The sequence below is a fragment of the Tenrec ecaudatus genome, chromosome 7 (genome assembly GCF_050624435.1).
Source record: "Tenrec ecaudatus isolate mTenEca1 chromosome 7, mTenEca1.hap1, whole genome shotgun sequence".
NCBI classification, from domain to species: domain Eukaryota; kingdom Metazoa; phylum Chordata; class Mammalia; order Afrosoricida; family Tenrecidae; genus Tenrec; species Tenrec ecaudatus.
Window position 1 is genome coordinate 87,467,385 of NC_134536.1, and position 144,179 is coordinate 87,611,563.

The window sequence follows — 144,179 nt, forward strand, 5'->3', positions numbered from 1 at the left end:
TGTGTATATGCATGAATGTGTGTGCACTTGTATTGTACTGTATCAGAGCCGGTGGTGCATTTGAATGTACTGCATTCTGGTCTTAAGGAAAATTGATTGAGTCGGGCACGTACTCATTTTTCTGTCACTGTTACATGCTTTTCTTCTGACATGGCAGCTGTTCACATTTGGTAAACAGGTCTGTGTTTCTGTGTCCAATTCAGGAATGCAGCACTCAATGACTGCCACTGATGTCTCTGCTGAAGTTGGAAATTTAATAATTTAGGACAAAATCTACAATATAGTTATTATATTTTGTATATAAAATATTGGTGAAGCTAACTCATTTCACATGGTTTAACATTCAGAAAATTCTGTAATGTTTTGAGTCTCTTTCATTGTTTAAATATTTTTGGCACATCCTTGTTTTTTGCATATTTCCTTATTTACTCACTTCATCTGCAAAGTCAAGTTTTCTGGTGTGCAGGCCTATTATGAAGTAGGTTAGCAGGGCAAGCAGAAGGCATTCATATTATATACTGGATAATAACATTATGGCCAGTAGAGGGCACCAAGGAATTGTCACAAGCCAAGTCTCCAAAAGATTAAAAATTTAATTGCAGGAAAATTTTGGCAAAGAATCTGTACTCAAAGAATTTCATGATGTAAATTTGCTGAAAGTATCATGTTTACATCACTGAGTGATAAACTTGAGTCTCAATCAATATACAAAACCGCAAATTAAATGCACTGTTGACTTGTAATGACCCTATGAGAAAGTAGAACCTCTCTATTGGATTTCCAAAGCTATCCTCGTTGCACAGGCTGACTACCACATTTTTCTCAGGTGGATCTGATGGTGGGTTCAAACTGCCCACTTTTGAATTTGCAGTTGAACACTAACCACAATGCCAATAGGGTCCCTCTCAAACAATGCAACACCAAACACACACACACACACACACACACACACCCCTCAACGCCCTCCCCCCCCACACACTCCACACACAATCCCACTGCCATCAAGTTGTTATTGTTGTCAGGTGCTTGTCCAGTAGGCTGTCACTCAAAGCACCCTTACTTGGGTTTCTGAGATGATCAGTCTTTACAAGACGCGGACCTCCTGCAGAGCCACAAGTGGGTTTGAACTGCTGACTTTGAGCTTAGTAGCACAATGCCTAACTGACACCACCAGGGTTTCTTTTAAAAAACCTACCACACTGCTATCAAGTCAATTGTGACTCATTATGACCTTACAGGACAGGGTAGCACTGTCCTTCTGGGGTACCAGGACTGAAACTCTTTACAGGAGCCGAAAGCCTTATCTCTTTGGTCACAGAGTGGCAGGTGAGCTGATGGTTGACCTGAAGGTTAACCAGTTGTTGACCTTATGATTAGCAGTGTAACCTACAGCATCACCAGGGTCCCTTGGGCTCCTTGTAGACATGCCTTCACTAAACATTTTCAAGGAGATCTTATCTGTGTTGAAATGGAAATTGTGGAATGATGGCACACGTTGGAAAAATACTGTGTTCAATTTGAAGTAAGTAGTGTGGTTTCTGACTTCTGAAATTTTGTATGTGCAGCTAAGACAGTAGCCTGGAAACGCCATTCTTGTCTCATCTGACACCCTACGGACTTGCACTTGGTTGCACGTGCTCCCATCCTTGCCTCTTATTAAGCCTTTGAGTATCTATCATGCTTGAGGAAGAACAGGGCCTACACATCAATAGAAACTGCTACCTAGTGCCAGACCTAAGATGCGCCTCTGTGTACAGTCTTTTAAATGTGGGAGATAATGCTCTCCAGTGCCGTTTCTAGTTATCACACAGAATGAAAGTGGGTCTTTGTTTACTCTCTGGGGATACAACTAACAGGAGGGTTTAGAACTACCTATCAGCCACTAGAGGATGTCCACACTCACATCAGAAGTTGATTTTAAAGGGTTGTGCAGTTCTGAGACACTATGTGTCTGCTTATGTGACATTATTTATCAAATTAGTACCCTTTGGATATCAGATTTGGTTTTCAACTGTTCCCTCACTCTCTCCACCTTCTCTCTTCCTTTTTCCTTCTCTTTCTTGTTTTAGCAAAAGTCTATCATGGAATATTTTTAATGTTCTGGTTTAGGCCAACTGTATATATTTGACTTTTAAAAAGTCATTTCAATATCATAGGCAATTTTATCAATTTTCATGTGTTTTCAATTCCAATCTCCTTCAAAAATTTTTTTTTGTTTTCTTGATTTTGATTCTTCATTTAGACCTCTTTGCTTAAAAAAATCATTTTATTGGGGGCTTGTACAACTCCTATCACAGCAATTTTTCTTTTACACTCAAGGGTTGCTGTTTAACTCATATGGTAATCTGGTGAGTGAGAATATTTTTACCTATGGAGAAACTGAAACTCCCAGAATCTAAAATATTTTCCCAAGATTCTTTGGCTAATAGATGTTGGAAAGGAGATTTAATTCTAGGCTGCATGATTTTGTGTCTAGTATTGTTTTCAGTCTACTAGAGTATGTGTGAACTTAAATCCAGAAATGTTACTTAGGATAAGTAATCTCAAAAGAGGAATTACTCATAAATATATCTTCAGAAATCATATATTAGAGATAGAAAGAATGATATCTAGCAAATTCATATTTGCAGAACACTTGTGACATTGCCCGTATCCTTAACTCTCATCTATTCATCTGACCCTTTGTTGACTTTACAATCTCAGCCTCCATCAATAGCCAAAAATATGGCCACTTTCAACTCTGGGTACTCTTTTTATGATTCCCAGTGACTATGCATAACATCTCAGGATATGCTTCTGATTGGCCAGACCTTGATCATATGGCCGCTTCTTGCCTGGGGACAGGGGTAGTATTTGTGGTTGAAAATCTAACTGGAGTCACATGCAGTGGGTAGGGAAAATTCTCCAAAATATTTCCAAAGGGGATCTCTTTGCAGACAAACAGACCAAGAAAAGAATTTGTTTGTTTAATCATTTTATTAGGGGCTCGTACAACTCTTATCACAATCCATACATACATCAATTGTGTAAAGCACATTTGTACACTCATTGCCCTCATCATTCTCAAAACATTTGCTCTCTACTTAAGTGCCTGGCATCAGCTCCTCATTCCCCACCCTCTCTCCACTCCCCCTCCCTCATGAACCCTTGATAATTTATATATTATTATTTTGTCATATTTTACACTGTCTGATGTCTCCCTTCACCCTCTTTTCTGTTGTCCACCCACCAGGGAGGAGGCTATATGTACATCCTTGTAATCAGTTCCCCCTTTCCACCTCACCCTCCTGGTATCGCCACTCTTATCACTGGTCCTGAAGGGATCACCTGTCCTGAATTCCCTGTGTTTCCAGTTCCTATCTGCACCAGTATACATCTTCTGGTCTAGTCAGATTTGTAAGAAAGAAGTGGGATCATGATGGTTGAGGGGGTCGGGGGGGGGGCGAGGGAGGAAGCATTTAGGAACTAGAGGAAAGTTGTATGTTTCATTGTTGCTACACTGCACCCTGACTGGCTCATCTCCTCCCCAAGACCCTTCTGTAAGAGGATGTCCAGTTGCCTACAGAAGGGCTTTGGGTCTCCACTCTGCATTCCCCCTTATTGACAACGATATGATTTTTAGTTTTGATGATGCCTGATACCTGATCCCTTCGACACCTCGTGATCACACAGGCTGGTGTGCTTCTTCCATGTGGGCTTTGTTGCTTCTGAGCTAGTTGGCCGCTTGTTCACCTTCAAATCTTTAAGACCCTAGATGCTATATCTTTTGATAGCTGAACTCCATCAGCTTTCTTCACCACATTTGCTTATGCACCTGCTTTGTCTTCAGCAATTGTGTCTGGAAGGTGAGCATAATGGAATGCCAGTTTAATAGAAGAAAGTGTTCTTGCATTGAGGGAGCACTTGAGTGGAGGCCAATGTCCATCTGCTACCTTAATACTAAACTTATATATATATATATGCACATAGATCTATTTCCATAACCTCATATATAAATATATTTACATATGTACATGCCTTTATTTAGACCTCTATAAATGCCCTTTGCCTCCTAGCTCTTTCCTCTATTTCCAAAGAAAAGGATTTTAAGCATGAGATTTTCTTTCCAAATTTTGGGCCAAGATATGAGCTTTAGGGAATAATTGGGAAAAGAGGATTGTGGTATCTGATAGCTTTGAAAGGACTAATATCCATAAAAATAAACTTCATGTATCTGACTCTTTTATTGGAGGCTAGTTCTGACCGAACATAATGAAAAGCGAATGTATGTGTGGAAGGCCCAAGTGCTATTAATGATTTCAGAAATGTCCTGTAAGGAACTTTTTGGTTGCCAACATAATTGCAACATAAAATGCATCATAAAAGCCAAGGCATGTAAAAATTCTTCTTAGTTTTATATTTTCTTGATAGGATTCCTCCTCCAATGTACTTCTTCCTCTGGGATTCACACTGTGAGTTGACACTGCGCAGGACGGTTAGAACCAAGGACTGCAGCATTCTTGAGGGCAACACGCAGTGGACACGGCCTGGAGGCACTCTGGAAGCCAAGAAAGTCATTTCTCAGGATTCTGACTTAGGTGCACATTTAATTATTTTCAATTAACAATATAAATATAAATTGGTGGATGGTGATCATATATTTTAGAGTTTTATAATGAGTGAAATGCAAAGTAAACTTTATTCTTTTGGACAAGAAACTTTTATTGCTGTCTCCAAATTAGCCATGTCTTGTTATTCCATCTATTAGCATTTGTAATACTCAATGTAGTCAGATGTGAAAAACAAACAAACAAACAAGCCCATAAACCCCCAAAGAAACCCAAATCCGTTGCTCTGGAGTTAATTTTGATCCATGCCCATCCCATGTACATCAGAGTACAGTTGTGCTTCATGAGGTTTTCTTTCAATGCTTAATTTTTTCAGAAACAGAGCTCCAGGCCTTTCTTCTGAGGCACCTCTGGGTGGATTACATGAGCAAAGTTTTGGTTCGTAATATCGTGTCAACTTGAGGCTATTAAGAGTGAAGAGGTTGAGTCTAGCCCATCAATCAGTTCACAGCCTGATGATGCCTCCAGGTGGGCACGGCTTTCTCATGAGGATTCTGGAAACTTTCTCTCTCTCTTTGCCTTTGCCTTCCTGTTGGGAAGTCAGGCGGAGACTTGCTCAGTCATGCAAGAACCTCCCACCCTCTGCTTCACTTGCCTGTTGAGGAGCCACACTCAGAGAGCTGGAGGAGCCATGTGGAGACCCACGCTCATGCTGAGATGCTTCCACTGGCATTGGGTCCACAAGAGTTTTCACCCACTGGCCTGTGATCTTCCTGCATTTGGCATCATTGCATGTGCTACGTGAGTCTGAAGAGGAATTTGTGGACTAGTATCAGACATATGGGCTAATATCGGATTTATGGACTTGATCCAGGCAGGGCTCAGATGTTTTCTCCATGTACAATTGCTCTTTGGTATAAAGTTCTCTCTAATACACATATGAGTGTCCTTGATTTTGTTTCTCTAGTCAATCAGGCCTGACAGAGCTTAAGTCATTTGTGTGACCTGAAAGAAGCTAAATAAATAGAAGCAATTTTCTACTTTTCTCCCATATCCCTTCCAATTATCTTTGCATTACCCAAGAGTGTGAATGGTTGCAGGATGACCACCAGTAAAATTCTCCTAAATTCAGTACTCCATTTCTTTTAATTAATCATTTTATTGGATTCAATACTCTCTAATGTTGCTTGAAGATGCTATTCAGAAACCAAGGAGTTCATATTGACAGCATACAGGTGCATGAGAAGAGATAAGCTCATTGGAAAAGTATAATTATTGTATAATATTTAATTTAAGCATAAACGTGTTGTTGTTGTTAGGTGCCATCAAGTTGGTTCTGTCAGTAGCATTAACCTATGCACAACATCAGAAACACTGCTCAGTCTTGTGCTATTCTTTTAATTGTTCCTGTGCCTGAGCCCATTGTTGTAACCATCGTGTCCATCCATCTCACTGAGGGCCTTCCTCTTTTTCATTACCCCTCTACTTAACCAAACATAGTGTCCTCTCCAGGGACAGATCTCTCCTGACAACATATCGAAGTATGTAAGATGATGTCTCGCCATCCTTTGCTCCAGGGAGTCCTCTGATTGTACTTTTTTCAAGATCGATTGGTTTGTCCTTTTGACAGTGCATGGTACTTTCAATAGGAGACCTGGTGGTATAGTGGCTACTCATTGGGCTTCGATCTGCAAAGTCAGCAAGTCAAAACCTTAAGTTGCTACAGGGCTTTCTACTCTCATAAAGAGTTATAATCTTGGAAAGTCAAAGAGGGCAGTTCTATCCTGTCCTATAGGGCCACCATGAGTTGTCATCGACTCAATAGCAGTTAGTTTGATATTTTCAATATTCTTCTCCAGCACCACAATTCAAATGCCCTGATTCTTTTTCTGTCTTTCTTATTGGATGTTCAACTTTTACATGAATATGAGGCAGTGGAAAATACCATGGCTTGGGTCAGGTGTACCTGAGTCCTCAAAGTAACATCCTTGCTTTTCAATACTCCAACTTGTCTTTTGGTCTCTTGACAGATATTTTTATGAACATTGATTGTGGAGCCAACAAAATCCTTGAAAACTTCAAACTTTTCTCCATTTATCATGAAGTTGCCTATTGACACAGTTGTAAAGATTTTGGTCTTCTTTGCATTGTGTTGTAATCTATAGTGAAGGCTGCAATCCTTGATCTTTGTCAGCAAGTGTTTCAAGTCCTCCTCACTTTCAACAAGCAAGGTTGTGTCATCTGCATATCTCAGGTTGCTTAATAAGCCTTCCTCAAATCTTGATACCACATTATTTTTCATATAATTCAGCTTCTCTGATGATTGACTCAGCATACAGATTAAATAAGTATAATAAGCATAAATGTGCATGCATATTTATACTTGTTCCTTTTCACTATGGAACTATGGTAAAGTCCCTAGTCTGGGTGACCAGGATAATAGGAATGCTTTAGTCAAGCCTTTTTCTCAATATTTATACCTTTCTTTCTCTGTGTTGGCATGATGTCCCAGGTGTGGATACTCATCTCTCCTCTCCCAACTTGTTCAATGAGCAGTCCACACTGTTGCTTGCTTCAGTCCTTTCAGAATTCTGCTAGAATGCTTATGCCATTCATTCCCCAACCCCCGGTTTCTTTTTTGTCTCAATTTCTCAAATGCTAATACTCAAATCATGAAATGCAGGGTGTTTCCTTCTCCTGCCAACATATCTTTAAATGACTTTGAATAGTTATGTTTTAGACTGTGATTATGATTCTATCATTAGTACCCTATGCCTTTACCATTCAAGGTGTGATTCCAGACAAGGAACATCAGCATTAACTGAGCTAGTTAAAAACTCACCATCCCAGTGTGGATCACTGCCCTACTGCATCAGAAGTATAAAAATATTGCCTTTTGTTGCTCTTAACACAGGATCTATGGTAGTACACTAAGTAAGTGCTCGCCATGAACTAAAAGGTTCGTGGTTTGAATCCACCCAAAGGTTCTGCAGGAGGAAGACCTGATGATTAGCTTCTGTAAAGATTATAGATTGGAAAACCAGATGGTGCAATTCTGTCATGTGTGGTCACTCTGAGATGAAATTGACTGAATGACGTCTAACAATAGCAATCCTCCAACACACTTTATTAATGTTCTCTGTGATTTGGCTGAACTCTCAGTCAGGGAAAGAATTTACATTGCCTTATTCACTACTAGATATCTAGGACCTAGCATACTTCTTGGCTCTAAGTAGATGCTCAGTAAATATTTGTCCGATGACAAATGAATGGCTAGCTGCTGGAGTGAGAATTGTTTACTTAGCCAGGTTGTTAAATAGCCAGTGTGTTCAGAGGGGCTCAGTGAAGGAGCAGCATTAATGGTGGCGACAAATGAGGTATATAATTAGCACCTCTGCTCCTATTGTTATTTCATGAAAGAGATTTTCTGCCTAGTTGACCATGATTAATCAAGAGTAGAATTGGCCTATTTATCAAAAGTGATTCTTACTCTGTTCGTTCTTATCCTGGAATTGTGGTATTTATGATTTGTTACTGAAATTATTAGATAATTAGCCCTTTTGTAATCTGAAACTTTATTCTTTTTTAATTTAAGACGGGTCGCCTTCTAGTTAAAGTGACTGATATGCCTGTCCTCTAATTTTATTTCTGGAATCTCTCTAACATCCCTTCTACTGTCTCCTTCCTTCACTTTGCTCCACTTCTTTAGACACTCTCACTTATCTTTTCCTGGATTTTCCCACACCTGCCTTACATTCAAGGATACTTTCAACCACTGCAATTCTCATCATGTTCTCCTTTGCTTAAAAAACCTTGAGTAATTATCTGCTGCCTGTATTGTAAGATATAATCTCTCTAGTTTTGCATTTGAAGGCCTTTATGACCAGAGAAGTCTTCACATAAGCTATTTTCCATCCTACCCTACACTTTGACAGTGGAGGACACTTTTAATTATCTCTCTGAACTTAATTTGTGTCTTCATATCTCCATGTATTTGTTCACCATGTTTATCTGAATATGCTACTTTCATTGTCAGCATAGTGAATATATATCAGGGTCAAGTTCAAAATGAGATTACACTTATTTCACTGACAATCTTTTAAAAATTCTCTCTCCTTCCCTGTATTTACCAACATCACCACTACCTATTGCAAAAAATCAATTCTGAATAAAAGAAACCCTATGCGGTAAATGATTTTGTGCAAATTTGAAGTGTAGGCATAGAGGCCAGCCTGTGAATCAGGTTACAGCCTGACAGTACCTCTTTGTGGGAGTGACCTCCTCATAAGGAAGATCCTGGGAACATCCTCCTCTCTCTGTCTGCCTTTTCCTTCATGCAGATGAGGCACACTGAGGCCTGTGGCAGCCATGGATATGTGTCCACTGCCATTGGATCCACAAGTCTTTGCACCCACTGGCCTGTGATCTTCTTGAATTTTGCATCATTGAATGTGGCTGCAGGAATCTGAAGAGGGTTTATAGACTAGTATCAGACTTATGGACTAGTATCAGACCTGTGATATAGTCTGGACTGGACTGGGATGTTTGTTCGATATGTAATTACTTCTTGATATAAAGCTCTCTCTTACACATATATATGACTGTCACTGAATTTGTTTCTGTCAACCCAGCCTAACACACCCTACAAGGCATAGAAGAATGAACTGCTCCTTAGGTTTCTAAGTCTGTAACTCTTTATGGGATCAGAAAACCTCATCTCTCTCCAGAGGAGAGGCTGGTAGATTTGAACTGCTGACCTCATGATTAGCAGCCCACTACATAACCATGCTGGATCTCAGTAATTTCCTGGCTATTTTGGCTGAGTAGGAATTATCTCACTAAAATTTGTCTAGAAATATCACTATTTTATTTGCTAAAGTGTACTCAGGCCTTCTTTTTTCTTTTTAAAATAAGATTGAAGTTGCTGATTCTTTCCCCTTGAATGCCAGTTTATGAAATTTGGTGGCCTATATGTTGCTGTGATGCTGGAAGCTATGTCACTGGTATTTTGAAAACCAGCAGTAAACTAACAATGAACAGCTTTCAGTAGAGCTTCCAAACTAAGAACAGACTATGAAGAAGGACTATATTGTCCACCTCTGATGTTTTATCGACTTAAAATCTTATGAATAACAGCAAAACATTGTGAGATACTGAAAATCACATTAATTGCAGCAGACCATTATCAGAAACAGTAGCAAAAGATGAGATCTTCAGGTAGGAATGAACTCAAAATTTCAAAAAAAAAAATTGACCATAATATCATGAGTGGAGTAAAATCTTTGAAGCCTTCATCTGTTGATGGGGCACAACTTAAAATCAGAAGAAACAGCTGTAAATATCTTAATTGAAACTTGGAATGTAAGAAGTATGAATTTAGGAAAGTTAAAAGTAGTCAAAAATGAAACTGAATGCACAAAGATGAATATCCTAGGCATTAATGAGCTGAAATGAACTGATGTTGGCCATTTTGAATCAGACAGTTATATTGTTTGCTATGCCAAGAATGACCAATTCAGGAATAATAGTGCCATATTCATTGTCCAAAAGGACATGTCAAGATCTTTCTTCAAGTTCAATGCTCTCTTTTATTGGATAATTATCTTGCCACATAAAAGGAAATCCAGTCAATACAACTATTATTTAAATTTATGCACCAACCAAAAAGCTACTGAAGACATTGAAGAATTTTACCAATGCCTTCAGTGAAATTGATCAAATATGCAATAAAGATGCATTGATAATTATTGGCAATTGGGAAGAATGGGAAACAAAGAGGGAGGAATGGTAGTTGGAAAATATAGCTTGGAAGTTAGAAATGAAGCTAGAGAGCAGATGATAGAATTTTGCCACACCAATGATTTTATCATTGCAAATACTTTTGAATAATACAAATGGACAATATACATGGACTCCTTGAAAAATCAAATTCATCATATTTGTGGAAAAAGATTACGGAGAAGTTCAATATTAACAATTAAAAAGTGGCTAGCTAGACAGAGAGTGAAACAGTCCATCAATTGGTCACGTGTAAATTCAGGTTGAATTTGAAAAAAATGCAAACCAGTCCGTGCAAGCCAAAATACAATCTTGAGTCTATCCCATCTGGATTTTTAGAATACCTCAAGAACAGATTTGTTGCATTGAACACTAATGACAGAATACCTGATGAGCAGTGGGAGGACATCAAGACCACCACATAAGAATAAAGTAAAAATACATTAAAAAGACAGGGGGCGAAAAGGAAGATAAAGTGGTAGCCCAAACCCCCAGTGCAGCTAGCTGCAGATAGTTCAAAGAATTACTTCTACAAGTTTCCCAAAGAAAGAGCCTAAGGCTCTTCGACTCTCTGGAAGATGACTCCAGGCTTCTCTAAAATAACACCTAAACAGCAACCAGCCCCAACAGCCTCAATGAAAAAGCAGGAGAAACAGAAGACAATTCTGGAAGAAGCCATGAACCTAACGACATGCATAGAAGAAGCAGATATTGACCTGCAATAGAAAGAAATTTTCAGAATGCTGCTTAGAGTCATACGGTGTATGAGGGAAGCAATACAGAAAACGGATGAAACGATAGAGGTGCTAAAGACCAAGCACTAAGGGGAAATATAAGATCTAAAGGATGAAGTAACAAAATCCAGTAGCAAATTAACAGACTTTTCCAATAGACTTGAGGAGGCAGGGAATCACCCCAGTGACCTAGAGCAGTGGTTCTCAATCTTCCTAATGCTTTGACCCTTTAATACAGTTCCTCATGTTGTGGTGATCCCCCAAACCATAAAATTATTTTCATTGCTACTTCATAACTGTAATTTTGCTACTGTTATGAATTGGATGACTACTGTGAAAGGGTCGTTTGACCCCAAAGGGGTAGCAACCCAGAGGTTGAGAACTGCTGAGAGGATAACCAGGCATACACAGGAAAGGCAGTCAAATAAGACAATCAGAGAAGCTGAAGAAAACCCGAGAGCCATGTCTGATGCTATGAATAGGAACAATATTAGAATAATTGAACTACCAGAACAAGACACAACAAAGAAGTAAAGGGCAAAAATAGCGAGGGGATTCTTAGAGGAAAACTTCCCCAGCTTAATAAGTGAAAACCAGGCAACCAATCATGAGGCCGAAAGAACACCAGGTAGACTAAATCCCAAGAAGAAGTCACCAAGACACAGAAGATCAACAGTCACCAAATACAAATAAGAGACCATCATGTAGAACAACTCACCTAGAGGGCAACAAAGAGAAAACAGCCCTAAAGATAGCAGTAGCTCAATGGTGGTAAAAAGGCAAGAATGAAACACACACACACACACACACACACACACACACACACACACCACAAACTGATAATATAGGGAGGTGAAAAGAAGAGGACTTTCAACAAGATGGATTGACCCAGTGGCTGCAGCAATGGGCTCAAACATAAGAACAGTTGTGAAGATGGCACAGGGCCCAGTAGGGTTTCAATTTGTTGTGTATAGGGTCGCTATGAGTTGGAACAGATGTGATGGCACCTGAGAGCAACTTAAATGGTTGAGCATTGGCTACTATTTAAATTTACTGAATTTTTTCTTTGGACATTTAAAAAGGTTATTTTTATTTTTTATAAATCTGTCGTTCTTTCCAACTCCTGATTCTTACAGCTAACTAGAAATGCCATTTGCAGTTTACCTTAGCCCTCTCTACTTCCAGTGTGAGCGTGTGTAGGAAACAGAAGAGTCAATCTTCTCCTACACCTCGAAGTGAAGTGATTACTATGGAAAGGAGGGGACTGGGCATTGATTCCTTCTGCTGTACATTGGGTTCCTATGTGTCATAACTGACTCTATGGCACCTAACAACAACTACTCAGGTCTTTTTTTATAAGATTGATGGAAATGACCCTATTCTCTAGAAAGGTTGTAACTGAAATACATGAAAGTAGTTAATCTCATGACTCTCCTCCCTAAAACTCTTGAAAGATTCACATGATCCAAGGAAGGCTGGCAGTGTCTGATCTGCAGCCTCTTAAAAATACCTATTAATATTTCCTTTCTCTGCCCACTGCTTCTCTCACCTTGCTCTTCCTCATTCCTAATCCCAAGGTTAAGCCTTAAGTCAAATCACAATCAGTTGGCCTTGGGCAAAGGGTAGATCACTTTATCCTAGGAACTAAACCAAAAGCCAAGCAACAATGAAAGCCTCTACTACATGGACTTGAAATACCCAGAGTAAAAATTAAATGGGGAAATTTAGTTTAGTGAAGGGAAATGAAGGTCTGGGAGTAATGTAAGTTATGTATGTTTCCACAGCAGAAAGGTCAATGGAAATGAAAAGACTTGAACTAGGTCCAACTTTATTCCCTTTTTAAAGGAAGCCAGTGTGCTTGTTTCAAAAGCTCTGAGCTCAGATGCCTGGGAAGTCTCTGTGTTAAGACTTCTTTGAGACTAATGTGGGTTACTTTAAGTAGTGGTAGGTTTTTTGCAAAGGAAACTTATTGTAGTAAGAGATGAAGGAGTCTTATGAATATTCTTATAGCTAAATATCCAGAATCTGGAGCAAAGTTTGAACTGAAAGAGGCAACTCTAATGGGCAGGTTAGACCATTAGTTAGTGCTTCAAAAACAGGAACTGAGTTTTATTCTGACTTTAAGCATGGATAGAAGTTGACGGCTCTTTTCATTTATCCTTATCCTTTGCATTCTACTGGCCATAGATTTAGTTTAAAATCTTGAGAAAGGAAAAGTGAGACCCTCTGCACAACAGAGTCCTGCACCATCTTCACTATTGTTGTCAGGTCTGAGCTGTTGTGGCAGCCACTGTGTCAATCTATCTTGTTGCAGGTGGCTTCATGTAACTGGGCCAGCTTACAGATCAGCTGCTTTGGGGTCAGTTGCCAACTCCCTCCAACAGGTAGAGTAGTGAAAGGACTCAAATCCTATCATAGAGGACCAGGTTTATATTTAAGGAACTACCTAGAATCATTTTTCTTAGGAAGGACTGTAACCGGTGGCTCTTTTCTGAATGCACATAGGCATTCTAAAGCAAGCCTTCTTCATTGTAGATGTATTTTGGAAACTCTGATCATTATGATTTCTCTCGGCATTAGCATTGAGTTGGATATCCGCAGATTCCATTTTGTACAGTATTCAGCAACATACATGAGATAACATGTGCAACATAATATGTCTGATATTACCCTTATGAGAGTTTCTTTTCTTTTTAAATTTTCAACCTAATTTTACTTTTTTTTTAAATGGAAGGAGCCTTGTAATTGATTTGGCCAGTCTCTAAAATACTTAAGAGTCTGAGAGTTCCCTGGATCCTTTGTAAAAAATTAAAATAGTATTTTACTGTGTTTTTGGTGAAAGTTTACACAGTAGGTTAGGTTCCCATTTGACAATTTGCACACATATTGCCCAATGATATTAGTTACATTTTTCATATTGTAGCAACCATGTCTTTAATTGTATTCTGGTTATTCTGTTTTCAGTACTCTGCTTTCCCTGGAGGAGTCCTGGTGGCATAGAGGATATGTGTTGGGCTGCTAGTCAGCAGTTCAAAACTACCAGCCACTGCAGGAGAAAGATGAGATTTTCTATTTTTATAAAGAGTTATAGTCTCGGAAACCACCAGGGCAGTTCTACTGATAGGATCATTAATGAGTTGGCATTGACTTGTTGTAAGTGAGATGTTTCTTTTTTAGATCATTTTATTGGGGACTCTTACAATGCTTGTTACAATCCATACATCAATTGTTCTGACATATTTGTACATATATTGCCATAGTTCTTTTCTAGACATTTACTTTCCATTGAGCCCTTGGGATCAGCTCCTCTCCCCACCTCCCCCCAACCTCGTGGCCCCTGATAGATTATAGAGTGTTATTATTTTCATATCTCACGCTGACTGCTGTCTCCCTTCCCCTCTGGTTTCTGTTGTTCTTCCCCCTTGATGGGGGATGTGTGGTTATGCACCATTCATTGCTATCAGTACTCTCTCCCTCCCCACTTCTCCTCCCCTTCCCACTATCCTTTTGGTATTGCCATTCCCATTCCTGTTCCTGGTTCCATGTACCTTATACCTATGTACATGTTCCCGTCTCATCCAGAGTGGGGAGCAGTACTGGGGTCATGATAGTGGGAGGTGAAGAGACCTCAAGGGATCGGAGGTATATTGCGTGATCCCTTAGTGCTCTACTGCACCTTGATTGACTCATCCCCTCCCTGCGACCCCTCTGTGGGGGGATGTGCCATTTTCCACAGATGGGCTTGGGTCTCCGCTTCAACCCCCTCGTTCTCACCAATTCATTTTTCTTTGTTTGTTGGTTGGTTGTTGTGAATCTTCTGATGCCCGGTGCCCAGTCTCGATGACACCTCATGATTGCACCGGCTGGTGTGCTTCTTTCCATGTGGGCTTGTTAATTCACTGTTGGCTGGCCACTTGTTTAACTTCAAGCCTTTAAGATCCTAGACAGTATATCTTTTAATAGTTGGGAACCATCCTCTGTCTTCACCACATCTGCTTATGCACCCATTTTGTCTTCAGTGATTGTGTGGTGTGTGTGGTGTGTGTGTGTGTGTGTGTGTGTGTGTGGTTGAGCATCACAAAATGCCAATTTGTTAGAACAAAGTGTTCTTGTATTAAGGGAAGGTATGAGCTGAGATCCAAAGCCCATCTGCAGCCTCAGTTTATTGCCTTATAAATATATCTACATAGGCCAATATCTCTATTTTTATGAATTAATGTATTTACATAAGCACACACTTCTGTTAATACCCGTCTTTCCTTTTCTTCCTAGATCTTACCTCTGTTTCCTTTTGCCTCCTCCTGCCCACCATGACTTTCCCCCTTCTTCCACCTATTAGTACTTCCTCTCAGCTAGATTGGTGTTGCTCTAGTACTCACAGGATCTCGACACCCTCCTAGATGTTGGTATCAATTCCCTAGTTTTTCCACTGTCCATGGCACCATCTGCTCAACACACCCTTCTCCCTAGACGCTCTGGGGCCATTGGCCCGGTTGCTTTCTACCTGAGCTTCCCTCCCATGTCTGTCCCATGTAAGTAGGCAAACCAGCAATGTCCTAAACCATGCAACAAGAAAACATAAGGTTGCAAAAAAGAAAAGGAGAGAGAAAAAGCCCCACAACACCCTACATATATTCACCTCTGTTTGCTGCCCACCCCCCATGGGTCCCTCCCCTCTAGTCCTGAAGGAGTTCCAGGGGCTGCACTTCCTAGCCCAAAGTCTATTCTTGCGGTTCTTCAGGGACTCTGTGGATCGGCTTTACTTCAATTGCTGATCTGTTATGCTCCTTTCCTGAGTTGTTCCACTGCAGGGCATTCAGTCCACACTGTCTCCCTGCCGTGTGTCCCCATTATTGTCCTCTGTCACCATATGCTCCAGTTAGGGGACAACATGTCTTGAGTTGTTGGCAGTTCCATAGTCCTCTCTGTGCCTGAGCAGCTCCGTGCAGGGACATCATCCTCGGGGATTGGTCCCTTTCTCTTTTTCCTTCTTGGTTTGCTTCCATGTGAGCATGGTAAGTTGGCTCTCCCATCCTGAAGGTCTAGTGTCATTCTCTGTGGCACACACTTCCAGAGTGGGGATCAGACTGGCTCTGGTTGGGGTTGGCCCTGGAGTCCAGTCTTTTCATGCAATCCTCCACGTGGTTATGTTGCCCCCCTGGTTTGGTGTGCCGTGGTGGGGGTCTGTATTCACAATTCAGTTCTGTGGAGACACACCAATACTCTCCCCTGGGTGGGTTGGTGCCCTGTTCCCCCATGTCATCATCTCAGTTTCTCCCCACCCCTGTTCTACCTTCTCCTTCCTCCTTCCCCCTTCTTATGTTGGTTTCACATGTACCTCCTTGGGTTTGGTCTGACCTCCACCCGTATATTGTGAGATAAGTGTCTTTTCTTTTATTCCTACTGTGCTGACTATACTTACCTCAGGGGACTCCTGTTTTACTTGTCCATTTGTGGTAGGCTGACCTCGCTTAGGATAATTCCTTCCAACTCTTCCCATGAAACCACTTGTTTCGTGTGATCGTCCATGCTTTTTAGTGCTGCATAGTACTTCATTGTGTGTATGTGCCAAGAGTTTACTAATCCACTCATCTATCGATGGAAATTTAAGTTGTTTCCAGCTCTTTGTGGTTGAGAATTGTGCTGCAATAAACATTGTAGTGGAGATGACTGGTTGCGTTTTACTTCTTACCTCTTGTGGATATATGTCCAGTAGAGGGATGGCTGGGTCATAAGGTAGATCAATTTCCATTTTCTTTAAGTATCGCCAGATCGCTTTCCACAGTGGCTGTACAAATCTACATGACCACCAGCAGTGGAGGAGTGTTCCTATTTCACCATAGACCTTCCAACATTTGTTGCTCTCTGATTTTCTGATTTGGGCTAACCTTAAGGATTGGTATCTCAAGGGTTGGTATCAAGAGATGGTATCTCATGGTTGTATTTATCCTATGGCTAATGAATGGGAACACATTCTCATGTATTTATAGACCGTATGGATCTCCTCCTTAGGGAACTTTCTTTCAGTTCTTGTGCCCACCTCCTCAGGGAGTTAAATGTTTTCCTCTTTTTGCAGGGCAGGAGGGTATTGTAGATTTTAGTAATAAGCCTGATATGTCATTACTGAAAATCCTCTCCCAGACTGTGGGTTATGTTTTCACCTTCTTGGTGAAGATTTTGAGGCATACAGGTGTTTTATTCTTATTAAATCCCATTTGTTCATTTCCAGTTCACCTGTGTGTGCACCCTTCCCTATTGCGGTGAGCCTAAATATTCCCTGGGCAAATGATCTTAGGCTACTCCTGATTCCTTCCTTGATGGTTTTGATGGTTTGGGGTTTTACTTCTAGGTCCATGATCCACCTTGATTTTGTTCTTGTGCATAGGGCGAGGTAAACATCTTGTTTCATTTTTTAATCATTTTATTAGGGGCTTATACAACTCTTATCACAATCCATCCATACATCAATAGTGTAAAGAACATTTGTACAGTCATTGCACTCATCATTCTCAAAACATTTGCTCTCCACCTAAGCCACTGGCATCAGCTCCTCCTTTGTTCCCCTCCCTCCCTGATCCAGCCTCCCTCATGAACCCTTGATAATTTATACATTATTATTTTGTCTTTTCTGTTGTCTGTCCCTAAGGGAGGAGGTCACATGTAGATCCTTGTAATCACCCCCCCCCCTTCTAACCCACTTTCCCTCTATCCTCCCAGTATTGTCACTCACACCACTGGTCCTGAAGGGATCATCTGCCCTGGATTCCCTGTGTTTCCAGTTCTCATCTCTATCAGTGTACATCCTTTGGTCTAGCCAGATTTGTAAGGAAGAATTGGGATTATGATAGTAGGGGAGGAGGAAACATTTAAGAACTAGAGGAAAGTTGTATGTTTCATCATTGCTACATTGCACCCTGACTGGCTCATCTCCTCCCCAAGACCCTTCTGTAAGGGGTTGTCCAGTGGCCTACAAATGGGGTTTGGGTCTCCATTCTGCACTCCCCCTCCCCTCATTCACTATGATAAGATTTTCTGTTCTGATGATGCCTGATACCTGATCCCTTCGACACCTCATGATCGCACAGGCTGGTGTGCTTCCATGTGGACTTTGTTGCTTCTGAGATAGATGGTCGCTTGTTTACCTTCAAGCCTTTAGGACCCCAGATGCTACATCGTTTGATAGCCGGGCACCATCAGATTTCTTCACCACATTTGCTTATGCACCTGCTTTGTCTTCAGCGATTGTGTTGGGAAGGTGAGCATCATAGAATGCCAAATTAATAGAAGAAAATATTCTTGCATTGAGGGAGCAATTGAGTGGAGGCCCAATGTCCATCTGCTATCTTAATACTAAACCTATAAATATATGCACAAAGATCTATTTCCCCATCCTCATATATAAATATATTTGCAAATGTACATGCCTCTATTTAGATCTCTATAAACTCCCTTTGTCTCCTAGCTCTTTCCTCTATTTCCTTTGATTTCCTCTTGTCCCACTATTAGGCTGAGCCTCCATTTGGGTTTCAGTAACTCCTCTTGGTTACATTATCCTTGATCATGCCCTACCAGGTCTCCTACACCCTCCTCACCACTGATTTGGATTACTTGTTGTTCCCTTATCCCTAGGTTTGTTAACACCACTACCTTTTCCCCCACCTCTCCCTCTCACATGTCCCCCTGGAACTGTCAGCCCCGTTGTTTTGTCTTCCAGATTGTTCATCCAGCCTATCTTATTTAGACAGACTTGTGGAGATAATAACATGCACAAAAACAAGACAGAGCAAAATCAAGCAAAAATATATAACAAAATATCAACAATAACAAACCAATGACAAAAAAACCCCCAAAACACAAGAAAGAAAAGCTTGTAGTTAGTTCAAGAACTGCTTGTTGGCCTTTAGGAGTGTTTTCCAGTCCAGTCTGTTGGGGCACCATTCCCAGGCCCCAAAGTCCACCTTTGGCATTCCCTGGGGACCTTGTTGCTCCATTCCCTTTCTGTTCTGTTGCACCCCTTAGTGTTTTGCTTCGGTGTGTCGGGATCAGAATGGGTGCAATTCCCACACTGTGTGTCCATCCGGTGTTGTCCCCTGCAGGGTTATGGGTCAGTAAGGGGTGTCGTGTCTCATAGTGGCGCCAGCCATGTGCTCCTCTTTGTGGACAGGCTGCTCTAATCAGGAACATTGTCCTAAGAACTGGTGGGTCAGGATATGCTCCACTCTCTTCTCCTCCCCCTTCATCTGCTCTTGTGTGCACCGGTCAGATATGTCCCTTTCCCAGAGCTGCAGATTCAGTGCCATCCTTTGAAATAAATTCTTCGGTGGTGGGGGGGGGGGCAGGTGTCCACATAGTAGTTGGCATTGGGGTTGGCCAGACATGTCCATTGGTTCCCTACTCTGCTCCGTCATCTTGCATTCACATCTTGGAGCACCGGGTTGAAGTCTGGTCCCTCTTTCCCTGTGGAGATATAAATACCCTCCCCTTGGGTGGGTTAGTGCCCTGTGCCCATGCTACCCATTTCCTTTTTAATTATTCTTTTCCTTTTCCACCTCCTTTTTAGTTGTCTACCATATGTCTTCCTGTTTTTGGTCTGGTCCCTGCCATATTACCTGGTTCTCACCCCAGGAATATTTGTATATGGTAGCTTTTTTTCCTGTGCCTCATTTGCATTTTTTTCAAAGCTTACCTCAGCAGACTCATGTTGTACTTGTCCTTTTGTGCTTGGCTTACTTTGCTTAGCATGTTTCCCTCCAGTTCTTCCCATGCATATACCACAGCTTTTCAAGGAGTTGTTTCTAACTCCTTGAAATTATGAACTGTGCTGCAATGAACATTGGAGCACAGATGTCTGGCCTTGGTTTGTTTCTTGCCTCTTCTGGGTATATGCCCAGTACGGGGATTGCTGGGTTATATGATTACTCGATTTCCATCTGTTTTAGTTATCACCAGATTGATTTCCATAGTGCCTGTACATACTTACATGTCCACCTGCAGCGAATGAGAGTTCCTGTCTCCCCACAGCCTCTCCAAAACTTGTTGCTTTCTGATTTTTTGAATTGGGCTACCTTTGAGGGTGTTAGGTGGTACCTCATTGTTTTAATTTGCATTTTTCTTATGACTTAAGATCAGGAGCATTTTCTCATATGTTTCTTGGCCATTTGGATTTCTGCCGCTGTGAAACTTCTGGTCAGGTCCTTTGCCCATCTCTTCAGTGGACAATTATGTTTTTTTTTTTCTGTTTGGAAGCTAGCCAAGTATTATAGATTTTAGTAATAAGGCCTTTCTCTGATGTGTCATTGCTAAAGATGTTTTTGCAGTCTGTGGACTCTCTTAATACTCTCTAGGTGAATTCTTTCAATGTACACAAGTGTTTTATCTTCAGTATATCCCATTTCTCAATTTGTGTCTCCTCTGTGTTTGTGTCCTTCCCTATTGCTGATAGCCTATGTATTCTCTGTGCCAAAGTTCTCAAGTTGATCTCAATTCCCTCATTGATGACCCTAATAATTTGGGCTTTAATTTCAAGGTCTGTGATCCACCTCGAGATTATTCTTGTGCATGGAGTGAGATAAGGGTCTTGCTTCACTTTTTTGTAGGTAAATATCTATTTTTTCCTGCACCACTTGTTAAAGAGGGCATCTGCTTCCCATTGGATATTTTTATTTTATTAAAGATCAGTTGTCTGTATGCTGATGATTTTATTTCTGGGGTTTCAGTCCTTTTACATTGGACTGAGTATCTGTCAGTGTATCAGTATCATGTAGTTTTGACTACTGTGGCTTTATAGTATGTGCTAAAGTCAGGTAAAGCAAACCCTCCCACTGTGTCCTTCTTCTTGAGGAGTTCTCTGCTAATTCTGGGCTTCTTCCCTCGCCTATGAAGTTGGTAATCAGTTTTTCCATTTCTTTGAAGAAAGATGAGGGTAATTGTATCAGGATTGCATTAAACTTATATAGTGCCTTTGGCAGATCTGACATCTTGTCTATATTGAGTCTTCCAATCCACGAGCATGGGATATTCTTCCATTTGTTGAGGTCGCTCTTGGTTTCTTGTAATAGTGTTCTGTAGTTTTCCTCATATAGATCTTTTGCTCTTATAGTCTGGTATATCCCTAAATATTTCAATTTGTGTTTGGCTATTGTGAAGGGTACCACTTTTTTGATCTCCTCTTCTGTGGTCTTGTCTGATGTGTATAACAGTCCGATGGACTTCTGTTTGTTGATCTTGTATCCTGCCACTCTAAAAAATTCCTCTATTGCTTCCAGTACTCCCCTTGTGGAGCTTTTGGCATTTTCCATATATAAAATCATATCATCTGCAAATAACAATAGTTTCACCTCTTCCTTCCCCAGACAAATATTTTGATGTCTTTTCTTTGCCTTATGCTGTTAGCTGAAACCTCCACATGATATTAAATAAGAGTGGGGACACAGGGCATCCTTGTCTGGTCCTCTTTTTCAGTGGGATTGTGTTAGTCTTTTCTACATTGACTACCACATTGGCAGCTGTTTTTTCATATATAGCTTGTATTGTCTTGAGAAATTTTCCTTCCATTCCTATATTTTCAAGTGTCTTAAAAAGGAATTGATGTTGGATGTTGTCGAATGCTTTTTGTGCATCTATCGATATTATCATGTGGTGCTTGTAGTTTTCATGGCAATGTGATGAATAATACTAATGGTCTAGTCGTAAATTTTGTGGCAGCATATCAATCACGAGTCTCTCTTCCTTTCTCAGGTATGCATGTATTGCTATGAAACTTCCTCTGATAACTTCCTTTGCTGTGTCCCATAAGTTTTGGTATGTCGTGTGCTCATTCTCATTGCTTTCTAGAAATTTCCTTATTTCAGTAGGCACTTCTTTTGCAGTAGAGAGTTTTTCACCCTCAAATTGTTTGCTCTTGTTTTCTTCATCTTCCTTTTGTTGACTTCCAGCCTTATGGTACAGTGGTCAGAGAGCGCGAGAGATGTCTGTATGATATCAACATGCTTGAATTTATGTAGATTCGTCTTATGGCAGAGCATGTGGTCTATCTACGAATATGTGGGCTTGACAAGAATGTGAAATTTTAAATATTTGAATAAAAAAACTCTGTAAATATATATCAGGTCAATTTTTCGAATTGTAGTGTTTAGGTCTCTAGCCTCCTTGTTGAGTTTATTTTCCTGTGATCTATCTTTCCCAAAGAGTAGTGAATTGAAGTCACCCACTAGACTTGTTGAGGTTGTGATTTTTTTTTTTTTCATCTTGTGGAGTGTTTGGTTGACATATTCAGCAGGTCTCTCATTTGGGGAATATATGTTTACAATGCTTAGTGGTACTTTGTCTACCATTCCCTTGAGCATTATATAGTGTCCCTCTTTATCTCTTTTTATGTTTTCCACTTTGAGGTCAATTTTATCTGAGATTAGGATCGTAACCCTGCTTTTTTGGAATTTGTGTTTGTTTGGTATGCCTTTCTCCAGCCTTTAATTCTGAGCCTTTTTTTTGTCTGTAGCCTTGATATGTGTCTTCTTTAGACAGCACATTGATGGGTTGTGCTTTCTATACCAGTCTGCTAGACTTAGTCTTTTAATGACTGAGTTCAGGCCATTGATGTGCAGGGTTATTATCTCCATCTGTGGACTCTGTGATGTCATCTTATACCTTTGTGTTGGGTGTTTTCCTACTTTCATCTCTCTTTAGTGTGTTGTGCATATGTGTGCGTATCATTTTTGACTTCTTTCCATTCTTAAGCCAATGCCAACTTGGGGTCTGTTTTCTATTTGTTGCCCTCTGGGTGAGGTTGTTCTGTGTGGCGGTCTCTTATTTATGCTTGGTCAGTGTTCTACTTCTTTTGTACAGCTGGGTTTCGTCTAATGTGTTCTTTGAGTTTTTCCTTGCCTTGGAAGACTCTTACTTCTCCATCTATCTTGATCGATAATTTGGCTAGGTTGAGTATTCTTAGGTCTGCATTGTTTTCCTTCAATTTTTGGAATAGGTTACTGTACTCCCTCCTCTTCTTCATAGTTTCTGCTCATAAGTCTGAGCACATTCTTATTTGGGAACCTTTTTATGTTATTGTTTGCTTTTCCCTAGCTGCTCTCATGATTTTTCTCCTTTTCCTCAAAGTTGGATAGTTCAACTATTATGTGCCTTGGTGAATTCTTCCTGGGTTTCAGTCTAGCTGGTGCTCTTTCAGCCTCCTGAATGGCTGCTTAGTTTTCATTCATTATACTGGGGAAGTTTTCTCCAAGACTTCTCTCACTATTATTGCAGATGACTTCTTTGTTGTGTCTTCCTCCGGTCAACCAATAATTCTAATGTTGTTCTGCTTCATAGCATCAGGCATAGCTCTTAGGTTTTCTTCAGCTTCACTGATGATCTTTTTGGATTTTTGTTCACATTTGTTAAAGTCTGCTTGGCTATCCTCCAAGTCACCGATGCAGTTCTCTGCTTCCTCCTGTCGATTCTCGAAGTCTGTGTTTCTGCTACTGGCTTTTGTTATCTCCTTCCTAAGCACATGTGTTTACTTTTGATGTATGTCTTTTATCATTTCATCCTTTATCTCTATTTTCCCCCTCATATCCTGTATGACTCCAAGCAGCATTCTGAAATTTTCTTTCTCTGGCAGCTCAATGTCTGCTTCTTCTATGCAGGTCACTATGTTCTGGACATCTTCTGCCATTACTTTTTTCCTCCTATTTTTTTTGAAGTCGTTTGGGCTGATGGCTGTTTGCGTTGCATTGTTTTAGAGGAGCCAGGTACCATTATCCAGGGGGGCAAAGAGCACTGGCTCTCTCTGGGAGACTTGTAGGAATTCTTATTCGAACTACCTACAGCTAATTTCACTATGGAATTAACCTGCTCCTTTATCCTTTTGTGGCTTCCATTTCAGGGGATTGCTCCAGAAAGCTATTGGGTTGCCTGCTTTTATTTTGCAGAGGTTGGACAGAGGTTCCTGAAGCAGCTTGGAACATTTTCGAGTGTTGGCCGAGCTGCCATAGGCCCCCAGGCACAAAGGCAGGAATTCCCTGGTAAGAAGTTAGACAGAGTATCTCCTGGTGGAGCTGGGTAGGACTTTCCCCTGCCTCGGGCTAGCTGTACAGGATAGACCTCTTCTAGCTGGGTGTGGAGCAGGTGTAAATGACCTAGACTAAGGGGAGTGGTCTGGACGATAGCAGTGGTTTATGATAGAACAGGAAAGAGACGAAGAAGAGAAAAAAAATTAAAGCAAGCTTTCCAAGACCGTGGGGCTATAGAGAGAAAGGAGGGAAACAAAAGTAACAATGTACCTGAACCCTCATCTCTGCATGTGGAGCTGCAAGTGTTTAGTCCCTGCTCTGAGGCAAGAGGCCGCAAACTCTGGCTGTGCAGAGATTAAGCCCCCGAGGCTGCAAACTCTGGCTGTCTAGAGATTAATCCCCCTTACAGGCTCCAAATGGTCCCAGCTCTGGCAGAGACAGTGTCGGGGATAAGGACAAGCCCTAGCTGGCCTCCACTGTGGTAAGACCAAAGCTCAAGCCCCTCAAAATCTTGTGGGTCTGTGCCTACGTATCTTTATGATGTCCCCCCCCTGCATTCCAGCAGTGTTGAATTTCCCTCTAAGCAACTCTCTTGGGCTGAATTCTGTGGAGTCCCTCTGCTATGTGTTACTCTTTTGCCATCTTCTCAGAAGTCCTTGTTTCATTTTATTGTTTCCAGCACCACTTGTTAAAGAGGGCATCCATTTCTAACTTGATGCTTTGGGGGCCCTTATCAAACATCAGTTGTGCATACGCCAATGGTTTATCTTCTGGACTTTCTGGTCTTTTCCACTGGTCTGCGTATCTGTAATTGTGCCAGTACCATACTATTTTGACCACTGTGACTGTGTGGTAGGTGTTAAAATCAGGTAAAGTGAGCCCTCTGATTTTGTCCTTTTCCTTGAGGAGTTCTCTGTTAAATCTGGGTTTGTTCCCTCTCCATATGAAATTGGTGGTCAGTTTTTCCAATTCTTTGAAGAAGGTCGTTGGTAGTTGAATCAGAATAGCATTAAATTTATAAAGAGCTTTGGCTAAGATTGACATCTTTACTATGTTGAGCCAAACAATCCATGAGCATGAGATATTCTTCCATTTGTGGAGGAAGATTTTGATTTCCTGTACTAAGGTCTTGTAGTTTTCTTTGTATAGTTATTTAATTCTTTTTGGTTAAACATATTCCTAGGTATTTCAGTTCATTCTTGGATACTGTGAAGGGTAATGCCTTCTTTATCTCCTCTTCCATGGTCCTGTCCAATGTATATAGCAAACCTATTGACTTCTGTTCGTTGATCTTATATCTGTCACTCTTCCATATTTCTCTATCGCTGTAAGTACTCCTGTGGTGGAGATTTGGGGATTTTCAATATTCAGAATCAGGTCATCTGCAAATAGCCTTAGTTTCACCTTCTACTCTCTCAGTTGGATAACTTTAATGTCTTTCCACGGTCTATGTTGTTAGTTAGGACCTCCAGTATGATATTGAATAGAAGTGGGACAAAGAGCGTCCTTGTCTGGTTCCTTTTTTCAGTGAGATTGTTTTTGTCTTTTCTCCATTGACTATGATGTTGGCTGTTGGATTTTCATAGATAGCTTGTATTAGTTTGAGGAATTTTCCTTTCAGCCCTATCTTCATGAGTGCCTTAATTACGAATGGGTGTTGGATGTGGTCAAATGCTTTTTCTGCATCTAATGATATTGTCTTGTGGTTCTTATACCTTTTCTTATCAATGTGGTGTATAATATTGATGGATTCTTGGATGTTAAACCATCTGCATCCTTGGGGTGAATCATACCTGATTGTGGTGCATGATACATTTTATATACTTTTGTATTTTATTGGTTAATATTTTATTAAGGATTTTTGAATCTATGTTAATTAGCTATCTCAGTCTGTATTTTATACACATGTAGTGCTTTTCCCTGTTTGGATATCAAAGTTATCCTGGCTTTGTAGAATGAGTTTGGGAGTTTGCCTTTTTTTTTATGCTCTGGATTACTTTGTGGAGGATTGGTGTCAACTCTTTCCTGTATGCTTGGTACAATTCCTCTGTGGAGCTATCTGGTCCAGGGACTTTTTGGTTGGTAACTTCTTGATAACCCTATCTATTTCTGCTTCTGCTATGGGTTTGTTGAGGTTCTTGACCTCTGTTTGGGATAATCTAGGGAGGGACTGTTTTCCAAGTATATATTCATGTTTTCTATGTTTCTGAATTCATTAGAAAACAGTCTTTCATGGTATTTTGTGATTATCCTTTTAATCTCATTGGGGTCTGTGGTGATTACCCATTTCATCCCTCATCCTGGTTATTGATGTTTGCTCCTTCCTTTCCTTGGTTAGGTTCATCATCAGTCTGTCAGTTCTGTTGATCCTTTCATCAAATAAACATTTTGCTGCATTAATCTTTTGCATTGTTCTTTGGTCTTCCTACTGGTTTAAGTCTGCTCTGATTTTTATGATTTATTTTCTTTTGCTATTGGAGGAGTTGTTTTGTTGACTCTGTTCTAATTGCTGGAGGTTTTGTGATAATGTATCAGTTATAAGCTCTCTTCTGTTTCCATATATGCATTTATTGATATCAACTACCGCTTCTAACTGCTTTCTCAGTATCCCATAAGTTTTGATACATTGTATTTTCATTCTCATTAGTTTCTAGAAATATCTTAGTCTCCTTTTAAATCAGGGCCTGTATCCATTCATGTCACAGAAGATCGTTGTTCATCCTCCAATTGTTTGCCCTAGCTTTTCTGGTCATTCTTTTATTATTCTCAAGTTTTATGGGGTGTTGATCCAAGAAAGACATCTGAATAATCTCTATGTGCTTGAATTTACTCAGGCTTGACTTCTGTCCCAGAATGTGGTCTATTTTCAAAAACGAGCCATGTGGACTTGAGAAAAATGTGGGGCTATTTTTGTATTTGGATGGGAAACTCAATAAATGTTTATCAGGTCCAGTTGCCTAATTGTACTGTTTAGCTCTATAGTCTCCTTTTTGAGCTTACTTCCCAGTGATCTATCCTTCTCTGATAGCAGTGTATTAAAGTCACCTACTATGATTGTTGAATCTGTGCTTTTTTTAATAGTTCGTTTGACAAAAAAAAAAAATCACTGCTCCATTGTTAGGTGAGTAAATATTCAATATCCAAACTGGTTCCTGGTTTACTGATTCTTTGAGCATGATATAGTTCCCCTCCTTTCTTTTTTTATGGTTTGAACCTTGAGGTCAATTTTGTTGGATGTTAGGATTGCCACCCCTCATTTTTTTAAGTTGCCATTTGCCTGTTATACTTTTTGCCAGCCTTTTATTCTGAGTTTCTTTTTGTCCATGAGCTTAAGATGTGTCTTTTTTTAGGCAATAGATTTTTTGGGTTATGTTTTCTGAGCCAGTGCTCAAGCCTTTTTTTAAATGTATGAATTGGAATTAAAGTTATCACGATCTGTGGATTCATTGCTTTCATATCTTGTCTTGCATTTTGGGTGCATGGACTTCATTCCCTCTGTTGTGGATTTCATCTCTTCTATCATTGCATCCTTATTCTTCATTGCTTCTCTCAACTCCTGTATTACTTCAAGCAGCCTTCTGAAGATTTCTTTTTGTGGCAAATCTGAGTTTGATTCTTCTATGAGCATCATTAACTCTGCTACTGTGTTTTGTCTGTTTTGTGTGTGTTGTTTAGAGTGATAAGGTCTATTGATGCTTCCTTGATCTCTTTGTGGAGGAAGATGCCATGTTTCTGGGAGGCCAGGGGGTCCTCAGTTCTTTCTCTGTGTTACTCATAAGGATGCTTTCAGAGGGCTGTCTGTGACATACTATAGAGATGGATCAGACTGCTGTGTAGGCAGAGTTCCTCGGTGGTTCTGTGGCTAACAGTGGTGATGAGTTTCAGTGACTGGAGTGGGACTGGAGCCTGTCGGTATGCTCCTGGGCTGCTTTGAACTCATCTGTCAGGCCAACCTTAGCAGTCTTTTTTTCTTGTTTAATTAAAAAAAATTTAAGATGCCTAAAAGAGGCACAGGTGGGGGAGGCCTTGCTGCCATGGGATGGGTGCTGATCAAGGGTTCCGGAGCCAGCCTATGTGTGGGGCATATATGCTCTTCAGATCAAGGATGCAGTCCCCCTTTCCTCCACTAATCTGGGACTCAAGGGAAGTGCTGAGCCGGTGAGCAGAAGATGCCAGCAGGAAGTGCATGGTAGTGGGAGTGGGCTGGCATTGATGGGAGTGGGAAGTAGTGGTGCAGGCTCAGGCAGTGGGAGTGACACTGGTAGGAGTGGTGGGAGTTCTCAGGGCTGCTATGGTGGGGAGTGTGCTATAGTGCGCTGTAGTGACATGGGCCAGCACTGGCAGGAGTGAACTGTGTGGACTTAGGCAAGGAGTTGGAGTGGCACTGGCAGGAGCAGGCAGGAGCAGGTGAGCAGGCAGGGCTGCAGGTGGAGGGGGCTTAGGCAACAATGGGGGTGGAGCTCCACCAGTCGCAGGTTACCTAACCTGCTACAGGTAGACTGCTGGTTAGTTCCCAGGGCCCTGAGTGAATGGAAGGAGAGACCCGAGCTTGGTGGTGAATCACTGCCATGTGCAGAGAGGGGAACCGTGGGTGAAGGCAGCCAGTTTCCAAGTGGAGCTCTCTGAATGAGCAGCTGCTTCAGGGTGCCTGCCATAGCTCTGTGCGTTTCTCAGCAGAGAATTCAAGCAGCTCATGGCATGGAAACCAGGCCTGGGGGTGGGGTGGAGCAATGGTAACTGTGGCTGTGGCTGCAGTGGTGAACACAAGGGTAGCTCAGCTGGATGAGCCGAGATGTCCTAAGGATCAGATCTCAGATTTTAGGGGCTCCAGTTCAGAACAGATGTGTGTTGGGGTGGGGTGGGGATGGGGTGGGGGATGTTGTCCTAGGGGTGCCCTCACTCACCAGGATCCTTCCACTGAACACCTGGACACCAGACCCACTGTGCACAAAAGAGCTCTCAGCATGTAATGGCTACCTGGGCACCATCTTGACCCTAACTCTTCTATTGACTTTTTGTTATTGTTTCTCTGCCCCCTTTCTTTGTATTGGGCTAAATTGCGACCATTTGGACTGCCACAGATGGTTTTTGAGTAGAGCACACGCTTGTGGATAATATCTTTTGTTTTGAATGTCCCTCTGATTTTCTGCCAAAAGGTGATCCTGGGGCTAGTTTTGGCTCAAGGTTTAATAAACATCTCAGGGAGATCATCTCAGAGAGGTAGCCTATGGTGTCAGATGGGTCAACCAATCTGAACTTTTAAAAATAATTTGATTTTTGCATTTTTCTCCCATTGTAAACAGGGTCATTTATTATACCCCAGATGATAGTACATTTCTAAGTGGATTATACTTATCATTCAATCAATTATATTTACCTTTTCCAAACTTTCTTTTGCTCCCTTTCTGGGGTTGAGGATATTTTTTGGGCTCTATGTGGATGCCTGTGTAATTAGAAAGGGAAATTAGGTCTTATTCATTAGTGAGAAACTGACTAATAAGAATTAATCATGTAAAGTTGTCAGAGGAAAAACCTGCATGCTGCTTCAAAGACGTTATAGCATCAGTCAATGCTGTTTATGCAATGGCTGTTTTTAATGCTCAGTCTATACCACCTCTCTTCCCATTAATAGAAGAAAAAAAGTGGATATTTTCATTTACAGTCTCACCTTTGTAATGTAACTGCTTCATACCTTTCTACATCTTTATGTAAAAGCTTCTGCTATATTGTCCAGTTGTTCTTTTGTGCCTGTCTTTTTAACCAGGCTTGGTTGCTTGATGAAGCAATGGTGAATTGAGTTATTCATTTGTCAAATTTTTGTGAGTAACTAATCACAAATTGTAAACACCTGTGATCACTGGCCTGCTTGATGGTAGAATAGTTACAAATTTCAATTTTCCTCAGACATCTGTGTCCAACATCTTTCCTTCAGATGTCTTCATACGTTAACTTTCCTACCACCACCCTTTGATGTAACCTGGAAAAATATAATAGGCCATATGACCTTATAGCTTGCTTCCACATATATAATGTTCCCCATTTACTAGAGTTTCTGTATCACCTTCATTATATATAATTTTCAAGATTCAAATGTGCAAAATGCTCTCCCATGCCTTCTTTCTCCCTCACCTCCTTAAGTAAAGGCAGCATTTACAAATCTCTCTAAAATGTGACGTTTTTGCTTTATACAATTGATGTATGTATATGTATGGATTGTGATAAGAGTTGTATGAGTCCCTAATAAAATGTAAAAAAAGAAAAGGGAAAAGAAAGAAAGAAAAGAAAATGATTAGGGCAAAGAATGTACAGATGTGCTTTATACAATTGATGTATGTATATGTATGGACTGTGATAAGAGTTGTATGAGCCCCTAATAAAACGTTTAAAAAAATGTGACGTTTTTTCCAAAGAGAAAATAAAGATAATTGGCTTTCTACAGATCTGTTCTTAAGATCTAGGCATGCTAATTTTTATCTATGTTATCTTACCTCAAGGACTAGTATGACACAAACTCATTACAGAGGGTACCAAAACCACCCAACACCCATCCTTCCATCTAACATGCCTTCCTTACCTACTTGGAGGTCTCCAGACTTCATGTGATAGCATTGTTACATAAGGACACAAAGGTAGATAACATTATTGCTTCCTTTCTTATTTGAGAGAAAGTCTCCAGTTTGAAAACAAAACAAACTTCTGAAAGATTATCTATAATTTTCTTTTGACTCTAACTATGGGTTTATTTGAGGCTAAATAAATAGTCTTTGAAACATTTTTCACCAATACAAAGGAGTCAATCTTTTGTTAGGAGAATTGACCAATACCATATAAACACTCTTCTTCCTGATAGTTCTTCTTAACCATTTTTCCAAGGTCAAGTGAAACTCCTTAATGTGTCTGCATTGGTCATCCTAGCCCTCATTTTACTTCCATACCCCGAAACCCGTGGATTCCTCAATAAACCAGTTATAGTAAACCAGTTACCATAGAGGAGATTCCAACTCATGGTGAGTCCATTTGGATCAGAGTAGAACTATGCTTCATAAAGTTTTCAGTGGTAATATTTTGGAAGTAAATCAGCAGGCCTTTCTTCTAAGAGGCATCTGGGTAGACTCAAATCTCTGACTTCTTGGTTAGCAGCTGAGCATGGCTTGCAAGAAAATTTCCTATGCGGTGCTTTCATCATATTTTCCCTTGAAGTCCTCAAACAACCTCTGGTCAGCTTTTGAATTGACCTTAGGCTTCTGAGCATCCCATTTTGAAACTGCTATGGCATTGAATGTGCAGTAATTTTTATTGAATGTAGCTGCTGCTTTACATATTGTTAGACTTAGCCTCTCTGTCCCATACTAAAAAATGCCACTAGAGTTCTCTACTAGTTGAAGTGACTAACGTACCTAGTCACATGTCTAAACACCTTTCAGAAATATAGTGTGTTACTAAGATATGGTTTTCTATGTTCATTTCCAATATTGTGCTCTTCACATGTGGTACATGGTGGCCCTTCACAACTGCACAGCACCTGATCCTGTGGTCACACGCAATGCTTGTCATTTTCTCAACATGTTAACTTTACACATGACCTGTGATTTTATTTCCATTGTAGTTGCATGTTTTCTGTAACAACCTTTTCTGATTCTGTCACCATTTTTGTAAATACTGTGCACACAGCAGAACTAAAATTTTTCTTGTGTAAAATTTTGTGTGTGTAAAAACTGTAAAGCTAAGCCAACACACATTGGTAGATCAAGAAAAAATTAATGACTCAACTAAAATGCTTTGTGTTCAAAGCACAGTTGCTGGACTTTGCTCTGAAACTTATTTTATACATGATTAACAGAGTTTTCAAACTAAAATTCCTGAGACTATGTAATAGCATCCACATCACTGCCATCAATTTGACTAAAGGATCAGAATCTACCCAGTAACTGGTTTATGCAAAAATAATTCTTTTACAAAGAATACCACCTGCCCTTCACAGAAGTCTTAACTTTCCAGGTAACGAAGGCAATTGACATTCCACTTCTGGGACTTACTTTTAGCCTGTGAATATTTACATTAGAAAAACTGACCACATCAAAATGGATTCTCATTTCACTTAGGTTTTAATGTCAAAGGGAAGTAGTGGTCAATATCAGCTAGCAACATTGGTTAAATGAGTAAACAAGCAACAGACTTACAATTAAACAGGTTTGATTTCTACTAGGAAATATATGCAGATTCTTCTTTGCTCAAGGAAACCAAAGGTAGTTATGAGAGGAATTCATTTAATCAACTAAATTGGAAAAGAGTGAAAATGATTAAATAAGACAGTTATGATGCATCTGTTTTTATTTGCTTTTTATTTACTTAGACTTTTGATATCTCTATCTATCTTATAATTGGCAAGAATTTTCAATGGTGATATGAGGAAGATGATAAGAAAACATGAATTCTTCATACAATATCTAGATATTATAATAGGGTAATAAATACTGGCTTTTTTGCATGTGCACAACCTCTGCAAAATCATCTGTAATGTTAATGTCAAGATCCTTGTATATAGATAGCCATTCAAAGAAAAACTATCCTGATTACCCAGCCAAAGATTTTGCTGTCTATTGACGAAACTTTGTAAACACTATTTACTTTTATTAATGTGTGGATAGATAGGCTAAGGGGATAAGTGAAATTTCGGAGGTAGACAAGGCTCAGAAGAAGGAGAAATCTGTTTTCAGAGTGTACCTCAATTTCTAGGCCTTTTCATAACCTGCTTACTTCCACGGGAATTTATTTATTTTTGTGGGGATATGTGGAAATTTACTCAGGCTGTGGTGTTAGGCAAGGAGCCCCAGTTAAGCACTGGCCTGTTTTTTAAAGTTCAGTCACTTGAACCCACCAGCTGCTGTGCAGGAGAAAGGTGTGACAGTCTCCTCCAGGAAAGATTTACAATGTTGGGGACCCTATGTGCCAGTTCTACTCTACCCTATATCGTCACCATGAGTCATCAGGTTTGGTTTTAATGTGTTATTTTAACAGTTTATCCTGTTGGGCTTTCTGGGGTTTGGGATTCTAATCTAGTGATTGCAAGGCCAGCGTATGAAGCCATTTGGTCTACTTGAGTTCCTGACTTCTTCATTCAGTCATTAAGTGAAAGTTATGTAACCTTTTTGGGCCTCAGTTTTCTCATAGTAATATGAGGATATGAATCTTATTTACTCTCCTAGAATTGTTGCAAATGTTAATGAGTCTGTCCATATACATATGGGTGCTTCAGAAAGTTCATGGAGAAATTCCAATATCTTTTCCATGAACTTTTTGAAGTTACCTCTAGAGTGTGTGTGTGTGTGTGTGTGTGTGTGTGTGTGTGTGTGTGTGTGCATGTACTTAGAACAGTACCTGGGCTGTGTAGTAGTAAATGCTATTAAGTATTATTTTTGTTGCCATTGTTAGGTGCTGTCAAGTATATTTCAACTCATAAAGACCTGTGTGACAGAGTGGAACTGTGCCCTAGGGATTACTAGGCTGTGATCTTTATGGGAGAAGATCACCAGATTTTATTGGTCCCTCAGCAGTGCTGGGGCTGGGTGCCTTTGTGCCACTAACCTTTTGGTTAGCAGTTGAATGCTTAACTGTTGCACTCCCAGAGATATTTATTTAAGAGTTAGCTATGATCATTATATTATATTCAGACTATATGGTGTTATATTATATAAAGTGTATTATATAATGAGATATGTGATGATGATGATGAATACAGCAACTCTAATGGGGAGGGCTGCAGGGTACCTGGAGGCAGATGGCAGACATGTTTTAAGCGAAGCCAGTCTTTTAGTGCTGTTTTAATTATAACAGGTAGATTGTGGTTTTGAATAGGCATACTTGTTGTTGTTGTTGTGTAGTTGGCATCTGTGGTCCTCTCTGTTCCAATGAACCATAAAGCTTGATGTTAGAGGAGGTGCCAGAAGAATTTAATGCTAATCGGTATATTTTTAATCTAAAGGAGAACAGTGCTCCAAAGTGTTCTATAGCTCTAGCTAGTTCATCAAAGCAAAGCTATGTTTATTGGCATATTGAATCCTCTTCACAAAGATCCTTCTCTATAGTGTAAGGTGAGAGAGTAGAAGGGCTACACTGCCTTTTTCTTCTTGCTGTACATTCATGATATTCTTTGGCCTACCTCCAAAATGCAGAACCACAATATGGAAAGAACCCGAGTCGGTGGATAATTATGTGAAGCAGAGTCATTTACTTATGCTGGGCTGTCTCCTAACTCTTCATTATCATGGAAGAGAGAAATAAATTGTATCTTGTTTGAGTTGTTATAGTTGAGGATCTATATTTTATGGATTAACCTAGTGTGAATCCTTATCACAAAGAGCAGGGTCCTCAAACTTTTAAACAGGGGGCCAATTCACTGTCCCTCAGGCCTGTTGGAGGGCCAGACTATATCTTTTTAACAATATATGAATAAATTCCTATGCATACTGTACATATCTTATTTTGAAGTAAAAAACAAATGGGGCAAAAACACCTGGCAGGCTGGATAAATGTCCTTGGAGGTTGCTTGTGGCCTGTGGGGTCGTAGTTTGAGGACCCCTGACATAGGGTTTTTATTTGTGGTCCATGAGAAGTACTTCCCACCAACCCCTTTTTTCCCTATGCAGAAGCATTTCCCAACATTTCTTAGAACAAAGGTGGGAAAGGTAGAGTAAGTTGTAGGAACAAAGCAGTTTAGTTTTCTCAGCTAGAGATGATGGCATGTTTACATTTTCTCTTCCAGGGACTTAACTCCATCCACATCAACAGACATTTATTGGGTGTCTACTGTATGCAAAACATGGTAGACACCCTAGAGATACAAGTACTGGACAGAAACATTTCCTGTCCTCAAGGAGCTCACAGTCTTTGAGGGTAGACAGCACAGATACACACACACATATTATATGACAGAACACTTATGATAATAGGACACAGATGAATTTCTATGAGAGCATAGATCTTGGAGAGACAACTCCTAGAAAGACAGGGAGGGGCAGAGAATCCCAGGAGGCCTTTACAGAAGAGATAGCATGTTAAAGCTACATATTGAAGGACTGGTGGGAGAAGGGCAGGAAGCCATGGGTTGGGTTTCCCAAGTGCTGGGAACAGGTGAGCTGGAATTAGATAACCAGATAAGATTCAGGCTTTCCTGGAATATGAGGTGAATGAGGAAAAGTGATGAGACAAAATTAAGAAAGTTCATTTGAAGACACATAGTGAAGAAACATGGAATGCTATTGTTGGGTTTACTAGTTGCCATCAAATTAATTGTTGTATTAATGGGGAAATAGTCGAGGTTTTTGAATTCTGCCAGGAGGAGTCAATGGTATGTTTTAGAATAGTGATTCTCAAACTTTATTGTGCACCAAATCTCCTAGAAGACTTGTTAAAACAGATTGGAGGTTCCTTCTCTAAGAACTTTTGACCCAGTGGATCTAAACGGGTGTGTGTTTTAGATAGCATTTTGAGTAAGCTCCTTGGTAATGCAGACACTGCTGGTCTGGAATCATCACTTCGACAAACACTGTTTAAGGAAGATATATCTGGAAGGTGTGTGGGACTAGAGTTGTCAATTGAGAAGTTCAGAAGCATGATCTTATAAAAGTATTTGGTGCAGGTAAAAGATCAAATTGCCAGAGAAGAATGGGGCAGATTTCAAAACCACCCCCCCGCCTCAAACCAAACTACACATAGAAAAATGGACAAGGCTTTAAGATTATCTGAATGTGGGAGACAACAGACAAAGATAGAGAATCATGCCTGTTTAGTGTGATTGATAAAAAAAATAATATTCTGTTATGTGAGACTGAGAACCTGGGAGAAGGACAAGGCTTGAGTACAGGGAAGAGCCATCTGTTCAGTTGGAAAAGCTTTGCTTGAGGCACTGAAGAATATTAATAGGTAGATGGTAACTAAAGCCACACATTTACAATCCATAGGAATGGAGGTAATTGTTGAAATATAAGGGATAGGATGGTATATGGAAATATAGAAGGTGAGAGCTGAGGTGGGGCGGGGAATGCCTGGATCATAAAAAGAGTTAAGAGTGTGAAGTTAAGGAGGTAGTCAAAGAAACAGGTGAGCAAAACATCCCTGAAGGCATGAGTTTATATAAGAAAAGTATGATTAGCTGTATTAAGAGATGAGAGAAGATGAAGTCGATAAGGACAGAGAAAGAACTGCAGAATCTGTTTAGTGGGAAGCTACTGATGATCTGTGGATGACCAACTTGGGAGACATTTGGGGGATCAAATATGAAGGGAATTCTCAAATGGCAAAGGGTAGAAAACTCACAGCCAGTTAACAAGAGGAAGCAGAATTAGCAGATTAATGATGGGGAAAACGTGGCAGGTAGGCGCCTGGGAGACATGAAATAGAAAGTAGGAGCTTGGTGGGGCAGCCAGACCAGATGAAGTATATTTTGGAGTCTAGTAAAGACTTGAACAAATTAACATTTGACATTATAGAGGTTGGAGGAAAGAAGAACAAGGAGAGAGAGAGGGAGAAAGAAAAGAGGAGGGGAAAGCGAAACAGAAGAAAGTGGTGAAAGAGAAGAGAAGAAGAAAAAGGAGGAGGAGGGAGAGGAGAAAAAAGGAGCAAGATCAAGAAAAGGGGAAAAGGGGATAGATATAAGGGTTAAAGAGGTTACTTTAAGAGGAGTAATAGCAAATCAATGACAGCACTGCATTGTAGAGGAGGCGCACTCCTGTCTTCTGAATATATAAAGACATGAGGTGATTTATGGAGAATGAAGGGATGGGTACCGGTGTGAAGGAGAGATGAGAAACAGAGATTGAAAACAGTAATTTACTTAGCATGATGTATCACAAGAATTTACAAACTTCCAGTTTTTTCTGCCATCATGCTGGACCTCGCAGCAGAGGTCCTTACATCACTAGAGCAGTCTCTCTCGGTTAGGGGTGGCAGAGTCAGGTCACATACCGTGTGGTGTTGGGTCCCACCTGCAGCCTCTTGGCTCCAAAGTACAGTCTAGCATGGATGTCCCAGGAATTCCAGGAGAAGAATAGCATACTCATTTTGCAATGGGTGGATTTTGCTGTAAACATAGGTTTTCGATGTCGGATTGCTTTCCACGTGTTCAACTGGAATTTTCCTAGCGAACTTCTTGAGATAAAACAGTCCACCATTTAATCACTGTCCTCTGCAAAGCTTCTTAAAAATGTCCCCGTATTTAACATATGCTTTCATCTTAATTTGGCTCAGACCAGGAAAATATGTGTGAAGCTTGGCCAGCACACTCCTAGAAAGAGAGGAAGGCCAAACTGTCGGCCAGGTGGACAGTAACAGACGGATTAAGGTTAAACTTAGGTTCTCATTTGCTCACTATTCACATTCATAGTACACGACTGCACAAAGTGCCAGTGCATTCGTTGCAGAGTCTTTTTAGAACATTAGGGTGTTAATTTTAATCATGGTCTGATAAAGACAGCAAACAATGAGCTATGGCTTCACAGCACTCCAGTAAAGGACTTGAGCTCAGGTCTACCAGTAGTTCATGACAGGAAAGCACTTTCTCTTTATTCTTTGTGAAGTCATGCAATTCTCACCCGGACTTGAATGCACAGGGAATCATGGCCTACGGTTCATGGCACGCGAGGACAAGTTACCAGGTAAGTCACTTATAATAAGAAATTTTGCAAATAATGATTTTTGGCATTCTTGAATCACAGCAAAAACTGAAGTATCTGTAAAATATAAAAAAGCATCTACTATTTTACCTTATTATTATCTCAGTGAAATTTCTCTTTGTATTATCAACTTTATTTGAAATTACATACCACAAATAAAACCAGAGGTAGAACATAGAACACTAAACAACAAGCCTCAAACAAAACATAACTAGGCAAACAAAAATCAAGATGACACATACTTACAAGCTCTCCTGAACCAATTATGCTAAAAAATATTAAGTGAAACCTATACGCTTAACCATTCACGAGGCTGGTAAAAGTCTTGCCTTTTGGCTTTTTACATCTATGTATGTTCTCGGCACCTAACAAGCCTCTTAAAGGCCCGCTTAAAGTCTTCATTAAAACTCGTGTACAGCAGCGGGTTGATCAGAGAATTCACATAACCAAGCCAGGTCAAGAAGTCAGCCACTTCAGTGGACACGGTGCATATGCTCAGACCTACAATCAATTCTTTGATAAAAAATGGAAGCCAAGACAAAATAAATGCACCCAAAATCAGACCCAGAATGCGTGCTGCTTTTCGCTCCCTGGTGCTAGAGATTTGCTGGCGTTCTCCTGGGTGATCTAGATCGTTGTCGAAGGGAGGGATCCTGATGGAAGTGTGGATCTTTTCAAATTCCGTCGTCGGGTCTGAGGTGGAGAAGTCAGACACACAGAAAGTCTGGGTAAGTTTACAACTAGCAAAAGAATTTTGGCTGTCTGTGCTTCTGTTGCTTAAGTGCCGGCTTGATCCTCTTTTTTGGTAGAGGCTCTTGGCTGCATGATAAATCCTATAGTAGAGAATCAGGATCAAAGTCAAAGGGATATAAAAGGCCCCCAGGGTGGAGTAAATGGTGTAGATGACGTGGTCGTGCTGGATGGTGCACTGACTGGGAGGTGGGCTGAGCCGGCGGTGGCTCCGCCAGAACAGAGGGGGCATGGAGATGAAGATGGAGATGGTCCAGACAATGAGGATCATCAGCCCCGCCCTTTTGGCGGTCCTCTTCCTGGCATATTCAATAGCATTGGTGATGGCCCAGTACCGATCCAGGGCAATGACACAGAGATGAAGGATGGAGCAGGTACAGCAGGTCATGTCCACACTCAGCCACACCTCGCAGATGAAGTACCCAAGCTTCCAGCTGTCCATGACAATGTACATGATGCTCAGAGGCATGACAAGAACTGCCACCAGGAGGTCTGTCACAGCCAGAGAACAGATCAGGTAGTTGGCGGGCTGGTGGAGCTTTTTGGTGGTGCAGATGGCCATGATAACGGCTGCATTCAACAGCATTGTTAAGGTGGTGATGACCACTAGAGTCATGGAAATGAGCATCTTCTCAGTGATGGTCTTCGGTGTCACAGCCACACTGGCTTCTGGGGTACAGTTAGTGATGTTCATTTTCCCCCTGTTTTAATTTACACTGTAGGGAAGCTGTTGGCTATTTTCCTTCAGCTGGCAACTACTGAGATTTAAATGTCTCTCGTTCTAGGGAGCCAGCATTTCTTCAACTTCGTAACCTCTTGTATTCCATCTTCTTCAAGTACAGGGAAGGGCCACAGGATTTCTTCTCGATGAAGAGCTCCTGGAAAATATTATGTTGTTGGTTAGTGAATGATGATACTATATTTTTCCTTGGGAAACTTGATAATATTGGGATGTTCATAAATAATGTGCACATTATGTATATATATATATTTCCTCTTTGCAATTTTAGTTTATCTTCATTTCTAATGCTTTCCTTAGAAAAAGACTTTTCATGAGTGAAGTTCCTAAATTTTTTATGAAGACTTCACCAAACTTTAAGTTTTAAATTTTGCCACCCAAATCTCTTACTTACGTTTATTCTTCAACTCAAATCAAACCAAATTCACTGCTACAGAGTCGATTCTTACACATACCAACCCAATAGGACAGGGTAAAACTGTTCTTATGGGTTTCCAAGATGAGCTCTATGAGACTAAATAACCTTGTCTTTCTCAGAGCAGCTAGTGATTTCAAACTGCTGACTTTGTGATTAGCAGCCCAAGGCATAAGCACTACCAACGCTTCTGTATTTATTCTTACATATGTACATTTGCATGCAAAATAATATAGTTTTATATTCATATTACATGATAACTTAAAAAATTGTGACTATGACCTTAAGGGGAAATGTGTATTGTTTATAATAAGCAATCTTCAAACCAGAGTTTAGACATTCACAGCAAACACTGTGCTCCAAAAGTCAATTAGTGTCACAATGGAATTGTACAACTTGGTCCAATTATTTCTGACATTTTACAATCCCTACCCCCCACCCCATGTGGATTTCTTTGGAGGAAATAGAGGAAAAAATAATGTTGCTTTGATGCTTATGGCAAATTATTCTCAGAGTAATATAATAAATTGACTGTGAAATAGTATCCTCACCAAGCACAACAATCTATACATTAAAAAATGTGTTTACTATCTATCTCTATTGCTTGAAAAGCTGTGATTATGCTGGTCCTTCATTGAGATAGCCAGTTGACCTTTATTAAATGATAGCTGTAAGGATTTAAAGAAAGGCACAATCAATTATAAATGTATATTTATGAGAACAATCAAAATCTCCATGGGAAGGTTCACAGCTAATGGTTGCTGGATACAGTGCCAATCAAATCTTGTGACTTGACTGTGAGATTAAATCCATGAAGACTTCAAAGAAAAACTGGTAGTTTTTTTTTCAATTTAAAGAAAGTATGTAGGTTGATGTGATTAGTTTTAAAAGACATAATTTTCAAAAAGGATGGGAGCAAGAATGAATGTGAGAGAGGTCTCTGGGTGGGGTAGTGGCTAGGAATGAGGGTCAGGAATGGAAATCTTTACGCTGCTGGCGAGACCTAGTTCTGGATTTCATTTTTTCTAGCATGTGAGCAAAGGCGCCTGGTTACACAGTGGATTACACATTGGGCTGCGGATCACAAAACCAGTAGTTTGAAACCACCAGCTGCTACTTGGGAGAAAGATGAGACTTTCTACTCTGGTAAAGATTTACCGTCTTGGAACCCTGAGAAGCGGTTCTACTTTTCTCTGTAGGAAGACTATAGGGTCAGAATTGACTCAAAGGCAGTGAGTTTTGTTGTTGTTGTTGAGCAAAGGGGGGATATCATTTATTCCTCAGAAAAATAAAATTTAAAAAGCAGCTGATATTTCCACTAAGGAATGCAAGGAGGACCATTGTTTTAAAATAGACTCTATTTTGGTTGCAGCTAAATGACGAATTTTATACACCTCTGCTTCCATTGTGCTTTTGTGGTGTGTCTGAGGATGGACCTTCATTTGGTTGTCTCTAGAGTCTCCAAGGAGCCCTGGTGGTGTAGTGGTTATGGCTGGTAACCACTAGCCACCTCCCAAGAGAAAGACTTGAATTTCTACTCCTACAACCCATTACAGACTCAGAAACTCACAGGGGCAGTTCTACTGTCTTACAGGGTTGCTATAAGTTGACATTGACTTGATGACAGTGTGTTTAGAGAGAATCTCTAAGGAGCCCAGATGGTGTATCAGTTAAATGGTTGGCTGCTAGCCCGAAGATTGGTGGGTTGACTCCACCCAGCTACTCTGCAGGAGGAAGCCCTAAGGATCTGTGTAACAACTGAAGTTTAGTAAACCCCTTCTAACACAGTTCTGTTCTTGCCTATAGGTTTGCTCTTAGTCTAAAGTCAACTTCAATCAAATTGATGACACCCAGCACAAACGAGAGCAGGGTGGTGCAAACGTTTGATTAAAAAAAAACCAAATGAACAAAACCTCAGAGTCACTGCCACCCAATTTGATGCCAATAGGATGTCCCTATAGGACACCCAGAGGCTCCTTAAAGGACATGTCTGAAGATATGCTTCCCAAAAATCAGGCATTGAGACCTCTGTGGAGCAAAGTTCTACTCTGGCCCATGTGGCGTTTATAACATCCATAATCAACTCGGTAGCAACTGGGATTTTCGGTCAGGAGGATCTAGCAAAGTAGATTCAAAAGAGAGCCTATTGAAGTAGAGGAGACCAGGAGAGGCAGTTCTTTTCTATGGCCACATGAAGAAGTGTACAGTGTGCCAAGAAAGAGTGAGTGATTAATTATGTAAATACTGTTGATAAGCCAAGGGTGATGTGTCATTGATCACTAGGCTGGAGAATATAAATGGCATTGCTGACCTTGACAAGGGTAGTCTGGTGAAGGAGTGGAGATGAAAGGCTGGATGTTGTGGTCCAGAGAAGAATGAGAGAGGAAATGAAGAATGAAAGAGAATAAGGTACCCAGTGCTTTGCTGTAAAGGGAACAAAGAAATGAAGTAGCAGCTGTAGAGGAGACGGGGGAGTAACTGGGAGTGATGATTTCCTTTAACTGAATTGTTTTCTTGGGCTCTGTGCAATTTTGTTGTTGTTGCTGTACTTAACATCCTTTACATCGCGAGAGAGAGCACTTTAGGAGTGAGTGAAATACAAAACCGAAGAAGGAAAGCTGCAGTGGAAAAGGCCGGGAGTCCGTCAGTGGGGCCCAGGGACACCAGAAGCGGAGCTCCCTGAGCAAGGAAGGGAGTCATATTCGGGACTGTGATGCAACTACACGCAGGAAATGATTCAATTCAAATCGTCTTGGGTTCTTTTTACCTTCTTAAGAAAATGGCTCCATAGCCACTCTTAACTCCTTAGGAAGTGGTTTTTTTCAAATGAGACTTGTGCTGGTTCAATAGCACACAGAAATCTCTCAAGTCTCTTTAGCTTTTCACACAGCAAAGAAGGTGGAACTATAATGACACTGAATTCAAAACACATATCCACCAGAACCAATCCAAATACTAACAGCAGCATACCAGACTTCTATATCCTCCCTGGCGGTCTAATTATGTAAGTAAATTTGTGCCCAAAGCGGTACATTGTTTTGCATAAAATTTGTTGTTTTATATTGCAGGCCTATAATTCTTATGAAATTACTCATTTTAATCTCTCTAGTAGACATTCCAGGTATGATAAAATTTAATACACAGTTAACATTTGCCCTGCCCCACACTCGGGATTAGCGCCAGGGAGGATATAGTACACCAGAACAGAGAATCAGCTGCAATGATGACAGCTAACATGGAAGCATCGTAACAAGGGCTAATGAAGGACTTTCCGGAGGGTTTATCATGTTCAGGTTCTGCTTTAAATATGATACAGAAAGTGAAAATGTAATTCAAGGCCACATTTGTTTTTTCTTACAGTGTCCATTTCACTTAGCTCTGCTGGGAATCAACTATGCTCTTATTCATAAAAGCCAATTTAAGTGGTTTTTCATTAAAATTTTCAACTGAAGAGAATCATTCTAAATCAAAATTGGTCAGGATATGCTATTCCCAACTCCAGAGTTTCTCCAGATCCCTTGACTTATACCATTCCAGTGAGGAATAGTTATTGAGAAGGAGCGAGGGAGATGCAAAGAGAGAGAGGTATGAAGAGAGGAAGAAAGGGAGAGAGGGATAGAACATAAGGGGGGAAAGCGGAAAGTAAGGGTGTGAAGAAAAACAATACTGACTCAAACATCCTTATAAAGTATCAGGTGACTCAATTTCAAGAAAAAAGTGAGCTACACTAAAGCATTGAGTTACTTCTAGAGTCACCCAGAGCACATGAAAGGCATGCCCCCCAAACAGATGAAAACTGTGACTTAACATTTCAAAGTGGGTTAAAATATTTTAAGAAAATAAGTGCAGAGAAAAAATAGGAAGGGAGGAATGAGTATAAAAATGAAAAGTTCCCCCTCCTCCCAGAAGAATTCACTTCAGAGGACAGCACTGAAGCTACAGCTCAGGTAGAGGGGCACGTCTGATCAGAGCACACAGGGGCAAACCAAGGGGGAAGGAGAGAGAGTGAAGTACATCCTGGCCCATCAACTCCCTAGAATGATATTCCTGTTCAGAGCAGCCAGTGCACAGAGAGGACCATAAGGCCAGCCCCACCATGAGACATGACATCCCTCACTGACCCATAGTGCTATGAGGGTCAACACTGGAGGCGCTATGTGGGAATTGTACCCATTATGACCCCACCACACAGAAGCTAAATGCTAAGGGTGGGCAACAGGGCAGCAAGGGGAGCTAAGCAACGAAGTCCCTGGGGAACAACAAAAATAGACTTTGGGTCCAGGGCGTGACCCCATCAGACTTGACCAGAAAACATTTCTAAAGGTTAACAAACAGACCTGGAACTATTTATAGGCGTTTCTTTTGTTGTTTTTGTTTGTTTTGTTCTGTCTTGTTTTTGTGCTTACTATTGTTTCTGCATGTCTATCTAGATAGGTGGGATAAACAATTTGGAGGAGAAAAAGAGACTGATGGTTCCCGGGGAACATGGGAGAGGGGGAGATGGGGGAAAGGAAGGGGGCTGTCAACCAACGCAGGCACAAGAGAACAAAAAGTTATCTAAAATCTATGGCAAGGTGGGTATGGGATGCCTTTTGGGGCTTGATCAAGGGCATTATAGCCAAGAGGAATTACTGAAACCCACATGAAGGTCAAACATGATAGTGGGACAAGAGGAAAGTGAAAGAAAATATATGAAAGAACTAGGAGGCAAAGGGCATTTATAGAGGTCTAAATACAGGCATGTACATATGTAAATATATTTATATATACTCAGAGGGAAATAGATTTACATACATATATTTTTAGGTTTAATATTTAGGTAGCATATGGACAATGGGCCTCTACTTAAGTACTCCCTCAATACAAGAACATTTTGTTCTAATGACCTGGCATTCTGTGCTGCTCACCTTCCCAACATGATCGCTGAAGACAAAATGGGTGCATAAGCAAATGAGGTGAAGAAAGGTGATGGTGCCCGGCTATCAAATGATATAGCATCTGGGGTCTTAAAGACTTGAAGATAAACACATGGACATCTAGCTGAGAAGCAACAAAGTCCACATGGAAGAAGCACACCAGCCTGTGTGATCATGAGGTGTTGATGGGATCAGGTATAAGGCATCAAAGAGCCAGAACAAAATATCATATCAATGTCAATGAGGGGGAATGTGGTGTGGAGACCCAAAGCCCATCTGTAGACAGTTGGCCATCCACTTACAGAAGGGTCGTAAGGAAGAGCTGAGCCAGTCAGAGTACAGGGGCATTTTAATGGTGGTAGAACAATTTGGAGAGGGATAACAATAATGGTTGTCCAACACCAAGAGTACAATCAAGGGCACTGAATTATTCATGCAGAAGTTGTTGAATTGGTGATTGTTGTGTTGTGTATATTTTTGCCAAAATAGAATAAAAATACATGAATAGCAATGAGCATGGGGAAAGGACCATGTTGTAAAATTGATTGTGGTAAATATTGTACAACTCTTCTTGATATGGTTGAACTATTGAATTCTATGATATGTTGACAAAGTGCCAATAAAACTGTTTTTAAAAAGGGGGAATAAGTACTACGGACTGCCAGAAAGAAAATTAAATATATCTTGGAAGAAGTACAATCAGAAGAAGGCTGTACTTTCCTTAGAAGAAAGGACGGTGAGACTTCGTCTCACATACTTTGGGCATGTTATCAGGAGAGACCAGTCCCTTCCAAAGGACGCCATGTTTGGTAAAGTGGAATGTCAGTGAACAAGGGGAAGACCCTCCAGAAGATGTATCGACACATGTCAGCAGCAATGGGCTCAAATGTAACCATATTTGTGGGGATGATGCAGAACCGGGCAGTGTTTCATTGTCACCAGGAGTCAGACAACTTGATGGCACCTAGTATTAACAATAAAAACAGCAGCTCCCCTTAATGGAAAGTAAACGAATGAGTAGTTTCACATTGGGGCAGCTGCCAAGTGATGAATGATATTTAAAATATACAACTAAAAGTTTTAAGTGGCGTCTGCTTTTCACAAAACCACATTTGTGCCTTTGATATAATTGGTAACTCTCTTATGAACCAAATCTGTATTAACCTCTTAGTTGATATAACGATTACTTTCTGAACAACATAAGTACAGTAAAGTCAAACGAAGTCAAATTTTAAATATCTGATGGGAGGTGAAGTACAATTACAACACTTTTCTTAAGGTGGTTCCCTCTATCACCGTTTTGGCTCAGAAAGACATGGTTTGAATAGGTTTCCAGCACATTGACAATTATGGGGAAAAGAATCTAGTTAAGGCATGACAGAATTTCTAGAGGAGTGCTTGTGAGTGTTGACTTTCACAATGTTTGCCTCCATCCTTCATCAAACTGTCTCTGTGGAAGCTTTCTAGTGTTTGATAGAGTGAACCTATTGTGAACTCGGTGGTCACGGTGCTGGGTCTCAGGTCCTGGTCCTCAGTTTTCATTTGGTGATTGAAGATGTTGGGAGTTAGTTGGCATAAAAAATTCATTTCCCTTTCTATTGCTTCCTTTAGAGGCTTGGGGGAATCTCTCCTTGCCGTCCTAGGAGGAGGCAGGATCATTGTCAGTTCAGTTTTCCATCCACTGCAAACATTTGTGAGAGTTTGGAGACACTTGCTATTCACTGCTCAGTCTCTTGGCTTCATATCCTGGCTGAGGCTGGAGTGCACACATTCAGGCTCAATCTAATAAGCCGACAACTGAAACAAAGACTCTGGGTCAATTTTCTCTCTTCCATCATTGCTACACAACACTGGGTGGAAACATTTGAATGGTCCTATGGCAACTATCTTCAGTTCAGGTGAGTGGGGCCAAATGTGCAAAATTTGCCTCACATGGTAGTTGAATTTTCCAACTAATTTTAATAAAGGAGATATCGATTCTTATTTGGAACCTGGTGATTATTGTGGGGAGTAAATGAGTTAACAGATGCAAAAGCACACAGACAGTACTTGGCATGTAATATGTGTTATGATGATAATTGTTATTACTTCCAGTTTGTTAAATTGCAAGAGATTGTGATCAGTACTCCCAAGCCTTTGATGTAAGACATTACTGTGTTCTGCTTCACAGTGTTGTCATGGTGCTCAGACTGATAATGTACATACATGAGGAGAAGTCAAAGGGTATTGCTACAAAACTGTAGGAATGTTTCTTAAACAAAATATTAAAATGTGAAGCTATTATATCTCAGCATCCCTTCCATCTAGATTTACACACTTCTAAGGTGTATAGACTTTTTAGATTCACGCCAGTTCAAAACAGCAGCTTTGGCATTCTCAACGGACTCCAATTATATTCCTTTTAAATGCTCTTTGTCTTTGGGGATCAAAAGCCAGTCTAAAGGGGTAAGATCAGGGCTGGAGGGTGGATGGTGTAAGTTTTACCAATGAAAATCTCATAGGGTGACCCTTCCTCACCTCAGAGAATGAACAGGTGCATTATTGTGATGGGAAAAAAATCCCCCAGACTAACTTTTCAGGCATTTTTCTCACCAAAGTGGTTTCCAAAACTTCTTTATACTAAACTCCTGTGATTGGTCTGTATCTTTTGGGACAATTTATTAAGATTATCCTCTGGGAATCCCAGAAAATATGAGTCACTATAAGCATCTGGACTGAACTCTCTGTCTCCATTTTACTGGCCCAGCAGAACCCCTCAGATGGCTCAGTTTTAATTGGACCCTTTTCTGAAGACACTCTAAGGAGACCAAGATGAATGGATGACTGAGAGCACTGAACTGCAGCCACCCACTGAGCACAGAGATATGCTAAGACATTATGTTTGAAATAAATTCATGCAGGTATGAACTCTAAACCCAGTAGCAATATTTTTTGACTTATCGTTTTGTGTGTGTGTGTGTGTGTGTGTGTGTGTGTGTGTGTGTGTATGCAAGAAGGGGTTAAAAAAGTTCATGGAAAGTTTTCATTATCCTTTAGTTCCATTTTTTCCCCATGATCTTTTTGAAGCTCCCTCTGTTTCATAAACGGTGGAGCACGTTCCATGAGATTAATGAGGAGGTAATATTTAGGATATTCGTGAGAAGACCATTGACTGGATGGAGTGTTATTCTCTGCCAAGTCCTCTTGGGTTTTCTAGGACTAATCCAATCTAGGACTAATCTCTTGGTCAAATAACTCAGTTAAGTATTCTAGCTGAATTTGTATTTTGGTTGATTTCCCAGCATGAATAATTCATGATAAAGACATTTCACAAATAAACCCATGTCTTAACTCCCTATTGAAGCAAAGTTATGGTGGTTCTGGCTTATGCATGATTTGCTATTGTAAAAGGACTTGAGGATATTTAAATAAGAATCCACGGTTGTTAATAGAATTTAGACAGATGTCACAAGAGCATTTTACTGTCAACCAAAAACTGGGATGGGTTTCTCTGCTTTAAATATTTGCTATTTTTGAAACAAAGTACTTTTATTGAGTGGTAAGATAACGGTAATTTATTATTTCAACAGGCATTTATTAATCACCTAAGTCACTTTTCTGAAGAAAAAAAAAGATTTTCTGTTACAAATAGTAAATGACTAACTTAGGGAAGGTGAAATGGAAAATCATATTCCTACAAAAAGTTTAAGATAATCAAGACCAGCTAATATATAGAAAACAAAAAATGAATTTGCAACATTTCTTTCACATATTTGAATAAATGACATGGGGGGGGGGCACATCTGATCTCCTCTGGTTTTACGAAGGAGAATCCAGCCGTGTTATGGTTGTTGTTAGGTATCCTTGAGTCGGTTCTGACCCATAGTGACCTTATGCTCAACAGAACCAAACACTGTCTGGTCCTGCTCCATCCTCACACTTGTTCTTATGCTCGAGTGCAAGGCTACAGCCACAGTGTCAATCCATCTCCTTGAGGTCCGTCTTCTTTGCTGCTGCTCTGCCTTACTAAAGATGCTGTCCCTCCCTAGGGATTGGTTTCTTTTGAAAACATGTCCAAAATACGTAAGACAGTCTCAGCATCTCTGACTCTAAGGCACCCTCTGATCATACTTCTTCCAAGACAGAAAGAATTGTCCTGTTAGCAGTCTGTGGTACTCTTAAGCACCACAGTTCAAATACAATGATTCTTGTTCAGTCTTCTTTATTCAATGTCCAACTTTCACATGTCTCTGAAGCAATTGAAGATACCGTGGCTTGGGTTGTCACTGCTATCTTAAGGATGACTCATAGTGCACCCTTGTGGGTTTCTGAGACTGCGGGAGTGGAAAGCCCAGTATTTCTCTGTGGAGTTGCTGGTAGTTTCGAACTGCCCACCCTACAGATCAGAGCCCAACCTGTAACTACCACACCATCAACTATCCTATGGCCTAAGTTAGGCACATGTTAGTCTTCAAAGTAACATCCTTGCTTTTCAATACTCTAAAGAGGTCTTGTGCAGCAGAGTTACCTAATTTAATACGTCTTTTCAGCTTTTCATGGGTGCTTCCATGACCCTTGATGGTGGATTCAAGCAAGACAAAATCCTTGACAACTTCAATCTTTTTTCCATTTATCAAGAGGTTACTCATTGGTCCAGTTGTAAGGATTTTGGTCTTCTTTACATTGAGTTGTAATCCATATTGGAGGCTGCAATCCTTGATCTTCATTGGCATGCGCTTCAAGTCCTCCTCATTTGAAGCAATCAAGATTGTGTCATCTGCATACCTCAGGTGGTTAATAGGCTTTCTTCCATTCCTGATACCACATTCTTCATATTATCCAGCTTCTCTGATGATTTGCTTAGCATACAGAAATGGTGAGAGGATGGAACTGATGCACACCTTTTCTGATTTTAAACCATGTAGTATGTGCTTCTTCTGCTTGCACAACTGCTTCTTGATCCATGTACAAATTCCTCATGTGCATAATGAAATGTTCTGGAATTCCAATTTTTCTCAAGGTTATCCATATTTTGTTATGATCCACCACAGTTGAAGGCCTTGGTATAGCCAATGAAATGCAAGTCAACACATTTCTGGTGTTTTCTGTTTGACCCAAGATCCATCTGACATCAGCAATGATATCCCTTGTTTCACACCCTCTTCTGAATCCAGCCTGAACCTCTGGCAGTTCCTAGTCAATGCACTGCTAAAACCTTTGTTAGATGAACTTCAGAAAATTTTTACTGGCATGTGATATCAGTGGTATTGTTCTATAGTTTGAACATTCTGTTTGGTCAATTTTTTGGAATGGGTACAAGTATGGATTTCTTCCAGTCAGTTGGCCAAGTAGTTGTCTTTCAAGTTTACTGGAATAGACAACTAAGTGCTTACAGTGTTTCATCAGCTTGTGTCAACAGTTTAGTTGGTATTTCATCAATTCCTGGAGCCCTGTCCTTAGCTGATGTTTCAGTGAAGCTAGAATTTCTTCCTTTACCACTATTGGTTCTTGCTTATATGTTAGTTTTGAAATGATGGTATGTCGAATAGTGGTTTTTGTTTTATTTTTTTGTACAGTGACTGTGCATTCTTCCATCTTCTTTGGATGCTTCCTGCATCAGTCAATATTTTGCCCATAGAGTCTTTCAATACTGTAGCAAGGCTTGGATTTCCTTTCTTTCTTTGAGTTCTTTCAGTTTCAGATATGTTGAGCCTGTTATTCCTTTTTGGTTTTCTAACTCTAAGTCTTTGCATATTCCTTATAATATGTGGTTTTGTCTTCTCAAGCTTCCCTTTCAAATTTTCTATTCAGTTCTTTGATTTAATCATCAAATAATTGTCTTAGCAATTGGAAGATTAAGATCCAGTTTCAGAGTTTCTTCTGACATCCAATTTAATAATTTTTTTCTTTCCTGTCTTTTGAATGACCTTTCGCTTTGCTCATGTATGGTATTTTTGACGTCTTTCCCAGCTCATCAGAGCTTCTGTCATTAGTGTTCAATGCAGAAAATCTGTTCTTGAAGTTCAGGTGGGATAGACTCAAGGTTATATATTGGGCTTTGTGGACTTATTTTAATTTTTTTCAGCTTCAACCTGAACTTACATATGAGACATTGATGGTCTGTCGACCCCTGGCTGGATATTAGCTGTTGATACTGAGCTTCTCCTTCACCTCATTCCACAAATGTAGTCAATTTGCTTTCTGTGTTTTCCATCTGGAAAAGTCAATGTGTAGAGTTGACTTTTGTCTTATTGAAAGAGGTGTTTGTGATGAAGAATTGCTGGTATTCCAAATTCTATCCCCAAGACCATATTTTCCAACTACTATTTGGAACTTTTCCAATTTTTGCATTGCAATCATCAGTAATTATCAGTGCATTTTCAGTGCTTGTTTTATCCATTTCAGACTAAATACATGGGTAGAATTCTTCAATATTTGCATCACTAGCTTTAGTGGTTGTTTTATAAATGTGAAAAATAGTTTTCAGTGATTGGATTTCCTTGTATGTGGATAGATATTATCCTATCGCCTATAGTGCTGTGCTTCAAGGTAGATTTTGAAATGTCCTTTTCAATACCATTCCTCTTGAATGGGTCATTCCTGGCATAATACACCATATGGTTTTCTGATTCCGATGACCAACACCAGTCCATTTTAACTCACTAACACCTAGAATATCAATCTTTATGTTTTCCATTTCATTTTTGACAACTTACAGTTTTCCTAGATTACTGTTTCATATATTTCCAGTTATTGATATTTGCAGTTGTTTCTTCTCATTTAGAGTCATGCTTCATCAGCAACTGAAGTTCCCAAAGGCTTACTTCTGAAGGCTTTACTCCATCCATAGCATTGTGGTCAATTCTACTTTGAGAAGGCCATTTTCCTCAGTCATATTTGTAGTGCCTTCTGACCGGTGAAGCTCATCTTCTGACTCTGTCTCCAACAATGTTTTGCTTCTTTTTATGAGGTTTTCAAGATCTGACAATGTTTAAATTCTGTCTATAAGGTTTCCTGTGGCTAATTCCTCAAAATTAGACAGCCTATTGTTTTGTTGTAGTCCCTCCTTACTCTGGAAGTTATGCTGAAATCTGTTCATTTTGGGTAACCGTGCTTATATTCGAAATACCAATGACATACCTTCTAGCATTTTAGTAACACACAAACCACAACAGTGAGACAAGCTGACAGACAAGTGCTGAAGAAACCCTATAGGTCTTGTTAAATAGCTTATTAATTTAGTTATAACCAGTTGTGATTTTATATGAATACTCGTATGACTGATTGCATGAACCACTCATTCAGTCTCAACCATTATTGAAAAGCTCTTTCCTAGGTTACAAGACATTGAATGCTGTATATAAGACTGTTCCTTTAATGAAGCTGAATTACAAAATACAGATGTATTCTAGGATCTAAACTATCATTTACATTTCTCATTGCTTTATGAACACAATACTTAGACATGCCACTATTTACCTGCAAAACAAAATGCCGTATATTATATATGCAATTCAGGGAAATGTTGAGTCGTATCTCTATATCTGCTAAACTCAAAAAACCTGTTTGCTGCATTTTAATGTCATCACCAGCTAGGCTCTTTATCTGATTTTAATTTGAAGCAGTGTATTTAGATACAGTGTTATTTACAGAAATTAAAAAAGAAAGAGAGCAAGAAAAATAACCCCAAATAAATCTTTTTCAAATTAGAGCAGTCAGTAAGCAGGAAAATTAACAGTTCCTATAAGAAATGATAATCAGCTCATGAGGGAGGGGGGAGCAGGGACGGAGGGGAAAAAAAGAGGACCTGATGCAAAGGGCTTAAGTGGAGAGCAAATGCTTTGAAAATGATGAGGGAAAAGAATGTACAGATGTGCTTTGTACAATTGATGTATGTATATGTATGGATTGTGATAAGAGTTGTATGAGCCCCTAATAAAATGTTATAAATAAATAAATAAAGAAAGTGATGGTGGCAGCAATTGTACAATTATGCTTGATGTAATTGAACTATGAATTGTTATAATATCCATAAAAGCTTCCAATAAAATATAAAATAAATGAGTAAAAAAAAGAAATGCTAATCAGGGACATGTATGAGTACCATGGAGTTTTAAACAGGAAGAGATGCAGGAGCTTCTGTGCCCTCAACCCCCAATTTCTCAGAAGATATTCTAGAAAGGTGAAGTGACTTGCCCAGAGTCCTACATCTTGTTGGTGAAAAAAACCACATCATAAAGTCTACAGACAAAAATGTCCAGGACTCTTTCCATTAGACAACACAATCTACGAGGGAGGGGATACACCCCAGAAAAAACAGCATTCTCTTTTCAAAGCTACTTATTTATTTTAAAACAAAACACCTTTGTCACCTTCAAAGTACTCTCCATTACACTTCATACATTTGTCAAATTTGTGATTTCATTATTGGAACCATTTTTCAAGTGCATCTGTTTGAATGACTGACAGCTCCTCCCCCATCCCCCCCCACCACCTCTTTTATGTTGTCAAATCATTGTCCTTTCATGTCCCTCTTCATTCACAGAAATAAAAAGAAATTGCACAGAGTGAAGTCAGGTGAGTAAAGTGTGTGGGGCAAGAGAGGCATGCTGATTTTTGCTCCAAACAGGTGCACTGAGATGGCTGCGTGAGCAGGTATATTGTCATGGAGGCAAAACCAGTCCCCTGTCTGCCAAAAATCAGGTATTTTTGTTGCACACTGTTACACAATCTTTTCAGAACCACCAAACAGAAAGCTTGATTAACAGTCTGACCTGGTGGAATAAAGTTCAAATGAACAACCAGTAGACATTTTTATCCGTTTGGGAAGTTAACAGACATCCAGAACAACATTTCACTGATTTTGAAATGAGAAAACCACTTGTACACTTGAGTTTTCCCCATAGCACTGTCCTTGTAAACTGTGTTCAACATCACAACAGTTTCTGTGGCATTTTTCCACAGTAGGAAACATAACTTCACAGCCACACGCTGTTCTCATAAATCAGCCATCACACACAAAAAGACCCAAAAAACCAAGGTTCAAGTCAAATTACTTTGATGAGAAAATTCACTGGAAACAGAGAGAACCTTTCCAGGTGACACCACGGGGTGCACTAAGAGCCCCATGCTCACTCAGCAGTAACAATGGGGATTATGAGAGCCCCACTCTGTCCAGTGAAATTCCACTCTTTGGGGGGTACCCCTCATATACATATGGTTAGTTTTTGAAAATATTATGATATGCTGAGTCAATGTAACATTTCTTATCCTCTGTACACATGGAGCCTCAATTTTATTGGTTCAGTAAATTATACCTGCACATTCAACCACACGCCTAGACACAATTTATATTTATAATGATTCAAAAGTGAAATATTAATCTAGTACAAATTATCATAGTTTAGGGATAGAATCAAAACAAATTATTTCAAGTTTACATAAGCACTTCATTCTTTGACAGCTATAAAACATTATTAAGACTATGGCATGAAAAGAGTATTTTTGCCTCTAGGAAAAAAGATTTACTGTCAAAAAGTTAATGATGATAAAATCTGTATTTGTTTATTTTCAAAAAGTTGTCAGCATAAAGTGTGATGACTAAAAACTAGCAACAACAAAAATGGAAATGAGTTCACAATATACATCTAATCCAGAACTATTTTGAAACCAAATCATTTCCGTTTCTTAATGAAAGTTTCTCTTGAGTAGTTATTTGGGCAGTGTCGATGCTGGTGGCACTCTTGAGTAGTTACTTGGGCAGTGTTGATCCTGGTGGTACTCTTGTTTGATTGCTTTGTTAACCTTTCTCCAACCTTCGTCCTTTCTTGGCCTTGGGCACTGACTTCTCCATAGAAGTACGATTAAGGTTTCCTCCCTAAGCTTTTGTGTGGATTTGTTCCAGTACAACTCAGGCAGAAGGTCAGAGAATGGGGAGAGAGTGAGTTTGGATGCTATTTGCCTGGGTCTTTCCTTGTTGAGCTGCAGCTGGGCAGTTTCTGCATTTCTAATAAGCCCATGGCTCCTGCTAGGCTGGCATTCTGCTGGAGCTTTCACTAGGCTGCAAACAGTTGCCATGGAGTTGCTGTTGTGTCAGATACGCTATAGGTTGTTGTTGTTGTTGTTGTTGTTGCTCTTTTTTGGTTTGTTTTTCTTTTAAACCACAGAGTTGCCAAGGACTGATTTTTTTGAAAGTAGATTTCCAGGCCTTTCTTTTGGGGTATGTCTGGGTGGATGTAAGCCTCACATATTTATCTCACCCAGGACTCCCTGAATAGACTAGCCACTTTGAAACCTCCCTACTCTTTATGTCAGTGTTGCTGGGTCATGATTCTCAGTATTATGTAATTAGCCATCATTTTGTGAGCTGATATACTGATCCTATATATTGTACAGTTTAACTTCTATGATGTTAATGAGACAGTACTACAGGCAGTTATGTAATGATCCAGTCAGTTCTTGTGATGTGACTTGATGTAATCAGGCAATAGTTATAAGGTGATTAGAGTGGGATGCAACACTCTTAATCAGGTTACAGCTCTGATTCCATAGGAGGGACATTTGACTGGGGTGTGGTCATATTACCTTTTATCTTACAAGAGGTAACCAAAAGAGAAATGAGCAGAGACGAGGAACTACCAAGAAGGAAGAGCCAGGAATGGATCGGGGTCTTTGGACCTGAGGTCTCTGTGCTGAGATGTCTCCTCGACACAGAGGAAGGTTGATGCCAAGATACGTGGGGATCCCCAAGGAATACTGGGCCCACGGATGTTGAAAGGAGACAGGGATCTTTCCCAAGATGCAACACAGATAGAATGACTGCTCTTCTCCTAGAGTTGGCACCCTGAATGGAAGCTTCGAGTTTCCTAAAGTGTGAGAGAATAAAATTATGTTTGTTAAAGCTCCAAAACAGACATAATCTTCTCGTCTTGCCTCTTGAGTTTTAGAAGTGGTAATAGCTTCCACTGTGGTTAATCTCAGCCTCCCCCATCATCATTTATGCTTTATTGTCGTGCATTAAAATCTTTATAACTGCAGTGTAGGCTTCCTGTCAGGGCCTTGACTCATTCAGGAATTTACCTAATTTTTACATGCACCACCACGTATTGTCTTTCATTACTTTAAAATCTCTGTTGGTTTGTTACATACTTGTTATGTTTTTCAACCATACTGTAATGAACTTAAGTACATACACTTTCTTTTTCATATAAATAATTAGTTGTTTTATGTTTGACCTCTAAACCATGCCCAAACTCTTTAAATACATCTTATTTTATTACATCTGTTTCCTTTCTTTTTCCATGTTTCTGTAATGTAGTACCTCTGACTCTTGTAGTCATAATTCAGTCTCTAGCAATGATTTTAGGTTTTTGCTTTATGGAATCCTTAGTGAATTCTTTCTGGATGGAGTCAGGTGGGCAAATTGAAGGGCCCCCTTCAAAGCAGAAAACTGGCCAAGCCAAATGGAGCCAAGACAGAATAGTCCGGCTCAGGTAGTGAAACCTCGTGCTCCGGGACACAGATCACTGCAAGAAGCTAACAAACAGTTCTTGGAATGGCTTGCAACACCTGCCGCCTCTCCCCTAGGCACTTTTTTTATAAAAAACCCTACACCCTGACCACCGGGCACAACTTCCCCGACTTGCCTCACTAAGTCGCGGAACCTTTCCCAAGAGCTCTTTCATTACAATAAAGCTATCACTGAATTTACTTCACTTCAATCTGACTCTGGTCTCACTCCATACCTCAGCATACCTTACTTTTGGGGCCAAAACCTGGTTCTCAATCCGACTCTGGTCTCACTCCATACCTCAGCTTACCTTACATTTGGTGCCAAAACCTGGTTCGGGGAACCTAGGGACCTAGTGCACCCACTTCCCTGTCTTAGGTGATGGTGTCATTCTTCCCCAGTTCTCCTTGAAACTCCTGACTCCTGTACTCTGGTTAGTACTCCATCACCCCTGTGTCTGTGTTGAGTGTGTGTTTTGTCTTGTCATACCTACAGCAGATCCACATCAGGCACAGAGGACCAGCGAACTCATATGGTAAGATAGGGTCCCCATGTGGGATACCGTGAAAGGGGTTTATATATCCACCCTAGTAATAGGAGCAGCTGGAATTAACTGTCTTTCCCCAGCAGGGGTGCCACAATAAGGACAGTTTCTCGAGCCTGTTAGTGTGGTCCCAGTCCCATGTGGCCCCCAGCCCTTTGTCTCTGTATTTACTTACTAGACTTTCTGCCGGTAACAGGGCTGTTGGCCCTGGATTTGGCAGTCACTGTGCCTTCAGATTGGACTAAATTGCAGAGTACACTTTTGGGCCCTTTCTACTTGTGTGCTTTGTGTTTGCAGCTCTGCCTTCTCTAACTTCTACTTTCCCTTTTTTTCTTATCCTGGATGAAGGCATCTGACCAACCCTCTATCTTATTGGCCACACCTTCCTCTGTGTCTCTCACTGTCTCAAGGTCCCGGTCTGCTGACCAAGTCACAGACCTGCACCAGGGAACTTTCCTGTTTTGGAGAGTTCAGGAATCTCTCCTGGGTCCCTAGTTCTAATCGGGATGCCCACAGAGCTACCGGACCATTGCTGACTGATGAGTATGGATTGGGGACCAGGAAACACCCTCCTCCCCTACCTGTACTCCCATAGTTTGAGACATCAAGGGAAGTCCCCTCTCCAAGCCTCTCAGGGACAGTTCCTTGGGATGTTTTCTGGCTAACCTTTCCAAATTGAGTCGGGCCCCTGACCTCCACCCCAAGGGCTCGGTCTTTTTCTGTAATCAAGTTTGGCCTCAATACCAATTGAACAACGAGTTGGGCTGGCCAGGAAATGGCACTTTCAATATCCTGAAGGATCTCGGCAACTTCTGCTGGTGAACTCACAGGTGGTTGGAAGCTCCGTATGTTCAGGCTTTCTCTTTTCTCAGCTCCCACCCCTCTCTTTGCATCTCTTGCCAACTCACACAAGTGCTTCTGGCTCAATCCCTGGCTTCGCACTCCCAAAGGTCAAGGCTAATGCACCCTTGACACTGTCCCCTCCCCAGAGCCAGACCCGTTGGACTCTCTGGAGGCTCTCTCTCTTCTCCCTTCTCGGCACCCTCCCTACTCGGCCTTCTCTGAGGCAACACCTGCAGCTTCCCAAACCCCACAATTGCCATCGTCTTTCCCTTTGTCATCCCCCATCCCTAGTCATACTCGCTCCCACCATAACCTTGTCTGCCCCCTCCTCGATGTTGTGGGGGCAGAAGGCCTGGTCAGGGTCCATGCACCATTCTCCCTGACAGGTCTTTCCCAGATACAGAAGCAATTGGGTGTTTTCTCACAGGACCCTACTCCCTTTATTAAGGAGTTCCGATACCTTACTCAGACTTACGACCTCACTTGGCACAATATCTGCATAGTGTTGGCCACTACCCTTACCCCGGATGAGCGGGAACATGTCCTGACGTCTGCTGAATAACACACAAATTAGGTCCATCTGACTGAGGCTACCATGCAGGTGGGCCCTCAGGGTGTCCCGAGGAAGGAACTGGGCTGGACCTCCTAGATAGACACCCCCACGGGACAGGAAGGCAAAGCTCATAGAGGCCACATGATACAATGCTTACGGGCAGGTCTTCGGGCTATCTCCCATAAGGCAGTAAACTTTGATAAGTTATGAGATATCACACAATACTCAGGTGAGAATCCAGCTGCTTTTGTTACCTGGTTGACTCAATACACTAGACTGGATTCCACCTCTCTGGCTGGGGTGACTGTGTTAGCCACCCACTTCAAAACACAGTCAACCCCTGATATTAAAAAGAAACTATAAAAGGTTGGGTATGGCCCTCAAACCCCTATCCATGTCCTGGTGAACATGGCATTTAGAGTTTTTAATGCCTGAGAGGAGCAGGCAGAAGCTGTGTTTGAATCCTGGGCTTGCCAGAAGGCTAATTGGCAAGCCCAAGCCTTGGTCACCATCATGAAGCGGGCAGTAGGGAAGGGTCCAAAGACTCCAGGAAGTAACAATTTAATTGCCTGCCAAGGGGATCCTGCTTCAAATGCAGCCAGGAGGGCCACTGGGCCAAGCACTGTCCGCAGTCCCAACCGCCCAGCAAACCTTGCCTGGTGTGTGGTCAATGGGGCCACTGGAGAAGCGACTGCCCCTTGGCACCTGGCCACAAAGGGTCAGTCCCTTCAGACCCCAACCCGCCATTGGCACTGCCGGGCCTGGTGGCTGATGATGACTGAGGAGGCCCTGACTCAGTGACCCTGGTGGCCTTCGCTGAGCCCAGGGTAATGATCAAGGTAGCTGGTAAGCTGATCTTCTTCATGGTGGAAATGAGAGCTGCCCTCTTTGTCCTCCCCTCCTCAAGCCCAATCTACTCTTCCCTGGTCTTGGTTATGGGAATAGATGGTAAACCCTCAAAGTCTTTGGTTATCCCCTCCCCTTGTTCCTAGACATAGAAGGGTTTCCTCTCTCATTCCTTTTTGCTCATGCCTTTGTGTCCATCACCACAGTTGGGGAGGGATTTGCTCTCCAAACTTGGGGTTAGCCTCTGGTGGGACTGGAAGTGCCTCTCTCCTTCCTCCTCTATTCCACTTTTATTGGCGCTCTCTCCCGCCAAGCCCCTGATAACATCTTCTGGAGCATCGCTGACTAATTCTGTCAATCCCATGGTGTGGGACACCTCTAAACCCGTGATCGCAACCCACCATCGTCCTGTCCTTATATGCCTTAAAGACCCCACTGTTTTTCCATCTCGACCTATTTCCCACATTACTCACACACCATAGAGGTTTAAAGCCCATCATGCAGTGCCTTCTTGCCAGCAATCTTCTCACTTCCATCCATTCCCTTGCAACACTCTGATTTTGCCGGTAAAAAAAAACCCAACGGCACCTATTACCTGGTCCAGGACCTCTGCCTCATTAATGATGCCATTGTTCCCATCCATCCGGTGGTCCCTAATCCTTATACATCACTGTCCCATATTCCCCAACACAACCCACTTCTCTGTCCTTGACTTAAAGGATGCCTTTTCCACCATTCCCCTGGAACCTGCATGCCAGCATTTGTTTGTCTTTATCTGGGAGGATCCTGACATGCACAACACCTCCCCCCATCTCTTTGGCCAGGCCCTTGATGCTGACTTGCAGGGGTGCTCACTCTCGCCATCCACTCTTTTGCAATATGTGGATGATTTATTGTTGTGCAGCCCCTCCTTGGCCAGCTCAGAGGAGCACACAACACAACTCTTCCCAGCCTCCAAGGGTTATCAGGATTCACACTCCAAAGCCCAGCTTTCCTGCACCTCTGTCACTTATTTAGGGCTGCACCTCACCCCCAATACTCGAGAACTCATAGCTGATAGGCAATGCAAAATAGAAGATCTCCAAGTCTTGGAGACCACAGATTAGATACTTTCCTTTTTGGGTTTCGTTAGATTTTTTAGGTACTGGGTCCCTAACTTTTCCCTTCTGGCTAAACCTCTATACGACGCTGTGAAGGATACGCCTGCCAGACCCCTAAACTCTCCTCAAATGGTCAAGCTGGCCTTTTGCAAGTTTCAAAAAATGCTTTTGAAGTCTCCACTTCTGCATTTATCCAACCCTGTAAAACCTTTCTTTTTGTTTACTGATGAGAAACAGGGCATGGTGGTCAGAGTTCTGGTTCAGCTGTTGGGACCATTATATTCTCCAGTTGCATACTTATCCAAGCAGCTGGACATGACGGTTCGATGGGGGCAACTGTGGCTCTGGGATCTAGTGGCTTCTGCCACATTAGCCAAAGAGGCCCTCAAGTTAATCTTAGGATACTCTCTCCAAACACATTCTTCATATAGATTTCAGGATTTTTTGTCACAACACACTCTCTTCCTGCTCCCTCCATGCTGGATGCAGGACATCCATCTCCTGATTTGAGCCTGCGCCAATCTCCCTCCTAAACCCTGCAACTCTCTTTCCACATCTGCCCTGCCCTTTGTTTCCTTTACAATCAGAAGGAGGGATACTGCCATCTGTGGCCAGAAATTCATGGTGGCTGCCCTTACTACTTGTGTGTTATGCACTGGGTCCTTTGGTGAAACTCCAACTTAGAGGAGAAGTTTTCGTTCTAGATGGTGGAGGAAAATTTCAGTTAAACGTTAGGGATCTCTGGGACCCCCGATGGAAAACACGTGTTGAGGGCAGGCTTTATCAAGGTGTTTCCTCTGCATGACCCTCTAGAATTTTAAAAATGCCTAAGTAGTATGTCCAGATTCCACGGAAAAAAAAATATAGATGTGGTAGCCAAGGAAATTTTAAACAATAAACAGGATCTAGCTAATCAAATACTAACGACAGAAATGAAACTCTGTGACTCTTTTGAATGGGTCAAAATTGATCTAGATGGCTGAAAAACTCCTTAATATTTCAGGGATAAATAACTCATCCTGCTTTCTTTTTGCCTCCCTCCAACGTCCTTACTGACCATGGTTCCCTTGGTGACCTTTCCCCTCAGCAACAAAAGGAGTGACTGCCTCACCTCAATATTTGACATTCCATCATTCACCCCCAAAACAGACCCCAATGTTACTTACCCTCTGTGTTATCAACAACAGGGAATCCCAACAGACTTGGCCTGCAATTCCACCCGCAATATCACTGGTCTTATCAGAGCCCCTCTGGGGATATTCTTTTGATGCAATGGCACCCTGACTAGGTGCCTCAATGATTCTACCACCACCCTGTGCCTCCCAGTAACTATAGTCCCCCAGCTTACAATGTATGGGTAGGTAGAGTTCAAATGGCTATGGAAATAGAAACCCACTTCACTCCCTGCAACCAATGGGCAGTGTTTCTGCCCATTCTAGCGGTCTCAGTTTCGCCTCGTCCCTAGTATCAGCAGGAATATGCAGCGGGGCTTTGGGACACAGCATCCTCCAAACACAGAGCTTCAACAGGAAGCTTCAACTAGTGATGGACTCTACCTTAGAGTCTCTCACATTCCTACAGTGACAGCTCACATAGCTGGCACAGGAAACCCTTCAAAATCACTGAGCCTTAGACCTTCTGACCGCAGATAGAGAGGTATGTGCATGTTTTTTTGGGAAGGAATGTTGCTGTTATATCAATGAATCTGGGGTGGTTGAGCAGAATGTAAAAGTGTTAAAAAACTATGGCCAATGAGCTCAGGAATCACCACTGGGCAACATGGCGGCAACTTCCTGGTTCCAAAATCTTCTTGTCTCATGGCTCATGCCACTGATTGTACACTTAGCAATAATTTTCCTTCTGTTGCTCTTGGCTCCCTGTCTTTTTAAGTTCCTACAAAACAGAATGAGGGATATTAACAACCTGGCTCTTAACTAGCTTTTTTTACACCCTCACAGCCACCTGCCTGCTGACTCCGACCCAGTACGCTCTGACCTGTAACCCCCTCATCGCCCTTGTGTCAACAGGAAGTAGCCATACCCAGTTGTGGTGCCCTTTATCACTTAAGGCTGGAATGTCTCAACGGGATAAGGCGGGCAAATTGAAGGACTCCCTTCAAAGCAGAAAACTGACCAGACCAAACGGAGCCAAGGCAGAACAACCCAGCTCTGTTAGTGAAACCTTGCGTTCCGGTACACAGAGCACTGCAAGAAGCTGACAAATAGTTCTTGGAACGACTTGCAATGCCTGCTGCCTCGGTCGTTTTTCCCACCTCCAGGCACCTTCCTTTTAAAAATTCTACAGCCTGACCACTGGGCGTGACTTTCCCGACCTGTCTCACTAGGTCGTGGAACCTTGCCCGTGAGCTCTTTCATGGCAATAAAACCATTGCTGAATTTACTTCACTTCAATCCGACTCTGGTCTCACTCCGTACCTTAGTTTGCCTTACAAATTCTATATGAAAATATAGCTCCTTTCCTCATAAAATTACATAAACAGATACACAAAATTATTTGTAATTTTTATTTCACTGAAATTAAAATTGATTTCAACATAGGATATTTAATATTATTTATGAAAAAATATATGTGAAATTGAATGGTAAATTTTTGGCAACAATTAAAATAAATTCAAACTGTCCAAAAGAAATGTTCAACAATTGAATATGAACTCTTCTTCAAAGTAATGCTTCTGATATTAAACTTGAACAAGAGGTTGACATGGCAACATGAAAGTTATCTTGGACATTCAGTTAACTTTGACATTTTTAACAGTAGTCAGTGCTACTATCTATCATAAAGTACAATGCTGTCTGTGCTAGAATTATATCTATCCATATTCAAGGAAGGCTATCAATACTATTATTCATATTTATGCAGCAACCTCAAAAGCTAGTGATGAAGACCCTGAAGATGCATTGATAATTATTGGTGATTGCATTGCAAAAGTGGGAAACAGAGGAAGGAACAGTAGTTAGAAAATATGGACTTGGTGATAGAAAGGAAGCTGGAGATCACATGATAGAATTTTGCAAAACCAATTACTTGTTCATAGCAAATACCTTTCTTCAGTAACACAAAATTGAATATACACATGCACTTACCCAGATGAAATACACAGAAATCAAATTGATCACATTGTGGGAAGAGATGATGGAGAAGCTCAATATTAGAAGCTAAAACCAGAGCAGGGTTGACTGGGCAACAGATCATCAAATTTTCATACGAAAGTTCAGGATAAAGCTGAAGAAAATTAGAACAATTTTATGAGAGCCCAAATAGGACCCTGAGTCTATTCCACATGAATTTTGATAACATCTCTGGCACAGATTAGATTCATTGAACTCTAATGACAGGAGACTTGATGAGCTGTGGGAGGACTTTAAGACTAACATTCATGAAGATAGCAAAAGGCATTAAAAAGACGGAAAGGATAAAGTTCAAAGTGGATGTTAGAAGAGATTCTCAACCTTGCTCTTAATCATAGAGTAGTTAAAGCAAATGGAAGAAAAGATGAAGTCAAAGAGCAAATTTGACTTCAAAGGGCAGAAAATTTCAAAGGGCTGCATGAGAAGAAAAAGCCAAATATTACAATGAAATATGCAAAGACCTAAAATTAGAAAACCAAAAGAATTAGAAAACCTAGAATTAGAATATGCTTGGCATATCTGAAACTAAGAGAACTCAATAAAAAATTTAAGCCTTAAGTTGGAATCTTAAAAAAATCCTATGGGAAAATATTGAGTGATGTAGGAAGCATCAAGAGAAGATGGAAAGAATATACAGTCACAGTACCAAAAATGACTAGTTGACATGGCACCATTTCAGGAGGCAGCCTATTAGAAAGAACCAATGGTGTTGAAGGAAGAATTTAAAGCTGCATTAGATAAAAACAAGGCCCCAGGAATTGATGGAATATGCATTGAAATGTTTCAACAAGTTGAAGAAGCATTGGAAGCACTCCCTTGTCTATGCCCAGAAATTTGGAAGACAGCTACCTGGCCAACTGACTGGAAGAGATCCAAATTTGTGCCCATTCCAAAGAAAGGTGATAAAACAGACTGCTCAAACTATATAACGATCTTGATATTGCATGCAAGTAAAAGTTTGCTGAAGATCATTGCGTTAGTCTGGGTAGACTAGAGAAACAAAATGTATAGACGTGCACATGTGTATAAGAAAGAACTTTATATAAAGAGGAATTGTACATTAAGAAAATATCCCAGCCCAATCTAGATCAAGTCCATAAGTCTGATATTAGCCCTTATGTCCGATACCAATCTATAAAGTCTTCTTCAGACTCACAAAACACATGCAATGATGCCGAATTAAAGAAAATCAGAGGCCATGAGTGGGAAGTCTTGATGATCCAGAGGTGTTTAAGCATCTCAGCACTGGCAGAGGTCTCTATGTGGTTCCTCCAGCTCCAGAGGTCTGGCTCCATCAACCTCTCTCCATGTGTCCTCTCCACAGGGATGTCTTGCAGGAAGTCAGGAGAGGGAGAGAGAGAGAGAGAGAGAGAGAGAGAGAGAGAGAGAGAGAGAGAGAGAGAGAGAGAGAGAGACTCATCTCCAAGGAGGAACACAGGAGTTCGCAGAATCATCAGGAGAGGCCATGCCCACACAGAGGCCTCAGTAACTATGACCTGATTGACAGGCTAGACTCCACCCCTTTACTCTTAATCATCTCAAATTGACAAGCGATTATCTAACTACCACAATTATCCAATAATGGTTGACAAGGAACTGCCAGAAGTTTAGGCTGATTCAGAAGAGGACTTAAAATAAGGGATATCATTGATGACTCCAGATCAATGCTGATATCAGCTAGTTTTGGCTCAAATTATACAATACCAGAAAGAAAGATGTTTACTTGTGCTTCGTTAAGTATACAAAAGCATTTCACTGTATGGACCATGATAAACTGTGGATAACTTTGAGAAGAATGGGAATTTCAGAACACTTCATTGTGCTCACGAGAAACTTGTACATGGAACAATGGACAGTTGTGTGAACATAAGAAGAGCATACTGCATGGTTTAAAATCAGGAAAGGTGTATGATAGTTATCCTCTCACCATACTTATTCAAACTGTATGCTGAGCAAATCAGAGAAGCTGAATTAAATTAAGAAGAATGTGGCAACAGGATTGGAAGAAGAATGTGGCAACAACCTGCAATATGCAGGTGACACAGCTTTGCGTGCAGAAAGTGAGGAGGAACTGAATGGAGATCAAGGATTGTGGCTTTCAGTTTGGATTGCAACACAATGTAAAGAGGACCAAAATCCTAATAACTGGATCCATAGGTAACGTCATGATCTATGGTGAAAAGTTTGAAGTTGTCAAGGATTTTGTCTTGCTTGGATCTACAAGCAATGCTCAGGGAAGTCGCTGTGAAGCGATGGAAAGACACACTGCATTGGGCAAATCTACTGCACAAGACTTCCTTGAGGACTGAGTTGTGCCTGATCCAATCATGGCATTCTCCACGGCCTCATCTACATGGGAAAGTTGGACATTGAATAAGTAAGACAGAAAAAATATTGATGCATTTGAGTTGTGGTGCTGGAGAAGACTATTGAAAGTACCAGGACTGCTAAAAGGACCAACTGATCTGTGCTGGAAGAAGTAAGGTCAGAATTCTCCTTAGAGGCAAGGATAGCAAGATTTTATTTTACATAATTCAGACACATTGGTAGGAGAGACCAGTCCCTGAAGAAGGCCATCATGTGTGTGATAAAGTGGAGGGGCAGAGAAGGAGGGGAAGGCTCTTGATGAGACGGATCAGCATAGTGGCTGCATCAATGGGCTTAGGTGTACTAGCAATTGTGAGGATGGCACAGGACAGTACAGTGTTTTCTTTGGTTGTGCATAGGACCTGTATAGGCTGGAGCTGACTTGATGGCACCTAACAACAACAACAAGTGTTAAGAATTGTGATGCAAAGGTAGGTGGTTGCCAAGGAGTATCTGCATTATCCAAAACTATTTTGGAATGAATTTATGGAATATTATTTTCTTTCTTCAAATCAAATATGACCTTGATTCATGCTATAACTATTTTTCAGACTCTCTTCTGACATCCATTTTGGTCTTTTCTTTTTAACCTGTTTTTAATGACCTCCTGTTTTCTTCATGCATGATGTCCTTGATGTCATCTTATAACTCATTTGGTTTTTAATCATCAGGGTTAAGTGTGTCAAATATGTTCTTGAGACAGTCTTTAAATTGAGGTGGGATATACTCAAGGTTGTATTTTCCCTCATTTGGACTTGTTTTAATTTTCCTCAGCTTCAACATGAACTTGTATATGAACAATTGCTGAGCTGTTCTCCAGGCTGTCTTTGATTTTGTCCTAGCTAGTAATACTGAAGTTCTCCATTATCTCTTTCCACAGATGCAGTCTATTTGATTCCTGTTTATCCCATCATATGTGGTTCACATGGATAGCCACTGTTTATATTGTGGAAAAAGGTATTTACAATGCATAACTTGTTGCTCTAGCAAAATTCCTTCCTGGAATCTCCAGTGTCATTCCTATCATCCAGGCTATATTTTCCAACAACCAGCCATTCTTCTTTGTTTTCTACTTTCATATTCTTATTACCAGTAATAACAATGCATTTTGATTCATGTTTAGTCAATTTCAGACTGAAGGCATTGGTAAAAATCTTCAATTTTTTTTTACATATTTGGCATTAGTGTTTGATTTGAAAAAAATTGCTGCCAAAGATATTTTTAAATGCAAATGTACTATGATAGTTAAGGTTTTTTTGTGCTAACCTGGCCGATAAACACATGTGGGACTAATTGAAGGGCGGAGGGATAAATGGCTCAGTGAGCCTCGCCTTTGTTGTTGTCTGGTGGTCAGACCAGTGTGTGGCTGCCTTAGTTAGTTCTTTGCCTTAGCTGGCATGGCTCACTTCATGTGAGACATCCCTGAGAAGAAGCCACATGGACCTACCCTGATGCAGCCCTGGGTGCTGGAGACTCCTGCCAGCACTGAGATGCTTACACAATCACTGTATTCAAAGACTTTCTACTCACTTGCCTGTGATCCTCCTGCATTCGGTGTCATTGTGTGTGCTTTCTGAGTTTGAGGAGGACTTTGTATATTGGTGTCAGACATATGGACTAATTTGGACTTATGGGTTGGGATGCTTTCTGAATGTACACTTACCCTTTATATAAAACTCTCTCTCATACACATACGAGTTTATGTGGATTTGTTTCTCTAGTTTACCCAGACTAATTCAGATACCAATTTGTGGACTTGTCCCTGTTTTAAACATGGCATTTTCAATTGCTTAATATGTATGCAAAAGCTGGCAATGAGTAAGGAAGACCAAAGAAGAATCAGTGCCTTTGAATTATAATGTTGACAAAGAATATTGACTATACCAGAAGAATGGACACAAGTGTCTTGGAAGAAGTACCGCTAGAATGTTCCTTGGAAGGAATAATGTTGAAACTTCATTGCATTTACTTTGGACAAGTTATCAAGAGGGGCCAATACTGGAGAAGGTTATCATACTCAGAAAAGTAGAGGATCGTAGAAAAGAGGAAGATTCTTAACAAGATGATTTGTTTGACTGGGGGATTGCAACAGTGGGAACAAATGTAGCAACGACTGTGAGAATTGTGGAGGACTAGGAAGTGTTTGGGTCTGTTGGAATAGGGTCACTATGAGTCAGATCCTATTTGATGCTCCTAACAATGACAAGCCATAAAAGAAGAGTTTATGAATCCACATGAAAGTTATAAAGTTATCTTAACAGAAAGAACTGGTAGAGATTTCTCAAGTGTCTCATTATCTTCAGATTTGTTCCTGCAAAGAAACTCATCAGTTCATATAACGCTTTGATCCTAAGCTGCAGAATTTTAGCCCAGCACAAGTTGACCTGGATGCCTGCCTCCACTCTAGGTTTTCATAACTGAATTTAGACATGGTTTGATCAATTTCCATGCTTCTGGATGCAAGTACAAACACTTGTTAAAATTGAGTTATACAATAAAAATGTATCTCATATAATAGCCCAGAAGTACAACTAGCTGAAGTACTATGGACTCAGTGAGATTCAATGATATCAAAAAGGACCTAAATTCTTCTCATATACTTTATAAACTCAAGTATAAGCCAACCCGAATATTGGCTGAGGCATCTAATTTTACCACAAAAAATGGCATAAACAATGTGCTGAAAAACTTAGATTATACTTGAGTATGGTATGGTCTCTGTGTGATAGCTTTGAATTCCCTTTTGGTTGCAAGATACTGACTAGAAATAACTGGTCTAACATATAAATACTGGTCTAACATATAAATACTGGTTTATATCCCAAGGAGAGAGAACTCTTTCTTGCAACTATGATTGGGTCAACTCAGGTTGCGTGACTTGCTTCTACTGACAACAGTAGCCGGGCAATATCCCATGCTGCCTGGCTTTCCCTCAGCAGGAACACCCTTGGGAAGGAGGCTTGTTTTCCCTCAGCCATTGATGGGCAGGGTGTCCAAAGCTAAAAGGAGCTCTGGTGGGGCAGTGGCCAAAGCATTCAGCTGTGAAACACAAGGTCACGGGTGGAATTCAGCAGATGTGCTGCAGTAGGATATGGCTGACGGTTTCTGTAAAGATTTACAGCCTTGCCAGTTCTCCTCTGTCCTATAGGGTCACTGTGAGTTGGAACTGACTTGATAGCAATGCTTTTTTAAAAAGACAAATTATTTCCTTCTCCCCCAATTAGCGTTCTATTGGTAAGAAATAAAAGCGAATGTTGGTAGGTAATCTACACTTTCTCCTACTGAGATTTTCAGTCTTTGTAATAACACAGCTGAGTAACATATAGAGATTGATCTCAAATTAAAATATCTGCGCATGACATCAAACTGTGAATGAACTCTCTACCAAATTGTTCTGAGAATGGTTGTTCTTCTCGCTACCAGGAGCAACAGCTTTGCCCCAAGTACAGCTGGGTTTTAAGAATTACTTTGTAGACATGCAGTAGTACATTTAGGTGTAGTAGAAAAGAACTTGATACTCTGCTTCATTTTAGAAAAAGGAAAACTGTTAAAAAGCAATGTTTAAGACCCTGGCTTTATCCAGACCCTAGAACAAGATGAGCCTTTTATTTTTTTTGGAGAGTTGACAAGGAATCAAATCAGACAAATTACTATCATGAGTCACAGGCTATGGAGTTTCTTTCTTTAGTGAAGCAGCAAAGTCAGACGTGATGCAAACATTGCAGGTGGCCCATCCATGAATAGCATGCTAGCTTTTTTCCTTCATTAAATTGGCTCTCAAAATGGCAATTACTCCAAGGTGTCAGTGAGCATCTGGATGTCTGACTTTCATTCAGTTGCATGATGAAAGAAAGTGGTTAAATTTTCTGGATTTCTTACTCAGTGATGTCAGTGATTACAGAGTAGATTTTTGCCCCCCTTCAGAGTGACACTGCTTCTTTTCTTCTATTTTAAAGCCTAAACCCCTTGAAGGCTTGGAAATTTCCTTCATGATTCTCCTTCCACTTGTTATTTATTTGGCTTGTATGATGCAAGACATGGCTTTTGGATTTAGGGCACACATGTTTTGATATACTTCCAGTTTTTAAAAATTAAACTTTTGTAACACAAAAGACCCATACTACCCAAACACATATCAGGTTGGAAATACAAAGCGCTCCTTTAACTTCAGGAGTTTCATAATTTTGTTAAGAAGGGGCATGCCTCATAAGGGACTTGTCACAATTATTCTTAGCAATAAAAGCAAGTGGCAGATAAATTCCATTATCATTAAAAAAAAAAGTTCCAAACTGAACTCCGAATTACACCCAAAATGTCTTCAAACCTAGGGGCAGTGATAATGATCAAGTGCTGACTGCTGATCAAAATGACTCTGTTGAAGACCTGGTGTTGATGCTTTATACAGATTACAATGTAGAAAACCACAGGAGGCAGTTCTAATCTGTCCTGTTGGTTTGCTCAAACTCAAACTCTGCCATTGAGCCAATACAGGCTCAGAGACCTTAGAAGACAAGGTAGAACAGCCTCTGTGGGTTTGTGAGAATGTAAATCTTTGCGTGTCAAACACCTTACTTATTTGACTCTCCACGGGGTGCCTGGTGGTTCCAAGAGCCCACCTTGCAGTTAGGAGGCCAGCGTGTTGCCCACCACGAGGTAACGAGTGCTGAAAATGACTTCATGCACACACCCATGTTTTGAATGCCTGTCTTAGTTTCTAGGTGCTGCTGTCACAGAAATCCACAAGTGGGTTGCTTTAAAGAATGAACCTTTTTTTGTTTTACACAGTGTAGAGGACAGGACTTTGAATTCAGGGCACCAACTCTATAGACTCGTCACTAGGCTAGTGGCTAACTCTTTCAAAGTTTTTGTAGCCCAGTGTCCCTCAGCTCCTTAGACTCTCCCTCCCAAATTTCTCTCCTCTGCCTAGTATCGGATTTCCTCTTTTCATCTCCCTTCATTCTACCTCTTCATTTCCAATTAAAAATTTTTTTCTCATCTCCTCATCCTTTTGTCTTCCACGATGTCTTATTTTCTCTGTGTTACTACTGTTATCCCTGCTGTGTCAGAGCAATTTTTCAGCAACACAATATGAGAGGAAATGTTTTTAATGGAGAATCTTAATAATTTGATTCCACTCTACCATTTTTTGATCCATAGGTGAATGGATAAAGGAGAAATAAACTCTCATGGTAAATAAACTATTTAACAATGGAATATGTGTGAATTTTATATTGAACAATGAAAAACTAACACATTAAAAAATTAATTACATGAACACTGTTTTATTTGACTTTGCAGACACTGTTTTTTTTTCTTTTCCTTTTTAAGTCAATTGAAGGATGGTGACAACCTTGCATTAACTAAGCCCCTTGGTGCCATTTTTCAACACCATGTCATCTGTTCATATCTCTGTATTACATTTTGGTAATTTCCACAAAATTTCAAAAATTTCCTTTTACTATTGCACACTTAAAAGACCACAAAATAGTATATGCACTGTGAAATGAAGAAAAATTGTAATATTATTACTTTATGACCTAAAACAATATGGCATGGGCCTTCTGACAAGGATTTGGAACCAAACCTGCAATAGATGATGACCAAATCAATGACTTTATGTGTGGCAGAGCACATTGGGGGACAACTGGGACTAATTTACTGGACTTGAATGAGAAAGACTATAGTCTCTGGGACACTTCATTTAATTAGCATAATATAGATCATAAAGATAATGTTCTATATCCTAGTTTGGTGAGTAGTGTCTGGGGTCTTAAAAGCTTTCAAGAAATTTAACCTAATATTGGCTTCTTTATTCCTGGAGCAAAGGAGAGTTACAGAAACTAAAGAGTCAAGGAAAACGATTAATCTATAGGATTAATATCTCCTATGAATATGAAAGCTATTAATCCAGAGGATTAATGTCTTGTGGTCTCCTGAGACCAGAAGAACTAGATGGTACCTGGCTACCATTACTGACCACTCTGACCAAAGATACAATAGGTGGTCATGGTTAGAGAGAAAAATGTAGAATACAATTAAAATTCATTACACACACACACACACACACACACACAAAACCATTCTAACTGGACTGATGGAAACTAGAGGAATCCTTGAGACTATCACCCTAAGAGAGTCTTTTAGCCTGAACCAGAAGTCATTCTCAGAGGTAATTTTCAGTCAAATTATAGATTAACCTATACAATAAACAATTATACACACAAGGATGTGCTACTTAGAACAATCAAGTATGTGAGAACAAATGGGTAAAATTTATAAATGTTGGTTTGTCCCAAAGTAAAACCAAGAAGGCAAGGAGAGGCAGAGAAACTGTAGAAATGGAAATAGGGAAGTCAGCTTGGACTTGGGAGAGAGCTTACATATTGTAGAATAGCTACAGATGTAACAGAACAATTTGTATATGAATTGTTGAATGGGGAACAATTTTGCTGTGTAAACTTCACCTAAAATATAATGTGCTCAAAGACAGAGAGAAACAGGTGGGACAGGGAAGAGGAAAATGAAGAGAGACTATAACTTTGAGGTTGGAGTCTCCTATCACCTTAAAGTTCTTAGACAATCCTGTATTTATTAGAGCACTTGAAACACACCCAAGGAAGAGGAATTTCTTCATTTCGGGAAGGCAGAGAAGTCATCAATATACAAAGTTAAATGAAAAACAATGCTACAAAATTACAGAAACCGTTTCAAAACAAGTCTATAAAAATATGGATCAATTGATTCTTGACATGTTCTCCATCAAGGTCTATACATTGCTGGACTTCATCTTTCTAATTCTTCCTTAAGAATTCTGTGATAGAGGGTAAGGGGAAGGTGGGGTGGGGGGAGAAAGGGGAAAGGATCACAATTGTCTACATATAACCCCACCCAGGGGGACAGACAACAGAAAAGTAGGTGAAGGGAGACAGTGATCAGTGTGAGACATGAAAAAAGTAATAATTTATAAATTATCAAGGGTTTATAAGGGAGGGAGGAGGGAATGAGCTGATACCAAGGGCTCAAGTAGAAAGGAAATGTTTTGAAAATGATTATGGCAACCTATATACAAATGTATTTGACACAGTGGATGTATGTATGGATTGTGATAAGAGCTGTTAGAATTCCCAATACAATGATTTAAAAAAGACGAATTCTGTGCGCTCTTAATTCTAGACCCAATCCAAGAACAATTAGTTCTTATTACATGGCCCTGCTTGATGCTCTGATTCATGACGAGATCACTGAAGATATGGGTGCTACAGCGAAGTGTAGTGAGGAAACTAGCTGGTGCCCAGTTATCAGAAGGAATAACATCTTGTCTTCAAACAAGCAGTCATCTAAATGAGGGATCAATTAAGTACACTTGGAAGAAGTGTGATCCAAGATTAGTAACTAATAAAAACCAAATCTAATGGAGGGAATGCTATCAGAGCCTATATCATGAACACCTAATTTTTGGAAGGGTATGGATAGCAGGGGAAGCCCAAAATCTATCTGTAGGGTCCACAGGTGGATTAAGCCTCCAGTGAATTCCCTCTGACTGGACTTATTATTTGACAAGAGCATTGTAAAGTTGATTGTGGAAGAAAAAGTTAGGTTAAAATGTACTATCTTATCATTTCATCTCCTGTTTGATCCATTTTAAAGTTGTTTCCGTTGAAAAAGAAAGTGTTTTACAATGATATGCTTTTTTGTTCTTTGATGTCTGATACCTGAGACCTTCAACACCTCGTGATTACACAGGCTGGTGTGCTTCTTCCATGTGGGCTTTGATGCTTCTGATCTAGATGGCCGCTTGTTTACCTGCAAGCCTTTAAGACCCCAAACTCTATATCTTTTGATAGCCAGGCACCATCAGCTTCCTTCACCACATTTGCTTATTCACTCATTTGTCGTCAGCGATTGTGTCGGGCAGATGTGCATCATGGAATGCCAATTTAATGGAACAAAGTGTTCTTGCATTGAGGGAGTACCTGAGTAGAGGCCCAATGTCCATCTGCTGCTTCAATACTAAACCTATAAATATATGTGTATAGATCTATTTTCCCATCATCATATATGAATATATTTACATATGTACATGCCTGTATTTCAACCTCTATAAATGCCCTTTGCCTCCCCAAAACCCATCTGTAGGCAACTGGACATCCCCTTACAAAAGGGTCGCGGGGAGGAGACGAGCCAGTCAGGGGTGCAGTGTAGCAATGATGAAACATACAACTTTCTTCTAGTTCTTAAATGCTTCCTCCTCCCACGATCATGATCCCAATTCTACCTTATAAATTTGGCTAGGCCAGAGGATGTACACTGGTACTGATAGCAATTGGAAACTCAAGGAATCCAGGACAGATGATCCCTTCAGGACCAGTGGTGAAAGTGGCGATACTGAGAGGGTGGTGGGAAGGTGGGGTAGAAAGAGGGGAACCGATTACAAGGATCTACATATAACCTCCTCTCTGGGGGACAGACAACAGGAAAGTGGGTGACGGGAGACGTCAGAGGTGTAAGATATGAAAAAATAATGATAATTTATAAATTATCAAGGGTTCATGAGGGACAGGGTGGGGAGAAAGGGAGAAAATGAGGAGCTGATAGAAAGGGCTCAAGTAGAAAGCAAATGTTTTGAAAATGATGATGGCAACAAATGTACAAATGTGCTTGACACAATGGATGGATGCATGGATTGTGATAAGAGTTGTACAAGCCCCCAATAAAATTATTTTTTTTAAAGAAAGTGATTGGGAAATACACAGGTGAAAGTTTCTGACCATTGACAGGGATGTGAATATTTTTATTATTATGCAGAGCACGTTGGTTTGTTCTAGTTTTTAATCTTTCTGCTTTCTTTTAAATTCGGTTTTTGATGTTTTACTTTAGTATTGTTGGTATTTTAAAAAGATGTTTTCTGTATAAAAAAACCATGATGGATAAATATATAGAGACAGTAACTGGATTAATGGCTCCTTGGGGCTATTGGAGGGTACAAGAATGAAGAAATGTTCAAACATTTATTGTGGTGATGATTGGATAACTTTCTTTATTTGATGAAATTATTACATTGAAAGATACCTTACAAATCTGGCTAGACCAGAGGATGTACACTGGTACAGATAGGAACTGGAAACACAGGGAATCCAGGGAGGATGATTCCTTCAGGACCAGTGGTGAGAGTGTCGGTACTAGAAGGGTGGAGGGAGGGTAGGTTGAAAAGGGAGAACTGATTAAAAGGATATACATATAATCTCCTCCCTGGGGGATGGACAACAGAAAAGTGGGTGAAAAGAGACGTCGGAAACTGCAAGATATGACAAAATAATAATTTATAAATTATCAAGGGTTCACGAGGGAGAGGGGAGAGGGGAGGGAGGGGAATATATGAGGAGCCAGGGGCTTAGGTGGAGAGCAAATATTTTGAGAATGATGAGGGCAATGAATGCACAAATGTGCTTTACACAATTGATGTATGTCTGGATTGTGATAAGAGTTGTATGAGCCCCTAATAAAATGATTTAAAAACAAAAAATATGTGAATTATATGCCAAAAAAACTTAAAAAGAAAGCAAATACTGAGCTGTTCAACCGGCACCATTGAAGCCGCAGTTCTGGCATCCTTCAGGGACTCAGATTGCGTTCCTTTCTTTGTGTCCTTTGCATTTGGAGAACAAAAAGTCGGAGGGAGCAAAATCAAGACCATTAGATGGTTGGAGTAGTGTTCACCACTCAGTTATCAGCTTTGTGGCTTATTGACTTTGTATTACATGAAGTGAATTATAAAAACATTTACCAATATTTTTTGTCCAGAGAAAAGCTTATCTTCTTTAACACCCAGTCAATGTATGTTTGCACAATCCAAACTTTTTGTGTGTGCCTCTGTAGGCCATACAATTAGGAAGAAAAATTTAATACTGAACCATGATAGAACCGGACCCCAACCATATGTAAATAAATTACTTTTGATTAACCACTTCTCCACATTCTTACATTAGCAGAGACCATTGGAAGCTGAATAAACAATTTTGTTTGCAGGAGACATCAAAGTAACTTCTCCTGCCAACGATGTCTTCCATTCAGAATTGAGAGTGTTTTATGTGGGTTGTGTAATCCACACAGATGCCAAAGAACAATGAACCTATGTGAGAAAAATGGTAAGATGATCAGTTGTGATACAGAATATATATTTGATCTGTGTGGGTCTTTTTCTTTCATGTCAAACTTCATTGTAGGGGGTTTTTGTCGCTATTTCATAGATGAGGAAAAAAGCTTGTGACTCCGACTGTCCCAGATTTGAATCCAGACTCTGCTATGAGCTTTGAGTTCTTTGTGCATGAAAGATCAATGCCAGGACACAATGGTCAGATGATTCATTTCTTTATTCTTTAGATATTTGTCAAATGCTGCTGTGCTCCATGAATTTTTCTAGATGCCAGGCAAACACTAGTGTAAATATCCTGAAAGCTGGGTAATGAAAAGGAAAGGTGGAAGGAGAGTCGACACATTTGAATTGTGGTGGTGGTGACGAGTATGAGACACACCCCGGAGTCCTAGAAGAACAAGGAAATCAGTCCCGGATGGAGTCCTGAGAAATTATGATAGACTTTGGACAAGCTTCCCTGGCACACCTCATCAGAAAGAACAATCACTAGAAAGGGACATTTTGCCTGGAGAACCAGTAAAGCCAAGAAATCGTCCACGAGACAGACTCACGTGGTGGTTGTCACAATAGACTCAAAAATACTGAAGATTGTAGAGATGGTGCAGGACCAGGCAATGTGTCGCTCTGTTGCACATAGATCGCCATGAGTTGTGATCAACTTGACAACTAACAGGGAGCTCTATTTTCTGCCATTAAGAAGGTCATCCTTTAGGAACTATTATGAAGTTACAGTTAGGAGCGATGGAAAACCCAACACACATGACTCGAGGGAAAAAAATTTATTAGCTCTCAGTTTAGCCATTTATTCTTCAATTGGATAATGCAAGTTATAGGTTTGATGTAAGGCTCAAAAGATGCCTCTTCTCTCTCTATTTCTTGGCCCTGTTTCTTCATTTTTGGTCCATTCAACAGTTTCCTGTTATAAGATGACTTCTGGGGAGGCTTGGTGCAGGTTCCCGGCCAAAGTTTCGCTATGTTCCATGAGCGCTCTGTGGACAGACACCCATGCTGAGCCAACCACTACAATCACTGGGGGGATGGAGTATCTCATGCCATGTGGCTTTGATCTAGCGTAAGCATGGGACCTCTGTGCTGGGATGGAGTCAATGCCACTAGAAGTTCACGGGTTTGGTGTAGACAAAGGAGTAGTTCCTCAGAGAGAAGGTTAGTGACTAGGAAAAAGGTGAATGTAAGCTGGAGAGTGGAGGAAAATGCCCATCACAGAGGTGAAAGCAATGAGCAATGAGACGATTACACTCTATAATGTACATCATGCTCCAGAGACACAGAGAAGCATACCATTCCGTTTTAGCTGGCTCAAATAGCTCATGAAATCAAAAACCAAAAAACCCAATTCAGTGTCATCAGGTTGATTCTGATTCATATGATATTTAAGTTGGAACCAGAAAGGCATAAGGTTGGGCTAGAGAGGAAGGCAGAGGATAGATCACTGAAGGGCCTGGAATTTATGTGATAGAAGTTGGACCTTGGAGCTATTCGAATAAACTTTCCATCACCCTTGGCAACATTATAGCATTTAATTTAGGCTCTTCCTTATTTTTAGCTGATATTTTGTCTTGACCCTCTGTTCCTGGTTACACTCTTAATTACACGCAGCCACTCTGTCTTCTTTCTGTATTTCACCTTTTCTGCATCTCTTGACTCACGTATTCACCTGTAGGGTCATATCTAGCATTGGCAGCATTTTTTTTGGTGGCTCCTAGGTTTTGTTGCATACGATGTGTAAAGATTATCTATGTGCTTTATTTTCTAAGATTATATTTTAAAACATGAAACGTCTTCGCTTTCATATGCTGAGACTTTGTCTCGGGTACTTTGGGGCAGGTTCCTGGAGAAGGACATCAGACTTGGTGGAGAGTCAGCCAAAGAGGAAGTTTTTCAAGGAGAGCGCGACACAATAGCTGCACCAATGGGCTTATGCAGCCCAGTTCTCAGGGTGTGGCATTGGGCAGTGTTTCGCTCCTGCCAGTGAAACAGAGTCAAAAAGCAAAGTGAAGCACTGGAAAAAATACTTGCAATTCAGATTTTGTACTATTAACAGATTTCATAAATATAAGTTTCCCAAAATCTGTCAGCAAAAAACTAACAAACAAAACCCAAACAAAAGGAAACAGAGTCCACAGAAAAGTAAATACTGTTTTTAAAAGTACCAAAACTTGCTCAAGGTGTCTAAAAATTTAAAGGAGTTTAAACTATGAGATCTTATTTCTCACTCAGATTATCAAAGAACACAAATTTGTAAAGCACATTGTGTTGGTGACAAGGTAAGGAAAACCAGTACTCTTATACATTGCTGCTGAGAGTGTAATCAACAATGAGAGGAATTTAGCAACAGCTATCAAAATGCAGGATTCATGTACACTTTGATCCAGCAATTGCACTTGTAGGAAATTAGCTCACAAAAATACCTGCAGTGGAGTTTCTACTACTTATTGAAACATTGCTTATAATAGCAGGCATGACTAGAAAGAAACAAACATAGTTATAGATATTCTTTGATTGTCAACTAAGAACATAAATCATAATACATCTAAACCTGAAATGCAAGTGATGCAGACATTCATAGTAATTATGCAACATGAGACATAAATGCCAACATATAAGGGGCCTTCAAAAAAGTCCATGGAAAAATGAATGTAAAGGATAGTGGAATTCTCCAACAAACTTTTAAAAGCCACTTCATATATTACAAGGAAAAGAAATGAGGTGCGGAATAGGGCATACAATATGACACAAAACCAATTAATCAAAACACCAAAGCCGTTGCCCTTTGGCCTTTCCCACAGTCGAACTAAGACTCACGATGGCCAGTGCACCTGGAGCCTGCAGCTCTATGGGGTCCTTGGCTGCCCTCCTCAGAGAAGCAGACTCACAGGCCTTTCTTCTGCGGTTCCGAGCATTGCTGAGTGAGTTCAGTCTATCGGTGTCAGCCAGGGCCTGAGTGCACTACCACATTTATAAAATGTGTGCTAGTGTTTGCATTTCCTATCTGTGGAAGGATACACAAGGAATTGGTTACAAAGGCCACCTCCATGTAGAGGGACTTGTAGCTGGAAGACAAACGTGATGGGGCAGCTATTCTGCACATGCATTTTCTGTGGAAAACACAATCACTCTCCCTAAAGTGTAACTGCCCTTTGACCCTCAATATGACAGCAGTAATGAAGAGGTTTTTGGTCAAGTCAGAAACTACCCCTTTGATTTTTGGGTATTCCCTTGAAATGAAACTACTTTTCTCTAATGTTGCATCTTCTAACAACTCCTTATTATGTTACCTAATGAGATATGCAAAAGGCATTTTGCGAAGCATGAAACCCTGAATGCAAGTAAAGAATAACTATAAATACAAGATTGATATTGAATGATGTTAACTTGGCAAGTGAAGCAGGGACAAGAAGGAGTACAAAAAGAAATTCACTTGAGTCTATGTAGATTGAAGCTTTTTGTGGCGTCTATGTATTTACTCTTTCCTCCTCAGGGCCAGAACGACATCTTTCCAAAGTTTAGTGTGGTTTGGTTCTACCATCTCCCTTAGAAGGTTTTGTTGAGAATTAGAAATAATATTTATTTATCTGGCAAAGAGCCCTGATGTCATAGTGGTTAAGAATTCAGCTGTGCAGGGTGTAGTATAGCACATAACAATCCTCTAGTTCTTTAACGCTTCCCCTCCCCCACTATCATGACATCAGTTCTACTTTGCAAATCCAGCTACTCTGTAGTACGTACACTGGTACAGATAAGAACTCTCCACACACGCAATGCAAGACAGATAAATCCCCCAGGAACAGTAATGGGAGTAGCTATACCATGAGGGTAGGGGGAAGGTGGGGGAAGAAAGGGAAGAAAGGGGGAACCGATCACAATGATTGATGTGTACCTCCCAAGGGGAATGAACAACAGAAACGTGGGTGGACAGTGTAAGATATGAAAATAAAAATAATTTATAAATTATCAAGTATTCACGTGAATGGGCGGGTGGCGGAGGGAGGGAAAAAAAGAGGAGCTGATATCAAAGGCTGAAGTAGAAAGAAAATGTTTTGGAAATAATGATGGCCACATATAATCAAATGTGCTGGATACAATTGATATATGAATTGTTACAAGAGCTGTAAGAGACCCAATAAAATTATTTATAAAAATAAATAAATTTAAAAAATGAATTCAGTTATGGAGCAAAAGGTCAGTATTTCAAAACTGCATGCTGCTCTGCTGGAGAAAGGTGGGGCTTTCTAATTCTGTAAAGAGTTACTGTCTTGGACATTCACAGACGCCGTTGTGCTCTGTCCTACAGCGTCCCTATAAGTCAGTACTGACTCAAGGGCAGTGAGTTTGGCTTTCATTTTGGAATGTACCTGGCATAAAGTAAGTGCTAACTAAATGATACGAATTATCATGGATGATAATTATCATGAATGATAATCTTAAAACCTGGCCTTTGTCACCCTGGCACTCCTATAATTGTACTTCATATTTAAGGTTATGTAAGAATGTGAACAAAACAGGGCTTTGAACGAATCCTTCTTGCTTCAATCATGGCGGATTAAGTGACATCAGACTAGATCTCCATTTGTAAAATGTGACTGAACTACAATAGCCACAAGGGGAATATTATGCATCAGCCCCTATTAGAAACGTAATTTCCATCTTTGAAAACAAAGGCAGTAGGCACGTTGCCTAGCAACCAAATATCTTGATTGGCAGAGTCAGAAACAATGGTGATTCATTGAAAAATGGCAGCTGACTGACCATATGATTTGCTATCCACAATCCTAAAACTCCAGTCTCCAAAAAGGGCTTACTATGTGTCTTCTAAGTTTCTCATTCAAGTGCTTCAACCTGTAATTTTTCCCATCATGGTTCCTGCCTTTGCTTCACCAGCCATGATTTAACTGGTACAGGCTGGTTCAGAACCTGGGGACAGAATGTTCTCTATGGCTGATGCTCCTCAAGCGACCATGCGTAAGGACCCGCCCTTGGTTTGAGATATCAGTTATTTTCCCAACAACTCAATTATGTACAAAGTTATTATTTAGATTTATGTTCTTTAAAGCAATTTGGCAGGTATTTATTAAACATTTACTACTAAAGGCACAGCGACACACTACATTGACTATCTGAGGAAAGGAGTATCAATTTTACTTAAGAAAACAAAGGCATCAGAAAGACCCGAGAAGTGTCCCAATGTATCCCGTCATATTCTTGAGGACATGGAAATCTTGGAAAACGAGTCCAGTTGCTCAGGATCACAGGCTATTAGCAATAGAGCCACAACCAGAACCTGTGACTCTTTACTTCCAATCATTCATTCATCCATCCTTCCAGGAAACACTGAGTGCCCGTAATGCACCAACTCCTGAAGATTTAAAGATGAATGACACTTGGAGCACCGGTAGTATGGCGATTCCTCCTTTGATGATAACTATAAGGTCAGCAGTTCAAATCCACCAGCTGCACTATGGAAGAAAGACAGGGCATAAAGATTACCGTCTCAGCCACTCACAGGGGCAGTTCCACTCTGTCCTGTAGGGTAGCTAGGACTTAACGGCAGTCGGTTGGGTTTGGTTTTGGTTATCTGACACCCTTGTTGTCCAGGAGCTCACAGTATGAGAAAGACAAAGTCACAAAACAAGAAGGACAGAGCTTTCTAGCTGTGCTATGTTGCTGTTAGATGGCACGGGAGCGGGAAGGGAGCTGCTGGCTCTTACTTGTTGGAGGAGGACTTCCAGAGGAGGTGACATAAGAGCGGAGTTTTGGATGATGAGGGTAGGCGGTTGTATGGCAGACAAAGTACATTCCAGTTTAGGCTAATCAATGCATAAAGACTTGCAGCTATGAACACACATTTCCATGACACCAGAGTTCTTGACACTCATGGACATAAGAGGGGGCTTCACAAGGCTGTGGAAAAACACCGCAATCTGCTAATTCATTCTTTCCATGAACTTTTTGAATTCCCCTTATATTTTTAAAGGTCTCAGAGAATCTTTATTCTTTTCAAATGTTCCTTAACATTTTAAAAAAACGTTTTATTAGGGGCTCATACAACTCTTATCACAATCCATACATACAGCAATTGTGCAAAGCACATCTGTACATTCATTGCCCTCATCATTTTCAAAGCATTTGCTCTCCACTTAAGCCCTTGGCATCAGGTCCTCTTTTTTCCCCCTCCCTCCCCGCTCCCCCCTCCTATTGTTATTTCATATCTTGCCCTGTCCGAGGTCTCCCTTCTCCCCCTTTTCTGTTGTCCGTCCCCCAGGGAGGAGGTCACATGTAGATCCTTGTAATCAGTTCCCTCTTTCCAACCCACTCATCCTCCACTCTCCCAGCATCGCCACTCACACCCCTGGTCCTGAAGGTATCATCCGCCCTGGATTCCCTGTGCCTCCAACTCCTATCTGCACCAGTGTATATCCTCTGCTCTATCCAGACTTGCAAGGTAGAATTCAGATCATGATAGTGGGGGGTGGGGGTGGGGGAAGCATTTAGGAACTAGAGGAAAGCTGTATTCTTCATCGGTGGTACATCACACCCTGACTGACTCATCTCCTCACCTAGACCCCTCTGCAAGGGGATCTCCAGTGGCCGACAAATGGGCTTTGGGTCTCCACTCTGCACTTCCCCCTTCATTCACTATGGTAAGATTTTTTTTGTTCTGATGATGCTTTATAACTGATCCCTTTGACACCTTGTGATTGCACAGGCTGGTGTGCTTCTTCCATGTGGGCTTTGTTGCTTCTGAGCAAGATGGCCACTTATTTACCTTCAAACCTTTAAGACCACAGACACGATCTCTTTTGATAGCCGGGCACCATCAGCTTTCTTCACCACATTTGCTTATACACCCGTTTGCCCTCAGTGATCATATCATGGAGGTGTGCACCCAATGATATGATTTTTTGTTCTTTGATGTCTGATGACTGTTCTCTTCAGAACCACGTGAACATAGGCTGGTGTGTTCTTCCATGTGGGCTTTGTTGCTTGAGCTAGATGGCCACTTGTCTACCTTCAAGCCTTTGAGACCCCAGATGCTATATCTTTTGATAACTGAGCACCATCAGCTTTCTTCACCACATTTATTTATTCACCAGCTTTGTCTTCAGTGGTTGTGTCAGGAGGCTGAGCATCATAGAATGCCAATTTAATAGAAGAAAGTATTCTTGAAATGAGGGAGTACTTAACTGGAGGCCCAATGCCCTTCCACCACCTTAATACTAAGCCTATAAATATAGGCACATAGATCTATTTTCCCATCCTCATATATATATTTGCATATGTACATGTCTTTGTCTAAACCTCTATAAATGCCCTTTACCTCCCAGCTCTTTCCTCTATTTATTCCAATTTATTAAACATACATAATTATTTATAACAACCCCCAAGTATATGAAATGCACATATTTTTTCCAGAGAAACCTAGATTTTCTGAATTGGAGGAAACCTTAGAGATGCTGTATCTCAAACCCCAGGTGCCCATGAACCATAGCTGAAAAGGGGTGTAGCCTAATAAGCAGGGAGGCTGTGAAGCCAGAGACAAATCTAAAGAGCAAGAACAATGAAAAGTTAAAATTAGGTTATTATTCCCTTTGCTTCCCTTCCCCCAAGCAGATCAAAAAAATATAAAAGCAAAGGGAAGGAAAAAACCAGAAAATGGGAAGACTCTACCCTCTCGCCAGCCTATCACAATTATAATATGTTATTCAGAAGAAAAGACATTTCCAAAGGGCACCATTATTAATGCCACCAAGAAGAAATTGGAAGGTTGCATTTTAAATCATTGGTTCTGTGCCAGTTCTCTTTTTAATATAAATATCAATTCTCACTGTGAGTTATTGCACCTTAATTTAGTTAGGAATACATTTTAAAAATGGCTTGCTAAAAGGTGTGATTCAATGGGGAGAAAGTATTATCAAGTAGTGCAATGATCCATAAATAGCTATTATTATTTAACATTCGTTAAACGCCCACAGTGAGCTAAGCACCGTACTAAACTTTGGAAAGATGTGGTTCTTACTCTGACAAGGGAAGATTAAATACATAGACGTCTACTTAGGACCAAATACATGTCTTTTTCTTCTACATCCTTTTTATTGATTCATTTGATAAATAGATAAAAGTCAAGATAATTGAGTGTATGCATTAGAAACTCCTGGATAAAGCATCCTGGATTCTGACATTGACTAGGATGAAGGGGCTCAGGTTGGTGTGCAGCCCTCTAGGACAGTTCTTACACACACTGCTGCTGTACATTAGAACCCTCTGTGGAACGTCTACAAAATGCTAATGATAGACCTCACCCCAAAGCAGACTCACACTAGGTGCCCTACTGTCAACTTTGTATGACAAAGTAGTAGACATTCCATAACCGTATATCATTCTCCTGTAGAGCAGCTAGTGGATTTGAACTTCTGATCTTTGGGTTAACAACCAAGTATTTTACCCATAGAACCACCAGAACTCCTTGAACCCGCCCCAAAATCATTAGAGTCTAGTAGGATGATCAGCACCCCCCCTTCCCGCCCACACACACACCAAGTGAATCAAAATTCAAGCAAGTTGAATCACCAACCATTGCAGTAAGGAATTTTAGTGTCAGTGAAGGATATTTCAGAATCCCTGAACTGGTTCTCAAAAATTGTGTGTGGTGGGGAGTGGGGTAGATTTGATGCCCCAAAGCAAGGGAGCGTTGCTATCAGATAGAGAGGCATACTGTAAAAGGTGAGGGACTCTCAGGATTTCCTGGAGCTCACAGATAGCTGCAGACCCTCTGGGGTGGAGTAGCAGTGAGATCATCCCAGGATGGATGCACAGCCCATTGAAAGGGAAAGCTCCAGGATGCTGAGCCCCTCTGTTCATACCAGGATTCAGCTGGAAGACTGCAGGGAAGGGGGCGGGGGGGGGGGGTGAGGAGTGGAGGATAAACTCAAACCAAACCATAGCTGTCCCATCCATTCCGACTTAGGACAGAACAAAACTGCCCTGCAGTTTCCGAGGCTGTGACATTTACAGAAGCAGACTGCCTAAAGCACAGCTGCTGATGGGTTTGAATTGCTGACCTTCTGGTACGCAGCCAGATGCTTAATCACCACACTATCAGGGCTCCTCCTATGGGTGGATGTAGCACAACATTAACAGCTGCAAGGATAGGGAAATTGGTCTGCAGAGGCAAAGGAAACAAGGCAAAAGGGGATATTAACGGAGCAGATTTGGTGCCGAGGACACAGCCTGAACAACACAACTTGGGGTGGGATGAGGCACAGAAAATTGGAGGTTATGTTGCCAATGATAATGCTTTTGATTTCTTTTAATGGTACTGCATTACTTAATCTACTAACTTTAAAATTTATCAACTGTAAATTTATATGAAAACGATCATTTGCAAAGCTCTCCATAATTGCAAAGCATTAAAATATAAGGATCATAAAAATGAATAAACATTAGTTACTGTAAAGGTTTATTTCAATTTATTCTTCACACTGTAAATTACTGAAAAATTGTTAAGACATTTCAGAGACCTTTGTTCCCATTAATTCATTACTGCTGTAAAGAGAAGTCAAAGTAATACAGCACAATCACATCATATGCTTATTTAACTTTAGAAAAATCTAAGATAATTCTTTAAAAATCTTTTCCCATGCTTGGAAAAAACAAGGCAGCGAACGGGAGAGATGACGTAGATACTGCAAACAATATCTCTTTTGTACATCTTTGCGCCATGTTTCACCATGTGTTTTACCGAGCTCATCTTGCCACCCTGAGCACAATTCTTGTGTTCACTGTTTGCAAGACACATAAATGTGTGCTACATATTACTAACTCTAGTTATGTACATAACCCATTATTGTGTCCATATACATAGTGCTTTATGGGCAACATGGAGAATTTTAAGGTTAATTATAATCAGATTTGATGTGTGTTATATGGCTTACCCCACCCCACAAGATATGATTCCAATACATATTATATAATTCTTACAGATGACTATATAGACTTTTCTTCATAACCACATAATGTTCAAATCTAGAAAGGCTACACATTGGCACTAGCTTTTCCTAGGATGCCATTTCTGCTATGTCCCATACCATACTCTTCTTCTAGAATCATCTAAATTACATACTGAATTGTATAATAATTTTTGTTTGTTTCTCCTTCTCCAAACAGTATAATGTACCTGAAAAGAGAGTTTGTTCAATGTATTTCTAGTTCCTAAGAGTTTAGCATATCCTAGGTATTCAGTAAGTGTGGAACAAATGATTACATTACTGTTGCTTCATATCTACACCAGAGGGAGCCCTGGAGACACAGTGGGTTCTGCATTGACCTGCTAACTGCAAGGCCAACTGTTCTAGCCCATCTCTCTACAGGTAAAAGATGAGGCTATTTGCTCCTGTAAAGATTTAAAATCCCAGAAACCCAAAGGGACAGTTCTTCTTTGTCCTGGAGGGCCATTTTCAGTTAGAAGTGACTTGATGGCTGTGCTTTAAAAACTATTTTATATCACCACCCATGCTTATGCCAGCTTTTGCACTGTGGTGGTGCGCATGTTGCCATAAGGCTGAAAGCTGTGCCACTGGCATTTCAGATCCCAGCAGGGTCACCCACGGTGGAGTGCTCTCCATGCAGCTTCCAACCAAGGTGATGCACTTCTGAAAATTAGCGCACGAAAACCTCATGGATCACCAGACTTGTTTGATTTGGATGCTCTATCAGGAACAATCGATTACTGCTGGAGGACACTGTGAGTGGTAAATCAGGGGTCCTTGAGGTGGGGGGAACACAAACCCTTCATCATGTGAATTGGCGTAACAGACATGCTTGGTGATTGTGAGGGTGATGCAAAACCAGCCAACATTTTTATTGTTATACATAACAATAAACTCAATAGCAATGATCCATACTTTATATCTATATTAAAGCATTTTACATGAGTGGTTAAAATAAACTGTATTAAATCTCTGCTCTTTCCCCGTACGGGCCACCATAAAAAAAAAAAATCTCTGCTCTTTTCAACCCAAGCAACTTTAGGCAAATCATTTTAAATTTTCTTCCTTACATGCTCCAGAGCTGATCGCACACTAACAGGATCTAGTGTTCATCACCAAGAAATCCTCCCTAGTGGGCAGAGAAAATCTCACCAGCTCGTGTGTCCTTCTTTGTCTATTCTTTAGGAACAGGTAAAAGGTTCATGGAAAAAATGAACTTCTTAGAAAATGAGCCTTGAGAATTAAAGACTTATTAGAAGTACAGGGCACAGACTGTCAATTTAGTCCTTTTGTGTGATTGCCTTTAGGCCCAGCACAGTTTTTGACAATGAAAATAACCTTCCAAGTAGATGTACGTATGCACACTCAGGGTTTCCTACACATTTGCTAGTATTGACAGGCACATAGTCTATGTGGCAGGGCCTTGTATACAGAAAGCACCACAGGGAAGTAAGAAACAATGCTAGTGAGGAGCTGCAGGGTGCCAGCGGTATTCTGCAAAGCACTTTCTCCAGCCCCGGTAGTGTAGCGGTCACTTGCTGCACTGCTAACCGCAGGGTAAGCAATTCAAAACCACCAGATACTCGTTGGGAGAAAGAGGAGGCTTTGCACTCCCACAAAGAGTTATAATCTTAAAAACTCCCTGGAACAGTTCGACCCTGTCCTAGCAACCTGCACTGACTTGTAATTGACTCGATAGCTGCGAATTTGTTTGTTTGGTTTTGGTTTATAGATGATTAAGTGTCACGCACATCATTTCAGGCGTCCTTTGTCTCAAATCATAAGTTCAGGCACCAACGGCACATCACACTCTTAATTTTCTTAGCAGGTCTAACACTTTACTCACTGGCAGCCATGCACATGTATGCCTGAAACCTACCCTTGTGCCACAAACTCAGGAATGTGCATTGGTTCATTACCTTTCTGCCTGTGGCTTTGTTGAGATAGCAGAGGCACGTAGGCGACCAAAGGCGAGAGGAATCTGCAGTGAGTGGAGGGCGCAGATCTAAGAGGTGTTCCCCAGACAAAGTCCTGCAGAGGAGCTGAACTTAGCTAGGTTAAAACATCAGAAATGTGCTCTCACCTTCACTGTCCGCTCATGGCTGACATCAGAATACAGCTGCTATTATTGTGTGTGCCATCTAGTTGATTCCTATGCACATCGTTTTTGTGTCTTGTTGAGTTGTTTCCATCTTCTAGTGACCCTGTGTGACACAGAAGTGCCTCAGAGGGGTTTCTAGACTGTAATTGTGAAGAGTGCAGATCACCAGATCTTTTCTCCGATGAAGTCGCTGGGGGGTTCAAACCATTGCACCATTAGGGGTCCTTTAAGGATGCACACAACACTGTACAAGTGAGTTTGTATATTGCAGAGCACAAGTGCATCATCGAGGTGTGGGTACTGCTCAAAGACCTGACTTCAGCCCCCCTTTCTTGCTCAGCACAGTGCTTCTTTTTCTTTATCCAAAGTCAGAGCTGCTTAATAGCCACGGAGACACCTCTGGCTAACACTCCTGTGCTGACGCATTTGGCAAAAGAAGGGCGTGGAAGTGAATCATTCAACCCTCCGATAAGGAGGAGAAAATCAATCAGAATAACCAGGTGCTCAGGGAAGGAGAAACAAAATTTACCCCCAGCTTGGGCAAACTATAGTGATATAACTGATCTTAGTCACGAGTGTCATTCAGATGAAATGAGAAAGAATGGCAACTAGTTAAAGCCTGCTAAAATAATAAGCTAAGTCAGAAAAAATATTCTCTCTTGTTCCATACATGAGCTCACATTCAGTGGGATGGCATTGTAATTAGGTAAGGTTTTAATTGTAAAGACAGAGGATTTTAAAGATGAAAGAGTCATTTGACTTCCATAGCAACAAGGGATTTTCTGAATCAGATGAGCAGCAAGAATATTAAAAACAAAAAACTGACTCCCCAAATATTGGAAGCAGACTTGAAATCAAAATATTAAAGGATATGATGATATTTGGGAGTACAACATGGTTCTCTCAATAGTTCCCTTCTTCCTTTTATCAGTGGCACAGCATTATTTTCTAGGCATAATTAGATACATTCACAGATTATGTGTGAAGTAATTCAGAACCTGTACCTGAATCACCACTGTGGGAAACATAAAGGTTAGTTTTCTTCTTCTTATATGATTTCCCCACTACTGAAGCGGTGAAAATAAAGTAGGCAGCAGGGGTTAGGGAATATTTGGCTCAGCACAGAGTGAGCATTAGGTATTATTGGAAGAACCCGAGGCCACTGTAGCGAACAGAGTGTCTCAAACTAGAAATCCCATGGAATTCTACAGCTGGGAGAGAATCAGAGAAGGAACTGTTACTCCCCTATTAAGTGACTTGCCTCTAATTACCTACCCCAACTAACCAAATTCACTGCCCTCGAGTCAATTCCAACTCTCCAGGACAGAGTAGCACTGCCCCTGTAGCATTCTGAAACAGTAGCACTTTATAGGAGTAAAAGGCCTCATTGCCCCCCAAGGATCGACTGGCAGTTTCAAACTGATGATTTCCTGATTAGTAGGCCAAGATGTAACCCACAACATTACCAGGACTCCTCCAAATAAGAGTAGTATTAAGATCTACTTGAATTTGGGTCTCCTGACATCTGGCATGGCCCTTCTCTTGTTAACCGGTTCTTTCCTTGAATGGTTTCCACAGTTTATATCACTCACTTAAACCAAATTCACTGCCATTGAGTTTATGGTGACTCCTAGCAACCCTAATGGACGGGGTAAAACTACTTCTGGGAGTTTCCAAGACTGTAACTTTTTATGAGAGTAGAACACCTCTTTTTTTCTCCCAAGGAATGGCTGGTGGTTTTGAAGTGCTGACCTCGCAGCCAGCAGCCTAACTTGTAACTCACTCCATCCCCATGCCTACCACCCCAAATCATTGGAATGTGGCCGACCACGTGTGCTAACAGAACATTAGCTAGAGCCAAATCACACAAAGGATCTAATTGGTGAAGAGCATGAACCAGTATCATGTGGATCCAGGATAAAGCTTATCAGAATTCCCTGTCTAACCTTATCCTGACTTAGCTGGACAATTTCCCAAGTGTGCCTCTTTAGTTTGCTTGTGAAGGCAGAGTCTGTTTCAATGTACTTATCTACAATTGGATAGAATTAGCTTCCGCACGAGTATTAAGAACATAGTGACACGTCGGAAAGTGCTAAGCTGGGGCATGGATATGCATTACGTGTTCCCATAACACGTGTTTGTGTGCATGTGTGAGAGGAAGAGACAGAAAGAAAAAGTGACAAAATGTACTAGTTATTGTACAAATCATTCATTTTCTCTCTATATTTGACATTTATCAAAATAACATTTGAAGGGTGGAAGTTAGAATTTTTTTTTAAAAAGAATGTCAAGTATAAAATTTAAAAAATACTAAAACCCAAACCAAACTCAATGTCATTAAGCTGATTCCAACTCACAGCAACCCTCCTCAGTGTCTCAGAATCTTTAAACGGTCATAGGGCAGATAGCTTCTGCTTTCTCCTTAGGAGCAGCTGCTGAATTTGAACTTCAGACGTTATTTTGCAGATAGCAGTCCCATGGAGTCATCATCAGGACTTCTTATAAAATTTAAAAGTATTTGGAAAAGGTATTACATTCAGGATATAATTCAAAGGTTACATGTTTTGGTATTTTACAATTTTGAGTCCTCTGGACTCAAAGGAGGAATCCTGGTAATGTTATTAATGGGTTATGAGTTGGGATACTCACTGTAAATTTAGCAATTTGATTCTACCTGCTTCTCTGAGAGAGAACAATGAAGCTTTCTGCTCTGGTAAAATTTTATAGCCTTGGAAATCCAAAAGCAGAAGTTCAGCTCTGTCCTAAGTGTCAACATGAGTAGGAATTGGCTTAATGGTAGTGAGTTTGGTTTTTGGTCTTGACTTTTGGGAGTGATTTTAAAGATGAGACCGCAAGATCTACTAAAGGAAAAAATATAAGGATCCAAGAGAATAAAAAAATAAATAAATTTCTGAGAAAACAATGCAGCAATTTCAGAAAGCAAATGAGTTAAGGGGATTCTAAAGAACTATAACAGGGTAGGAAATCAGGTTTGAATGCACTGCCACTTTTTCTGGGACCTTTGCTGGGAGAGCCAAGCTTTGTTAAGTTGTCATGCCTCTATCAGTCTTTCAAACGCACCTTTTCAAGGGTCTCTACCTAAGGAAGAAGACTTTCCTTCAAACTCTTACGAGGGAAGGCGAGACAAAGGGGGTAGAGCTAACATTCTACGTGCGCTCACCCATATTTCCAAGGGAGAATTTTGCTTTTGTTTTATGACACAAACACAGGATGATGCATGACAATTTATCTCATTGCTGAATGTCTGTGAAGGGTTTCCTTTACTGGCCTTTTTCTTCTACACGAACAGAGACCCCACTGTTTTTAAGGCACTACCCCAAGCACACTTGCTCTCATTTCAACTCGCTACCACTAAGAGCAAATAGTTGCATCTAAATTTTGTAGGTGACAAATCTGTTAAAGTACTGAAGACACACGAAGGGACTGACATGAGACCGGACAGTGGTGAGGATGGAGGAAATCTACCTGAGGCCCTTACTCCCTTTTATTCTCTCTGTCGTAAACAAGCAGCTGTGAGTGCAAGAGAAAATGTGTGCTCGACAAGGCTGCCATGAACACTCATGCTTGTGCTGGCCTTCCAGGAAGTCTAGGGAACTTTTAAGGCGTGGACTCCTGGACAGAGATGTGTCCCTGTTAAGGCTCAGTTGATTCCACCTCATGGCCACCTCATCCAGAGTACAACTGCCACAATGATCCCATAAGGGTTTCAAGGTTGAAAATCTTTATGGAAGCAAAATGCCACATCTTTACCACCAACCTTTTGGTTAGCAGCCGAGCGCATAATCCCTAGGCAACCAGGGCTCCTTTGGGCTCTGGAAGCTGCTGGAAATGGAGCTTACTACCAGGCTCCTGGCCTGCTTCGTGCTGCATTTATTTCCCAAACTCATCCCATGGCAGTGTTCAGAAATACTTTTCTCATTTGGGGATGTTCCCAAGGTGAGGAGAAACGTCAAAGGACAAATATGCTGCAGACTACAATTCACTCTCATGAAGCATTGCTTGCAAACCTTCTAAAAGAACAGAGTATTTACAGGAGCTTGGGACTCAGAATAAAAGAAAATGACAAGCTTGTTTTCTCTTTTCATTGCTTTCACCTGACACGGACTGGGTAATAGAGTATTTGGGTCATTTGGAGACTTTTTCACAGCACACATGTGTTGTCATTATTTACTGTGGTAAAGGGTCTCCTGCGTCTCTCATCTGCCATAAAGAATCCCCCATCAGGCCCTTCCGTGAGATGGCTTCTCAGCAGACATGTTTGTACCTGTAGCCCTCTCCCAGAGCAGAGAATTGGATGGATAGGGTGAATAGCTGCCCCAGCTGGGACAATTAGAACCACTGTCTTGGAACTTGGGAAGGACTAAATGTTAGCATCTTCTTCCCCTGTTTCAATCTCAAGAAATAAAATAAGAGAATTCAAGGAAGTCACAGACAGAAAACCTGTCTTTGGGTTCACCAAGGTATTATCTACAAAAAAGAAACATTGGAAATAACCTTAATGTCCAAGAGTAGGAGATTGATAAGTAGCTTATGTTATATCTATATGATGAAAATTATATCATTATTAAAACTTCATATTTATACATGGTAGTAAAATGGTTAACATAAGATGCACACTATAACCCAATACTACATTGATGAAAAATTTTAAATTATGTTTTATTATCTTTCTTTACACCAATAAATATTGAAAGTTTTCAAAATTTTCTTGAATATACATTATCTAAAAAGGAAAAAGAAAAAGAACAGACTAGACACACTGAACACTAATGACAGAAAACCCGATGAGCTGTCGCATGACACCAAGAACATTATTCATGAAGAAAGCAAAAGGTTGTCAAAAGGCTAGGAATGAAAGTAAAGTTCAAAATAGATTTCAGAAGAAACTCTGAACCTTGCTCTGAATTATAGAGTAGCTAATGCAAATGGAAGAAAGGATGACTTCAAAGAGCTGAAAAGAAAACCTCAAGGGCAGCTTGAAAGACAATGTCAAATATTATAAGGAAATGTGTAAAGAGCTAAAGTTAGAAAACCAAAGAGCTAATGGTATAGAAGTACATGCTCAGCATATCTTAAACTGAACGAACTTAAGAAAAAAATCAGCTCGTGACTTGCAATAGTGAAAGATTCTACAGGTGAAATATTGAGTGATGCAGGAAGCATTGCAAGAAGGTGGAAACAATACACAGAGTCATTGTACCAAGAAGAACTGGTCGACATTCAACCATTCCAGGGCGTAGTATATCAACAAGAACTAGTGGTGCTGAAGGAGGAAGCTCAAGCAGCATTAGCCAAAACAAAGCCCCAGGAATTGATGGAATACCAACTGAAATGTTTCAACAAGTTGATGAAAAACTGGAAGCATTCACTTGTCTATGCTAGGAAATTTGGAAAACAGCTAGTTGGCCAACTGACTAGTAGAGATTCATGTTTACCCATTCTAAAGATAGGTGACCCCACAGAATGCTTAAACTATAGCACAATGTCACTGATTTGGATTATATTATTTACAGTTCCTTAGATCACACAGGCTGGTGTGCATCTTCCATGTGGACTTTGTTGACCCCTCACTCAGCTGATTGTTTGAAAAAGAAAAAGAAACCTTTGAGATCCCAGATGCTATTCTTTTTATTGTTGGGCACCATGACGTTTTTTAACCACACTATGCTCTAGCACCCATATCTTCAGTGATCTCTTCATGAGGGACAGCATCAAGCAGAGCCACGTCATAAGAACTAACTTTTCTTAAATTGGGGCTTGAATTAAGTGCCAGCCCCCAAGTCAATTCATGCATCTGTGGTTTATATATGTTTCTGGTTTGCATTAGAGACATCATTATCATTTTGTGTTAGAAAACGTGTTCCATCATCACTTTGGAGCATTAATTCAGCTGCCATCAGATCACTGCTGACTCCTAGTCACTCTGTAGGGAAGGAAAGGACTGCCCCTGGGGGTCTTGGAGCCTGGACATTTTTCACAGGAGTAGAAAGCCTCGTTCTTCTCCTGAGGAGCTGACTGGTGGTTTTGAACTGCTGGCCTCACAGTTAGTTAGCAGCCCAGTGCCTACCCACTATGTATTGATAGTGTCATTTGTTTTGCTAATGGTATAGAATTTAAAATACTGTTGAGAAGAGGAAATTATATGAGTGTAAGCCAGCTATGAAACATAATGCATGAATTGTTGACTTGTACAGATTAAACTTTTAAGTGACTGCATACTATACAAACAAGAGGGGTGGGTGATAGGGCAAATCTTCCAATAACACTCATTCACAACAGCAGATCCATGACTATCAGGTTAATACATGCCACGACGAAGCAGGGAGGGCATTAAAATAGTAAGTACGTGAGAGTTCTGGGCCACCATTCATTGGGTACCATCAAGGCAAGAGAATGAAACCAAAGTCTAATGTCAGCCAGTTCTATGCCCTTAGGCTAGCAGTCATCTGCTTCTCACTCTAAGGAATAAATATGTGTTTTAAGATGAGCATTACTATCAATATAAATATGTCTGTGTAACAAGTAACAACCTTCTGTTTCATAGTCTCTCTAAGGTAATTCTTCCTGGAGCTAATACATTAGTGACAGAACTATAGTTACTCACTTAGGATATAACATCAGCTCTAAAAGTTAAATCTTTTACAGTAAGAAGAACTTTCCAGTTAGATTTAATGATGATGTATGGAGGCTTTCAGAAGTCTTTAAAGGAAAGCTAGTTAAATTGATTTCTTACTTTGGAGTCTGGACAAAAGTATAAAAACTGTGAAAATAAAAGCAAAGACAATTTGCAGGCGAAATTGGTAAAGTAGCAAGTTAAGGACTGATAAAATTTTCAGATGAGCTTTATCAGTGTAGGCAGCTAGATGATAAACCCAACATAAATTGTGCAAAACAAAAAATGGAAGGACTAATCCATATTAGGGGTCTTCAGGAACCGAGTGGATCAATGAAGTGTTTGGTTTTTTCATGTACCAACATCATGGCGCCTTTCGATCCTGTCAAGGATTCAGTATGGAATTTGAATGAATGTTAATACTACTGGTAGAATCATCATGGGGAAGAAAGTTGGGCAATGACCCATGAAACTCTCCTCCTCTAATTGAGTGTTGAAATACATAACTCTCTGAAAACACTGAAAAGTCTCTGAAAAGCACGTGACAGAGGAGGTAGAAAAACCACAAACTTACACACCCTGCTGTACTAGTTGAGGAGAGCATCACTTTGGAGAATGGACACAGTCTGGTTTCAATGTAGGAAAAACAGGTAAAAGATTCTCCCAAGTTTGACTCTGTTAGAGTTGTACCGTTTAACAGAACCCTTGTGGGCATTGCTGTAGTATTTTAAAACTGAAAGACACGTTATACAGAATACCGGTCCAATTCATTCATTAAAAACCAAAACCAAACAACTAAAAAACCTGAGGCTCAGAAAGGTTTACTACCTAGATCAGGCTTAGAAATGGTGGTAGTTATATAATCTGGTGCCAACTTGAGGCTATTGAGAGTGAAGGGCTGGAGTTTAGCCTGTTAATCAGGTCACAGCTTGATGACCGGAGATAAATAGTTCACTGGAGGCCAGACTGACTCTCTCTGCTTCGTCTTCCTGACGACAAGACACATGGAGCTACATTGATGTAGCCAGAGTCTTGGAGCTGACGGAACCATGTGGAGACCCACGCCAGTACTGAGATGTCTTCCACCGCCACTAGATCCACAAGACTTTCCACCTACTGGCCTGTGATCCTCCTGCATCCAGCATCATTGCATGTGTGTGTGAGTCTGAAGAGGAATTTATAGACTAGTATCAGACATATGGACTAATATCAGACTTGCAGATTTGATCTAGACTGGGCTGGGATGTTTTCTTAATATACAATTACTCTTTATATAAAGCTCTTTCTTATACACATATGAGTGTCTATGAATTTCATGTATCTAGTCTACCCGGACTAACAGAAATTAATTGGGTAAACATTGACAATTTATAATAAACAGCACATATCATGTGGCAGGTACATTATCTCATTTTGTCTCTGTCAATCGTGTGAAATTTATTATGAAATGTTATCAAACTTCTCATGTTTCTAGGCAGGAAAACAAAAGAAGTGCCTTGTTCTATGGCAGGACTGTCTTGGAAGTTAGATTTGTTAGTTCTGAATCCTGGGCACTTGATCTCTAGCAGGGCCTTGAAATGTCTTGCCAAGAAGCTATCTACCCAAAGAACAGTCTGCATTTTAACAGCAGGCAAGAAAGCTGTCAGAAAGTCTTTTTTAATAATAGAAGTAGAAATACCACATGGGTTTTAATAGTATGATATTAAGCACTAGGTGACATGTACTTTTTTCAACGGACGGAGGAATTTTATAAAATTCAAGGAAATGACTTGGCTTTAACAATGATAATGTTTTATGAGCAGTACATTTAGGAATTAGACTAATTCTCAGTAGAAAAATTCACCAGGCAGCTGTGTATTCATTTACCATATGCCACATCTCTGAGAGCCAGACATGATGGTCTCTGAGTTACAATTGGGAGAGAGCAGCTGCCTTCCCCAGCAAACACACTCATTCAGTGCGCTGTTAGGTACATGGAGTCCACTAATTGAGGGGCAGATAATTCAAACATTGGAAAAGAGCAACTGGTTAGTAGGAAATGGTTTACATGTGGGACTGCTGAATGCAAGGTCAGCAGTTGGAACCCACAGGCGGCTCCCAGGCTTTCTACTTCTCTACACATTTACAGCCCTGCTCTCAGATTGACTGTGGTAATGATTGTACAGCTCTGCTTGATATGGTTGAACTATTGGATTGTGTGATACGTGGATTACGTGCCTATAAAACTGTTCAAATAAAATCAAAATTAAAACAAAACAAAAACATTTATAGCTCAAGAAACATGCGGGGCAGTTCCATTCTGTCCCATAGGGTTGGTATAAGCTAGAACAGACTCGGTGACATTGTGTTATTTTTGTTTGATTTTTATTTATATTTTATTTAAAAATTTTTAAACCCGAAAAAGCTACAAATAGGTGTTTTTTCCCCTCTAATTATTTTCTGTGCATCAATTTACAAAACTCATAACCTATACTCCCAATAGTAATTTGTGGGCACTGTTACAATCATAGACTGATTATGTGAGGCTTAGACTTCCTGGAAACATTTTTTCACCAGAAATACTAAAATATATGAGCAGGAGCCCACTCAAATCTTCATTGCGAAACTTTGACATCAAGATGACAATGTGGTTAACTCTCGAGGAGAATTAGCTAGAGAAAGTGAATTTGAGCTTCATTAATGAAAGTGAAACTGGTCTTCATCCTCAGGCATCTCGAATTTCTCCCTTGAAAACAGCACTTACAATGTGTTAGGCACTTTCCTAAGATCTTTCCCCAAAACCTGTATTGACTTCTTTTACTCGTCAAGAATCTAATGAGGTCAAGTACTAGTATTATCCCCAATTTGTAGGAAGGACAATGGAGGCAAGGACAGGTTCATGTAACCTTCTTATATTTACACAGCAAGTGGTGGAACTAGGATTTGGCTCTCAGAAAGTATTTCATCTTCATCAAATGAGGGTATAAGTTCTCTGAATCTGTCAAGACCCTTTGAAATACAAAGAACAGAATGTCTCTGAAATTGGTGTAAGCAAAACCAAATATTATTTTCGCATGAAACTTCAGGGCCCAGGATAGATCAAGCACAGGTTGATCCAGGACCTGGAGCAATATAATCACTAATCTTTTCTCTCCGTCTTTCAGTTCTCCATTCCTCTGTTTTGGTTTTATTCTAAGGAGGTTCACCTTTTATGCTAGATTGCAGCAGTTCCAGAAATACATCCTCAAATTGCCAAATTGAATGTAGCTACAATGTCTTTTCCTGGAGGACAGCTGTAAAACCTTTAAATTAAGTCCATTGTTCTGATTGGTCTGCCCTAGATCACGGTCAATCACGGAACTAGTCACATGGTTGAGAATACTTTGTTATTGGTTAGGTCACATGTAACTCTTGGAGCGGAGATTGCATTGTTTGACCTGAACCATAAGAGCTAAGAGGGAGAAGGTGCAGTTCTTCCAGGAAAATACGCGCACTCGTTCCAGAGAAGGGACAGGCAGCTGGGAAGACAAGAAAAGCCCAACTAGTGACAGATGGCTGCTGCACTTAGATTGTAGTGGCAGCAATTTCCAGCACTAAAAGCCTGTGGGTAGGGTGAGGAGAACGTTGCAGCATTTAATAAATTGTCACCACTGTTAAATTACCAAACCTCACTCCCCCACCTAGTGACTTGAATCACTCCATTCCTAGAAGCTTTAACTAACATAGCCAGAATAATAAAAGCAAAAATTTGTTTATAAAGGTTATGTTCACAACTTAATTTTTCAGTTTTTGAAAAAGTGGCAATGAACCAAAAACCTCAAAGTAACGACTGGTTAAATAAGTTATGTTATACCTGTGCAATAGAACATGGTATGGAACCCCTGCGACATAGTGGGTTACATGTTGGGTCACCAGCCACTCTAGCAAATAAGAAAGATGAGGCTTTCTACTCCAAGAAAGGTTTACAGTGTTGGGACCCACAAGGTTGTCCTACTGTGCCTTACAAGGGCACTGAGTTAGAATCCACTTGATGGCAGGGAGTTTTTGGAGAATATGATGTACTTATTAGAAATAATGTTTTAATTTTGATGTGCATTAATGCTTTATGTCTCCACATTGTTAACAAAAGCAATAAAATCTTGATTTTGTACATAGCTTTGTATTTTACAAATTTATTTCATAGTGTTATCAATTAACGTTGTGTATATCCAGAGTATGTAATGTAAATCATAACCTCTATGCCTGTGGATATAATCTCATTTGGGAAATGGTTTTTGTTATGTTCATGAGACAAGACCAGTGTAGGATCCCTAGTGGGTTACTCTTTGGGCTGCTAATCCTAAGATCAGCAGTTCAAACCCACCAGCTTCTCCAAGGGAGAAAAATGAGGCTTTCTGCCCTCATAAAGATTAACAGAATCAGAAACTCTACACAGGAGTTACATAATCTACTGTCAACTTGAGCAAAGGGGTGGAGTCTAGTCTATCAATCAGGTTATAGCCAAGGAGGCGTCTTATGTGGGCATGACCTTCTGGCGATTCTGGGAACTCCTGTCTTCCTCCCTGGAGTTGGGACACACTCTTTCTTGGCTTAGTCTTCCTCCTGACAAGCCACATGGAGCTATGCTGATGGAGTCAGAGCTCTGGAACTGGAGGAGCCATGTGGAGACCCATGCCAGTGCTGAGATACTTCCACTGCCACTGGCTCCATCAGACTTTCTACCCACTGACGTGTGATCTTCCATGGAATGTGCTGTGGGAATCTGAATAGGAATTTATGGACTGGCATTGGACAAATTGGCTATTATTGGACTTATGAACTTGATCTGGACTTTGCCGGGATGTTTTATTAATATACAATTACTCTTTGATATAAAGTTCTCTCTTACACATATATGAGTGTCCATGAATTTGTTTCTCTAGTTAACCCAGATTAACACAGTTGCTATGAGTCAAAATTCACTTGATGGCTGACTTGTAGTCTGCTAATTGTGAGAAAATAAATTTCATTTTGTTAAAGCCAACTGCTTAAAGTATTTCTGTTACAGCAGCAGTAGGGAATGGAAACACGCAGATAATCTCATTTGAGTCTAAATCAGCAATGTAGTTGTTCCTAGCAAGTCTGCGGCAAGCCCAAGGATGGACAGCTTGCCTTCCAGAAGAATGTAGCTAAAAGCAGATCAACTAGTACCCAGAAAGGGCTTACACAACAGAAGTGGAGAATTTGAGAATTTATGGAAAGTACACAATTAGATACATGTTGTTTAATTAAAGGCTGGAGATCATGGTTTTTCTTGTAACCCCTACCACCATGTAGCCAGATGATCAAAGTTTCAGAAGTAACCAGGTAACCAATTTTAACTTGTAATCGTGTATGTGTTCTTCTTGGGGCCCTTTCCTCACTTCTGTGGTTAGTCCTGCTTGTGACAGTGATGGGTTGACCTGGCCTGAATCATGCTCCTGGGGTGATCTTCTTTGTTTTCTATTATGTGTAGTGAACATCATGTTTGTGAGTCAGTAGCCCCCATCCTTTTCAGTACTGCATATATGCTGACAGTTTTCCTTGACTGGATAATTACATTTGTGTTGTCTTTGTCCTGTTTAAGACTTAATAAGAGGGCCTCTAGCATATGTTTGAATCTGTGGTCTTTTTCCCTGGAACACGGGGTTCAGAGAGATTATGTCGTTTCCTAAAAGCAAGACGTTGCCAAGTTGCCAAGCTGAGGGATGTGAATGTGACTCACTGCTCTCCCGAGTTTGGTGTAACCCTCGTGCTGTGTTGTCCAACAGGACCAAGGCACAAGGTGCGATTTCACGGAGCACAGGTGTTAATGAAAAGACATCCAATGATTTCAGAAGCTTCACCAAAAGGAAGCTGCGGTAGGCAGAACAAGTATCATTATTGCCATTATAAAGATGACAAACCATGCAGATCATGGAGCCAGAAGGCTGGGGCATGATCCTGTTTTTGACCCCAAGTTTCGGTTCCTTGACTCCTCATCCTTAGATTCATACGTCTTTGTATTAATCAGGTGAAAAATATGCTATAAATATTATACTCTTTAATATAGCAAATGGACCCCTGGAAGCACAGTGGGTGAAACATTGGGCTACTAGTAGAAAAAGCACTGGTTTGAACCCACCATCTGCCCTTCATGAGCAAAACAGGGTGGTCTGCTTCCTTCAAGATTTGCAGCCTTGGGGACCTGGTGGAGCAGGTCGACTCAGTTGTCCCATAGGCTGCCATGAGTCGCAATCAACTCAACGACGGTGGGTTTGCTTGGGCTTCATGTGTCCTAACCGTCATGACAATATCCGATACTTAATTATTCGTAAAGTACACTCGAATGTTGTACTTTTCTGAGAAAGAGGCAGACATATCAATATTCTCAAGGTAATGTGGGAGATTATCCAAACCCAGTGGTACGAGCCGCATAGATTTTTAGAAAGAAAGTGTAACTTGCTATGGATGTGCTGGAGGAAACAAACATCTGCAATGTTGCCACAAGGGCACTGCTTCTGCCAGCAAGCTGGAAACTAATCACGTCATGTGAGCTTGGAAACGTGTCCCTCTAAAGTCATTTTCAACTCTCCTTGGGAAGACGCTTCGCTTCTATGTAAGTCGCCAAACCCCGGGGTCAGCACATTTTGGTGCTGCTCTACATTAAGTGTAAAGTAAGGTCTCTGGTGACCTTAGAAATGGACTGAACATAATTCAGAACACAGCAGGAGGAGACTATGCTATTTCACTAGTTTAAAATCTATGGAATAAGAAGCATGCTTGTCAACATTCATGTATCTTACAAATAATTTATTTGCCAGTAACAAACTAAAAGGTATACTTATTACTCGATTTTTTTTCCAGCTCACCCGCATAAGGGGTGGAGCCAAAGAAAATCCACTGCTATTGGGGGGAGGGTCTGGGGAGTGGTGTTCAAGTTGTAGTGACCTTACTGAGTAGAGTCGAGTTATTTCATAGGATTTCTGAGGCTGTAAATCTTTATGGTGACAGTCTCATCCTTCTCCTGAAGTGGCTGGTAGGTTCAAACTGTTGACTTTTAAAAAATGGAAACAATTTTAAATGGGCCAAAGGAAGATCAAATGATAAGATCTTGCATTTGAACCAAACTGTATCTGCCACAATCGCCTTTTCAATGCTCTCTGTCTGATAACAGGAAGATTCACTGTGGTCGGTGGGGTGGGGGGGAATTCACCTGAGGCTTTATCTACGTGTGGACTATGAAAATGGATTTGGGGCTCCTACTGTTATCCAGAGCCCACTATGAACCAGGTGTTCACAATGTAAACTCTGATATCATTCCCTATTTCATTTTTGGATTTTATTATTTACAATTCTTGGATCACTTAGGCTGGTAAGCTTCCTGATGCGTGTAGACTTACTTCACACCTCACTTAGATGACTGCTTGTCTGAAGACAGTCTTTAAGACCTTAGATGCTATTCCCTCTAACAGCCAGGTCCCATCTGCTTTCTTCACCACACTTTGCTATAGCACCCATATCTTCAGTGATCTCTTCTTGAGGATGAGAATCAAGCAAGGCCATGCCATAGGAAACAATTATTCTTAGATTGGGCTAGAATTAATTGCATTCTCCAAATCCATCCACACACCTATAGTTTATATATGTCTCTGGTCCACCTTAGAGATGTCATTATCATTTTAAGTTAGAGAACATTATCAATCACCTCTCTGGGGCACAAGGTAATTCTGTAGGCTGGCTATGAATTACTGACGTGTACTGGTAAAGCTCTTAAGTGACTGCACATTACACAAAAAATAGAAGTTAGTGATAGGCAAACTTTCAATAATAGTCATTGACAACAGCATAACCACACCTATCAGATTGATGTACAGCAAGGAAGGCAGTAAAATAGTAAATATATGGTAGTCCCAGTCCACTCTTCATATTTCACCCTAAGGCAAGAGATCCAAACCAAAGGCCAATGACTGCCAGTTCTGTACCCTTGGGATAGCAGTCACCTGTGTCTTCGCACACAAGGGAGTTTCAGCTTTATGTCAAAGGGCTTCAGATGAGTTTGAGATAAAGCTCAGTTTACTTAGTGGTGTGCCCACATCAAGTCCTTCTAGTACAGTCCCTGAAGGATGCTGTGAGCCCTGAAAGAGCAGAGTCTGAAATTCCAGTAGTCTATAGCACATGTCCTGGGTTACCAAGGTCTAGTTAGAAAAGGGGTCAAAAGGATTCAAATAGGAATGCAGTACCAGGCATATTCTCCCCTTGGGTTTTAAGTAAGTATAATTAAGGGTTGTTTTCTCCAATGGGAGGTTGCTTGTCCCCATTTTCCCACCAATAGAAATGTAATCACCTTCTAATGTCCAGTAAAGTTTTGCTTCTCATTCTGGTAAGAGTGTCTGTTGATTGGGGTGACCCTAGCACAATTTGGCATCCTCTCTTCTAAGAACATTCTGATTGACCTTCCAAAACCAATGTGTTTGTTCTTCTGGCAGTATTTAGGCTTGGTAATTCAATATTTTATTCACTGTTTTAAGCTGGGTTCTCTAGTGGAGCAAACTAGCCATATATATATGTATAAATACATATATGCATATATATATATAATGGTTTACGTAGTTGTAGAAGTGGGCAAATTCTAAGCTAAAAGTTTCTCCTAACTTTCTCAGCTTTTGGGACTGATGAGCCCAAGATTGGCAAGAAAATCACATGCTGTTGGCTGCAGAGGTGGGTGAATCTAAGGTCAGCAGGCCAGGCTTGTGAATGGAGAGGAGAATGAATCTAAAAACAGCAGGTTGGATGGTGGGTTGCAGATGGATCCCAGGATTGACATGTTATATGGGAGGCCACTGGCTCAAGTCCAAAGAACCCCCAAGGTTGCAGGATCTGGACCCAGCAATAAAGCAAGAGAGCTTTCTCACAATGTCCACTTACACAATTCATCGCACAAAGGCTACAACCAGAGTAAAGTTGTTGATATCCATCTTAATCTTATACCATTATGGAGGTTTACAATGCATTAGCTGTGATTATACTGTGTTAGGATATTAGTTGTTAACAGCTAAAACTGTAAAGAAAACAAAAGTCCTCCCAACTTGACTAATAGGCAACGTCATGATGAATGAGGAAAAGATTGAAGTTGTCAGGATTTCATCTTGCTTGGATTCACAATGAATGATCATGGAAATAGCAGTCGAGACATCAAGTGAAATATTGCATTAGGTAAATCTGCTGCAGGAGAACCCTTCAACGTGTTGAAAAGCAAGAATTTAACTTTGAGGACTAAGGTGTGCCTGATCCAAGCCATAGTATTTTTAACTGCCTCATATGCATGTGAAAACCACTAAATATCAGTGACTAAGGGCGATACAGGGGACAGCACCGGAGACACAGTGTGGGAATTGCACCTGACCTGATCCCACCACACCGAGGCAAATCACTGGGGGAGTGCAGCGGAACAGCAAGGGAATGGAGTGGCAAGGTCCCCAGGGAATGCTGAAAGTGGACTTTGGGGCCAGGGCATGGTGACCCAATAGACTGGACTGGAAAACGCTCTTAAGGGCCAGCAAACGATCCCTGAACTAACTACAAGCTTTTCTCTTGTGAACTGTTTTGTTCTGTTCTTTTTCAGTGGTTTGTTTTTGTTGTTTTGTTGTCTGGTTGTATACTGTTGCTTTGTTTTCCTCTGTCTAGTTTTCGTGCATGTTAGTGACTCCACAGGTCTGTCTGAATAGGACAGGCTGGATGAACTATCTGGAGGAAAAACAACGGGACCGACAGTTCCGGGGGGACTTAGGGTGGGGGGGGGGTAAGGAAGTGGTGTTAACAAACCCAGGGACAAGGGAAAAACATGGGACCCCAAATGGTAGAGAAAGGGGAGTGGCAGGCATGGTGGGAAATGATCAAGGGTAAGGTTGCTTAGAGAAGAGGTATACTCTAGCCCAGGTGGCGATGAAGCATGGTAGTAGGGCAGGAGGAAGGTCAAGGGAGATGGAGGAAAGAGCTAGGAGTCAAAGGGCATTCATGGAGGTCTAGACAAAGACATGTACATGCAAATATATATAGGAGGATGGGGAAATAGATCTATGTGTCTATATTTATAGGTCAAGTATTAAGGTGGCGGAAGGACCTTGGGCCTCTACTCAAACACTTCCTCAATGCATGACTACCTTCTTTTATTAAATTGGAACTCTATGATGCTCACTCTCCCGACACAACGGCTGGAGCCAAAGTGGGTGAACAAGTAAATGTGGTGAAGAAAGCTGATGGTGCCCGGCTATCAAAAGAGATAGTGACTGGGGTCTTAAAGGCTTGAAGATAAACAAGCGGCCATCTAGCTCAGAAGCAACAAAGTCCACATGGAAGAACACACCAGCCTGTGTGATCGAGTGGTCCCAAAGGGATCAGTTACCAGGCATCAAAGAACAAAAAATCATATCATTGACTGCACACCTCCATGATAGGATCGCTGAAGACAAATGGGTGCATAAGCAAATGTGGTGAAGAAAGCTGATGGTGCCCGGCTATCAAAAGAGATAGTGTCTGGGGTCTTAAAGGCTTGAAGGTGAACAAGCGGCCATCTAGCTCAGAAGCAAATAAGCCCACATGGAAGAAGCACACCGGCCAGTGCGATCACGAGGTGCCAAAGGGACCAGGTATAAGGCATCATGCAAAAAAAAAAAAGATATAAGTGTGTGTATGTATGTGTATATATGTGTATATATGTGTATATGTATATATGTATGTGTATATATGTATATATATCATATTAAATGAAGGGGGAAGTGCAGAGTGGAGACCCAAGGCCCAAGTGTCGGCCAATGGAGATCCCCTTATAGAGGGGTTTAGGAGAGGAGATGGGTTAATTAGGGTGTGAGGTAGTATCGATGAAGAACACAGCTTTCCCCCAGATCCTGGATGCTTCTTCCCCCCAACTACCATGATCCGAATTCTACCTTGCAGGGCTGGATAGGACAGAGGCTGTACACTGGTACATATGAGGGCTGGAGGTACAGGGAATCCAGGGTGGATGATACCTTCAGGACCAAGGGTGTGAGGGACGATGCTGGGAGAGTGGAGGGTGAGTGGGTTGGAAAGGGGGAACTGATTACAAGGATCCACATGTGACCTCTTCCCTGGGAGAGGGACAGCAGAGAAGGGGGGGAAGGGAGACTCCGGATAGGGCAAGATATGACAAAATAACGATGTATAAATTACCAAGGGCATATGAGGGAGGGGGGAATGGGGAGGGAGGGGGGAAAAAAAAGAGGACCTGATGCAAGGGGCTTAAGTGGAGAGCAAATGCCTTGAGAATGATTGGGGCAGGGAATGTATGGATGTGCTTTATACAATTGATGTATGTATATGTATGTATATGTATGGATGTATGTATATGTATGTGTGGTAAGAGTTGTTTGAGTCCCTAATAAAATGTAAAAGAAGAAAAGAGAAAAAAAACCACTAAATAAGGAAGACTAAAGAAAAATTGATGGATTTGAACTATGGTATTGGTGAAGAATATTGACAGTACCATGGACTGTCAAAGTGTTGGAGAAATTATGGCAAAAATGAGAGAGAGAGAGAGAGAGAGAGAGAGAGAGAGAGAGAGAGAGAGAGAGAGAAGAGAGAGAGAAGAGAGAAGAAGAAGAAGAAGAAGAAGAAGAAGAAGAAGAAGAAGAAGAAGAAGAAGAAGAAGAAGAAAGGAGGAGGAGGAGAACGAGGAGGAATAGGAGGAGGAGAGGAGGAGGAGGAGGAGAGGAAGGAGAGCAAAAGAAAAAGAGAGAAGAGTGAGAGACTGATCTTCATAGTATCCTTTCTACATTTTTTCCAGGTGTTCCTTTCAACTTTCATATGAGTCGTTCTACATAGAAGAAACACAGGTTTATAGAGATTTCTGCTTCCATGCACCATGAATGGCTTAAGTAATACGTTTACTTGTTGAAGTGGGAGAGAGGAGAGACTAAAGGCTAAATGGCAAATCATTCACAGTAATTTATAAAATCTTCGCTGGCTAGAGACTTGGGTATGATGAAATATGTAAATAAAGATCTCCGAATTCTAGTTTCTAGCAATCTGGTTTAAGCCACTAAATTGAAGTCATAGGAAAAATATTCTGAGAGAAATAGAAGCACACCGTCCAGTTCCCTCCTCCAAGGGAGAATGCATAGCTTGGACTGCTCTCCCGGAGAATTTTCATCCGTCAAGCTCTCCAGGACGCTTTCCCCTGCAGAAAGCTGCGGCACCCAATGTTATGCCATTCTTTGGATGGCCCACATTCAACGGTTTTTGAAGAAGGGATTTAAAAGCTTGAATGTTTTGATACAGTTTGGGGAAACTCTACTAGGTCATTTTTGCTTAGAGTTCCCCAGGGAGTCTGGCAAAGCTGTCCTTGAACCCACTTTGTTATTCACCTTCGCTCTTACGATCCTGCTTCCTACTTATTTCCATGGCGGCTTCCAAAGGTACTGCTCCTGAAAAACCATCCTGCACCCTAAATTCCACCCAAAGAAGTGCCTTAGTAGCTTCTCATTGATGCCGGACCACACCTTATAGACAGTCTGTCTAATAAAAATTAGGAAATCCTTCCATAAAGCATTGCAATATATCTGCATCTGAACATTTTGCTAACTGGACTGTCCTTCTGAACTATTCAGAACAAGATAAGATCCTTCATATTATGTTTATTTTGTTTCCATTCACTTACCCTAAATTCTAAATGGTAAAATTTATAATGTTAATTTCAGGTGACTGTTATAGGACAATGACACAGAGTGAGAAAAAAACCCCAGTTTTTTTGTAGCAGAAATACAAACCTATAGTCATGTTGGGTAATTCTTTAAACACATCTGAGATCTAATAAATATAATTACTCCTCAGCCTTAGTGAAAGGAATTATGATCTACCAAGTTTAAGAACCTGGAAATTATCCTCTGCTCCACACTTTCCTCCCATCCACTTAGCCTCCACATTTTATTATTACCTTCTTCTACAACCACAACTTCGCTGCTTTCTGTTTTCTTCTCTTCCAGGCTCTTGCTAATGCCTTGGTTTGGGCATTTGTTACCTCTCACTTAAACTATGGTAATTGCTCTTCCAAGCCCATTTCCAGTTCATACTAGAGTGAACTTTCTGTTAACAACAAACTTATTATTTTAGTCAACAACTTACACTACTATAATGGAGTATTATTTATTATAGAAAAAACCTGGGAACAGCAAATACCCATTAATAGTAGAATGGATAACTGAATTATGATCTATTCATACAATAGAATGCTACTTAGTATAACCATCAACACGAATGGCCTTAATGGATGCATGTAATGTTAAATCAAATCACATATGAGATCATTCTGTAGGATTGGATTTATAAAAAAGTTGCAAGTAACCTATGGTACTGGAAGGCAGGTAGTGGTTACATTGAGGGAGGAGGGTGAAATCATGCCTGGGCAGATGTAGTATGGAGATTGTGGATGCTCCATTTATTGTATCAGTGGTGGTTGGTTTTAGGAGTATGTTTACTATGAGAATAGCTTAACAATTATGATTTAAATAATTTTGTATGCCTACTATTATTTTAGAGCCTTGGTGATGTAGTGGTTACAAGTTGAGCTGCTAACCTTGAGGTCAGTGGTTCAAAACAACTAGCCATTTCTCAGGAGAAAGGTGAGGTTTTCTACGCCTGGAAAAAGTTATAATCTTGGAAACCCACAGGGGCAATTTTACCCTCTCTTGTAGGGTCACACGAGTTAGAGTGTAGTCAAGGGCAGTGATTATTTTGTTTTTGTTTATTGTTCTTAATAAATGCTTTTGTTTCAAAATCCTATAATGATCCTCCCTGGCCTATAGTGTAAACTCCAAATTCACAGGTTCCTTTCCATAATCCACAGACTTCCAAATCTCTCTAGCTACACTCTTGTGCATGTATGTTGCACTCATGATAAATTTCTGCCAGCTCCCTGTCAGGGAGAGCAGACTCAGAATTTAGGTGAGATATCGGTATTTTAATATAATTTGCTTTATTGTTTTATAATTTTAATATAATTTGCTTTATTGTTTTATAATTTGTTATTGTTGTTGTTGATAATATACACAACAGAACATACACTTATTGACAATTGATACACGAATAATTCAAGGAATGGTCTTTGAGTTGTACAATCATTCTCACTCTATGTTGTGAGTTGCTCTGACCATTACCATAAACCCACTATCTCCTACATTTCCTATTTAATCTCCTGACTTGCTGTTGCCAATTTGATGCCATAAAGCTTAAAAGATAGTCTTTACTAATCAGGCTAACCCAGTTACATTTTTTAAAAGAAAACTTCAGAGACTACCTTTGGGTTCAGGTTTAGATAGTTTTAAGGATCCATCCAACCTCCATAGAACAAAACAAAACAGCAACACCCCCAAATTCACTGTCATGGAATTGATTCCAATTCATAGTAACCTTTCAGAACAGGGTTGAACTTCCCCCGAGGGTTTCTGTGACCATAAATCTTTACGGGTGTCAAAAGTCTCATCTTTCTCCCATGGAGCAGCTGATGGTTTTGAACTGCTGACCTTATGTCACCAGGGCTCCAGCCTTGATACCTCTAGAACATCTAGATTATATGAGAATTTGAAATTCTTGTCTGCGCTGTCTTCATTTTGATCAGGAGTGTTCTATAGACTCTTTGATCAAATGCTGAGTAATGGTAGGCAGCCATCATTCATGTCAAGTCCCATGGCAAAGGAGGCACGTTCATGGAGGCAGTTAGCAACCCATTCCATTTCTTCTCTTATTCTTGACCTCGGCACTTCACAACAAGTTAGCAGGTTGAAAACAGCATTGAATATGTTATTTGGCCAGTAAACTGGGATGTGCCATGAAACGATGAGTAAACACCAAACAAAGGAACCAAATTTCAGGAGGTATTTGGTTATAGATAAGCAGCCTAACAGTTACTCTTTACATTTTCTGTTATTTTTGTAAATATACCCATCATACAATTTTTTGCCATGCCAACTATTTACAGGTCTCCAACTCTTTGGAAACAACAAAAACAAATTTTTAAATGAATGAATGAATGAATTAGAGGCTGAAAATAATCATTTCCCAGTGTTCTTGTAAGCAAAAAATAAAAGGATGTATGTATAGTCCCTGAAGCATAACAGTGCCTCAGCATGTTAGTTCCGTCCCACCCTGAGCCCACGCATCCCCCAGTGCAGATGGTAAATGACTGGGTTTCTGAAGATAATTATGAACATTACTAGGGTTCCGACACTGAAGTCGTTTTTTAAAGAGGTGTGTCTTGTCCATTTCACTGCCCATTTGGTGTAGATTACTCTATACAGGCACTCTTGCTTGTCTTCAATCTCGTAACATGAATTCTTGACACAGATTGGAATTCCCTGGACAATCCGCTGCACTAAAATCCATGCTTTAGCATCAAGTCAAATCCTTCACAAACCTTTCGCAAATTAACACCACTTGCCTATCTCTGATGAAAGCATAAAGGGGAAGCACATCTGAAGGAAGGCATTTAACAGGGTCTTGCTGAGCTTTATTTGGTAGCTATTTAGGTAGATGGGCTACTAGAATGATCTGAGAATTTTAGAACTGCAAGCTGCTATTGATGCTGCTACTAAGTACTTATCAAAATATTATCTTGGTATAAAAATGCTTTCCCCTTATAACCTGAAGCTAAAAATTATCCAGCTGTAGAAGGACCACATTTAACAGCTTCTTCTAAAGCAGTGGTTCTCAAACTTTGTAATACCGCGACCCTTTAATACAGTTTCTTATGTTGTGGTGGTCTCCAGCCATAAAATTATTTTTGTTGCTACTTCATAACTGTAATTTTGCTATTGTTATGAATCAGGTGACCCCTGTGAAAGGTAGTTGGACCACCAAAGGGTTCATGACCCACAGGTTGAGAACCGCAGTTCTTAAGGATCTGTACTTCCTAAACCTACAACTTTGAATGTTAATAAGTGATCAATAGAAGCGAGCTTTCTAACAATGAACCTAGTTCTAGCAGCGATACACTGGCTACGTGCATCATTCATTTAGCACAACTTAAAGTACCCATAATAGAACAATGAAATAAAATCACTGCTATCAATCAGGACAAGGACTGCAGTGAACCAATAATTTACAGCTGCTGAGACAACAAAGGAGAAATACAATTGCAATTTAACAAGTACATGAAAAGATGCTTGGCACTGTTAGCAATAAACAACAACAACAACAACACCTTATTGCCATTGAGCCAATTCTAACACTTATTGACCCTCTAAAGGGGTTCTGTGACTTGGCATCAACTCAATGGCAGTGAGCTTGGCTTTGGTTTCTAGGGCTTCTGAGTCCATCAATCTTTACACGAGGAGACAGTTGCTTCTTCCTCCTGTGGGTTTGAACTGTCAACATTGTGATTAGAGGCCAGCGTGTAAACCATAGTGCCATCAGGACTCCTTATCAACTGCCAGTTAGCTGATTCTGACTCAAACTGATCCTAGGCAGGGTTTCTGAGGCTGTCAGTCCTTAAGGTGATGAAATAAAAGTCATGATCAGGGACCACTTCACATTAGACTAGATTAACTATGATTAAAACAAGCACACACCACCAACAACAGCAACAGCAAACACCCAGGATGAAAGCAAACAAGGAAGAAGAGAAGAGAGAAGGTATTAGTGAGGATGTGGATAAATTGTCCATTGATGATGGAAATGGCAAATATTACAATTGCTGTATAAAACAGTTTGGTGATTCCTTAAAATGATTCACACAGAAAAGAAAGAAAAGAAAATGATTAGGGCAAAGAATGTACAGATGTGCTTTGTACAATTGATGTATGTATATGTATGGACTGTGATAAGAGTTGTATGAGCTCCTAATAAAATGTTTAAAACAAAAAAAGAAGGCAATGAGATTCCTAAAATTGAAAAAAAATGATTCACACAGAATTATCATATGATCTAGCAAACTCACTCATAGGTATATACCCCAAAGAATTGAAAACAGAAACACAAGCAGATACTAGGATACCAACATTCAATGAAGCACTAATCACAATAGCTAAAAGGTAGAAATGCCTAAAATGCCCATCAACAGATGAATTAATAAACAAAATGTCATGTACGTGTATATAAATATATATGTATATATAGTGGAATATTAATCTATACATATTCAGTACCCTTATTCAATTCCAACTCTATATGGTTATATAGGTCAGAGAACAACTGCCCCATAGGGTTTCCACAGCTGTAAATCTTTACTGAAGCAGATTGTCATATGTTTCGAATGTGAAAAGGTGGGTAGGTTTGAACTACCAAGCTTTTGGTTAGCTGCTAACCGCTTACCCACTGTGCCACCAAGTCTCCTAATGGGATTCAACTTAGCTGCAAAGAGAAATGAATATGTGCTACAACACAAAGGAAACTTGAAACAATATGGAGTAAAATAATTCAGTAAAAAATGGCCAGATAGTGTATTCATTCCCTTGTAAGAAATAGGCAGATGTATAGAGGTCAAAGCTTATTAGTGGTTACCAGGAGTGGACAGGAGAGAGGAATGACAAGCAAACAAATAAACACCCCCCCCAATGACTTCCATAGAGTTGTTTCTGATTCCTAGTGCCCCTATTATAGGGTTTCGGGGGCTATAAGCGTTTATGGGAGAAGGTAGCCTCATTTTTCTCCCTTGAAGCAGCTGGTGGGTTTGAACTGTAGACCAGTTCAAAGCTTACCCACCAGGGCACTAGGTTGGAAAACGACAGTGATGATTGCCCACTGTGATGAACGCAAATAATGTCATTGAATTTTGCATGTAAAAGGTTCTGAATTGGCAAAAGTTTTGCTATAATACATCTGGTGGGACAGTGGCTAAGCAAGTGGCTCCTAACCAACAGAGAGTTTAAACCCATGAGCTGCCCCATCAGAGAAAATGCGGCAGTTTGCCCTGTAAAGATTTCAGCCTTGGAAACCCGGTGGGGGCCGTTCTGTCCTGCAGGGTTTAGTTTGTTATATAAATATTTCAGATCCGTAAAAAGCAAGAGAAGTACATGCGCACACACAGACAAACACCTATATCAGGAAATTTCTAATTTCTTGTGATCCATTATCACAAGATTCTTAGTATTCATTATCAATTTATTGACCAAATGATCTCCATAAATTCTGCTTCTCAGTTCTTTAATCTACAAAATGTAGAATTGAATACTGAAGCATGAAAACTAGATTGCATGTCTGTGAGAACACTTTTAGTCAAAGGAAGCCAGGCTTTGAAAATTTGGCTGACATGGCCCCCAAGCTTTGGGGGCCAGATCACTGTTTTTACAAAATTTCTCATCAGTAAGAAATGAAGAGAAAAAGCATTCTCTCTAGAGAGCCACTGCCCCACCTCCCCAATCATGGTTTTCTCTCTCTCCTTGCCCACATCTTACCTTATCTATAGAATATTTGGTGGTGGTAGTGACTATCTATTTGCCATGAATCAGATAGTAACAGATTTGGAATTTTAGTTTTCGGTGGTGTTGGGAGGGAGGAGTGGGGTGGAAGAGTGTAGTGTGTGTTGCCAGAGAGGTACTTGTGTGCAGTGGAGACACATTGCTCCTAATGGCACATCTTCTTCCCTTTGATCCTGAATCATAATCCCATCAAATAATATGGAAATGGGAGCGTCTATCAGTGGCACTAGATTTTCTTTCTTCCTAGACACCACCTCTGAAACTCCCTAACTCGATAATTTTCCTCAACTGGAGAGCAATGTCTTGACTAGGATAGCTTGCCTGGCTGTCAGCACAACGAAGTGGCTCTTGGGTGAGTGGGAAAGGGAAGCTAATGCACCTGTCCAAGAGAGTGTGGGGGAGGGGAGCATTTCCGGGAGCCCCTGGTCTGGGAATACGCCAGGGTTGAAGCTAGCATGGGCAAGAAGAGCAAAATACAGGGCACGTATAACTTGCATTAGCCTTTGTAGAATTTTGAGTGTGTTAGGTGGTGGGTGCACATTGCCAATTTAAATACTTTTAACTGTAAAATTACCTTCTTCATTCCTGAACCTCTTCATGAAAAAACACCCGAACAAACAATATTCATATATGCTTACATATATACATGAAAACCAAGGTCTCAGATACATAATTTTTAAAGCTTATTTCTGGGTCTGTCATGATCCAATCCTAATTTACACAGAGATCTGTAGCAATTCTCGGGCTTCTATAGCCCTTATCCGGCAAGGCATGACATAACAGCTTACATTCTATCAACAATGATGAATCCGGATTTGACTGAGTGTCTCATTATAGCTCTCTCAGTGATGAATACCTGGGGAGGAAGCACTGCTTCCACCTCTGGGCCACAGAATGGTTAGTTGTGAGGTGCTTTCCAGTGTTCAAAGGAAACAACATACTTTGCTTTAAACACGAGAGAGAAACTGAGCAGAGTCCCTGCTTAGTTTTTACAGTTTCATACTCTGGGGCTTAAAATGCTGAAGGAGGAAAAGGTGCGCTGGCTCCTTTTCCTGCATTTCCTAAGTGGACTTTAAATGCCTCCGCTCATTTGTTTGTCGAAGACAGGGTCAATTCAGTAGGAAAACAAGCTGAGGAAGGCTGGTTCCAAAGCTCCTCTTTGCCTTTTAAAGATGCTTCCCATGGAAGAGGCTGCAAGTGACTCCCAGTGCTGACTCACCTAAGCCCATGCTCACTATAGCTGAAGGGCTCACTATGGCAGATGTGTGTTCTTGGAGCAATGTCCAGTTCAGTTCAGGCGCATGCACTGCTTGGGGGTCTGTGTAAGAAGGCAAACAACAACCAACAGCAAACCTTGTTTTTTTTGGGGAAAAATATCACCTTTTGACTATTTGTCTATCTAGTATTCCCAGTTAGACACTGAACGCTTTGGTATAGGAGGCAGAGAGGGTGGGGAAACGGGCAAGTTAAAAAGAAACATCTCGGGATGCTGATAACCTCTTAACTCAAGGACAAGCAGGGTTGTAAGAGAAGGTAATTTCCAAATCGGGATGCAGCCGAAACATACAAATGCACACATCATCGAACATGCCACACCATGTATGTTCCCATGACATGAGCAGGATCCTCTTAGATCCAGCCACCGTTCACTTTCATTTCCTACACAGTGGGCCAGTGCCTCACCTTACGGGATTTGGTGGGAATGGCTTAAGACCAAACTTACCATTCTAAGTACACTTTCAAAGCTTTATTTTTGTAGTTTAAAAAAGAGTCAGCCCCATCACCTCCCCTCCGGGCTATGCTCTTGATAAGGACTGAGCACATCATGATTTTCCGAGGGCCGGAGCAACCGCGCAGCCCCATGGAATCAAAGGTATTTCAGTCAGCGTCGACTTTGAAATCCCTTGTCCTCCTGTGGTCCCCGGAGCACGCCACACAAATCACTGATTTCTATTCAAGTTTTCTCCTCCTAGCACCACGCGCTCATTTATTTAATCTTTAAGCTGCCTAGCATCCTTTGACAAGGAAGCAGGGTACAATTCTTAAATCACAGTCACACCCATGTAGAGGTTCAGGTTCACAAGTTTGGGGGCTTTGGGGAGGAAACCCCAACTTACACTACGAAGTGCAAGGAGCAGGCGGCAGACGGTACCCCGTCGTCTCCCTCACCACACCCCGGGTCCCAGCCTTTGTGCCACCATCCGGGAGGCAAAACAACCACCACCAAACGACGCCCCCCGACCCCCTCAGAGCTGAGCCCCTGCCTAGGGGTGGGCGAGAAGGGAAGCCGAGGTTGTTCTCGAACGCACGGAGCGCCCCTCACCTGGCAGGCGGTGCGTGCCACCGCTGGCTCCTCCAGAAGTCCCACTCCAAACGGGCTCCTTTGCCCCGCGGCTCCCGTCGCCGTCTCCGGGCCGGTCCAGCCCGCAGCTGACCCGTCCTGGGCCCGCGCCGCGCCCCGGGCTGCGGAGAACGAGCGGAGGCTGCGGGAGGCCGGCACTGCGCTCCGCCGAGTCTGGGCGCTCCCACTGGAAGAGCGGGCGGGAGGGAGAGCCGCGAGGAGGAGGAGGAGGAGGAAGAGGAGGAGGAGGGGGAGGAGAGGGAGAAGGGGGAGGAGAGGGAGGAGAAGGAGCAGGGGGCAGGGTATTCACGCCACCCTGCAGGTGGCAGCCACCAGTGATGGACAGAGGAAGGGGTGGGCTGAGCCCGCGAGGCAGGCGGGCAGTGGCCGGGGACCAGGGGTCCGAGCTGGGAGCGCTCCCGGTCTCACTTAGGCTGTAAAGGGTCCGTCTGGAGCGATGGCACCCAGACACCAGAGGGCAGTGCTGTCTACGCTATGAAGCCGGCCCCTGGGGCTGGAGGTGTGGGCAAGAGTCCCCCTTCCTAAGCCCCCTTTGGGTGGCAGCCCAGACGGGGAAGGGTCCAGTGGGCGCAGCGAGTACACCGGTGTACTCTAGTCTCCTCCTCTGTCCTGAGCCTGGGTTCGAAGGGAGGAAGAGGAGAGGAAGACAGGAAGGGGGTGCCCATTGTGGCTGTCCTCTCTGGCTCTCCCAGGCCAACCATCTGTGGAGGTGAATTCGTTTTTTCCTCCAGGGTTGAAAACTCCCTTCAACACCAATGGAGAGGGGTGGGCGGAAGGGACCTAGGGCGGGAGAAAGCAGACGGAGTCTAGAAAGGTGGGGAAGGCAAAGAAAAGGAGACGGTGGGTGAGGGCGTGGGAGGGGGTGGGGGTGGGTGAGTAAATGGAACTGAGAAACTTGCTGTGGAAACCTCGACATTTTCTGGCGGGCCTTTTCCTGGAGGCTGGCATTTAGGGTGGCGGAAGAGTTTGCTCACTGCCAAGTGTCCCGGGAGATAGCCATCGAGTGGATTGCTATTTACTGAGGCCCGTTAGGACAGGGTAGAACTTATCCGTGGGTTTCCCAGACTATAACTGTTTATGGGAGTAGAAAGTCACATCTTTCTCACGCAGGGTGTCTGGTGGATTCGCACCTTTTCCCTAGTAGTTCAGGAGGAAACTCTTTACGGCATTGCTAATGCACGTGTCTGTACTTAGCACTAACTGGGCATTTCCTGTGTGTAACTTGGGTAGTCCTGAGCCCTTGATGTTTTACATAGATTGATTCCTTGGCATTTTGCAAAACGGAACAGAACACGTGAATGAGAAACTGGTAGGTGAGAGAGGGGAGTTGGGGCATTATAAAATGAAACAGAAATGAAATCTTATAGAGACAAGGTGACATGCAGACAGCCTGATACAATTTTTATATTAAAATGATTTCAGAACCCCCCAGAAAAAGTCCTCTAATAGCCGGTCTCCTGTTTGCTATCCTTGGGTATAGTGTTCTGTTTAAATTGCGAAGGTTTATTCAACTTGCAATTTGAAAGCAAGTGAAAAATGTTCTTGTTCGAAAAGGGAAGACTGCATACCTCCCTCTTCCCTTCTGGATGGCCTCAGACAACCAGCCGGGCCGGGCATGAGGAGGCTTTGAACGCAACAAGACAAAGTTGGCAAACTGTAGTCTTTAAAGGATATTTGCTTCCGTTGACCTTATTAAACTAACAACATAGCTTAAGTCGTCTAGAGGCTAACGGAATAGTCAAGGCGAACAGTGAAGAGGCTAGCAAAGTAGGGTGCTTTCCCTCTAAAGAGGATTGGTGCTTCTAAGCCACCCAGAATTTTGTTTGATAATAGAGGTATTGTGTGAAAAATAAATACAACAGAATATGTACTCCATCTTAAAAAAGAGCCACATACAACTCAAGATATCTGGGAGTCTTGGTGGTGGAGTGGTAATACGTTAGGCTGCCAACTGCAAGGTCACAGTTGGAAATCAGCAGCTACCGCAAGGGGGAAAGATGAGGTTTTCGACTCCAACGAAGAGTTATAGTCTCGGAAATCCACGGGCAGATTCACTCTGTCCTTACAGAGTCACTAGGAGTCAGCGTTGACTCAATGGCGTTGAGTTTGGGATATTTTGGGTCTTGTTTAGAGGTTAAGTAAGGGCATGGCTGACTGACTACTCTGAAGTCATTCAAAAAGATGAGGGAAATTTGAGCTTATATTGTCTTTTTTTTTTTTTAGGAGACTAATAAGGAGCCCTGGTGGCCCAGTTGTCAAGAGACTGGCTACTAGTCAGAAGGTTCAAGCCCACCGTCGTCTCCACAGGAAAAAGTGTGTAAATCTGCTTCCCTAGAGATTACAGCTGTGGAAAACATTGTGGCAAGTCTATTCTGTCCACAGGGCTGCTGTTGGTTGGAAGGAACCGGATGATAATGAGTTTGGTTTTGGAGTATTGTTTGGTTTTTACAGTTTACACAACTATGAAAGCATATGATACACTTGGAAGGGATCCTGGTCATACCTCACAATACCTCTGTTTTGGCAGATTGTAGCCCTATGAGCTTCATGATAATTTTCAAGCTATTAATTGACTGCTGGGATATATTTAACCAATCTTAATAAAAGCCAACACTCTCTTCTTTTAGGAACCAATAATTCAATTTGTAGATTGCCCATTTGAGTTTTGATTGGTATTTAGATTGTAAGTAATTAGAAGTCACAACCTCATTTAATAGTGGTAAATATCTTGTCAGCTCAAAAAGCATGTAGATATTGAGTGGAGCCCATGCTATAACAAATTTATCTACTTGAAGTGCAAAATGCAAAGTCGTTAATAAGGGGTTAATTTTAAAAATTCACTTGTTCATTCACTCTTCATTCAGAAATGATAAACAGTCACCATATTGCAGGCATGCACTGCTTCCTGGGGTATAAATAAGAAGAAGCAGTTCCTTCTCCCCCAGACTCCCATGTCTACGTGGGAAGACTGATTTGCAAACTGGTAAATTAAATCTGGAGTGATAATTGGGAGATGCCAGAAGTATAAGGTGCTGTAGAAACTAAGAGGAAAATCTAAGTCAGTCTCGAGAATCAGGAATTAATTGCTGGAGGCGGAGTTGTTTGTGGTAAATGTGAATATAGGAGACAGAGTGAGTAGTGGCTGGGAGAGGTGTCGGAAAAGTGGGCAACAACGGACTATTGCCTTCCCTAAGACACATAATAATCACATTTGTCCATTTTCTTTTGGATGTTGAAATCTCACTTTAGTACATACATAAAACACATGCCTACATCTTGCATTTTCCTTCAAACTTCACAAGGCACAGCCTTGTTCACCAAACCATCGCCACAGTGGAAGTAGGAAAAACATGGAAGGGGAGGAGCTGTGGTGGGCATGGAATTTGAATTTGTTGAGTTCATTGTCCTAGATTCTCTCCTTAACTTATCCCACGAAACCAAGCCAGCAACCTCATGACAATATCAATCTCGTTTTACTGAGCTTCCTATTGCATGTATCCCTGTTCTCTGACTAAAGCCAGAGGAAAAGTGTAAGTGGTCTCTATACAGAGGTCTGCATTAGTGAATTTCCAATAAAATATTCTATGGGGACAAACAACCCCAAAATCTCAATGATTTACTGCAACCAATGTTTATTTCTTGCCCACAGTATATATTATCTGTGGATTGGATGCAGCTCCAATCCACATGGCTTCATTCTGAGACCCAGGCTGATGGAGGGAGACCCTCCCTTCTCATGGTGGAGGGGAACAAGTAGTGGGGAATATTACAATGGTTCTTATTTAGAGGATAAATAACTTTTTGGCAGTCTATGGGCCAAAGTTCATGGCTGAATCCAATGTCAATTGAATAATGTGGTAGTTACATAATTTTATGTGAACTTGAAGTATGTAAAAGGTAGGAGTGGTATTCAAACTGTCATAAAGTCACAGCCTGATCCTACCTCCTTGTGGGCATGACCTTCTCATAAGGAAGGCCTATGGAAACGTCTCCCCCTCTGTCCCTGGACCTTCCTTCTTGCTGACCTTGAGAGGTGCTGGAGCCCCAAGATGTGATTTTGAACCCACTGGCCTGTGATATTCCTGCAATCTGCATCATTGCATGTGACCGTTATGGGCTATTATCAGACTTATGGACTTGAGTTGATCTGGGCCGGGATGTTTTCTTGAATATAATTACTTCTTTATATAAAGCTCTCCCTTCACCCACTTTTCTGTTGTCCATCCCCCAGGGAGGGGGCTTTAGGTAGATCATTATGATCAGTTTCCCCATTTCCTCCCACCTTCCCCTCCCCCTCCTGTATTGCTACTCTCCTTATTAGTTCGGAGGGTTCATATGTCCTGGATTCCCTGTGTTTCCATTTCTTATGTGTACCAGTGTACATCCTCTGGTCTAGCTGGATTTACAAGGTAGAATTGGGATCCTGATGGTGGGGTGGAAGCATTAAAGAAGTAGAGGAAAGTTGTATGATTCATTGGTGCTATACTGCATCTTGACTGGCTTGTCTCCTCCCCGTGACCCTTCTGTAAAGGGATTTCCAAATGCCTACAGATGGGTTTTGGGTCTCCACTCTGAACTCCCCTTCATTCACAATGATATGATTTTTTTGTTCTTTGATGCCTGGTACCAGATCTTATTGACACCTTGTGATCACTCAGGCTGGTATGCTTCTTCCATGTGGGCTTTGTTGCTTCTGAGTGAGATGGCCACTTGTTTATCTTCAAGCCTTTAAGATCCCAGATGCTATATCTTTTGATAGCCAGTAGCCATCAGCTTTCTTCACCACATTTGCTTATGCACCCGCTTTGTCTTCAGTGATCGTGTCGGGAAGGTGAGCATCATGGAATGCCAGTTTAATAGAACAGAGTGTTCTTGCATTGAAGGAGTTCTTGAATGGAGGCCCAATGTCCATCTGCTACCTTAATACTAAACCTATAAATATATGCACAGAGCTCTATTTTCCCATCTTCATATATAAATATATTTACATATGTACATGCCTGTATTTAGATGTCTATAAATGTCCTTTGCCTCCTAGTTCTTTCCTCTATTTTGAAAGGGAGGCATTCTGTAGAAAGAGGCTAGTAGAGAGTGACAAAACATTGTGAAAGTGACACCATTTCCCACAATACTTTTGAATAAAGAATCTTCCCTTTAAATATTTATTTGCAGACCTTATTGAATAACAGTATTCAGCAACTTCAGGACCAAAATGAGAAAACTAAACCCAAACTAAACCCGATGCCATCAATTCCAATTCATGGCCACCACACAGGCTTCAGAGTAGGACTAAGTTCCATGTGGCTTTCTCGGCTGTAGGTTTATAGAAGCAGATCAGCAGGCCTTTCTTTTATGGCACTATTAGGTGAGTTTGAACTGCCAAGCTTTTGTTCAGTGATCAAGCATGAACTATTTTTTTTCCCCACCTGGATCCTTGTTAAGAATTTAATTGTGTTTTCTCACACATGTATTGAAAATCCTGGCCTCTACACCTGTGGTATAGAAAAAGAGATTGGCTCTTGACAAGGTGCATTGGCACGTGGCTGCAACAATGGACTCAAACCTAAGAACAATTGTGAGGATATCGCAGGACTGGGCAGTGATTCTTGCTGCTGTACATAGGATCACTATGAGTTCGAGCCAACTTGGGGACACCTCAGAACAACAACGACAGCAGACTTGTGGCTATAATGTCATTTGGGCATTGCTTTTCTTTGTTATGTTGAAAGGCAGTATCATTATGAGGTTTGCTTTAAGCCAATCTCTGTTGAGATACAGAAAGACCATTCACAGCACCATGACCTGCAGGAAGAACAAACAAACAAATCTATATTAGAAGTGGTACAGCCAGAATGCTCCTTGCAAGTGAGGATGGTAAAACTTCGTCTCATGTACTTCAGATATGTTATCAAAAGAGACCACTTCCTGGCGCAAGGGAGGATATCTGGCTTACAACAGAGAGATCCGATGTGGAAATTCCACTAGGTGAACTAGACGCTACCTCAAACATACCTGTAACCTGAGGACTGAAGCCTGAAAATATATGGTGTGTGAAGTAGCAGAAGACCGCTATACCAAGAGTATTGAACTGTTAGTAAGCGGACCACCATTGACTTACTACTTCAATACTCCACTTGCTGTATTAAGAGATGCATTATTCTGATAGACCTGTGATTGACAGTGCCAATGAATATTATTGTACGTTTTGTCTGACAACCAACTCCTTCTGTTTGTGCAAATAGCATCCAGTCATGTAAGAATTTATTCTGTACAAGTGAATAATTCAGGTATTGCAATATGTGGTCAGCCAACACTAGTTTAATTTCACCCTCTCCATAGTGTTTTTAAATTAGATTAGTACCATGGGCAAATCAATATGCTTCAAGAAGATGATCAGTAAGACTCTCTACCATAAATTAACAAGTAGACCTCAAAGATGAGCCAGAAGCAGATGAAAAAACATAGACTCAGGAATGGATTTTAGCTTCATATTTAATCCTAGCTCCAATCTAAGAATAATTATTTCTTATGACAATACTTGCCCTCAAGAATAAAACACAGAACATATGGGGGCTATAGCAAAGTGTGGTGAAGAAATTAGATGGTGCATGGCTATCAGATAGAATAGTGCCTGAGGTCTTAAAGGCTAGTTTGCAATCAAGCAGCCATCTAAGTGAGATGTCAACTAAGTCCACATGGAAGTCCACACCAACATCAATGACCCAAGGATTGGAAATTGTACAATGCAAACCAACCCAAAGGAGGGAATAGTTTCAGAGGTTAAATTGTGAGATTCAGGTTTGCAGAAGGCTATGGATGACAGTGGAAGCCCAAAATACATTTGCAGGATCCACACAGGGAATAAACCTCAGGTGATTTCCCTCTGACCATGGTTGAGGGATGAGAATCAACTGGTTGCCAGACAGAGAGCATTGGAGAGACGATTATAGTAGATTAAAATGATAAATCTGACTTGAACTGTTAAAACCTTGCCACTTGATTTCCCCTCTGAAACACTTTGAACTTGATATGGTTTTTAATATTTATGTTACTTTTTCATATTGGGGGTTATCTCTTATATTTTGTTATTGTGGAGAGTATTCTTGAATTTATGCTATGTGTTTTTCTGTTTTTCGGTATACGAAACACAGGATTGATGAACCTATAGCGACAACAACTAGAGTAAGAGTTGCTGGAGGTATAATGGAGGAGGGAGGCTGAAATCAAGGAGTTCAAGAAGGAAGAACATGTTCTGAACTCTATTATGGTAGTAATTGTACAATACTGCTTGATGTGATTGAACTATGGAATGGTATGATATCTGGATTATCTCCTAATAAAATGGTTTGAGAAAAAAAGAAGAACACTATGCTTGGTAAAATAAAAGGTTTATCAGAAAAGAGAAAGACCCTTGATGGGATGAACTCAAACAGAGCAATTTTGAGATTGGCAGAGGACCTAGCAACATGTCATTCTATAGGACCTAGGGACACTATCAGTCAAAACCGACTTGGCTCTTAGCAGCATTGATTACTAAAAACTAATTTAAAAGACATAAAAATGATTTTTGAAGAAGCAATGCCTAGTGAAGGATGTACTCATGGCACTCATACTTGAAACAATCAATGAATGAGACTAGAATCTAAATTCTTTCAGCATTCCAAGTTGATGGGCAGTGAGGGCTGATGGAGTAGGGGAGTTTGTATGAGAGAATTGGGACTAGCTGGATTGGGAAAGATGTGTAGACTATTTGTAAAGAGCTAATATTTCCTGCCCCAGTGCTTGTCTTTAGGGGCTTTGCTTCTTGCTTTCTGGGAAAGTGGCACATGCGTATGTCTGAAAAGGTGTCCTGGTGGCATAAGGTTATTTGTTGGGCTGCGATCCACAAGGTCAGCAGTTAGAAACCACCAGTCACTCCAAAGGAGAATGGCAGGGTTAACAGTTATCTCACAAACTCACGGGGCAGTTCTATCCTGTCCTATAGGGTCACCATGCATTGGAATTGAGTCGAACAGCCATATTCTTATGACCCTGTGAATCACTTATGAGCCCAGTGAAATCCTGGAGGCCCACACACCAAAAGTAACCACTTCAGAGGCAGGGTTTTTTTAAGGTATTAGTGAGAGTGTAGAGAGCCACTCACACATGTATACCAGGCCATGTCATGTGAAGCATACTCACAATGGAGAATTCATTTGTGTCTGCTTTTCCTCAGTCCAAGTCAAAACGGGCTGTCATTGTTTTACATGTTCATAGGGGTTTTTGTTGATTTGCGAGATGATTCAGTACATGTGAAGACAGTTCTCCCTTTCTCCAGCATTCTAATTACCGGTAGCATTACATAGATAATGGGCTAAACCTTTTAACTCTACAGGCAAACTTCAGAGTTCACATCCCATAGCTCATTTCACCTCTGTTCACATGTTACTATAGGGAGGATACCTTACTTACAATATTTGGGTTTCCCCAAACAGACAATGCATTGAAGTGTATGGAATGCTCCCTAGTACATAAGTAAGTGATCAACGTTAACTATATTATTACCTTTTTCTAATTTACTATCTGTGAGCGAGAATCCTTTATGTGATTAATATCAATGCCCATGCCTCTAGTTTCCAACCCTTTTCTTCTTCCTGCCTGCAGATATGCTTGAGTATTCGCTCATCTATTTCCTAGTTCCCCTGTTTCTCTCTCTTTGCAAAAACAACTCATCTTGACTTCAACTTATTAGCTCCTCTGACACAGTAATAGCAATAGGAACATATGCTTAGTATTTCTCCTTTCTTAAATATCAGACCTCATTGAACTACTGAAATTCCCATGGGAAAATAATAAATGATTTTGTAATTACCAAACTCTGAGGTCATTTTTCAAGTCTTATTCTTTGATCAGTTTTACCATTACTGAAAAAGAATTCTTCCTTAAGCTAGCTTTATTTTGACTTATAGACTTTCCTTCTGCATATCCTTCTAACTTTGTACTATTATGTCTAAATGGTCTTTCTTTGCTTCTTTTCTTTTGCATGCTCTGAACAATTATTGTTTATAGGACATCTAGTGCCAACAATGATACAGTTAGCTAATAAAGAAATATGAAGAACATTATCAATGGATAAAATATAAACTTGTGTATTTAATATAGTTCTAGAAGTTTTAGCTAGCACCATAAGACATCAAAAAGATATTAAAGGTAGCCACATAGGCACAGACGAAATAAAAATCTATTTGTAGATGACATAATCCTATATATAGAAAACCCCAAAGTTCAATTAAACAATTGCTTGAACTAATTGAGAAATTTGGCACCATAGCAGGCTATAAGATCAACATACAGAAGTCAGCTTGATTCTTATATATTAAGAATAAGGATACTGAAAAATATCAAAGGAACAATACCACAAAAAATAACTACACAAAAGATAAAATATGTAGGAATAATCTTCACCAGAGATACAAAATACTTATTCAAAGAAAGCTACACAATACTTATTCAAGAAAACCAAGAAATTTGGACAAATGAAGCAATATTGCCAATATTGCCATAATACTTTACAAATTCAATGCAATTCTGATCCAAATCCCACCATAAATGTGTCAAAGTAATGGAAAGACGAATCAGCAGCTTTATATGGAAAGAAAGAAACATAGGATAAATAAAACACTATTAAAAATAAAAAACAAGGTAGGAGGCTTTCCCTCCCATACCTAAAACCTACTATACAGCCATGATAATCAAAACAGCCCAAACAAAAACAGACCAACGGATTAGAATTAAAAACCGAGAAATACAACCAAGTACCTACGCCTACATTTTGATAAAGGCGTAAAACACATTAAATAGACAAGAAATAGCCTTCTCAACAAACGGTGCTAGAAACCCTGAGTGTTCCCTCCAGGAGAATGAAACAAGACCTGTATTTCACACTATGTATCAGACAAATTTAAATGGACCAAAGACTAAATATGAATCACACAATTATAAGGATTAGCTATGATGAAAAAATAGGGATAAATTTAAGGATCTGAATAAAAGGCATACACTCACTACCAAACATAGTGAAAAATATCCATGTTATAGAACACAAAATAAAGAACTGGGACCTATTAAAATATAACATGTATGCCAATCAAAAGACTTCATCAAAATAATCAACAGAACTCACAAATTGCAAAAAAAATATTCAGTAATAATACACCAGATAAAAGGCTAATCTCCAAGATCTACAGAAAACTATAATATCTTAACAAGAAAAATAAAAATAATCCAATAAAAAAGAGCAAAAGACATGGATGGCCAATTTATTAGAGATGATATCCAGCTGACCAATAATCACATGAAGAAATGTTTGCAATCATTATCAATAAGAGAAATACAAATAAAAAATTGATATATCATCTCACACCAACACTATTGGCAAAATTCAATTAAAAAAAGATAAATGATGGAGAAGATGGGAGGCAGGAACACTTTCATGTTGCTGGTGGAACTGCAGAATTGTATAACCATGATGGAAATCAGTATGGTACTTCCTTAAACAAATGCAAATACAAATACCTTATGATCCAGCAATCTCTACTGGGTATACCCTAAAAAACACCCCCCAAAAATCCCAGAACAACAAGAACAGACATATGCACAACTATGTTATTGCAGCAATTTTTTGATAATAGCAGAAATATGGAAACAACCCAAAACCTCAATTATAGAAGAATGGATAAACAAGTTGTGGTACATTTATACTATGGAGTATTAGGCATCGATAAAAAGCATTGACAACTCTGTTACATACCTTAGACTTTGGACCTTATGCTTAGCAATCTTATAATGATAAATATTTAATGTCATGCTTGTGAGAAGAAAAAACAATGTGGTTTATATAACAAGAGACAAGACTTGATGACTACAAGGAGATCAGGGATGGGAGTGGGAGGGGACAGGTTGAAAAAAAATCACAAAAATATGGAGGGTTTAATAGGATATTGTTGTTAATTTAATTTCTTGAGATGAGCTGTGTAAATATACATATCATTGTGAATGAGGGGGAGTGAGGAATGGAGACCCAAAACCCATCTGTAGGCAACTGGACATCCCCTTACAGATGGGTCGCGGGGAGGAGACGAGACAGTCAGGGTGCAGTATAGCAATGATGAAACATACAACTTTCCTCTAGTTCTTTAACGCTCCCCCCCCACTCCATCCCCACTATCATGATCCCAACTCTACCTTACAAATCTGGCTAGACCTGAGAATGTACACTGGTGCAGATCAGAGCTGGAAACACAGGGGATCCAGGACAGATAAGCCCCTCAGGACCAATAATGAGAGTAGTGATACCGGGAGGGGAAGGGTAAAATGGGGTAGAATGGGGGAACCTATCACAATGATCTACATATAACCCCTTCCCTGGGAGATAAATAACAGAAAAGTGGGTGAAGGTAGACATCAGACAGTGTAAGACATTACAAAATAATAATAATTTCTAAATTATCAGGGGTTCATAAAGGAGGAGGAAGGGGAAAATGAGGAGGTGATACCAAGGCCTCAAGTAGAAAGAAAATGTTTTGAGAATGATGATGGCAACAAATGTACAAATGTGCTTGACACAATGGATGGATGTATAGATTGTGATAAGAGTTGTACGAGACCCCAATAAAATGATTTTTAAAAAGAAAAAAATATATACATATAAAACAAAACAAAATCCCTCCAGATTTCCTTAAAAATGGAAATGTATGTGGAATCTTTAGTGACAAGTTCATATCAAACAAAAACAAAAGAAAGAACTACTGATCACGCACACACACGCACACACGCACACACACGCACACACGCACACCCAAGAGGGCTCCCATTATTTTTCAATTTCAAATTTTACAAACTTTCTAAGGATATATATATAGTATGTATGTGTGTGTTATGTGCTGTAGAGTTAACCGTTACTCTAGGAACTCTATGGATAATAGGGCGAAACACTGCCCAGGCCTTCATCACCCTTTCAACCCTGTCGATGCAGGAGCCCATTGCTGTAGCCGTCATGCCAATCCACTTTGCTGAGGACCTTCTTCATTTTGCGGACCTTCTTCTTCACTAAGCATGATGCCCTTTCCCAGAGACTGAACTCACCTGGGAACTTGTCCCAAACTCAGGAGACAAAGTTTCGCTGTTGCATCTGAGGCACACTTTCAATGTACTTCCTCCAAGACGGAATTTGTCTGTTCTTCTGGCAACCCATATACTTTGTCAACACCACAATTCAGATGCAGCAGTTCTCCTCCAGATTTCCTTATTCACTGCACAGCTTTCCCATGCATTTTAAATGATTGAAAAGACCATGGCTTGGATTGGGCTCATCTTTGTCTCTCAATTGACATATTTGTTCTTGAACACTGTGAAGACATCTCATGTAGTGGATTTGCCCAATATAAAACATCTTTTGATTTCCTGACTGCTACTTCCACGAGGGCTGATTATGGATCCAAATAAAATGAAATCCTTGACAACGTCAGTCTCCTCAATGTTTATAATGATGTTAACTGTTTGTCCAGTTGTGAGGATTTTTGTTTTCTTTAAAATGAATTGAAATCTATACTGAAGGTCATGGGCTTTGATCTTCATCATAAGGTGCTTCAAATTCTCCTTGCTGTCAGCAAATAAAGTTGTGTCATGCATTTTGAATGTTGTTAATGACCTTTCTCCCATCTTGATGCCACATTACGCTTCATATAGCCTATCTTCTAGGATTATGTGCCCAATACAGAGATTGAATAAGGACACACACCTTTCCTGACTTTAAATAACGCCGTAACCCCTTGTTCTGTTCAAATGACTGCCTCTTGGTTCATGTGTAGGTTCTGCAATGAACACAATCAAGAATTCTGGAATGATTATTCTTTGAAATGTTACCCATAGTTTATTATGATCCCCCAGTTGAATGCCTTTGCACAGTCAATAAAACATAAGTAAACACGTTTCTGATATTCTTGTTTTCAGATAAGATCCATCTTAGGTCAGCAGTGATATCCCTCCTTCCAAGTACTCTTCTGAATCTGGCTTGAATTTCTGGCACCTCTCAGTTATGTACTGCTGAAACTGTTTGAAAATTATTTTCAGAGAAATTTTACTTGTCTGTAAAACTTGTATTGAATAATTTCCGAATTCTGCTGGATCACTTTCCTTTGAATGGGCAGATATATGGATCTCTTCTAGTCAGGTAGCCATCTTCCAAACTTTTTGGCACCAGCATTGCATCAGGTTGTTGAACATATCACCTGGATTTCCATCAATTCCTAGAGTTGATGCCTTCAGTGCTCCTTAGACTTCTTCCTTCAATTTCATCAGTTGACCATATTCGACCTCTTGAAATGGTTCTTCTTGGTACCAGTTCTTCTAGGTGCAGTGACTCTGTGTACTCTTTTCACCTTCTTTTGACGCTTCCTGTATTTTCCCCATCAATCCTTCAATAATAGCACTGAAGCTTAGTTTTTCCATAATTTTTCAAGCTTGAGATATGCTGTGAATGTCCTTCCCTTTTGGATTTTTAACTCCAGATATTTAAACATTTCACTATAATAGTTAACTATATCTTATTTAGCTGTCCTTAGTAATTTTTGAATCATTTTTATTTCATCACTTTGTCAATTTATTGTAACTGCACTATATTCAAGAGCAAGTTAAAGAGTCTCTTCTGACATCCACTTTGCTCTTTTCTTTCTTTCCTGTTTTGTTTTTGTTTTAATGATGGATGATGCCCTTGAACTCATCCTACAACTTCTTTAGTCTTGTGTCCTTCGTGTCCAATGTATCAAATATGTTCTAAAATGGTTTCTAAATTCAGATGCATATACTCAAGGTTGTGTTGTGACTCTTGAGAAACTGGTGGTCTGTTCCACAGTCAGCCCCTGGCCTTGGTTTAGCTGATGATATTGAGCTTCTTTATTTTCTCTTCCCACATCATTTTGTCAATATGATTCCTAAGTACTCTATCAAGCAAGATTAAATCACCAATAGTTATCAGTGAATAAATCACAACAAATGAACAAAAAACACCCCTAACAGTCACCATACACATCTGAACTGACCTCTCTATCTTAAATTTAACAGGACCAACAGATCCCCCGAGAAGCCAATGTTTTGATTGAATTCTTTCTTTTTCGAAGGTGCTAAGGAGACTAAGATAAGTATGTTACTGAGAGAACTTGTCTAAAATCACTCACGAATTACACAGGCATATTTAAACACATTTTACTTGGAATAAACCTTTGCATGTATCAATTAGAACCGTAGTATCAATACTTTTTTACTCACTCTAATAATTAAGCACTTGGTAGAGTCAGTTCTTTACAAATTCAATTGAAATATTTCAATGGAAGTATTTTCTTCCCCTCTTGGTTAAGTTTGTCAATTGATCCTACTGTTAATTTGGAATTGTAAACATAATAGTCATATGAACAAAGCTATGGAAAAAATAATTGGAGGAGAATTTTTGTAGGTGAATTAGTAGAATCTCTTGTAAGGCTATACCAAACTTAAAGATTAGTAGTAATACGACAAAAATACAGTAAAAAAGCACAAAAAACATAGTAAAATAGGATATCTGCATATGTAAGAACTTACTCTATGATAGGATGGTGTCATAAATCGGTAGAAAGGAACAGATTACTGAGTTGAAAATATGAATAATTTGACCACACACACACACACGCACACACACACAAATGCAAACAACCCAGCCTGAAACTTTCACATCATGATATAAACCAAATAAGTTCCAAAGTAATTAAATAGTTCAATAAAATATTGCAAGGCAATAAAAGAGAATCATTTAGGTATCTAGTCTCTGATATTTGCCTAAAGAAGCACTTTAAAAAATAACTAAATCATTTTATTGGGGTTTTTACAACTCATCACAATCCACAAATCCTTCCATTGTGTCAAGTACTTTTGTACATTTGTTTCCCTCATCATTTTCAAAAAATTTGCTTGTTACTTGAGCCGTTGCTATCAGCTACTCATTTTTCCCCTCCCTCCCCACTTACCCCTCCCCCATGAACCCTTGATAATTTATAAATTATTATTATTTTGTTATATCTTACATCATCCGACATCTCCCTTCACCCACTTCTCCTCTATCCATCCCCCAGGGAGGAGGTTATATGTAGAGCCTCATAATCTGTTCCCCATGTCTCCCTCACCTTGCCTTCACCTTCTCATTATCGCTACTCTCGCCACTGGTCCTGAGAGGTTCATCTGCCCTGGATTCCCTGTGTTTCCAGTTCCTATCTATACGAGTGTACATCCTCCAGTCCAGCCAGATTTGTAAGGTAGAATTGGGATCATGGTGGGGGGGGGGAAGCATTCAGAAACTAGAGGAAATTCTATGTTTCATCATTGCTACACTGCACCCTGACTGGCTCATCTCCTCTCTGTGACCCTTCCACAAGGGGATGTCCAATTGTCCACAGATGGGCCCTGGGTTCCCACTCTGCACTCCTCCTCATTCACAATGCTATGGGGTTTTTTGTTCTTTGATGTCTGATACTTGGTCCCTTCAGTGCCTCGTGATCTCACAGGCTAGTGCGCTTATTCCATGTGGGCTTTGTTGAGTCTCAGTTAGCTGGCCACTTGTTTATCTTCAAGCCTATAGGACCCCAGACTCACTATCTTTTGATAGCTGGGCACCATCAGCTTTCCTCACCACATTTGCTTATGTACCCGCTTTGTCTTCAGTGATCATGTCAGGGCAGACTGGTGTGCTTCTTCCATGTGGGTTTTGTTGTTTCTCAGCTAGATGGCTGCTTGTTTATCTTCAGGCCTTTAAGACCCTAGGTGCTGCATCTTTTGATAGCCAGTAACCTTTAAGCACTGGATTGGTGTTTAAGTGTATTGGATTAGTATCCTATCTCCTTCCTTGATATATGGAATTACAGAATTTGGGGAGATTTTTACTTATTTTATTTATTTGTTTGTAAAAAAATAAATTTTGTGGGGCGCTCATACAACTCATCACAATCCGCACATCCATCCATTGTGTGAAGCACATTTAGATATTTGTTGCCATCATCATTTTCAAAACATTTTCTTTCTACTTGAGCCCTTGGTATCAGCTCCTCATTTCCTCCCTCCCTCCCTTCCCTCCTTCACCTTTGATAGTTTATAAATTTATTATTATTTTTTCATGTCTTAAACTGACTGAAGTCTCCATTCATCCACTTTTCTGTTGACTGTCCCCCAGGGAGGTAGTTATACGTAGATCCTTGTGATCAGTTCCCCCCTTTCCCCTCTACCTTTCCCTTACCTTTCTGGTATTGATATTCTCATTATTGGTCCTGAGGGGTTCATCTGTCCTGGATTCCCTGTGTTTCCAGTTCCTATCTGTACCAGTGTACATCCTCTGGTCTAGCCAGATTTGTAAGGCAGAATTGGGATCATGATAGTGGGGGTGGGGGGGTGTTGTAAGAAGCATTAAAGGATTAGAGGAAAGTAGTATCTTTCATTGGTGCTATACTGCACCCTGACTGGCTCATCTCTTTCTTGTGACCCTTCTGTAAAGGGATGTGCAGTTGCCTATAGTTGGGCCTTGATTCCCCACTCCCCCTCATACACAATGATATGTTTTTTTTGTTGTTCTTTGATGCCGATACCTGATCCTATCGACACCTTGTAATCATGCGGGCTGGTGCACTTCTTCACTGTGGACTTTGTTGTTCTCACTCAGATGGCCACTTATTTATCCTCAAGTCTTTAATACCCCAGGCACTATATCTTTTGATAGCGGGCACCATCAGCTTTCTTTACCACAGTTGCTATGCACCTGCTTTGTCTTTGGCGATCATGTGGGGAAGGTGAGTATCATGGAAACCAGGCTAATAGAACAAAGTATTCTTGCATTGAGGGAGTACTTGAGTAGAGGCCTAATGTCCGTTTTCCACCTTAATACTAACCTATAAATATATGCACATAGATATATTTCCCCATCATCATATATAAATATATTTACATATGTACATGCCTGTATTTAGACCTCTATAAATGCCCTTTGCCTTCTAGCTATTTCCTCTACTTCCTTTTACTTTCCTCTTGGCCCACTGTCATGTTCAGCCTTCATTTGAGTTTCAGTGGAATTGCAGAGTTTTAATCATATTTAGGAGGGCCTTCATACAAATCAGAATTATCTGTTCTTTAATTCCAGTCTCAAGTCCTTCCTCCTACACAGATAGTGGGAACTAATTCAAGGCTCCAGGGTGGCTTGGATTGGCTTCCTTTGATCCATAGAACAATAAGTTAAGGAATGATTTTCCTGTTAAACCTTTTCCCCCACTGAGGTTCCTCTTTTGTGACCAAAATCTTCCCTGATACATCTGTTCAGAATCCACTCATTCATTCCATCGCACTAGACTGCATTTTATACTAGATAATGCATTTAAATATTCACTTTAGTCTCTGGCATATAATAGATGTTTAACTTTTATTTATTGAATGAAAATTTTCCAAAAATACTTACACAGTATTTTATTTTAAAAATTGGTTCTTAAGTATCAGACAGAGGTTATTCTTTTGTTCACTCATTATTTATGGAATGATTAAGGGGCCCGGCATTAAAGCAATGGTAGGAGAGAGCATGATCAGGGTTGAGTATAATTTCTCAAAGAAGTAATAGAATTAAGTTCTGGATATGCTAAATTTGATGATCCTGTAGGCATCTAGCAGAGTGCTTCCTTATTAGCTGGAGATCAGGTGAGATTTGGTGTGGAAAAACATTGTGGGGTTTCATAAGGGGACTGGCCTTAAGATTGCCTTGATGGACCAGCTTCTCAAGCGGTATCTGTAGCTGCATCTCTTGCCTTTCCAGAGATCTTTTATTCGCCTTCTGAAGCTTTATTTTTCTCTCAGATATTTTTAACTTCCTTTGGGGACCTTGTTTGTACTTCAAGTTTTCCCCTTTAATTAATTACTGTTAACCAGATGCTATTCGACATCAACAAAAGGATAACTTTCCTGTCATCTTTAATCCCTGCTGGCTTTCTCTAACTGACCTTCAAGAGGGAAGAAAATGTTCCCCGTTTTTTGAGGCGTTTGGAAGCTTTTGTTGTTGTATGAAAAAAGGAGACTGTTGCTAAGGCTCTGCTCCAATTGGCTTCACCTTCAAGTTCCTCAAGTGAGAAGTTGCAATGACCATGCCATGACCATTCTTGGAAGTGTCTGCTGTGACTTAGACTTGCCTTCTGCTGATAATTATTTAAAACTTCTTTAAATTGACTTAACATGTTTTTTACACACTTATACTTACACTATGTAACTACTAAGAAAAATGGTTAGAGCCTTTTCCCCCTTAGAAAAATGATATGGAATACATACTATACATGCTTTACATGATTTAATTATTGCAGTTATAAGTTGAGGGGATAGACAATGTTTACTCCTATTTTATAATTGGGGAATGCTAGATCATGTTTAAAATTTTGATAATGTTATAGAGGTAACCTGTGCTGATCCCTTGATTAGCTTGTTCTATTTTATTCCATGACACTGTGTCTCAAAAATAGGCATATGGAAAGCTTGGGCATAGGAATAAACAAACCATTAAACAAACAGTGAGCATGAAGAGCTCTGACCTAGTAAAGGACAGAATTCCTTTCAGGGGAGCATTTAGCAGTAAGTTTAAGATATGCTTGGGTGGGCCAACCATAGAGTGCTGTTAAATGTGTTTATTTTTATTTTATTAATAATTTTATTAGTTTGCACAGAGCTCTATACTTTTCTATGCATTTTTGTTGTCTATGCACTTTTGTTCTATGTCTTTTGTTGTTTGAAAGAAACCAAACCAAAAATCCAAGTCATTGCTATTAAGCTGATACCATCTCAGCGACTTTGTGGGACAGAATAGAACAGGACCAGAGGGCTCCTAAGGATACAATGTTTACATCTTTTCCCACCAAGTGGCTGGTAAAAGACATAGAGTTTGCAAAACAATATTACATTTGTGACAGTATTACTTAACTTTTATAATTCATTCATTTATTTAAAAAATGTTAGTTTACAATTCAACGATTTTAGTAAAATTATAGAGTTGTACAACCATCATTGCAATCCACTTTTAGAACATTTTCATCATTCTCAAAAGGTTTCCTCTTCCTGGCTCCATAAATTTCTATTTTTTAGATATTCCATATAAATATGTAATCTTTTTCATCTTGGTTGACAAAATATTTTTCAGTTCATTCATAGCTAGCATGTACCAATAATTCTTTAATTGTTAAGTAGTTTTATATTGCATGGATATGTCACATTGGTTTATCTATTTACCAGTTAAGAAAAATTTGTTTAATTCTTTAGGTTTAAATAGTGATTTATAATTTACAAATTACTTCGATATTCATTATTCTAATTGCTCTTCATATATGGAGGAAGTCAAGGCAATTATTGCTGTTATTATTATTATGGTAATATTGATACTAACACTAACTGATGTTGAACTGCTGCTCCCTCTAGCATGGATACAGCGTAAGTGTATTAGTAGATTTAATCCTTGTCACAAATTTGCCAGGAAAGATATTTTGTTTTTCTCATCTTATAGATTACAAACTACTTTAGAGAGGGTATATAACTTTCCCAAACCTTTGCAGCCAATAAATGGAAAAACTCAAATTTTCAATGAGACCTTTCTGGTGTCATCTTTGAGGCCTAGAGAAGTTAGGAGATACTTTGTGTGAAGTCTTTGCTAGTAAATGGGATAGGTAAATACCTATCCATTTATCTTAGAAGAAATACCTGGAGATCTATTTCTGAAAAATCACTCATAGAAAAACCAATGGAGCTCAGTTCTGCTCTGAAACACATGGGATGCCATGAATTAAAATCAACTCAATGTCAACCATTGTTTTAATCTATCTATTGTTATATTGATACATTTGAAATAAATTTATTACATTCCTGTGTTAGTCTGGGTAGACTAGAAAAACAAATTCATCGAGATACTCATATGTGTATAGGAAAGATGTTTATATACAAGAGCAATTGAATATTGAGAAAACATCCCAGCCCAGTCCAGATCAAGTTCATAAGTCTGATATTAGCCATTGCTTGATACCGATCTATAAATTCCTCTCCAGACTCACACAATACCAGCAATGACGCTGAATGCAGGAGGATCACAGGTCAGTGGGTGGAAAGTCTTGTGGATTCAGTGGTGGTGTAAGCATCTCAGTGATGGCAGGAGTCTCCACATGACTCCTTTACCTCCAGGGCTCTGGTAAGCTCCATGTGTCTTGTCAGCAAGCATGTCTCCCAGGGAGTGAATCTGTTTCCTGCCTCCAGCATGCTATTTATCTTCTTAGTGCCTCCAAATGAGGTCATCACTCTGCAACATGATTGACAGGCTAAACTCCACCTTTTCACTCTTAAGTCTCAAATTGACAGCATATTATGTAACTGCCACAATTCCAAAGAAAGCAGATAATTTAGATATCTATATATAGTCCTCTCTTTTTATATATGACTGAAGGTAAGATAGAAAAGATTCCAAAGTCACACACCTGGTCTACAGTAGGGCTGGAAGTAGATCCTAGTTCTTTTGACTCCAAAGTCAATGCTTTTGCCATTAGTTTCCTCCTTTACAGATTTATACTGAGTCTGGTGTGGTGGCGATATTTAGAATGCTGGAGACTGGAAAAGGGTACGCTTATTTTGAGGAAAAGGATTCTGAAATGGGAAATGCAGGCTTGAAGAGAGATATAATCTCTTTTCTTTGAAATTGGACCACAAAGAATATATGCTTTACAAGATCTCCAAATTTCTTCGTGCATGAGTTCTTGGAGTCTCAAGTCTTAAGCAAGCACAAGAATTCCATGTATCATGACTCTGTTTAGAAGGAATTGACCACAATCCTTTAAGGAAGGGCTAATGCTGAAAAAAATAGCATATATATATATATACATATAACTTTTTAAAGTGTCTATAAGCAATGATGTCACCTTGAAGATTAAGATGCACTGGAACCAAGTTTTAGTGTTTTCAAGCACCTGATATGCATGTGAAAGCTGGACAATGACTAAAGAGGACTGGAGAATACTGAAGCCTTTGAATTGTGGCGTTGGCGGAAAATACTAAATATACCATGGAATGCCAGAGAAGTGAATAAATCTGTCTCAGAAAAGTATAGCCAGAGCACTCCTCAGAAGCAATGATGGCAAGACTTCGTTTCATGTACTTTGGACATGTTGTCAGGAGGGACCAGGCCCTCCATAAGGCTATCATGCTTGGTAGAGAGTCAATGAAAAGGTGGGAGACCCTCAGTGAAATGGATTGAGACAGTGTCTGCTACAATGGACACAAAAAGGGGAAAGATTGTGAGGGCAATGCAGTGCCATGGAGTGTTTTTGCTCTGTTGTACGGAGGGATGAGTCAGAATGGATTTGCCTGCATCTAACAACATGTAGGCACATGTTGATATATATTTCTGGTTGTTGTTGAAAAATTACATATATATCATACAGTATTTTCCAATACATTCTTTGTGTGTGTATGTGTATAATTAGTAGGAACAGTTATATTAGTCAGAGTTAGCACTGCATTCAGTGCTACTTATCACTAACCTCTAAAGTTAGTAATGAAGAAATAGAAGAATTCTACCAACTTCTTCAATGTGAAATTGATTAAGCATACAATCAAGAAGCACTAATTGTTGGTGAATAGAATAAGAAAACTGGAAATAAAGAGGAAGGAAAAATAGTTGGAAAATATGGTCTGGTGATAGAAAAAAAGCTGGAGATTGCATGATAAAATTTTCCCAAGACTCTGACTTCTTTATTGAAAATACCTTTTTCAGCAACATACCTGGGTTTCATACACATGGGTTTCACCAGATGGAATACACAGAATCGAATTGATTATATCTGTGGGCAGAGAAGATGGACAGCATATATCTGTGGGCAGAGATGATGGACTGCATCAATCATTAGCCAAAAGAATGCCTGTTGTTGACTGAAACCAACCATCAATTTCTCACATGCAGTTCCGGTTTAAGCTGAAGAAAATTAAAACAAGTCCACGAGAGTCAAAATATAACCTTGGATGTATCCCACCTGAATGTAGAGAACCCACAGTAGACTGGAAAAGCTGAGGGATGGCATCAAGAACATGATTCCTGAAGAAAAGAAAAGGTCACTAAAAAGACAGTAAAGAAAGAAAGGAACTAACTGGATGTCAGACGTTACTCTGAGACTTGTTTTTGCACATGGAGTAGTGAAAACACTTGGAAGAAATGATGAAGTTAAAGAACTGAAAATAAAATTTCTGTTTTGAAAAGCACAATAGTAACAGGGAGCATATCCAGGTCTTCTTGGTGTGATGCAAGTTCTGCTTATCTCATAGACAACCCAGCCTGGGGGCAGATCTTAATGAAGGCTCTCCTATATCCAACTCTTCTGCCTTATACTGTATTACCTACATTATATTACTTTCACCTGTGCCATATCTGGAGAACTGGAAGAGAAATAAGATGTCCAAACCCTACTTTGAAAGCTAAAAGAAGAAAAGATAGACTGAGCATGGTGAGCTGGGGAGCAAAAGAGGAGAAGAGAATCCTGAGGCTGGGAGGAGGACAGATGAGTGTCCAAGGACAGGTGTTCCTAAGGAGAGCAACAAGATTGGCCAGAGGGAGATGCCCTCCCTCTCCTCCTTTCTTTTCCCCTTGTCCTGCTTGAGTTGGATGGGGGACCTTCTACTGGATATTCACACTCTGGGACCCCTAAGTTGGAATATAAAATTGAAGGACTATGCCTCTGTACTCCTTCTATTTTGTATATTAATTGTTTATTAATGTAGTCTAATAGTTGAACATTGAATGAAGGAAACTGAAGATGAATCAGCACATTTTAAACGTGATGATGGAGAAGAATATTGAAAGTCCCATGGACGGCTTGCATTCTTTAGATGTATTGTCAGGAGAGATCAGTCTCTGGAGAAGGACATCATGTTGAGTAAAGTGGAGGGATGGATCAAAAGAGGAAGGCCCTCTATGAGATGGTTTGATTGACACAGTGGTGGCATCAATGGGCCCAGGGATAGGAACGACTGTGAGGATGGTGCTGGGCTGTGCAGTGTTTCCTTCTGTTGTGCATGGGTCTCTACGGGCCAGAGTCAGCTTGATGCCACCTAACAACAGCAGCAGCCGCATGGATGGATACAAGGACAACTAGATCTGGCTTGGAAGAGAATTATAGAGATAATATAGATTTTGACTTTTATTCCTACTGAGCTAATTCTTTAAATTAAATAAGAAAAACAAATTCATTGACATGTACTTGAAAGTGGGATATACTATGCCTGGTTTAAACTATCAACCCAAATTTAATAATAAAAATAGATCTTAAATGATTTCATGACATTGAGATTCTTGCATTTGTACTTCATAAAATATTTTTGTATGTTGCATTTTAATAATGACACAAGGAGGAGGATTTTAAGTGAATTAATTTTTTATCTGCAAATAACCCACTGTTGGTGGGAATAGCCACCTACAATAATTGAGGGACAAAAATGGATAAAAGTAAAACTATGTTTTCATTGTAAAATGTTTGTTTTTGCTGTATTGTATACATTTTGAATGGAATTTTGGTTACATGAATGCACATTATTCATCTGATTAAAATTATAGACAATTTAAATGGTGCTGACATATGAGGTCTTATGCATTCAGCTGAGTAATAAAGTAACTTATTGTGATTATACTTACCTTATATTCACTAGCCATCATTTGTATATATTTAATAAGGCTCTGAGGCCTTAAGACAGATGTGTTTTGAAGTAGAACAATGTTAAGTATTAATTTTGCTTACTGAATTAGGAAAATGAACAATTATAATAGATAGCCTGGGTCTTTATGGGCATGAAGACCCCAAACAGCTTCATGAAGGAGACATAATGAGCCTGGGAAATTTAATAGTGTGAAAGTTGTAGGACAGTGTGTGTCATTCTGAGAGACTAGAGATGCATCACCTGTCAGGAGATATAAATTGTTACTTACTTAATTCTTTGAGCATCAATGAACATCAACCAAAGCAATTAATATTTGTATTCTAAGTGTACTCATCATTTTGCATGGATTTTTCATTTAATCTTCCTATGACCACTTGGGGAAATTCTTTTGTTCTTTGTGATTTTCATTTTCTAGGGGAGGAAAGTAAGGGCAAAGGTTACTACATGGTCTGTGGCACTATGCCAGTAAGCAGAGAAATCAGTTTCCAAAGCCCAGCACCAGCATAGTGGAGGCTCTTGACTCTTATACTCTCCATGTTAATAGGAAAGTGGATTTTCAGAGCTTATGGAATGTATTAGATGCATTGAAAAAGTCTTGGAGCAAGTCCTGTATGTGTTTCTTGGTGTAGGCTTGGACACTTCTCTCGTTATCGGAGAATTTTAATTGGCCTGGCACAGCTGGACTTGTGCTGGCAGGGTGCTTCTTTGAAAGGGTCCCTCCCCCAGGTGCCATGCTGAACGTTTAAAGGAGACAAGAGTAAAGGTGAGGTGGTAGAGCAGGAAATAGACCGCTGTTTAGAGGTATGTTGGGAAATGTGAGCATCCCAGCACCTAGGGGGCGTCAGTCTCGCCGAGAGTCCCTGGCGCATTCCCACTAACTGAAGAATGAAGGAGTCATAGATCCCAGCTAGTTCATTGCCTAGCAACCCAGCAACAGTTTCTGGAGTCGGACATTGGAACACAGTTGTGTTTCCATTAAAGCAGTATGCTAATCAATTGAGCAAGCAATTTCATATTTTAGAGAACATTATTAATTAAAAAATTAAACTAACAGAAAATATGCCATTAAAATTCTGGTTCTGGATTATGCATTTCTTTGGGGGGGTGGCTAGAAAGGAAATAAAAAACACCCATCCAAACTCTCACCTTCTTTATTAGTTTAGGCAAAGTTGGTTAAGTGCCTGAGTTGAGAAGTATTTTAATACATTCATGAGAAAACAAATACAGGGATTATGGAGTTAATATTTTGATTCTCAGCATAACCTTGGACATTTTTCCTGAATGTCCCACTGGGGATAGAATTCTTGATTTTAAAAAATGTTTATCATGTCCCTGTAATATGCAAGGGACCCAACAGAACAAATAGATACTGTCTACCTTCAAATGACATTCACCCTTGTTTTCTTTTTGCCTTGTTTTCTTTCTCCAAGTGGAGAAGCACCAACAAAAGCTATCTTTGCCTGTGGCAGTGCACCAGTTGAAAGCACTTGCTGTACTTTAAAGTAGAAGAGAGGTAGAAGAGGAGAGAGAGAGAGAGAGAGAGAGAGAGAGAGAGAGAGAGAGAGAGAGAGAGAGAGAGAAACCCTAGAAGACAGCAGCAATCCTGTTACTGGATTCACATTTTGATGATTTATTTTACTGCTTTGAGAGGTGATATTATTATTCTTAACACTGTTTTATACTTGAATCGATTTTTCCCCTCTAAATACTTTAAAGTAAGGCCTTGTGTTTTCTCTCTCTCTGACTCAGATTTATAAGCTGTTATATCAATTTATACTTCAGAGCTGCCAGTTTAGAGGAAAGTTGTATGTTTCATACGTGCCATACTGCACCCTGGCTGGCTCTTCTATTCCTTGAGACCCTTCTGTAAGGGGATGTCAAATTGTTTACAGATGGCCTTTGGGTCTCCACTCTGCGTTCCCCCTCATTGACATCGATATGATTTTTTGTTCTGGGTCTTTGATACCTGATAGCTGATCCCATCAACACCTTGTGATCACACGGACTGGTGTGCCTTTTCTGTGTGGGCTTTGTTGCTTCTCAGCCAGATGGCCTCTTGTTGGTCTTCAAGTCTTTAAGACTCCATGTGCTATATCTTTTGATAGCCGGGCACCATCAGCTTTCTTCACCACATTTGCTTATGCACCTGCTTTGTCTTCAGCGATTGTGTTGGGAAGGTGAGCATCATGGAATGGAAGGTTAATAGAACAAAGTGTTCTTGCATTGAGGGAGTACTTGAGTAAAGTCCCAACAATTGTATACTACCTTGATACTTAACATATAAATATAGGTACATAGGTCTATTTTGCTATCATTATATATAAGTATATTTACATATGTATATGCCTTTACTTAGACCTCTATAAATGTGTTTTGCCTCCTAATTCTTTCCTCTACTTCCTTTTGAAAGTTAAGTCATATGGAGGGAGAAAATCTTTTCATACTTGAGCTTTTTCTAATTGCTTATTTAGTATTATATTCTGGGGTATGGTGTTAGTACAGAAAAGCCATCACCTCAGATGGCAGTGTTTTAAAAGTTTTTTTTCCCCTCAATACCATACTTCCTTTCACATGTTTCCAGCATTTCCAGATAGGCCAATGTGTCCTGCAGAAAATCCTTGGGTTAGACCTACAGGCAGTCTGGCTAGTGTTCACGGAAGGGAGGGCAGAGCTGGGCAGCTGGCCGTGGAGAGGCTGACTTGACTGGTGTGGTACAGAGAAGCCAGCTTGTTTACATGCTCACTGCATGACTGCTTTCCCTAAGCAGAAAGTGCCTTTCAGGATGTATTATTTGGAGGTTTATTACATATGTCTGGTTTTCTATTCCAATAGTTTAATAAGGATTTAAATAAAATGCTAGGTTCTACCTTAAAAAAAATAAGACCCAGATCCTCACAACAGTGCCAATAGGGAACATCACAATAAAGGGAGCAAAGATTGAAGTTGTCAAGGATTTCCCTTTGTTTGCATCCATAATCGATGCTCATGGAGCCAGAAGCCAAGAGATCAAATGACATGTTGCATTGGGTAAATGTGCAGCACAAGAGCTTTTTAAATTGCTGAAAAGCAAGGTTGTTACTTTGAGGATTAAAGTGTGCCTTACCCAAACCATGGTGTATTCAGTTGTCTCATACACAGGTGAAAGTTAGACACAGAATAAGGAAAACTGAAGAAAAATCTATGCATTGGATTTGTTGTGCTGATGGAGAATATTAAAAGTAATTTGGACTTCCAGAAGGACAAACAGATCTGTGTTGGAAGAAAGTACAGCCAGAATGTTCCTTAGAGGCAAGGGTGGGGGAGACTTCATCTGAAGTACCTTGGACATGTTGTCCATAGAGACCAGATCAGTCCCCAGGGAAAGAGATAATGCTATGGAAAGCAGAGGTCAGTGTAAAAGAGGAAGGCCCTCTACAAGATGGAATGACACAGTGGCTGTAATAATGGATTTGAACATAAAGCACAGCTGAGAGGATGGGGTAGGACTGGGCAACATTTCCTTCTGTTATACACAGTGTCTCTATTACTCAGAACAGACCAATGGCACTGAAAAACTGTACTAAGAATCACTGGTGGCTCTGTGACTCAGTGGCAGCTGAGCTGAGATAAGAATTGATACCTCTAGCCCACCCAAGAGGAGGGTGCTGTTTATATCTCCACAGAAGAGGGGGGGAGTACCAGACTTCAACCCAGTGCATCAAAACGTGACTGCAACAGACCAGCCTGTAGCAGGGAACCAATAGAGGGGTCTGTGGGGCCGGCTCCAGTGCTGACTACATGGACACCCTCCAACCCCAGGCCCAGAAGAATGCACTACAGAGGACAGCACTGAAGCTACAGCTCAGGAAGAGGGGCATGCCTGATCAGAGCACCCAGAGCAAATGAAGAGGGAGGGAGAAAGAGAGAGTGGAACACATCCTGGCCCATCAAGCCTCAAGGAAAATAGTCTGGCCTGGAGCAGCAAATGCACAGAGAACCATAAGGCCTGCCGCACCACAAGACAAGACGTTCATCACTGACCCATATCACTACAAGGGACAACATTGAAGGCACAGTGAGGTAATTGTGCCCGATCTGCCCCCAGCCCACTGGGGTGAAATGCTAAGGTCATGTAACAGGAGCAGCAAGGGGAGCAAATCAACAAAGTGCCTGGGGAATATCCAAAGTAGACTTTGGGGCCAGGGTGTGGCGCCAAATTAGACTCGAACAGAAAACACTCATAAAGATCAACAAACAGACCTGGAACTATTTATAGGCTTCTCTTTTTATTATTGTTGTGGTTTGGCTTTTTTGGTTTTCTTCTGTTGTTTTGTTTTGCTCTGTCTTGCTTTGTGTTTATTATTGTCTTTGCCTATCTATCTAGATAAGATAGGCGGGATAAACAATCTGGAGAACAAAACAATGAACCCATGGTTCCTGGAGGATATGGGAGAGGGCAGGCAGAGAAAAGAAATAGGTGTTAACAAACCCAGGAACAAGGGAACAAGTGGTTTAAAGTCAATGGTGAGGAGGGTGTAGGATGCATGGTAGAGCTTGATCAAGGGCAATGTAACTGAGAGGATTACTGACACCCGAATGAAGGTGGAACCTGACAGTGGGGCAAGAAAATAAAAGGAAATAGAGGAAAGAAGTAGGATGCAAAAGACATTCAGAGAGGTCTACATACAGGCATGTACATATGTAAATATATTTATCTATATATAATGATAGGGAAATAGATCTATGTACATATATTTATATGCTAAGTATCAAGGTAGCAGATTGATATTGAACCTCTACTCAAGTACTCCTTCAACACAAGAACACTTTGTTCTAATAACCTGGCATTGTATGATGCTCACCTTCCCGACACAATCGCTGAAGACAAAATGGGTGCATAGAAAATGTGGTGAAGAAAGCTGATGGTGCCTGGCTATCAAAAGATAGCTTGGTGTCTTAAAGGCTTGAAAACAAACAAGCGGCCATCTAGCTGAGAAGCAACAAAACCCACACGGAAGAAGCACACCAGTTTGTGTGATCATGTGATGAGATCAGATATCAGGCATCAAAGACTCAGAACAATAAATTATATCAATGTGCATGAAGGGGAGTACAGAGTGGAGATCCAAAGCCCATCTGTAGCTAATAGGACACCCCCTTACCGAAGGGTCATAAGGAAGAGATGAGCCAGTCTGGGTGCAATATAGCACCGATTAAACGTACAGCTTTCCTTTGGTTCTTTAACTGTCATCATCCCAATTCTGCGTTATAAATCCGGCTGGACCAGAGGCTGTACACTGCTGCAGATAAGAGCTGGAAACACA

At 40.5% G+C, this 144,179-nt stretch overlaps 1 protein-coding gene across 1 annotated transcript; it reads right to left on the bottom strand.

Annotated features, from left to right (window-relative positions):
• Positions 1-35,485: 35,485 nt before the first annotated feature.
• On the bottom strand, positions 35,486-115,260 carry HTR1E (5-hydroxytryptamine receptor 1E). The gene is made up of 2 exons (XM_075554031.1): positions 115,084-115,260; positions 35,486-39,361 (listed from the first exon to the last, which is right to left on the bottom strand). Exon 2 carries the CDS (start codon positions 39,175-39,177, stop codon positions 38,080-38,082), a length of 1,098 nt encoding a protein of 365 aa, XP_075410146.1. The 5' UTR covers positions 39,178-39,361; positions 115,084-115,260; the 3' UTR covers positions 35,486-38,079.
• Positions 115,261-144,179: the final 28,919 nt, after the last annotated feature.

Coding starts and splice junctions, on each gene's coding strand:
- HTR1E (XM_075554031.1), bottom strand. CDS start 39,177: ATGAACATCACTAACTGTACCCCAGAAGCCAGTGTGGCTGTGACACCG.